At 40.9% G+C, this 109022-nt stretch overlaps 3 protein-coding genes across 9 annotated transcripts; all 3 read left to right on the top strand.

Annotated features, from left to right (window-relative positions):
* Positions 1 to 14583: 14583 nt before the first annotated feature.
* Positions 14584 to 51590, top strand: rcor3.L (REST corepressor 3 L homeolog). 6 transcript variants are annotated; one of them, XM_041562514.1, is made up of 13 exons: positions 14585 to 14881; positions 15144 to 15200; positions 22463 to 22540; positions 23764 to 23816; positions 26324 to 26485; positions 26604 to 26728; positions 28936 to 29014; positions 31387 to 31452; positions 34581 to 34799; positions 36863 to 36940; positions 37068 to 37125; positions 49665 to 49906; positions 50212 to 51590. In XM_041562514.1, the coding sequence occupies exons 1-13, from the start codon at positions 14761 to 14763 to the stop codon at positions 50551 to 50553; spliced, it is 1680 nt and encodes a 559-aa protein (XP_041418448.1). In that variant the 5' UTR covers positions 14585 to 14760; the 3' UTR covers positions 50554 to 51590. The 6 variants fall into 6 exon arrangements, with proteins under 6 accessions (XP_041418451.1, XP_041418448.1, XP_041418447.1 ...); XM_041562513.1 differs by having other exon boundaries at positions 14585 to 14884; XM_041562517.1 differs by lacking the exon at positions 49665 to 49906 and having other exon boundaries at positions 14584 to 14884.
* Positions 51591 to 65394: 13804 nt separating this feature from the next.
* On the top strand, positions 65395 to 102488 carry LOC121393074 (ATP-binding cassette sub-family B member 5-like). Of its 2 annotated transcripts, none has more exons than XM_041562511.1 (27): positions 65395 to 65530; positions 78573 to 78633; positions 79949 to 80099; positions 80959 to 81001; positions 82648 to 82839; positions 82927 to 83098; positions 83465 to 83589; positions 84391 to 84565; positions 84812 to 84925; positions 85274 to 85384; positions 85685 to 85810; positions 86422 to 86625; positions 87926 to 88096; positions 89182 to 89343; positions 89437 to 89586; positions 90132 to 90275; positions 91459 to 91563; positions 92749 to 92826; positions 92931 to 93014; positions 93579 to 93782; positions 95418 to 95518; positions 95800 to 95940; positions 97336 to 97492; positions 98765 to 98962; positions 99457 to 99663; positions 99778 to 99924; positions 101568 to 102488. In XM_041562511.1, the coding sequence occupies exons 3-27, from the start codon at positions 79982 to 79984 to the stop codon at positions 101763 to 101765; spliced, it is 3627 nt and encodes a 1208-aa protein (XP_041418445.1). In that variant the 5' UTR covers positions 65395 to 65530; positions 78573 to 78633; positions 79949 to 79981; the 3' UTR covers positions 101766 to 102488. The 2 variants fall into 2 exon arrangements, with proteins under 2 accessions (XP_041418445.1, XP_018118050.1); XM_018262561.2 differs by having other exon boundaries at positions 65395 to 65555.
* On the top strand, positions 73172 to 77247 carry LOC121393599. The gene is made up of 2 exons (XM_041562512.1): positions 73172 to 76032; positions 76848 to 77247. The coding sequence occupies exons 1-2, from the start codon at positions 73172 to 73174 to the stop codon at positions 77152 to 77154; spliced, it is 3168 nt and encodes a 1055-aa protein (XP_041418446.1). The 3' UTR covers positions 77155 to 77247.
* Positions 102489 to 109022: the final 6534 nt, after the last annotated feature.

Raw genomic sequence — 109022 nt, 5'->3', positions numbered from 1 at the left:
TGGAACTTGTGTATTATAATAAATAAAGTACTCCCAGTTGCAAAATATGAGGATATTATAAAAAACATATAAAAACACGGCCTCATGTTTTTATATGGTCATGAAACTCCTCGGTAACTTATAATATCCTTATATTTTACAAGAGAGGGTACTTTATTCACTATATATTGTACATTACAGTTCGAGACAAAATAGGTTAATAATAAACAGGTGTCTCCTTACAGAATAAACGCAGTAGCACGGTTAAAACTAGGGATGCACTAAATCCGCTATTTTGGATTCGGCCGAACCCCCGAATCCTTCGTGAAAGATTCGGCCGAATACCGAGCCGAATCCTAATTTACATATGCAAATTATGGGTGGTAAGGGGAAAACATTTTTTTGTTCCTTGTCTTGTGACAAAAAGTCACGTGATTTTCCTCCCAGTCCCTAATTTGCATATGCAAATTGTGGATTCGGGCCAAACCCGAATCCTGCTGAAAAAGGCCGAATCCTGGCTGAATCCCAAATCGAATCCTGGATTCATTGCATCCCTAGTTAAAACAAATATTTACTTGAATATCAAGTAGGTTCTGATTAGTGGCTTTTGGGAGAGAGAGTTGTTAGGGAGAGCGATGAGTTAATGATACTCAATGGCTGGTTTGTGGGGAGCAGCAGAGAATTAATGACAGTTAGTGGCTGCTGGTTAGTAGATTACAGAAGAGTTTAGGAGGTCCAAGATGGTAGAAGGTAGTGTTAGTAACAATATCAGTTTTTAGGTAACAGACAAGTGGTCTACAGATTGTAGAGCAGGGGTTGTTCACCTTTAATTGAACATTTAGTATGATGTAGAGAGAGATATCCTGGGACAATTTGCAATTGGTTTTCATCTTTTATTATTTGCGGTTTTTGAGTTATCATTTAGCCTTTTATTCAGCGGGTTCATATCTGACCCTGGGGCCTACAGTCCTGGGCTAAGGGAAATCAATGTGTAAGGTACTGGGAGATGCAGTAGGAGTTATATGACAGGAGTTATTTCAGAAGCTGGGACAGTGCAAGCATGCAGCCCACTTGCAACGAGCAGATTGGCCTTGATACAGGTATGGGATCCATTAAAAAACCCTTATCCAGAAAGCTCCAAATTAAAGAAAGGCTGTCTCCCATAGACTCCATTTTATCCAAATAATTTTAAATTCTTAAAATGATTTCCTTTTTCTGTGTAATAATAAAACAGCACCTTGTACTTGATCCCAACTAAGATATCATTAATATATATATATATATATATATATATATATATATATATATATATATATATATATATATATATAATTAATCCTAATTGGAGGCAAAACCAGCCTATTGGGTTTATTTAATGTTTACATGATTTTCTAGTAGACTTAAGGTATGAAGATCCAAATTAGAGAAAGATCTCTTATCTGGAAAACCCCAAGTTCCGAGTATTCTGGATAACAGATCACATACCTGTATATGATTTACGTCACCTTTGTCTGGGGCGTAACTAAAGGGCGTGGAAGGATCACCGGCACACAGGAGTTTAGTTCAGCAGGGCAAGCCCTTGCAATTTTATTAATGCAGTGCTTTAGTTTGTGAGGGGGCATACGACTGTACCCGGGACCTCAGGAGCCCATCCCCACAAATAAATATTTCCTTCCCCTTACAAGTGTAATAAAAATGTAATATAAGTGGCCAATCCATTATGACACATGGGGCAGATTTATCATAGGTCGAAGTAAAAAAAAATTAGAACTTCGAGCTAATTTTTGTGTACCTCGTCTAGGAAATAGTCCAAATTCTATTCTAATTTGAAAAAAATCCAAAAATTAGAATATCTAAATTTATCATGTACTGTCTCTTTAAAAATTCGACTTCGACCATTCGCCATCTAAAATCTGCCGAATTGCTGTTTTTGCCTATGGGGGACCTCTTAGAACCTATTTGGAGTCAATTGTTTTTTTTGGGGAAATTCGATTGAATGCGCTATTACTTAAATTCTTACGTTTCGAATTTGATTGAAATCTGAGCTATTCGATCAAAAACTGACCTATTTGGCCAAAAAAACATTGATTTGATTTCGGTTGGTCTTTTTGAATTCGAATTTCGAAATTTTTTCAAATTCGAAATTCGACCCTTAATTTTAAAAACTCCCATGAATTCAAAATTCGGCCAATCGAAATCTATCATTACAATCAAATTTTTAAAACTCGGATGAATTGAAACAACCTGAAAATTTTAACCTAATTTGAATCAAACTCGATTCAAGTTTTTTCTCAGAAAAAAACTCGAATGTCAGGAAGGCTGCAAACAGCTCCAAATTGATCCCTGGACGTCTCCCATTACTTAAACAGCAATTCGGCAGGTTTTAGGTGGCGAATAGTTGAATTTGAATTCTTAAAGGGCCAGAGTATGATAAATAAAAAACTTGAATCGAATATGAATAACTCCCTAATCAAATTTGACAGTTTTGACCATAAAAAAATTCTGAAATTCGAATTTTTTATGCAACCCTTACTAAATCTGCCCCATAATATAGGGCAAGACTGTTGCACCTACAGACCGCCAGTTATGTCACTGTTCTATGCAAAATCCACAAGATACATAAGCAGCAGTGTCTGTGATGCAGGTGCTGCAACTATAACCAACTTCAAAAATCATCCAAAACATTTGTGGACTCCAGTCAGTAGCTTGTGCCACAGCGGCATCTAGTGGTGGAAAATACAACAGCATCTCGGCAGAAAATCCCAAACTTACAATCAATCAGAGGCTCCTAGAGAAAACAAACAAGGTCCAGTGTATTAATAGAATTAAAGAAATATTCATGTGAACTATAACTGTGAACTGGCTACATCCATAGTCATAGTCATAGCAGGGGAACACTGGAGGAATTTTCACAAATATATAATATCTCTCAAACAAGTACAGCCATTGCCTCAAAGGACAAGTGAACTGCAGCTCTGCATGTCAGAGATCCTGGGAGTTGTAGTTCAGCAACAGCTGTTTGATCATAGGCTAGATAGAAACTCAATCTCTGATGCATAGATACAAACAATTAAATTATGAGCCATCAACAGCTTCAAGAAACAACTGGACAGCTGTATACTGACGACTTGAAGTAATGGAGACCTGAGTTAGATTCTGACCTGGGGATTATCTGCAAGGAGATTACACGTCTGCTAATGAAATGCGATGACCATGAGTGTAAGCTCCATGGGTGCAGGGACTGATGAATAATGAGTAGCTGTAGTGCTGTGTAATTGTGTCAGTGCTATATAATATGGTATTGTATGAGAGCACTATCTGCTGGTGGGAGATCATATTGCATCATTTCTGCTGTCATTATTTGGCAGCCACTTGATCAGTTCTATATGGAATTTTTTAAGGCTGACACCCTGTATTTGTAATATTTCTAACCGTTCAGCCTCTATTTCTAAAACTGGTAACTAGATAGGCTGTACAAAATAAAACATGTTTGTAGTTAGGCAAAAATGTAATGTATAAAGGCTGGAGTGATTGGATGTGTAACATAATAGCCAGAACACTACTTCCTGCTTTTCAGCTCTCTAACTCGGAGTTAGTCAGTGACTATAAGGGGGCCCACATAACTGTTAGGTGAGTTTGCAATTGATCCTCAGCATTCAGCTCAGATTCAAAAGGAACAGTTATGGCTCATGTGCCCTCCCCCCTCAAGTCACTCTGATTAGAAATATTTTTTATTTTGCACAGCCTATCCATTTACCCAGTTTGTATTATTATACTGAACAATTCCTTTACAATGGCTTTCCAGGGTATCTAGTAGAGTCAAAAAGCATTCTAATCCTTTCTAGCTCTAGTTTGCTTTCAGGCTGGGACCCCAACCACTGATTTGGGGTCAAAGACACATTTGGGGAATGTCTATACTAGGGAAATAGGTTGCACTCTGAACAAGAAATATACACACTGTAGTATTAGTTAAATAAATATATATATAGATACATGGATGTGCAAGTGTGTGAGATTACTGTTAGAAGACAGAGGATGATGGTGGAGCCCTGGAGAAGTGGCTGTTCAGGGATGAGGACAGAGTTATGGGTTGCAGGTCCATTAAATAAGTTGATACAAAAGACGGAGCACTGTGGAAGCCGATTTGAAAATGTAGTAAAATCACAATTTATTCAAAACATTAAAATCTTCAACATTACAGCAGCATAACTGAAAACTTGGCTGCCCGCTTGACGCGTTTCGTGGCACCCCACCACTTCATCAGGTGCCATGAAACCAGCCAAGTTTTCAGTTATGCTGCTGTAATGTTGAAGATTTTAATGTTTTGAATAAATTGTGATTTTCAAATCGGCTTCCACGGTGCTCCATCTTTTGTATCGACTTGAGATTTGAATTCACTGCATGGGATGACGTTGGACGTGCCGTACGCTCAGATTTATTTCAGCGTATAAATAATATGACTACGTATCGTTGGATAGGAAGCGCGTCAGGATCTTATGCTTTTAACTTACTGAAATAAAGTTGCATGGGATGGCGGTGGACGTGCAGCACGCAGAGATTTATTTCAGAGTATAAATAATATGACTACGTATGGTTGGATATGAAATGCGTCAGGATCTTATGCTGAAATAAATCTTCATGGGATGGCGGTGGACGTGCAGCACGCAGAGATTTATTTCAGAGTATAAATAGTATGATTACGTATTGTTGGATACGAAACGCGTCAGGATCTTATGCTGTTAACTTACTGAAATAAAGTTGCATGGGAAGGCGGTGGACGTGCAGCATGCAGAGATTTATTTCAGCATATAAATAATATGATTACGTATCGTTGGATACGAAACGCGTCAGGATCTTATGCTGAAATAAATCTTCATGGGATGGCGGTGGACGTGCAGCACGCAGAGATTTATTTCAGCATATAAATAATATGATTACGTATCGTTGAATACGAAACGCGTCAGGATCTTAAGCTTTTAACTTACTGAAATAAAGCTGCATGGGATGGCGGTGGACGTGCAGCACGCAGAGATTTATTTCAGCGTATAAATATGACTACGTATCGTTGGATACGAAACGCGTCAGGATCTTATGCTTTTAACTTACTGAAATAAATCTGGGTATCCCTGTGTCCCAGGGTCTGGTTATTTCAGACTGCTCAGATGAAAAGCTCTTCTCGCACTCCCTGGCCTTCGTGTTGATTGCCCGGTGCACGGTGACAAAGGGGTCGGCACCCTCCAACATCAAATGGGTAAGAAATCACTGGCACTCAAAGGGCAGGTGCAAGCAGGGACAATCCCTTGTGTTTATTAACAGAAAATGCAAGTTTCGACCCCGAAACGTTGCATTTTCTGTTAATAAACGCAAGGGATTGTCCCTGCTTGCACCTGCCCTTTGAGTACCAGTGATTTCTTACCTATTTCAGACTTGGCTGCCATAAAGAAATAGTGATATTGGCAATTATTTTGAATGGTGACCTGATATATGTTCTTAAAGGGGTGGTTCACCTTTAAGTTAAAGGTTGTAGTGTGTTATAGAATGGTAATTTTGAATATATCCTCCCACACTTTAATCTGTAACAGGGTTCATCTCAACAGTAATGGCACCGCCAGGACCATCCATCTTCCAGGATCAGCATAAATTTCACTCTGGAGAAGCACATCAAGTTCAGCGTTGTTTTATTTTTTCATGCACAACATGTTTTGGATCTACATATCCTTCCTCAGGTGTTTGTCTCAGTGTGAACTAACCCAAACTATTTATCAATCCATTTACACCAACAAGTGTGTCGGCTCCAACATGTGGCCAGACGTATTTCTCAGCAGAGTATTGCCATCTTGTGGCCTGCTCCGATAATGCACCATAAAATACAGAAACATAATATATAAGTCAGAGACAATGTTCTCATAAAAGATTACAATACATCAGGGGTCCCCAACCTTCATGAGCAACATTCAGATGTAAAAAGAGTTGGGGAGCAACACAAGCATGAAAAATGTTCCTGGGTGGTGCCAAATAAGGGCTGTGATTGGCTTTTGGTAGCCCCTATGAGGACTGGTAGCCTACAGGAGACTCTGTTTGGCAGTACATCTGGTTTTTATGCAACTAAAACTTGCCTCCAAGCCTGGAATTCAAAAATAAGCTCCTGCTTTAAGGCCAATAGGAGCAACATCCAAGGGGTTGGGGAGCAACATGTTACTCACGAACTACTGGTTGGGGATCACTGCAATACATAGGGGCACATTTACTAAGCTCGAGTGGATTCGAAGTAAAAAACCTTTGAATTTCGAAGTTTTTTTTGGGGTACTTCGACCATCGAATAGGCTACTTCGATCTTCGACTATTCGCTAGGTGAAGTACTGTCTCTTTAAAAAAAACTTTGACTACCTACTTTGCCACTTTAAACCTACCAAGCATCAAAGTTAGCCTATGGGGACCTTCCCCATAAGCTTTCAATGCTTTTTTTGATCCAAGGAAAATCCTTCGATCGATGGATTAAAATCCTTCGAATCATTCGATTTGAAGGATTTAATCGTTTGATCTAACGATTTTTCCTTCTATCAAAAAAAGCATAGAAAGCTTATGGGGAGGGTCCCCATTCGATCGAAGTATTGGCGGTAAATCCTTCGACGTCGATATTCGAAGTCGAAGTATTTTACTTTGATGGTCGAATATCGAGGGTTAATTAACCCTTGATATTCGACCCTTAGTAAATGTGCCCCATAGTATACAAACAGTGTATAACATTTCAAAGTAAGTACCTTTCTCCTACCCATTGTAAAGTTCAGTCCAGTTTCACGTATGTTAGCCATAAAAAGAATTCAATCAATTTTTTGGATTTTCCACCCAAAAACTCGGATTTTTTGGATTTTCCACCCAAAAAACGGATTTCTGTTTAAAAACCACAAAAACTTTGGCTTTTTGCATGAAACCCAGCGCAGATCTGGATATCTTTGGGACTTCTCTCAGGTCTGAGGTGACGGATTTTTGGATTCGACTTTTTCCATCCTCGGGTTATAATAAATTACGAATTTTTTTTTTTTTTTTTACTAAAAATTCTAATTTTATAGTAAAAATAAAAATTTGAATTTTTTTCGAGTTTTTGGCATTCGGATTTTAATAAATAACCTCCGAAATCAAATTAATTTTTAAACTTTTCTATTTTTTTTTTTTAGAGAACTTGAACATTAAGGGTCAGATTTATCAAAATGAGAGTTTAGATTTTAGTAAAACTCCAGAACCCACATTCCAGTCCAGGGGGAATTTTAGGAAGCGTATTAATCAAATGGTGAGTTCTAACTCTCACCCATTGATAAATATGTTTCTAAAATCCCATAGGAATGAATAGAACGTGGGCTAGTTTTTATTAAATCGAAATTCCCATTTTGATAAATCTGAGAAATCTTTGAATGGACCTTGCATGGGTTATTAATCCTATTACTTCAAAGGGTTGTATTATGTAATTAAAAGAAATACTGATAGGAACGTCTTAAAGGGGATGGTAACCCTCATGCAGTGTCAGACTGGGCTTCTAGCACCTTTAAACCATAGAACAATGGGATTCCTTTTTTTCATGAATTGTATTTTTTTCTCTATAAATATGTGGTTTATTTCTCTAAAACAATCAGGGTCACATTAATTAAGGGTCAAACAGTAAATTCGAATTTTCTAATAATTTTTGGTGTCAAAATTCACACATTCAAATTTTAATCCCCGAATTTGAATGTAAATTCCAATGTGAGATTTATCACACCTCAACCATGGAAACAATTTTAATTCAAATATTCACCAACTAAAACCTGCTGAGTTAATTTACAAGTCAATGGCAGAGGTCAGTTTAAGCCATTTGAAAATGTTAATTGCATTCCTGACATTCAAGTTTTTTCGGAGGAAAAACTCGATTCAAATTAGTTTCGAATTTTTGGGTCGGGAATATTCGATTATTAGACATTCAATTTTTTTCTTAAAAAACATCCCAATCAAATTGTGAGTATATTTGAATTTTTTAGAGTAAAAAAACACTTAACATAAATTTGAAATTTGATTTTTAAAAAAAATGCTCATTAGAGTTTTATAAAGTGTAAAAAGCTGTAAAAAGTCTGATACAAAACTGTGCAGAGTAAAAACAATCGAGGTTCCCATAGAAGTCATCTGGAGTTGTGTTGATCCTTTTGGACTTTTTTTGCCATTCAGACTTTTAGAGGTTTTCAGATTTTTTTTCACTAAAAGGGGGTCTAATGTTAGAGCTATGTGAGTTTTTTAGGCCTCAAATGAACTCAAATGGTTTGTAATTTTGGAAAAAACTTGAATCAACAAGTTCGGGGTTCGAGCTATTTCCAGGGTCGGGATATAATCAATTTAGAAAAAAAAATCGCATTTTTTTTAACCAAAAAAAATTAGATTCTTGACAAAAAAAATAACCTCAAAAATGCGATATGTTTGTGGAAAACACAACTCGGCCATTAATAAATCTGACCTTAAATTTGACATATTTTTAGCGCATCATTCTGTGGTTTTTTTTCCGCTCATACTTTTTTAATGACCAAATATAATCAGAATAACTTTCATGGTTTTAGAGAAATAGTTTTTAATTGTGGTTTCAAAAAGCTCTAATATGAGTAAAATTCAACCTTTTTTATAAATGGGCCTGGTAGATACAGACATGGCTAAATACAAGGTATCATAAGGACCTACAATGGAAATCGAAAAACCTGATGGAAATTGTTCTTGTCTGGGGCCCACTGGGAAACCCTTTAGGATGTGTTCAGTTTGACCCACATTTGGGCAGAGTTAACAGTTGCTGTGATCCAGTCCTGAGATTCCGGGAATTATTTTCCCGAGATTAGAATTTGCAGAAAAAAAGACTAGAGGGAGAAGCTGAATTTAGCTCATCAGATTTTTCATTGATCTGACAATGTCTGAATAGTCCCATCTCAGTCCTCAGGGAATCAGTTCAGTCTCGAGTCACATGTATAGGGCACCCACAGACATCTACTGAACACACAGGGTACAAATAAGCACTCACCCCAAATCTCCCCCTAACTGGCCTTCAGGCTGGACCCCCTTAGCTCATAACAAGGTTACAGATATATAGAAACATTGGGGTGTCACCCTGCTATAGTTCCAGGGGTACCCAGGGCACAAATAAGCACTCACCCCAAATCTCCTCCTAACTGACCTTCAGACTGGGCCCCCTTAGCTCATAACAAGGTTACAGATATATAGAAACATTGGGGTAACAGTCACCCTGCTATAGTTCCAGGGGTATCCAGGGTACAAATAAGCACTCACCCCAAATCCCCCCCTAACTGACCTTCAGACTGGGCCCCCTTAGCTCATAACAAGGTTACAGATATATAGAAACATTGGGGTAACAGTCACCCTGCTATAGTTCCAGGGGTATCCAGGGTACAAATAAGCACTCACCCCAAATCCCCCCCTAACTGAACTTCAGACTGGGCCCCCTTAGCTCATAACAAGGTTACAGATATATAGAAACATTGGGGTGTCACCCTGCTATAGTTCCAGGGGTACCCAGGGTACAAATAAACACTCACCCCAAATCTCCCCCTAACTGGCCTTCAGACTGGGCCCCCTTAGCTCATAACAAGGTTACAGATATATAGAAACATTGGGGTGTCACCCTGCTATAGTTCCAGGGGTACCCAGGTCACAAATAAGCACTCACCCCAAATCTCCCCCTAACTGACCTTCAGACTGGGCCCCCTTAGCTCATAACAAGGTTACAGATATATAGAAACATTGGGGTAACAGTCACCCTGCTATAGTTCCAGGGGTACCCAGGGTACAAATAAGCACTCACCCCAAATCTCCCCTAACTGACCGTCAGACTGGGCCCCCTTAGCTCATAACAAGGTTACAGATATATAGAAACATTGGGGTAACAGTCACCCTGCTATAGTTCCAGGGGTACCCAGGGCACAAATAAGCACTCACCCCAAATCTCCCCCTAACTGGCCTTCAGACTGGGCCCCCTTAGCTCATAACAAGGTTACAGATATATAGAAACATTGGGGTAACAGTCACCCTGCTATAGTTCCAGGGGTACCCAGGGCACAAATAAGCACTCACCCCAAATCTCCCCCTAACTGGCCTTCAGACTGGGCTCATAACAAGGTTACAGATATATAGAAACATTGGGGTAACAGCAACCCTGCTATAGTTCCAGGGGTACCCAGGGCACAAATAAGCACTCCCCCAAAATTCTAAGCTACTCTACCTCCTAGTATAGAGCGAGTAGTGCCGACCTTGCACCCCCATATGAGGGTGGCGGGCCTTACACTGCCGGCTTCCACTTTTATAGCCGCTCACCCCCCCCCCCCCTTTTGAGACATCATCGACGGGGCGGGTCGAGTCTATAAAAGGAACCCGGAAGTTGGACTCGGGTGGAGGGAGGACATGTTGGGGTCTTACCCGAGCCACACATCACTAATAGAGAGCAAATATGCATTCCCCAAATAACTCATCCCCACCCCCATCAATTCCACCACATACAGAAAACTAGCCCCCAGACCCAGTTGAAGTACAACTCCCAGCTTTGCACTGATTGCTTTACATATGTTGATCTGTAACCACCCAACCCCCACTGCTGGGCCTCCACATGTTGTTTAAAGGAACAGTAACAGAAAAATTGCAGTGTTTTAAAGGAATGACAATTTAATGTACTGCTGTGCTGCACTAGTAAAAACTATGTGTTTGCTTCAGAAAGACTACTATACTTTATATAAACAAGCTGCTCTGTAGCCATGGGGGCAGCCATTTAATCACAGGATACACAGTAGATAACAGATAAGTACTACTATAGTTTATATAAACAAGCTGCTGTGTAGCCATGAGGGCAGCCATTCAAGCACAGGATACACAGTAGATAACAGATAAGTACTACTATAGTTTATATAAACAAGCTGCTCTGTAGCCATGGGGGCAGCCATTTAATCACAGGATACACAGTAGATAACAGATAAGTACTACTATAGTTTATATAAACAAGCTGCTGTGTAGCCATGGGGGCAGCCATTCAAGCACAGGATACACAGTAGATAACAGATAAGTACTACTATAGTTTATATAAACAAGCTGCTGTGTAGCCATGAGGGCAGCCATTCAAGCACAGTATACACAGTAGATAACAGATAAGTACTACTATAATTTATATAAACAAGCTGCTGTGTAGCCATGGGGGCAGCCATTTAATCACAGGATACACAGTAGATAACAGATAAGTACTACTATAGTTTATATAAACAAGCTGCTGTGTAGCCATGGGGGCAGCCATTCAAGCACAGGATACACAGTAGATAACAGATAAGTACTACTATAGTTTATATAAACAAGCTGCTGTGTAGCCATGGGGGCAGCCATTCAAGCACAGGATACACAGTAGATAACAGATAAGTACTACTATAGTTTATATAAACAAGCTGCTGTGTAGCCATGAGGGCAGCCATTCAAGCACAGGATACACAGTAGATAACAGATAAGTACTACTATAATTTATATAAACAAGCTGCTGTGTAGCCATGGGGGCAGCCATTTAATCACAGGATACACAGTAGATAACAGATAAGTACTACTATAGTTTATATAAACAAGCTGCTTTGTAGCCATGGGGGCAGCCATTCAAGCACAGGATACACAGTAGATAACAGATAAGTACTACTATAGTTTATATAAACAAGCTGCTGTGTAGCCATGGGGGCAGCCATTCAAGCATAGGATACACAGTAGATAACAGATAAGTACTACTATAGTTTATATAAACAAGCTGCTGTGTAGCCATGGGGGCAGCCATTCAAGCACAGGATACACAGTAGATAACAGATAAGTACTACTATAGTTTATATAAACAAGCTGCTGTGTAGCCATGAGGGCAGCCATTCAAGCACAGGATACACAGTAGATAACAGATAAGTACTGCTATAGTTTATATAAACAAGCTGCTGTGTAGCCATGGGGGCAGCCATTTAATCACAGGATACACAGTAGATAACAGATAAGTACTACTATAGTTTATATAAACAAGCTGCTTTGTAGCCATGGGGGCAGCCATTCAAGCACAGGATACACAGTAGATAACAGATAAGTACTACTATAGTTTATATAAACAAGCTGCTGTGTAGCCATGGGGGCAGCCATTCAAGCATAGGATACACAGTAGATAACAGATAAGTACTACTATAGTTTATATAAACAAGCTGCTGTGTAGCCATGGGGGCAGCCATTCAAGCACAGGATACACAGTAGATAACAGATAAGTACTACTATAGTTTATATAAACAAGCTGCTGTGTAGCCATGAGGGCAGCCATTCAAGCACAGGATACACAGTAGATAACAGATAAGTACTGCTATAGTTTATATAAACAAGCTGCTGTGTAGCCATGGGGGCAGCCATTCAAGCACAGGATACACAGTAGATAACAGATAAGTACTACTATAGTTTATATAAACAAGCTGCTGTGTAGCCATGAGGGCAGCCATTCAAGCACAGGATACACAGTAGACAACAGATAAATTCTGTACAATCCCATTGTATACTACAGCGCTTGTCCATTGTTTACACAGCAGCTTGTTTATATAAACTATAATAGTCTTTCTAAAGCAAACACACCAGTTTTACCAGTGCAGGGCAACAGTACTTTATATTTTCATTAGTTTAAAACACTTTCATTTTTTGGCCCTGCTGGTCAGCCTTCTGTTTGCCGTTAGCCTACAATTCCCAGAATTCTACCAGCAACCCTACAGATGTGGCTGAAATGTCAGCATGTTAGTGTTGCTCTCCAGATGTTGGACTACACTTCCCAGCATCCCACTGTTTGGCCTACGACTACCAGCACCCGCATGTCTCCAACTTCCAGAAGGCAACTGGTGGCCCTTAGGGATGGGCGAATTTGACCCGTTTTGTTTTGCCAAAAATTTGCCAACATCTCACTGATCGCACCAAAGCTTTTAAACAAGGTGTCCAGACATTATTGGAAGCACAACTCCCAGTAACCCACTACTAATCCTCCAGATTGAACTACAAATCTCAGAAACCCACTGTGGGCCCTCCAGAGAATGGACTTTCACTCCCAGCATTCTAACGCCCACTTATCTGCACCTCCCAATATTTTGGAAATAAAAAGAGGGATGAAAAACTTGGCGTGCACAGCGCGGCAATTTTTGACCACGCCTATTTGTGTGGCCACACCCTCTAATTACCATGTCCAACATTTGGAAGGTTATGAAAGTTTGAACTTATTTCTGTGTTTTTTTTCAAGTTTTTCCAGTTTTGCTAATGAAGGTGAATTGCCCTTTAAGCTGTGAGTCTAACTTCTCCCAAGGGACCTCTTTATCTTATATTGTTACAATTACTTATTTGCTTATCTCAAAATTGTTACAAAAGTATCTTATCTGCAGCTGTGGCTGTTCTGGGCTCTCTGACAAAAGTCAATTAAGTTAGAAACTTTGTTTATTTTTCTGGCTGTTCAGTGCAGAGGAAATAGGGACTTTCCAGTACAAACGGGGGACTGTGGGTTGAGCTGTCAAAAAACGGGACAGTTGGGAGGTATACATATCCATGTTATTTTGGTACAACTCCAAGAATCCCACAAAAATCCTCTAAATCCTCAGCTCCAACTCCCAGAATTCCACTGCTGATACTTCACATACTATAACCCACATGTCTCCATGTTATTTTACTACAACTCCCAGTATCCTGCTACTAACCCTCTGGCTGATGTTGTACTGCAAACCCCCAGCAACTCACTTCTGCCCCTCCAGATAATTAATTAGAACTCCCAGAATCCCACTGCTCACTCCCCACATACAAAACTACAACACCCCACCCACCAACTCCTAGAGATTTTCTTTTACTACAACTCCCAGCACCCCACGACTAATCCTGATGCTACGGACCTACAAATAGAGAATTCCACTACAATCCCTCCAGCTGTATATTTTCTACAACTCCCGGGATCCCAGATGCAATTAAAGGAGCGGTTCCCCTTTAAATTAACTTTCAGTATGTCATAGAATGGCCAATTCGGGGCAACTTTTAAATTGGTCTTCATTATTTTATATTTTATAGTTTTTTAAATTATTTGCCTTCTTCTTTGACTCTTTACAGCTTTTAAATGGGGGTCACCGACCCCATTTAAGAAACAAATGTTTTCTTAGGCTACAACTTTATAGTCATTGCTACTTTTTATTACCTCGGGCCTCTCCTATTCATATTCCAGTCTCTTATTTAAATCGGTGCATGGTTGCTAGGGGAATTTGGCCCTTAGCAACCAGATGACTGAAATTGCAAACTGGAGAGCTGCTGAATAAAAAGCTAAATAAACTACAAATGATAAAAACCAACTGCAATTTGTCTCAGAATGTCACTGTCTATGATACTAATGAACAGCCAGTTAAAGTGCAGGCCCTCTAAATGACCAACTGCAAGTCTCAGGCACCTAATGGCCATTTTCCTGAGGTGACTCGCAGGAGGAGAACACTGGCTGATGGGATTTGTAGTCGCACAGAGGGAGGACAGCCGCCAGTAGCAGCAGCAGAGGGACAGTACGTGCTCACAGTTCCCTCTCCCAGCGGGGAAGGCGCATCACTACGAGCCGGGTCACGCTCCTCTCGCCTGTATCCCACGGCTGCGCACGGATCCCCCTCTGGCTGGAGGAGGTAGTGCGGTTGCGTGTCACTGCGCCGCTTCCATATTAAGTAGTTCCCCGCTCTCCCCTCAGCCGGGATCCGTGACACACGCACCGGGACCAGAGCCGACGCCATGCCTGGGATGATGGAAAAGAGCAGCGAGTTCCTGGGCAAGAACCGAGCCAAGAATCCGCCCAGCGTCTCCAATGGCCATTTCTCTGAGGAGAGCGGCGGCAGCGACGACGACGAGCACTGTGGTAGCCTCGAACTAGAGCGAATGAGTGAGAGACGCAGCGGCTCCGGGTCAGTGGTGGAGTTTGGTCCAGTCCGGGGTTTCCTGGGGCCGCGTTGTTCTTAGTGTGGGGAACAGAGAGGGGAAAGCGCAGGGAATGGGAAATCCTGGACTGGATCGGGCGCTCGCTGCTGCTGTCACGGAGCCGACTGAGGTCTGTGTGTGAGTGCGAGTGCCCATGGCAGCTCCGGCTATAGCCTGTCCTCTTTTTCTTCCCTGTGCAGATGTCGGCATGCGGGTGGGAGCGGATTTCCAGGCCCGGATCCCGGAGTTCGATCCCGGTGAGTATTTCCCCGTTCCCAGGCGTTGGCGGGTAGTAGCCTCGGTATCACTGAAACCCCCGGGGCGGCTCCGGCCGAGCTTCGTGTCTGTACAATAAATCCCCACACCGTGTAATGGTCACTGGCGGCCCTCCAGCTGCGCTGGGACTTGTAGTTCAGGGATATCACTGGCAATGGAGCAGCCGCGGGGGTGTGTCCGACCTGCTCTGGTTAGTCCGCTGCAATTCTGGGAGTTGTGGCAGCTGGAGGGCCCCGGGGAATCCCCAACATTCTGTGCGCGGGAGGCTGAAGTGACGGCTGCTGCTGCAGAACCTCTTGCCTTGAGCAGATCGAGGGGCAGACATTTCTATCCATCCTATTCAACTCCCTGCGACCCCACAGTCAAAGCTGTATGTTGCAGTTAAGTGGCAGCTGGAGGGCAGCCTAGATTTACATCTGCAGCTTCAGCGCACACGGCTTTTGGGGGATGCTGGGAGTTGTGTCTCTGTAGCACTGGTCATTGGTCACTTGCATTGGGCAGTTGCAGACAGGGGAGACTTATATCATCCTCAGACATGGCTGTTGACTTACCCTTGAATCTGGTGTGGGTATCTAGGGCCTAGAAGAAGAAGATGATGATTAATGTGTAGTGGGGGGCTGCTCCGTGTTGGGGGGCACGACTTGGTGGAGACGGAACTTGCCAAACAGAACCCATAGAATTCCATACGCCCGTGAAATAGGCATCAGAACTGTTACCATAGTAACGGGAGAGGAGTCCCTAGCAACACACCGTGCCATTCAGGTTGCTATGAGCTGTTGCACAAGAGGAGAGAGTGTGGCAGGAGGGCTGGAGGCAGATACTCAGTCACACTATGGCCGACGCTCTCACAGAATTGCCGCAAGGAAATAGAAGTATAAGGCTGTTCCTTCCTGATAGTCTCTCTCTGCACGGGGGGGGGTCACTCACAAAGGGGGAATACACCCCCATTCCCATAATGCTCCCTATAATATTACGACCAGTTATTTAATTTCGGAGGAGCCTTATTTATCCGCAGCTTTGCGTTTTACCCTGCTCATTGTGACATCAGCCAGTTAAATGGGAACTCTCACCACAACTCCAGTTTAAAGGGATCCTGTCATGGGAAAACATGTTTTTTTCAAAACACATCAGTTAATAGTGCTACTCCAGCAGAATCCTGCACTGAAATCCATTTCTCAAAAGAGCAAACAGATTTTTTTATATTCAATTTTGAAATCTGACATGGGGCTAGACATTTTGTCAATTTCCCAGCTGCCCCTGGTCATGTGACTTGTGCCTGCACTTTAGGAGAGAAATGCTTTCTGGCAGGCTGTTGTTTTCCTTCTCAATGTAACTGAATGTGTCCCAGTGGGACATGGGTTTTTACTATTGAGTGTTGTTCTTAGATCTACCAGGCAGCTGTTATCTTGTGTTAGGGAGCTGTTATCTGGTTATCTTCCCATTGTTCTGTTGTTAGGCTGCTGGGGGGAAAGGGAGGGGGTGATATCACTCTAACTTGCAGTACAGCAGTAAAGAGTGATTGAAGTTTATCAGAGTACAAGTCACATGACTTGGGGCAGCTGGGAAATTGACAATATGTCTAGCCCCATGTCAGATTTCAAAATTGAATATAAAAAAATCTGTTTGCTCTTTTGAGAAATGGATTTCAATGCAGAATTCTGCTGGAGCAGCACTATTAACTGATTCCTTTTGAAATTTTTTTTTTTCCCATGACAGTATCCCTTTAATGCATCCTTCATAAATAAGGGGGGGTAACTAAATTAAAATCCATTAATAACCCCCCCCCCCCGACAGTTTCACCATAATCAAGTAAACCCTTCACTTTATGCCTCCCGTTGCTCTGGCTCTCTACACCGTGACTTTTTTTTTTTATTTCTCCTTTAAAAACAGTACAGTATTTCTAATTGGCTAAATGAGAAACATGAGACTCTGCCCTCTGGTGGCAGGAAAGTAGAATGCTCGTCCAGTTAAATTGATCCTTTTTGAATACAGGCGTATTGAAGTAATATATTGAGTAATGTCATCCGTGCTGCTAATAGTAAATGCCTATAAGGCTCAATGCTTATATCAGTGTGTCTCTGTGATTCGATGCTTTTCATTGGAGGGCCGGGGAGAGCAGTCATGGCTGCTCCTATTGATATAATAATTCTACGCAGGAATGGAAGGCTCCCAATGCAGGATAATCTTACGCCTATATGCCTCCTTGAATGTTTGTAGGAAAATAGTGCATTTTAACCCAAATTCTAGAGAGGGTTTATTGTTCATTTCAGGGTTCCCCCTCTGCATTTGGAGAGGCAAGTTTCTCGTTTATCCGGGACGGTGCCCACACATGGATGAAACTTGACTTCCCAGTCTAAGCATAGAAAGACAATTAAGCAGCACTCCCCAAGTTGTTTAATCTTTTGTGAAATAATCAGGTGCAGGTCAATTGTTGTCCTCTCCAACCAACCTTAAATATGTAAGGAATGTAGCAGACGGCACCATCCACGGATACAATTAAAAAGTCTTTATTCGTTACTCTTTGGCTTCATAATCTTGGCAGATACAACGTTTCAAGCCAAACACTGGTCCTTTATCATTCCCAGTCTAAGCAGCGCATGTAGGGCCCCAGACCATAGTTCCAGAATCGGTTTGATCTCGTTATCTGCGGAAGTGATGACATAACTGAGTGCAGGACAGTCCAAGCGGATACTTGTGGGCTGTGTCTGACCTTCCAAGGATTATTTATGGCTGGATGCAAATGTGCGGAAGACTTACCCTCCCAGTAAGTCTATGAAATCCTTGGAGGATGGATGAATCAGTGCTGTATTCCCTTCCATCAACTACTCCAGTGTATTTATTAAGGCCCCCATACATGGGCCAATAAAAGCTGCCTACTGAGTCGGCAACTTATTGGCCCGTGTGCGGGGCAATTCGACCGGCGTCCCTGATTGATATGTGGCTGAAAGTCGGCCAGATGTCGATTGGGCAGGGTAAAAAATCCAGACTGATCGTGGCCACATCTTTTTATTGATGTGGTCCCGCAATCTGACCACCTGTTTGGCCTCCATTCTGATCTGATCGTTGTGCCCTAGGGCACACGATCAGATCAGCTCGATATCGCCCACTTCAAAACGGATTTCCCTGTGTATAGCCACCTTTAAGCTAGCCATACATATCGAGAGCCGCTCATTCGCCGACATCGCCAAACGAGCGGATTTCCCTGTGTATGGGCCACCTTTAAGCTAGCCAGACATAGCGAGAGCCGCTCATTTGGCGATGTCGCCAAACGAGCGGATCTCTCCCCGAAATGCCCACATTGAAGTGGGCGATATCGAGCTGATCCGATCGTGGGCCCTAGGGCACAACGAGAATATGGGTGGTCGGATCGAGGGCCACATCAATGAACCGTTGCAGTCCTTGATCAGACTGGATTTTTAAACATGCCCGATGGACTTCCCCGGTTGATATCTGGCTGAAAGTCATCCGGATGTCCATCGGGCAAGTTTAAAAATCCCGTCTGATCAAGGACCGCAACGGTTCGTTGATGTGGCCCTCGATCTGACCACCTGTTTGGCCTCTATTCTGATCCGATCGTTGTGCCCTAGGGCTCACGATAAGATCAGCTCGATATCGCCCACTTCAAAACGGATTTCCCTGTGTATAGCTTTAAGCTAGCCATACATAGCGAGAGCCGCTCATTTGGCGATGTCGCCAAACGAGCGGATCTCTCCCCCCGATATGCCCACATTGAAGTGGGCTATATCGAGCTGATCCGATCGTGGGCCCTGGGCACAACGAGAATATGGGCGGTTGGATCGAGGGCCACATCAACGAACCGTTGCGGTCCTTGATCAGACGGGATTTTTAAGGACATCTGGATGACTTTTAGCCAGATATCAACCGGGGAAGCCCATCGGAGGGCCCAACACACTGCCCAATAAACTGTCAACTTAATCTGTCAGCAATTTATATTGCCCTGTATGGGGCATTGTCTGGTTCTATGTATAAGAGCAATAATCCATGTTTCTCACCTTTCTTCTCTTCTTCCTAGATTATTATTAGATAAGGACTAAGTAAAGGGCGTCAAATAAGACTTCTAGGCAGATCTTGCGGGTCCTGCATCTCATTAATAGGGTGGTTCAAATTTAAAGGGGTTGTTCACCTTCCAACACTTTTTTCATTTCAGTTGGTTTTAGATAGTTCAGAAAAAAAGCCTTTTTCCAATTACTTTATATTTGTAACGGCTTTTCTAATAATGAAATGTAACGCTTAATTTTCACCAGCCTGGGGGGAGGGGTCGCCGACTCTGTAACTGTTCTAAATTGATACATTTAGTTGATGCATTTCTTCTATTTGTTCCTGCTGAGCAGAATCTCTGGGTTTCATTACAGGCAGCTGTTAGAATTGATACAATAGTTTCTAATAGTCCAGAAAAGCTGCTGAGAAATTTTTGGGAAAACTGTAAAAAAATAAATAAATGCAATTGATAAAAAGTCTTTATTTCTGATGAACTGAAAAAAAGTTTTGGAAGGCAAACAGCCCCTTTAAGGTAACTTGGTATGATATAGAATGGCAAATTCAAATTAATTGTAATTTTTATTTGTTATAGTTTTTTTTTTATAGTTATTTGCCTTCTTCAGACTCATTCCAGCTTTCAAATGGGGGGTCACTGACCCTTTCTAAAAATTAATTCTCTGTAAGGCTACAAAATTATTGTTTTTGATATTTATTACTCATCTTTCTATTCAGGCCTCTCCTATTCATATTCCAGTCTCTTGTTCAAATCAATGCATAGTTGCTAGGGTAATTTTGACTCAAGCAACCAGATTTCTGAGATTGCAAACTGGAGATTTGCTGAATAAAAAAAACTCAAAAACCACAAATAATAAAATTCATCTCAGAATATCACTCTCTACATCATCCTAAAAGTTAAAGGGGAACTCCGGCTTCCAAACCAAAATTTGATAAAAGGGCCCACATAACATAGAAACCCCCTAATGTACCCATTACAGTTACCTGTTTTTTTTTTAAAATTTTTTTTTTTTAAAAGTATGAATAAATGCTGGAATCCAGCTGTTTAATAGTTCTTCTCTTTCTGTATCATTTGAAAACCAACAAAACCCACAATGCATTGCACTGTGATGTTCCTTTCCTTATTGAAATCACGTGTGCAGGGAATTGTGGGGTTTGGAGGATGCAGGCTGAGGACTGATGGCTGTCGATACAAAGTAACAGTAGTCAGAAAGCTCAGCAAAGTAGTCAGACAGATCAGCAGGAGAACAGGGCGCTAGGCTTAGGGAACTGTTCCAAACCATTAAAAATCATAAAAAGTCTGCATATTTTTTAACTATCTCTCATTCATTATTTATTTCCAAGGAATGCAGCAGTGGAATAAAATCTTAAAGGATATGTCTCTGCCATCAGTGGGGAGCGAAGATTACCTGTAGCCTAGCACAAGGATAGGATACAGAGGAGCAGTGAATGCATGTCTAGATTGTAAGCTCTTGTGGGTAGAGATATGGGCATCAGTGTGTGCTGAATGTGTCTTGTATTTATCGTCTATTCTACAGCTCTATGGTAATGCTTGGGAAGTTATAAATAAAAAGTAATAACTTTCTAAAGGTTTCAGTGATGCGAGGGAGATAGTTGCTCTTCCATTATATTCTACGTTATGTGGTTTTCCTTAGACTATTAATGAGCAGTAAAGGCTGATGATAGACAAATTCATCATCCCCCCTGGCATCCTGGGCTAATGCCCCTAACTTTCTACTTACCCCTCCTTGCAGGTCCTGTCCAGCGGAGTTCTCAGCAGCCATCTGGTCTCCTTCGGTCTTCTTCCAGTAGTGATTGGCATTTTCGGGCTCATGCGCAATTGGAGGAATCTTTCGTTGCGGAGCTACTGCGCATGCGCCGAAAGTCGTGAAATTTGCAGGAAATATATCGGAAATTATGCACATGCACAGTAGCTACGCCTCGGAAGATTCCTCCAACTGCGCATGCGCCCGAAAATGCTGATCACTACTGGAAGAAGACCGAAGGAGACAAGATGGCTGCTGTGAACTCCGCTGGACAGGACCTGCAAGGAGGGGTAAGTAGAATGTTAGGGGCATTTGCCCAGAGTGCCAGGGGGAGGGGGGCCTATTTAGGGTAGGGGGGAAGGGGGATGCCAATTAGGGGGTTGAATTCTCCTTTAAGCTTGCCTTAGGGAGGAACTCCATGGGCGATTTCGGATGTGACGGAAATAAGGTAAGCAACAGGAACGTCAGATGTCGCAGCGTTCGTCCGACGTGACATGATTGTTGCGTTGGATAAACACTGCGACTTCATCTGACATTTCCATCTGTTACCTTATTTCCGTCACATCAAACTTGGCGCCCGCATTTTTGTGCATCCGATCGCGCTGAAATCGCCCATGGAGTTTCTCCCTTAGACGCAAAGATAAAGTCGCATGAAGTAAGTTTCATGTGATTTTTGGACCGTGTGTGGTTTGTCCCATCATTTTTTTCATACCATGGTGATCGGTTGTTCAGTCGATGGGACAGGATAGAAGATTACTGTCAGCTAACAATACTATCTCTGCATGTATCGAATATCTGGCGATATCAATGGGTCACTACTATTTGTCTGACATAAGTTCTGTATGATTGCTGTGATGTCCAGTCTCATTTGTTCTTTTTCTACTGTATTTAATCGGAATGGTTGGTTGCAGGTTGGAAGATCGTTTGTATTAAATGAGGCTACAATCTGCACTTCTATGGCCAGTTTAAGAGTCACCTGCTGGTCCGTTCCTTCTGACTGTATACTACGAGATTATAGGTTTATGTATCATTGAAGGCCACCAGGAGTAGGGACTTCCATTAAAAGTACTCTGGGCCTTCTAGTTAATGGACATCTAAACTCTCCTTAAATGTGATTACCTTCCTTTTGACATCCCAGTTCCCTTTGCTATGGCGGAAGTGCATGTGAAGCTATTGCCGTAAAAATCTTTAGTCTGCTGAGGGAGAGGAGGAAAAACGGTCCCTGAGCTAGGGTGGATACCCCAGTCTGGTTTGAAACGCTATAATAATAGAATTAAAGGAGAAGGAAAGGTAGATTTTCTCCAGTCCGGTGCTCCTTTTAGGAAACAGCACAAACACGTCACTCCTGTCATGGTCAGATCAGTAAATGGGGGGGGGGGGGTCACTGACATAGCCAGTTACTGGTCTCAAACGTTACTCTCTTCAATAAGAACAGTCTTTAATAATGTACGTCTGTATTTCAGGTGCAACCAAGTACACTGATAAAGACAGTGGAGAGATGTTGGTGTGGTCACCGCATCATAATATACCAGATCCTAAATGTAAGTTTTCCCAATCCATTCATTGATTCTACTTCTGTGATGAGCCAGAAATTTTTTTTTGTTTTAGGTTCTCGTCGTACATTTTCAGTTTTAAACACCCCCCCCCTGAAATTTCAACAAATCTTATATGAATTATCTGCTCTGATAGCCCTACTGTTTTTTGTTTGTGAGTGCCTCATGCCCAGGGCTCTGGTTTAAAGGGACCTTTATACTGCTGACAATTATCCATTAAGTTCTTGCCGACCCTCGTTCAATCACACCACAATGATCATGGATGAACCAGTAAGGAACACACTGGGTTTATCAGGAGACAAGTCTCTGGCCAGTCCAATCTCTGCTAGAAGTAATGTTCATCAAGAATATCTGGGACAGCAAATAAATAAACACCTGAAATTTCTCCCTAACTGACCTTGAAGCTGAGTTCTCATGTGTATCTAGGGAAGCAAATATGCATGATCAAATCTCACCTTAACTGGACTTTGGGCTGAGCCCACCCCAGCCGCCATAAGAAAAAAAAGTCCATTGACTAATGCATTTGGAGAAAAAAATCGCCATAAGAAAAATCGCCCATTGACTTTAATGCATTGTGACAAAAAAAGTCGCCATAAGAGAAAAAAGTCCATTGACTTTAATGCATTAGGACAAAAAAAGTTGCCATAAAAAACGCCCATTGACTTTAATGCATTCGGACAAAAAAAGTCGCCATAAGAAAAGACGCCCATTGACTTTAATGTATTTGGAGCGAGAAAAATTGCCACGTTTGTAGAAATTTGTTGCGTGTAAAAACGCCCTTTGACTTCAAAACTTTTTGCAAAATGTTGCTGTTTCGCAAATTATTTGCAGCTTCGCAAAATGTTTGGTGAAGTGAATGAGGACAGATTCTCTCCTCACTACTGACAATTATCCGTTAAGTTCTTGCCGACCCGCATTCATGCAATTTGCCCATTTTAACCTCTGCATCCCATTGACTTGAATGGTCACCAAACACAAGTAATTCCCTATAGAAGAGCAACTGTAGCAGATAGATCCATACTTCCAGCCTGCCATTACCTTTTTAATCTGGATTATACCACTGCTCTCATGGACAGGGCTTTCACAGAAGAGTAACATTTCCCCCTGAGCATAGAATCGCCACCCTTCTCTCTGTTCTACAAGTTATTGCTTAACTGGAACTTTCTGACCCAGTGTTTAAATGTATGTTACCTCCATTTCTTTTCTTGCAGTGGATGAATATATCGCTATAGCAAAGGAGAAACATGGCTACAACGTGGAACAGGTACTCTGTCATTCATGTATCAGGAACCCAAGTGTAAGTACAGGTATGGGACCTGTTATCCAGAATGCTCCGGATTTTCTGGATAACAGATCTTTCCATAATTTGGATCTTCATACCTTAAGTCTACTAGAAAATCATGTAAAACATGAAATAAACCCAATAGGCTAGTTTTGCTTCCAATAAGGATTAATTATATCTTAGTTGGGATCAAGTACAATGTACTGTTTTATTATTACTCAGAAAAAGGAAATCATTTTTAACAATTTGGATAAAATGGAGGCTATGCGAGATGGCCATTCTGTAATTTGCAGCTTTCTGGATAATGGGTTTCTGGATAACCGATCCCATACCTGGACTAGCATCTCCCAGGCTTCAGCCTCTCCAAATCCTGGCTCTTTTATACTGTTAGCATGGTATCATGGAACTAGGGATGCACCGCATCCACTATTTTGGATTCGGCCGAACCCCCAAATTCTTCACGAAAGATTTGGCCAAACCGAATCCTAATTTGCATATGCAAATTAGGGGTGGGGGGGGGAAATCATTTTATACTTCCTTGTTTTGTGACAAAAAGTCATGCGATTTCCCTCCCCATCCCTAATTTGCAAATGCAAATTAGGATTTGTTTTGACCTGGCAGAAGGATTCGGCCGAATCCTGCTGAAAAAGGCAGAATCCCAAACCGAATCCTGGATTCGGTGCATCCCTATGTGGAACTGAAGCAGCTTTGCAAGTATTTTTTGCCAGCTGGTGTCTAGGGTCAGTGACCTCGGCAACCACAAAGCCCATTGATAATATTTATTTTTTATTACCGTTGTTCTATTTCAATCTGACATCAAAACAAATATTATTCTTGCCGCTGATGCTAGCAACTGAACTCTAAAACGGTAGAGGAGCACAACAAAAATTCTTTTCATCACAAAAGAAGATTTTTTTTTCCACCTTTTCCTTTCCTGCCCCTAATTTGCACATGCAAATTCAGATTCGGTTATTCGGCCAAATCTTTCACCAGGGATTTCTGCCGAATACAAAATAGTGAATTCGGTGCATCCCTAGTAGCTTTACAGAGCATTCGGTGCATCCCTAGTAGCTTTACAGAGCATTTGTTTTTAGATGGGGTAAGTGACCCCCTTTTCAAAGCTAGAAAGAGTCAGGAGAAGAAGCCAAATAATAAAGACCAATTGAAAAGTTGCTTAGAACTGACCATTCTATAATATACTAAAAGTTAACCTGAAGGTGAACCACCCCTTTAAATAATATAGCTATAGGAAAACATTGGTATATTCACCTTTCAGCTGTAGTTCCAAGAATATCTACCTTCAAATCTTACAATAATTGGCCTTTAGACTGCCATAGGGATGAACCGATTCCACTTTTTGGGATTCGGCCGAATCCTTCGTGAAAGATTTGTATATGCAAAATTAGGGGAGGGAAAGGAAAAAGTGGGCAAAAAAGATTTGTTACTTTTTTTTGTGATGAAAAGTCAAGTGATTTCTCTTCCAACCTCTAATTTGCATATGCCAATTGGGACTGGATGAACTGAATCCAAATCCTAAATATTTGCCTGATTTCCAAACCTAATCCTGGATTTGGTGTATCCCTACTGCACCCCCAAAATTGCCCTGATCCCTCCTAGGCGGATGAGCTCCTATAGTTTGGGAACTACTGCTGTGGCATGTATAATGAGTGATCTGTGGTAATGGGCGAATTTATCCTGTTTCGCTGTAAAATTTGTGAATTTCCCGCGAAATTCAGAAAACGGCAAAAAATTCATGAAACGCAAATTTTGATGCCGTTGTGCGAATTAATTGCTGCTGGTGTAAGAATTTTGTTGCAGGTGTAAAAAAAAATGTTTATTCGCCGGAGGCAAAAAGCAGAATTTCGCCGCAGATTCTCTCCTGGCGAATAAAATCGCCCATCACTAGTGATCTGATGATGTTGACCACATTTCATAGGACAATTTTATTGGGCATCTTGGGAATTTCTACCCAGTGGTCATTATAGGGCTAATAGAAATCCTTGTGTTATCTGTATGGGCGAATACATTTGCCTGGCACTAATTCGAGGCGAATTTCCGCAAATCTCGGCAGTGAAAATTCGTCTGCGTCCATTTCTGATTTTCACAATTTTTTCATGAAAACATTGAACGATTTTTTGGTGAAAATGTTCGATGTGCTAGATGAAACCTTTTGAATTGCTTTATTTTTTTTTATATTAGTGAAACCTTTTGAATTGCTCGATTTTTTTAGTGAAAAGGTTCGATTTTCTTGAATTTTTAGTGAAAACGTTCGAATTGATCAATTTTTTTCATAAAAACTTTCGAATTTCATGCTCTTAAATGAACTTTCCGATTTCACAATTATCCGCGAATTTTTCACGGGAGAAATTCGCCCATCACTAGTTATCTGCTAATATACTGGTCACTACTGATCCCTAGATATGTTCATTCAGCAATGTTCTGACCTACAGACAGTACCCAGAAATGAAGCTTATTGTCTCCTTTTCAAGGCTTTGGGGATGCTGTTCTGGCACAAACACAACATCGAGAGGTCCTTGGCCGACTTACCCAACTTCACTCCGTTTCCTGATGAATGGACAGTTGAAGACAAAGTTCTCTTTGAACAAGCTTTTAGCTTTCATGGCAAGAGTTTTCATAGAATTCAACAAATGGTAAAGCCAAAATCGTTGTGTGTCCCTGCCGTTAAAACTGGCCGCAAGACGGAAACTGTAGCGAAATGGGATTCGCAAGCCGTAATGGAGCCAAACTCTCCTTTTTTTTTTTTTTTAGCTTCCAGATAAGTCGATTGCAAGCCTCGTGAAGTATTACTATTCCTGGAAGAAAACACGGTCGCGGACAAGTCTGATGGACAGGCAAGCGCGGAAGTTAGCCAGCAAATCCAATCCCAGAGAAAGGTGGGTAAAGTTGGTCTTCTGTAATTCTGAACCCTTAAAGGAGAACTAAAGCCTAACTAAAGAAGTAGCTAGAAATGTTGTACATGATGTTTTGTGCTTCTGTACCAGCCCAAGGCAACCCCAGCCGTTTAGCAGTAAAGATCTGTGTCTCCAAAGATGCCCCAGTAGCTCCCCATCTTCTGCTGATTCACTGCACATGCTCTGTGCTGCTGTCACTTACTGAGTTTAGGGACCTCACACTCACAATATACAGTACACATAGAATAGAAATGTCACAATATAAGGCTGATTAGTAATTAATACACATAATTACTACATGGCAGCACAGAAACCAGTGCAATTAGCATCAGAATTGAATAATCAGCAAACCGGTAGCATCAGCTTATATACCCACAATGCATCGATCCCCCGAGCATGCACCATGTATGGGATTCGCAATAGGCGCATGTGCAGAAAATCCCGTTTGGATCGCTTACATAAAATTAACCCTGCGGTTAACCCTACATCCCCAACTAATAGAAACCATTAAAATGAGTTGCTCTGGTGACGCGCACTTAAAGGAGAAATCAACCTGTGGGGAAAAAACCCTGTAACCCCCACCCCAGGTAGCCCTTCCTCCCTTCCCCCCTGTGGAAATGCCCCTCACTCCATACTTACCCCTCGGCGCAGATTCTTCCAGCGAAGTTCCACGCATCCATCTTCTGGCTCCTCGGTAAGCTGACTGAGAGATCGACAATTTTCGTGTAATTTTGCGCATGTGCAGTTGCCGCAAATCGGGAAACTGCTCCAACTGCGCATGCGCAGAAATACCGATCTCCCAGTCAGTTTACAGAGGAGCCGAAGATGGACGCATGGAATTTTGCTTGAACAATCTGCGCCGAGGGGTAAGTATGGAGTATGGGGCATCTCCCTGGGGGGGGGGTAGTTAGCCTGGGGGGAGGAAGGAGGGAGGGCTACCTGGGGTTGTGGGTAGGGTTTTTTTTCCTCACCGGTTGATTTCTCCTTTAATGCTAGAAAATAGACACAGATCTCCAAGTAGTATTCATTCATGTTCTGCTTGTTGTCTGTGCTCCATTCACTTTCCCTGTCTTGCCTCCAGCACAAGAGTATTAACTGTGCTCATGTCTAGGGGGAGTTAGAAACTTGGCTCATGCACCATTTTTATGACATATGCTTAAAGGGATCCTGTTATTGGAAAACATGTTTTTTTCCAAAACGCATCAGTTAATAGTGCTACTCCAGCAGAATTCTGCACTGAAATCCATTTCTCAAAAGAGCAAACAGATTTTTTTATATTCAATTTCGAAATCTGACATGGGGCTAGACATTTTGTCAATTTCCCAGCTGCCCCAAGTCATGTGACTTGTGCCTGCACTTTAGAAGAGAAATGCTTTCTGGCAGGCTGCTCTTTTTCCTTCTCAATGTAACTGAAGGTGTCTCAGTGAGACATGGGTTTTTACTATTGAGTGTTGTTCTTAGATCTACCAGGCAGCTGTTATCTTGTGTTAGGGAGCTGCTATCTGGTTACCTTCCCATTGTTCTGTTGTTTGGCTGCTGGGGGGGAAAAGGGAGGGGGTGATATCACTCCAACTTGCAGTACAGCAGTAAAGAGTGATTGAAGTTTATCAGAGCACAAGTCACATGACTTGGAGCAGCTGGGAAATTGACAGAACTCTAGCGAAACTTCAGCATTTCGCAACTTTGCATTTGGTGAATTAGCGTAGTGGTGAAGTGGCGCTAAGTGTGGTGCAGCCTTGGCTGGCTAATATTCACCCAGACAAGGGGAAACTATAATTTAATGTGGGATGGAGGTAAAGCCTTTCCTTGTCTTAGAGATTAGAAATGTGAAAACAGAAAAAACCCTGGAAAAGATGTGATGTAATTTGTCATTAGACGCAAGGAAACCCGTGTATTATAATAAATAAAGTACCCCCTGTTGCAAAATATGAGGATATTTGAATTCAACTCGTAGTTCCATGACCTCGTATAAAAACACGATCTCGTGCTTTTATAGAATTTATAATATCCTTTTATATTTTTGATTCATAAAAAAAAAAAATATATATATATATATATATATCTACTTGTGTATGCAGTGCTGTGCAGTGTAGGTCAGTGCAAATGTCACCGATTATAAACTCATCTGCCAAGTGACTCTCATTGAAGCACCAGCATTAAATTGAACATTCTATTGTGTTTATACCCAGTGACGAGGAGCTGGAAGAGCCAAATCCAAAGGACAGCAACGACAGTGATTATGACCCTAAAAAAGAAACAAAAAAGGAGGTAAAGATAACATTGTTCATTTTATTTCTTGAAATGATTATACGGGTGTATTTATTATGATATATATATATATATATATATTTTTCAGAGCTGGTGCACCAATCAACCAACAAAATGCCTGGGTGCTGGTTATAGATAGCATACGAAAGAAAAAAATGAAACCGCACTCCTAGGACTTTAGTGAAAAACACATGGTAGGTTTATTTCAACGTTTCGGCTACTGCACTCGAGCCGTCTTCCTGAAGACGGCTCGAGTGCAGTAGCCGAAACGTTGAAATAAACCTACCATGTGTTTTTATTTATTTATATTTATATATATATATATATATATATATATATATATATATATATATATATATATATTAAATATATATATATATATATATATATTAAATATATATATATATATATATATATTAAATATATATATATATATATATTAAATATATATATATATATATATATATATTAAATATATATATATATATATATATATATATATATATTAAATATATATATATATATATATATATATATTAAATATATATATATATATTAAATATATATATATATATATATATATATATATATATATATATAGTTAATACAGAATGCTCAGGTCCAGGGCCTTTCTGGATAAGGGGTCTTTCTGTATGCGTTAAATAACCCCAATAAGGATTAATTATATTTTCGTTTGGATCAAGTACAAGCTATTGTTTCATTATTACAAAAAAATTTTAATTATTTGATTAAAATGGAGTCTATGGGAGGTGGCCTAAATGTAAGTCGGAGCTATCTGGATAACTGATCCCATACCTGTACAAAAATCCTTGTTTAGGGATGCACCAAATCCGCTATTCTGGATTCGGCCAAACCCCAGAATCCTTTCGCAAAAGATTCCGTTGAATACCTAACCGAATCTGAATCAGTGGGAAGGGGAAAACAGTTTTTTACTTCCTTGTTTTGTGACAAAAAGTCACGTGATTTCCCTCCCTGCCCCTAATTTACATATGCAAATTCGGTTCAGACGGGCAGATGGATTCGGCCAAATCTTGCTGAAAAAGGCCGAATCCTGGCCAAATCCCGAACCGAATCCTGGATCCAATGCATTCCTACTCTTGTTATTATTTTGTATAATGTCATGTATTAAAATTTGGAACCTCCCACGCAATGCAGTGTTTTTTTTGTGGAAACTGCAGCAATTGACAATATCACCAGCCCAAATCCTTTGTGGGGAGAAGGAATTATTTCCCTTACAGCCTTGGAAAATAAATGGTTCAATGTCAATAAAGTTATCTCTTTGTAAAATTTACAAAGCAATAATAATTATTCAACCATTCAGTTTTCATTTGATGAAAGACCTACAGCTGGATTATTGATGAATTTGCCGATACATTCTTTTCTCTCTGAGCACTGCGTTGCCGTGTTGACTGGATTGTCCTTGGCTACGTGTCGTCATTCAAGGACAGAGCTACATATATGGATTGTTGGGGGCTAGATGTGGTCCTTCAAGGACAGAGCTACATATCTGGAATGTTGGGGGCTAGATGTGGTCCTTCAAGGACAAGGCTACATATCTGGAATGTTGGGGGCTAGATGTGGCCCTTCAAGGACAAGGCTACATATCTGGAATGTTGGGGGCTAGATGTGGCCCTTCAAGGACAAGGCTACATATCTGGAATGTTGGGGGCTAGATGTGGTCCTTCAAGGACAAGGCTACATATCTGGAATGTTGGGGGCTAGATGTGGTCCTTCAAGGACAAGGCTACATATCTGGAATGTTGGGGGCTAGATGTGGTCCTTCAAGGACAAGGTTACATATCTGGAATGTTGGGGGCTGGATGTGGTCCTTCAAGGACAAGGCTACATATCTGGAATGTTGGGGGCTGGATGTGGTCCTTCAAGGACAGAGCTATATATCTGGAATGTTGGGGGCTAGATGTGGTCATTCAAGGACAGGGCTACATATCTGGATTGTTGGGGGCTACATGTTGCCCTTCAATGACAGAGCTGACCACCTGGATCTGTTGATGCCTGTTCTCAAGAACAAGTATGCAGCATCAGGAGATCCTTCACGTCCTTTGTTTACATCTGCTTTTGTTGCCCCATTGGCCATCTGTATGGCTGGGCAAGTCGGACAATGTGCAGCTGTCGTTTGGCCACAGGCTGATTGGTCCAATGCTTCAAGGAACCGAAATCAAGTAACCAAAGATTGATGCTGACATAAGTGTTTTGTATCAGGGTTTATTTTTTATGTGGAGGAAATATTAGGCTTAGGGTCATGTCTGTATTATGTAGCGCTATTCCATCTGATTAAAATGATGTTTTGTTAAAAAGTTATTCCATTTCAAATATCAATGTCTTTTCTGTAGCACATGTCAGACTCTGGCCCTTTCCTTTGCAATCCTATGGAGAACAATGGCCGGTGCATTAAAGTGGTAAGAAGCGGTACTACACCTACAAATCTACAGCCCTGCTCTTCATTCACTTTATTAACTGCAATAACTTTTGAAAGAAGCATCCCCTAGACACAGCAGAACTTTTCTTTTAACCAACTGAAAGCTCTACAATGTATCTCTAAATCTGTATTTTATAATACACAAAAGCCATGAATATCTTGTAAATTATATCCTTATAAAACGGTGAGTTCTGATGTCACATGACTCACTGAAACTTGTGTATTACAATAAATAAAGTACCCCTGTTGCAAAATATGAGTATATTAGAAGTTACCTCGGAGTTCAGTCGCGTGTTTTTACCTTATATACTTGAGTATAAGCCGACCCGAGTATAAGCCGAGGTACCTAATTTTACCTACGAAAACTGGGAAAACTTATTGACTCGAGTATAAGCCTAGACACAACTACAGCCCTGTCTCCCAGCAGCGCACATTCCGCCAAAGCGACCCCCCCAGCGATCAACCAAACTTCTTTGCAAAGTTGATGGTGACAGAGAATTGCCAAACGGATTACTGTGTGCATTTGTCCCACTGTCCCACTACCATGTGCAGAGGGTGGTGTGTGATATTGCCATCACTGTTAATCCTTCATATAACCAACAGATGACGCTGTGTGATATTGCAGTCACTGTTATTCTTTCGTATAACCAACAGAGGGCGCTGTGTGATATTGCAGTCACTGTTATTCTTTCGTATAACCAACAGAGGGCGCTGTGTGATATTGCAATCACTGTTAATCCTTCATATAACCAACAGATGGCGCCGTGTGATATTGCAGTCACTGTTATTCTTTCGTATAACCAACAGAGGGCGCTGTGTGATATTGCAATCACTGTTAATCCTTCATATAACCAACAGATGGCACTGTGTGATATTGCAGTCACTGTTATTCTTTCGTATAACCAACAGAGGGCGCCGTGTGATATTGCAATCACTGTTAATCCTTCATATAACCAACAGATGGCACTGTGTGATATTGCAGTCACTGTTATTCTTTCATATAACCAACAGAGGGCGCACTGTTATTCTTTCATATAACCAACAGAGGGCGCACTGTTATTCTTTCATATAACCAACAGAGGGCGCACTGTTATTCTTTCATATAACCAACAGAGGGTCCTGTGTGATATTGCAGTCACTGTTAATCTTTCATATAACCAACAGAGGGCGCTGTGTGATATTGCAGTCACTGTTATTCTTTCGTATAACCAACAGAGGGCGCTGTGTGATATTGCATTCACTGTTATTCTTTCATATAACCAACAGAGGGTGCACTGTTATTCTTTCATATAACCAACAGATGGTGCTGTGTGATATTGCAGTCACTGTTATTCTTTCATATAACCAACAGAGGGCGCTGTGTGATATTGCAGTCTCTCCCCAAGTGAACTGTTGGTATAGGAATGATTAAAAGTGACTGCAATCTCAGCTACTGCACACTGACTCGAGTATAAGCCGAGGTAGACTTTTTCAGCACATTTTGGATGCTGAAAAACTCTGCTTGTACTCGAGTATATACGGTATATGGTCATGAAACTCCTTGGTAACTTATAATAACCTTATATTTTACAAGAGGGGGTACTTTATTCACTATATAAGATACAACACTACTTATTATAAGATCTATTTCTGCTGTTCTAATTGATGCCCATTGTGACATTGTCATGTCCTCTGTGCACACTTTACCCATTTGAATTGCCATAAAGCTTAATTCAACCTCTGCACGTTATTTTTATTCTCTAGACATTTAAAGGGAATGTAAACCTTTGAAACAAATTATTGTTGCTCACACTTTTTTTGTTTTTTTTTAAGATATTCTGTCATGATTTATTACTAAATTACACTGTTAACACTGCAAATAATTCACTCTACAATATAAAATTTCATTCCCGAACCAGCAAGTGAATTTTTTTAAATTTATAATATTGTTATGTAGGCAGCCATCTCAGATCATTTTGCCTGGTCATGTGCTTTCAGAAAGAGACAGCACTTTAGGATGGAACTGCTTTCTGGCAGGCTGCTGTTTCTCCTACTCAATGTAACTGAATGTGTCGCAGTGGGACCTGGATTTTACTATTGAGTGCTGTTCTTAGATCTACCAGGCAGCTCTTATCTTGTGTTAGGGAGCTGCTATCTGGTTACCTTCCCATTGTTCTGTTGTTTGGCTGCTGGGAGGGAGGGGGCAATATCACTCCAACTTGCAGTAAAGAGTGACTGAAGTTTATCAGAGCACAAGTCACATGACTGGGGCAGCTGGGAAACTGACAATATGTCTAACCCCATGTCAGATTTCAAAATTAAGTAAAAAATAATAATTTGCTCTTTTGAGAAACTGATTTCAGTGCAGAATTCTGCTTTAGCATCACTATTAACTGATTTTTTGAAAAAAATTGTTTTGGGGAAAGAAAACAAAACATTTTTTTTCCCATGACAGTATCCCTTTAAGCACTTTTGCAATGTACGTTTTGTTAAAGATTAAAGTCCGTTCTTGAACGGCTACTGTGAACTTGAAACGGCACCACCTGCTTTTTAGTTCAGCCCGCTGACTACAGTCTGCAGAAAATTAAGTTAGCCTTGTGATGTTGGTCTGCTTAGAACTGGCCAACCTCATTTTATAAACTAGAGTAACATCTCAAGACTTGTCTTATGCCGACTAAGTTAATTTTCTGCCTGATTGTACCCAGCTTAAAATCTCTGCAGGCGATGCGGTTTTAAAATCTGTCCTGTTAGTAGTGTAAAAACTGCTAGTATCTTGAGACCTAGAAAGAAATAATGAATGTAGCTTGTGAAAGTGCTCAGGAGAGAGCAGTTGTACAGTCATTTATTTTAAGGGTTTACATTCAGTTGACATCCGTTTAGATTAGTCTATGGACTGAGATTGGGTTTAAGTCCAGTTGTATAATTTTACGATAGCAACTGTCAGTTCACTATTGCACGCTTCTCTCTGTGCCCATTATACCCTTAGTACCTTTTTCCTTCACTTTCCTTCTTTTTTTTTTCCCACAAGCTGTCTGACTAGCTGTTCGTTTTAACGAAACTGGTCTGTGTTTGATTGAAAGTAAATCCTATTTTTTTTTTCCTCCCACACCTTTTTGTTTCTCATTTTAGTCAAGCTCAGAGACCTATATCCAGCCTGTCAAGGTGGCTCTCGGCAGAAGAGAATACCAGAGTTTACTGCACCGCCACCATTCTCAACGATCTAAGTTCCGCCCCCCGAAAGGCATGTACATATCCAAGGAAGATGTGGTAGCCGTGTCGTGTAGTCCCAACGCAGCAAATACCGTTCTCCGACAACTGGACATGGAGTTAATATCGTTAAAGCGGCAGGTAATAATGCTGTAATCCTTATGGACTTTCACCTGCCATACCGCTCCTTTAAGGGATGATGCCAAAGACCAGACAAAGTAGCAAGTGGAACTGCCTTGCACATAATCAATAGCAGCAATGATCCAGGACTTCAAACTTGTCACAGGGGGTCACCATCTTGGAAAGTGTCTGTGACACTCACATGCTCAGTGGGCTCTGATTGGCTGTTGAGAAGCTAAGCTTAGGGCTCGTCACTAATTATCCAGCAGAAAATGAGCTTCCCTGGCTGTAATATAAGATGATGCTACAGGTTTGCTGATTATTCAATTCTGATGCTAATTGCACTGGTTTCTGTGCTGCCATGTAGTAATTATGTGTATTAATTACTAATCAGCCTTATATTGTGACATTTCTATTCTATGTGTACTGTATATTGTGAGTGGCTCCCTAAGCTCAGTAAGTGACAGCAGCACAGAGCATGTGCAGTGAATCAGCAGAAAAGAAGATGGGGAGCTACTGGGGCATCTTTGGAGACACAGATCTTTACTGCTAAAGGACTGAGGTTGCCTTGGGCTGGTACAGAAGCACAAAACATCATGTACAACACTTCTACCTACTTCTTTAGTTCTCCTTTAAACAGTGATCCCCAACCAGTGACTCTGGAGTAACATGTTGCTCTCTGATCCCTTGAATGTTGATTCCAGTGGCCTCAAAGCAGGTGCTTATTGAATTCCAGGCTCGGAGGCAAGTTTTTGATGCACAAAAACCGCATAGGGGCTACCAAATAGCCAATCACAGCCCTCATTTGACATCCCCATGGACATTTTTCATGCTTATGTTGATCTCCAACTTTTTTACATTTGAATGTGGTGTACAGGGCAGATATACTTTTTTATGCTTCTTTCAGGCTACCGACCAATGAGCTTCTCTTTGCTATACATCACAATGAAGAAGAACTCACATTGATTATGGGGGAAAAAGGGTGAAACCAAAGTGGAAAATGTCTAGCTTTCTAGCCTAGAGTCCTGCAGCGGGTTGGCTACCTGCGGGTTATCCGCAAAAAAATCGGGCACCCTGCAGAATGAGGGGAGGATTTTCAGGTGCGAGTATACCTGTGGGTCGCAGGTTGGGTTGCGGGGCTCATTCAAATGTCTTATCTAATGTCAGGGCTGTCCAACTGGCGGCCCGCAACCCCTCCTTCTATGGCCCCCCACATGCTCTGTCTGTTTGAGGCATATGGATTTAAGGGGATGTTTTTAACATGACTTCAATTTTTCACATATGAGTGATGAGGGATTTCCCTGCAGTGAGCACCAACCATTTGGTATTTTGGTGTGCTAGCACCGTTAATGTGGATATGATCTTAAAAGTTCTTGTGGTTTACAGTGGGTGTGGTTTAAAAGGGGGAGTGGCCAACACTGACTTCCATTATCGGCCCTCCAGCACATAGGCCAGTAATTTTGGCCCTCGGTACCACAGAAGTTGGACATCACTGTATTATGTAATGTTGTCTATATTTTACTCCTTTTAAAGTTTTACTAAACTTTTTTCTGTCCCGCCCACTTTTGATGTCCCTTCCGGTCTGCAGCACCGTCACTTCCTGTTTGATGGTGGTCGGTGGGTTGCAGATAAGGCAGTTGCGGTTCGGGTAGCGGATCAAAGTGGTTAAATATGCGGGTTGTGGGTCAGGTCCGGGCCTTAGAAATTGGTTCCGCGCAGGACTCTATTCTAGCCATCTGCATTAGAAGAAGAAGCTGCTCATTTTACTTTAGCAACTTCTCAAATTGTTGAGTAAAAATAACCTGTTTAGAAGAATATTTTCCCCATTACAAAACCTCCCACCATGTACCACATTTCTAGCTACTTCTTTAGTTAGGCTTAAGGTCTCCTATAAACAGAGATCCAGTGATTGCTGCAACATTTTGCCTCAAGCTAATATTTAGGTTTGCTTACGTTCAGATCAAGACTCCACACTTCATTCCCACACTGTGTCCTTTTCCATTTGTATGATTTCTTTATTTAGAGTGTTGGCGCTAATATTACTTATACGTAAGTGATGCTTTTGTGTACGTTTTGTTTTTCAGGTTCAGAACGCTAAGCAAATAAACAGTGCCCTTAAACAGAAGCTGGAAGGCGGAATCGAAGAATTCAGACCACCTGAGGTAAATTTCCAGTGGGTCCACTGTTTGCCTCTGAGGAGCTTTATCAATACAAATTAGTTTAATCCATCTTTTTGTGTAAAAAAAAAAAAAAAAAAAAAAATCTTTTTTTCCCCACCCATCTCTCTAGTCGAATCAGAAAGTAAATGTGCGATGGACCACGGAAGAGCAGCTGCTTGCTGTACAAGGTACGTAAATAAAATAGCGGAGAGGCATTTATGCTCGCATGGTACTCAGAATCCCGTGGTGCTTTTATGCCAAGCTTAAAATAAGCTTTTCAGTTCTTCTTAAATCTTTTATTTGTTCTTCAAATGATACATAAACCTTCTGTAATGGTGTTGGTTCACCTTGATTTCTAGACTTAACTCACAGCATATGTTACATCAGGGGACCCCAAACTTTTGTTTTTTTTATTCCCGAGCCACATTCAAATGTAAAAAGAGTTGGGGAGCAACACAAGCATGAAACAAGCACCTGGGGATGCTGAATAAGGGCTGTGATTGGCTATTGGCTATTAGTAGTCTCTGTGGACTGGCAGTCTACAGGAGACCCTGTTTGGCAGTACAGCTGGTTTTTTATACAAACAAAACTTGTCTCCAAGCCTGGAATTAAAAAATAAGCTCCTGCTTTGAGGCCACTGGGAGCAACATCCAAGGGGTTGGAGAGTAACATGTTGCTAATGAGCCACTGGTTGGGGTTCACTGTGTAAAGAGAAGTAACCGGATCCGCACACACAAACAATTTGTAGCAGTCGGGGAATAACCCCTTTTATTGTGCCACCAACAAAATCAACATTTCCGGGGGGGTTAATCCGCCATTCATCAGGATAAAAATACATGTGCAGAGAACACCTTTATACCATTAGCCCCTCCATTTTACCCATGGTCCCACATTCCAGTGAAAAATTTACCATTTGAGTGTTGACCGAAACACAACACATACCACTTTTCAAGCATTTAGTCCAATTTTTGGTAATGTCCATTTTCTTAAACAGTTCGTGTGGGTCCAATTCTGGATTATAATCCCAAAAATTCTACTCTTCAAAAATCACTCAAATGACAGTAAATCTAAATGACTAGTTATGTAACTAGTCACAACCAGTGGGCTTTTATTTAGCCTTAATTCTCTACGCATTCCCCCTGGCAAGTCTTATCTATGGAAAAAAAGAAGGGATTAGATTTAAGGGAAACATGTGAAGCTAAAATGTTCATCAAGACCCTTCGGCCAGAGCGTTTTCAGTTTCTAGATCCAAAAAGCCTCACGTCTTAATAAAGACTTTTTATTATCTTTACCTGCCTCTTTATTTACCACCTCGAGAATCTGCCATCTTAGTTGAGAAATAATGGGGCTCATTTATCAACACTGGGCAAATTTGCCCTTGGGCAGTTACCTATAGCAACCAATCAGTGATTAGCTTTTAAAAGCCGCTGCAAGTAGGACAATGAATCCAGCAATTTGAGTGGTTGCCATGAGTTACTGCCCATGGGCAAATTTGCCCAGTGTTGATAAATGACCCCTATTGTGTTTTACTTCAAAAAGTGTTATAAGACATTTCAAACCAGAAGTAAAGGAGGAAGGTACTGAGTCTGGCCGAAAAAAAGAAAAACAGAGGTTCAAAAAAGAGACCTTATTGGCCAAACATTTTTTTGAAGTAAAACACAATACTTCTCAACTAAGATGGCAGATTCTCGAGGTGGTAAATAAAGAGGCAGGTAAAGATAATAAAAAGTCTTTATTAAGACCTGAGGCTTTTTGGATCTGGAAACTGAAAATGCTCTGGTCGAAGGGTCTTAATGAAAATTTTAGCTTCACGTTTCCTTAAATCTATATATGTATGTTGATCATCCCTTCTTTTTTCACAGATAAGACTTGCCAGGGGGAATGCGTAGAGAATTAAGGCTAAATAACAACACCACTGGCTGTGACTAGTTAATATTTTTCTGTAATAATAATTTTAGATTTACTGTAATTTAAGTGATTTTTGAAGAGTAGAATTTTTGGGATTATAATCCGGAATTGGAACCACACGAACTGTTTAAGAAAATGGACATTACCAAAAACTGGACTAAATGCTTGAAAAATGGTATGTGTTGTGTTTCGGTCAACACTCAAATGGTTCATTTTTCACTGGAATGTGGGACCATGGGTAAAAAAGGAGGGGCTAAGGGTATAAAGGTGTTCTCTGCACATGTATTGTTATCCTGATGAAGGGCGGGTTAACCCCCCCCCGAAATGTTGATCTTGTTGGTGGCACAATAAAAGGAGTTATTCCCCGAAAAATTGTGTGTGCGGATCCGGTTACTTCTTTTCACTGTTGCTAAGGGACCTTGCCCGGTCTACGGAAGTCCAGCACCACCATAAGCAGTGAGAGTGAATTACAGGTGTGCGGAGGTTACAATATATGAATCCATGGTTTTGGGGATCACTGTGTTACATTGTTAAGGTTATAGCATGCTTGGAGCTGTAGTTTAGCAACATATAGGCTACATTTTTAATAATCCGCAGCAGCCCTCTCCATGCCAAGTGTCACCCAGCTCACTGTCCTTTGTCCATGTGATTGTTAAAATATTTGCGTTACCACATTTCTGATCACTGATCTCCGAAAACAAGAAGCATGGTAAGGTACACTATATGGGTAAAAGTGTCTGGATATCCCGAATCTAATTTGTGCAATTGCGTAGAACCCCTGGTCTTGTAAAAGTAACGTTTGGGGAAAAAGCCCTTTCCTGTATCAGCAATATAATAACAAATATGGAACACAGTGAGTTCCATACAGAACTGGCTGCCATAGATGGGAATAAAGTCACAGAGCCGTGACTACAACCCATCATAACAAGTGTGATGAATTGGACTGCTGAGCGTGACAATAAAACAATAAAAAATTAGGAATAGTTAGTCCTTTAGAATAGCTTTCCCCTGCCGCTCCTTTTCAGTCTCTCAGCTGCATGTAAATGTCACATAAAACATATTGGATCTGAGCCTAAAGCAAACGGAGAAAGCAAAAAACAGAAACAAAAATATGTTGTAGTATTTTTAGTTCTTTCTGGAGCACCCTGTGCTGGAAATATAAAAGTCACTAGTGTGAGTTTAGAAGAGACTTTTCCTTTTTGTTCCAATTGTGTGTGTAGAGTTAAATCGTTTTTTTTTCAGAGGCCTTCATTAAGTTTGGCTAAAATGGCTACTTACAAGATTGTAGTAAGGTTAACACATGTAGTAGTGGTCACCAATATTCTCCCCGTCTCCCCGGGCCAAGCTCCAACATAAGGATACAGAAATCTCATAGTGTAATACGGTTTTATTTTTGAAAACATCTCACATTTATTTCCACGAGTCTTAGTCACATAAACATAAGTCCTTCCCAAAGGAGAAGAATTGCCCCGAAAGGTTTTGGTTTGATACAGTGTATGTTATGCCTATGACTACGTATCTTCTGTACGAAACGCGTCAGGATTGTAATGTTTTTAACCTACTAAAATAAACTTGAACAATTTTACTCTACGAGTGGACTACAGGGTGTTTGCCAAGTTTTTGGTTTTGAGTGCTCCAGAAAGAACTTAAAATACTACACCATATTTTTGTTTCTGTTTTTTTGCTTTCTCCGTTTGTTTTAGGCGCTGATCCAATGCGGAGTATGAGCCAGGCCTGATTGCCCATTATAAGTTCCCAGCCTCAATAATGTTCTTGTTGCTAAATCAAAGCAAATTCCATCAATAATGGTCCTACATCACATGGAAGGCTTTCCCAGCCTAGTAGAGACCTTAATGCAGCAACAGGAGGGCCAACTTTATATTAATACTCTTGGTTTTGGAATAAGATGTTGTCAGTTGATACTTTTGCCCATAAAGTTCAATAGCCAGATTAATTGGTGTAGAGTGGGCCCCTGGTCTAAGGTTTTTGGGTGGGCCCCTGGTGTTCCAGTCCGACACTGTCTGGATTTCAGACAATAAGGGGGTTATTTATCAAAGGTGGAATGTTGACTTTTTTTATACCTCAAATGAACTTATAACTTGAATACTTTCTTATTTAAGAAAAAACTATAATGGAAAAAAAAAAACGATTCTGCAAGTTTGAGTTGTTAAACCCAAAAACACGGAAAGAAACTCGGATCGCTTGAATTATTCAAGTTTTTGACCAAAACCCTCAAACTCCAGCATCATGGAGGCTATTAGCATCTTCAAATGGTCAAGGGACCTCTGCCATTGACTTTTGGATGGTGTACTTTTGGATGGTGTATTTTTAGATTCAACCTATTTAAAGCGTCGGGGTATAATGCATCTTGAAGAATTCGTTTTTTGTTTTTTAAATCTCGAAAAACGAACCGAAATCTCAAACTTTCATGGGAAAACACAACTCAAACCTTAATAAATAACCCCCTAATCATGGCAGTGACCATGGCTACTTTAGCTGCAAAGACAAACTGGGGGGGGGGGAAAGGTAAATTCAAAATCAAGATGGCCACCCTGGGTGACTATTGTACACTGTATTCACCCTAAACATCCAAGTACTATACATGAACAATTGGACTTTGATTGGTCAGTGTATTGCAATTTGGATGATCTGCAAGAGTATGTGGCCATCATATATCATCTATACACAGGATTTGACCCTTAAAACTGGCAGTTTTCAGCCGCTAGTGTGACACTTACACACGTGTGACCTATTTGTGTATGTATCTTCTTGTCCCGCTATTAGATTAAAAGACAGGGATAAACTGTTTAGCTGTAGCTTTGGGCTGTGTCATTGTGGATATTTATAGGGGTGAGTCTGATACCCTGTAATTGATTCAGATTCCCATTTGTTTATATTGAAACCTTAAACTATATGAGATTTTGGGGGATGAATGTTCCACCTTCTTCATTTCTTTATGATTGAAAGAAACCTGATCATATCATTGACCTGCACTGATGTATTTGTATAAATGTGTATTTCCTTAAGAAATGATAAACTTGCACCTATACATAGCCATAGTGTTTGTTTCCATAATGGGCCATCTTAACCTTGGATTTGCAGCAGAATTGTGCTTTCTATAGGGGAATTCCTGTGATGGTATCTCTCTGTAGAGACTATGAGAAAACCTAGGAGAGTGGTTTTGAGTTGAAGGCACTCCTACTGTTTATACAACATTTGGTCAGGGCCCCCACTATAACTAGGTTAGAGTTATATGAAAACATAGTTACATTGGGTTGAAAAAAGACAATGTCCATCAAGTACAACCCCTCCAAATGAAACCCAGGATCCATACATACACCCCTCCCTACTTTTACATAAATTATATGTATACCCATATCTATAGTAACTATAGAGTTTAGTATCACAATAGCCTTTGTTATTATGTCTGTCCATGAAATCATCCAAGTCCCTCTTATAGTCATTAACTGAATCAGCCATCACAACATCACCCGGCAGTGCATTCCACAACCTCACTGTCCTGACTGTGAAGAACCCCCTACGTTGCTTCAAATGAAAGTACTTTTCTTCTAGTCTAAAGGGGAGGCCTCTGGTACGGTGATCCACTTTATGGGTAAAAAGGTCCCCTGCTATTTGTCTATAATGTCCTCTAATGTACTTGTAAAGTGTAATCATGTCCCCTCGCAAGCGTTTTTTCTTTTCAGAGAAAACAACCTATATAAACTATAGTAGTACTTATCTGTTATCTACTGTGTATCCTGTCCTTGAATGGCTGCCCCCATGGCTACACAGTAGCTTGTTTATATAAACTATAGTAGTGTTTCTTAAGCAAACACAGCAGTTTTATCAGTGCAGGGCAACACTGCATTCTATTTTCATTACTTAAAAACACTTATTTTTTGACGTTACTGTTCCTTTAAGGACTGGAGTCCAAAACTGCACTGTAATCCAGCTATTATTCTAAAATATATCTAGTTAAGAAGATGCTGTAAGCCAGGGGGGCTCACTTTTTTATTAGTGAGCTACACTCAAATTTAAAAGAGGTTCGAGAAAAACATAATCATTGAAAAAGTTCCTGGAGGTACCAATAATGAGCTGTGATTGGCTGTTTGGTAGTCTGGCAACCTACAGGAGGTTTGGCAGTAAACCTGTTTTTTATACAATCAAAACTTGCCTCCAAGCCCAGAATTAAAAAATAAGCATCGGCTTTGAGGCCACTGAGAGCAACATCCAAGGGGCTGGTGAGCAATATGTTGCTCGTGAGCCACTGGTTGGTAAGTGCTTTATATAGGGGAATTCCTATGCTGGCAGCTCTCTGTAGAGGCAATGAGAAAACCTAGGACAGTGGTTTTGAGTTTAAGGCATTCCTACTGTCTATACAACATTTGGTCAGGGCCCCCCACTATAACAAGGCTAGAGGTATATGAAAACATGGTTGTAATCCTGCTATTATTGCAAATATATCTTACTTTTTTTACCCATGAGCCACATTCATATATAAACAGAGTTGGAGAGCAACACAAGTAAAACAATTCCTGGCCTGGTTAAAACTGAACTAAGCTCTTTCACTACCCAAGGGTGTATTCCATCTGGCCCTGGTACCTTGGCACATTAATCTGTGTCAACCACTGACTTGGTTCATCTGAGCCATATGGGCCTCAGTTGGGTGGTTCTGGTAATTCTGATGCCTCTATTGTATATGCTGACGAAAAGAATTAATGAAGCAGATTTGATAGTCTTAGCTTCTGCTGCAATCTGTTCCTCATCTTTCTATCTTTTCCTTCTGTTTCCTGCTTCACAACAATTATTATAGTGTTTATATTCATTATACAGAGCTTCTGCCCCCTCTGACTTGCACTTTTGAAATGCCTTCATTTTCTTTCCTATTAACTTCCTTAATTCTGAATTAAGCCAAATAAGGTGGTCTTTAACGCTCTTACATTTCTTAACGATTTTGTATTTTAAATGTCGGCCATTGTGTGTTTTTCATGGAAAACGATTCTCTGAAGTAATGAACGTAAGGAACTTAAATGTGCTTTTCTGAAATTGAAGAAGTCATTGTTGCCCCAGGGTAATTTTTTTTTTTTTTTTTTTGCAACAACCCATAAATGAGAACATTATGGTCACTATTACCAAGGATTTCAATAATTTGCACATTTGCTAATTGTTCTGGGTAGTAAGAGTCGAGATTGCTTCTCTCCATACAGAAATCTGCTAAGCGGTCAACATCAGGTGTCCCTGACTGTCATCATTTCTTCTGGAACACAAACAATAAAGCATGGCCATGGCTACTTCAGATGCAGAAGACTGAGCTTATAAGCTAAGCAGTCAACATCAGGTGTCCCTCAATATAATTATTTCTCCTGCAACACAAACAATAAAACAAAGCCATAGCTACTTCAGATGCAGAAGACTGAACTCATAAGCAAGGACTGGTATCAGTCATGCTGGCCACATGCTGGTGCGCGGAAAGGTCTTCACGCATGTCGTTGTGGTCATCGTACATCCTCTGTACATGGAGTTTGATTCATCAACCTAACTGGCAATTTTCAGCCAGTTAGCACACTTACATGTGTGGCCTATTTGTCCAGATAAAACCACTTATCTTGGATATAAGGAAGACATTTGATCATATCATTGCCCGAAGATGTCTATACTGTCCATAAATGTTAAATTGTGTGCCTTGTGATGCCATAAAAACCCCTCTATTCCAAATATGTCTAGGTTAGGAGATAAGCATCACCCCATATAGCAAACCAACTGGCCTTCAAGGTGGATCTTCTGGAATATCAAAAGACCAATTCCGAATTTACTTGATTGTCAAACTGGGTCAAGCTTATAGTTTGCGAGTTGCCCCTGCTATGGAAAGTAACATTTATATCCCCATTAGGCTGTCTAGGCTCCTCTTAAATCATGTGTCTTTTTAATAATGAGATTATAACACAGAAGGAGGCCTGAGGGAGGTGATAAGGAAACTGTCATTGGCAGCCTAGACAGGTTAGCATCTGAAGGAAATAAAACTGGGCCAGGCTGAAAGCTTAGGAATCTTCTTTATCGCTTGCTTGCTGTGGAAAGTACAGTTTATATCACTGTTGGTTTGGCTCGACTCCTAAACTTCTGAGTCATACTTTCTTCTAGTAATTCAATTATAGAAAAATAGGAGGACTGTGGAAGTTGATAAAGCTGGTGGCCAGTCCATCTGAGAGGCATCACATTTCTATTGTATATACCCTGGTTTATTTTATATTAAACTTTTGATTTCTAATGTTTAAAGGAAAAGGAAGTCGTATTGCACTTGGGGGTGCCAAATGTTAGACCCCTGCAGAGTGATCCACTTCCTGCTTCTTCTTTTCTTGAAATTTCCCGGGGAAGATGCATGCGCAGTAGAACGAAACATTTGGCACCCCCAAGTGCAAGAAGACTTTCCTTCTCCTTTAAAAATCAACGTTGCAGCATCCTAATCTTAATTTGCAAACATGTCCTATTTTATTATTAGATGACAACCGTAAATAAACATAAGAAAAACCAGAAACCCATAAAGACAACTTATAAAATTATTTCGATTTCTCAAATCCTTCCCTTAATTTGTACTTTATGAAATTCTGTGCAAACTAGAGTGTGTCCTGGCAACCTATCAGAATTCAAATCTCTGTATCTTGCTGTAACAGTTCTTTCCACATTTCCATGCATTGGAATGTAATCTGTGAACACATGAACTCGAAGCAATATAAATGCTGATATTTACACATTGTTATATATGTACGAAAGGGTAAACGTGGAATGTTGTTGTTCTTTTATTTATACAAACAAATGCATACAAATGTATGCAAATTTATCAGGCTGGAGAAAAAAAAATGTATTTTATATTGCCAGTGGAAAAAATTTTAATTGTCTGCAAATTTTGCCATAATTATTATGTCCTAGGGGCAAATTTACTTATGGTCGAATATCGAGGGTTAATTAACCCTCGATATTCGACTGCCGAATTGAAATCCTTCGAATATCGAAGTCGAAGGATTTAGCGCTATTCCTACGATCGAACGATCGGAGGATTATCCATCGATCAGAAAATTGTTAGGAAGCCTATGGGGACCTTCCCCATAGGCTAACATTGGCCTCAGTACGTTTTAGGTGGCAAACTAGGGGGTCGAAGTATTTTTTAAAGAGACAGTACTTCGACTATCAAATGGTCGAATAGTCAAACGATTTTTAGTTCGAATTGAAGGTCGAAGTAGCGCATTCGATGGTCGAAGTAGCCAAAAAAAAACCATTCAAAATTCGAAGTTTTTTTCCTCTATTCCTTCACTCGAGCTAATTAAATGGGCCCCCTAGTATATTTCCCTGTTTTAGCACAGAACTTCCCAGAAGGGCAAATTTATCAAAGGGCAAATTGTCTGTACATTTGAAATTATTATCCCAACGTTCTTAAAACGTTTCCAGCCACTCTCAAAGCTTTTAAAACATATCTTGTACAGAAAGCAGGTGGTGTCCATTGCCATTTTTTTTTTTTTATTTGACTAGATTAATGGTGAAAATATTTTTAGACACTCAAGCATAATAACAAGCATGCAAAAAAGCAATGAGACAAGCTAAAATAGAGAATGGTAAGTCCATTGCAGCGAATAGTAAAGTAAATTCATAATTATTTTTAAAATACGTAAACAGCAAAAAAAATCTAGAAAGGGAGGGACACTTAATATCAGAGGGAGGTAAATTGGTAGATGAGAAACAGGTGAAAAAGCAGAGCTTGGTGAATTGCTAGTATTGTGCCATTATTTAGAACAGGATCCCATTCTCAACCTGAAAACTTTAATCCTGTCAGTTTGACAGTTGATCAGTGGTAAAATAGCATTTGGACCGGTAATAAAGTGATAAGATACTTTAATACATTGTATATGATAATATTATAAGTCTGTGGTAGCATGGTATGTGTACTAGACATTGCCCAGATACATTTATTTGCCTTCTATGAGGAGGTGAACAAAATCCTTGACATTGGGATGGCAGTGGATGTGATTTACTTAGATTTTGCTAAAGCATTTCATATAGTACCGCACAGAAGGTTGCTGATTAAATTAAGGACAGTGGTTTGTAATAAAGTATTTGTAATCTATTCTTAAGCTATTTTTATATCCGTAAAGAAAGAGTAGTGGTAAATGAAACCATTTCTAATTTAAGTATTATTCATGGACTGTGAGGGGTTCTGATTGGTCCTTTGCTCATTAATTTGTTCTTTAATGCTTATGAGGTTCATTTGTGATACACGCAAGGTTGCACTTCGGTAAAAATATCATAAATGTGATTTATACACTTGGGGGCACATTTACTATTGGTCGAATATAGAAGTCGAAGGATTTACCGCAATTCGTTCGATCGAACGATTTTCCTTCGATCAGAAATTGCTAGGAAAGCCTATGGGGACCTTCCCCATAGGCTAACATTGGTGCTAGGTAGGTTTTAGGTGGCCGAAGTTTTTTTTTTTAAAGAGACAGTACTTTGACTATCGAATGGCCGAATAGTCAACGATTTTTAGTTCGAAACGTAGTCGATGGTCTAAGTAGCCAAAAAAAATACTTTGAAATCCAAAGTATTTTTCCTTCTAATCCTTCACTCGAGCTAAGTAAATGTGCCCAAAAATGGTACTGTGTTGGGGGTATCCCTTTATTGAGAAGGATTTTGGGTATTTTTGCGGATAACAAGCTGTATAACTTTAGGCAGAATCACTCAGTGGCTACTAATGAGGGATAAAAACATAAGGTTTAGAGAGACAAGGTGCAGCAGAATATATTGTAAATATCTCACCAAGTAGTAGATGTGGTCTGGGTGCACCAGCCCCAGGCCCCCAGGTTTAGGGAATGGCACGCCAGAAAAGTCGAAGAAAGATCAGGGCTGCCCGGCACTCAAAGGGATCCACAGGACCAGAAAAGTTTTAAGTTTAAAAATATATCTTTATTTTACAAAGTTAAAAATGTATACTTGCATTTCCATCCGCCCTACGCGTTTTGTACCCACCAGGGCACTTAATCATGGGCTATGGGTCTTAGTCTAAAAAATGGATATTGGAGGACATTATAAACAGATAGTGTGGGATCTCTTTTAATATTGAAGATCAAAGAACCAGAGGCTACCCCTTTAGACTTGAGAAACTGAACATTCATTTGAAGCAATGAAAATGGTTATTCACAGTGGAATGCCTTTTTGGATGATGTTGTCGTGGCACAGTCTGCATGCTTTCAAGAGTGGCTTGGATGATATCTTGAACAAGCATAATATCCAAGGCTATTGTGATTTATATATAGATTAGTATAGGTTTGGACTTGAAGGTTTGGCTTTTTTCAACCCAAGGTAACTGTTCAACTATGCTCTCTGGGAACATACAGTGGTCTACAGGTACCTAGGACTGTCTCAACCCTTATGGAGTGCTGTCTTTTGCCTTTTTAGTGGGGCTTTTTTTTTGGCTGTTACAACCAGTTGCCATTATAACATTTCCTTATTTTTAGTCATGTTCCCCAAGTTTATGGTACTGTAACCGTAACTGTAACAATTATCCAAAAACTCCTGCAATCCTTACCTTGGGTTTTTTATACATGAAGGGGCAAATAACCAATGAATTCGGATATTTTCGAATGAGAGTTCTCCAAACTCAAATTTTTAAGTTATATTAACCCAAAAGATTTCAAATTATAAAATTAGGAGCTAAAATTTGGAAAGCTTTTCTATAAGTTCATGGGAGGTGAATATTTAACACTGAAGCTACTTTATTTTTATAGCTTGAATGGAATAACATGATTTTCAAAAGAAATCCAGTTTTCCCAATCCATTTTCTTTGTAAATATGCTATTGGTTTGGAGAATAAAACAATACAATCATTGAAAAACTCATTCTATATTCTTTTGTGATCTGGTTTTGGGAAAAAATGAAATCCAAAACATATAAGATGAGGCAGTAAAGGTAGGCCTTTGGTAGGCTGCATGCAATTCATGTGTTTTCCAAAAACTTCAATACAAAATAAGAAAAGAAAAAAAGCTTAAGTCAAACTAATTTGATTAAAGATACTGACGCGTTCCTATAAAAATTATAGGAACATTTCAGTATCAAGCAGTTGCTGCACCCAGAATTTGAAAGCCCTCCTCAAAGCCGCCCCCAGCTCCACGAACCTTTGTGCAGCCGACCCGCTGACACCGCTAACTGATCTTCTGCCTTTCTTCCGTGACGCTGGGCTCGGGAGCAGAACGATCCTTCCATAGGCTGAAGTCTTCTTTTCATTCGTAACTAGCCTATGGGAAGGATTAGCGCCGCCCACAGCCCAGCTTCACTGAAACAGCACAGAAGATCTTTTAGCAGTGGTGGAGGGTCGGGTCAACGCAGGTTCACCGGGCTGAGGGCGGCTTTGAGGGGAACTATTCCGGGCGAAGCAACTACTTGATACTGACCCGTTCCTATGATTTTTATAGGAACGTGTTAGTATCGCTTTAAAGAAAAGGGCAGTATACACCTATGTTTTTAGCTATAATAGCCATTTAATTTTGGTTTCTGGAACCATTTGCCCATTTCCAGTGGGGGAAAAGTTACCACCCTTGTAGACATAGTGTGTCCATTTTTTAAATTTGCTAAACAAATAATATAAAATGGCACCATCCCTTCCTATAGCTACATTTTCATGCATACTACATTATAGTTTCTAAAGATGTTGTGGATCATTATTTTTTTTTGGGGGGGGAGGGGCTAGATGTGAACCTCAAGCAAAATTCTAAACATTTTCTAACATAAACACAAGACCTCATACCATTTTTGGTGAATATTGTACTTTGCCTTCCAGGTGTCCGCAAATATGGTAAAGAGTTTGAAGCTATTGCAGATGTAATTGGCAACAAGACTGTTGGTCAAGTGAAGAACTTCTTTGTAAACTACAGGCGTCGGTTTAACTTAGAGGAGGTATTGCAGGAGTGGGAAGCAGAACAAGGAACCCAGGCCTCTAATGGTGATGCTTCTGCTTTAGGGGATGACACAAAAAACACTTCTTATGTGCCATCAGGAAAAAGCACTGATGAAGAAGAGGAGGTGTGTTTGTGTATCCACAGCCTTGAGTTGAGAAGTTTTTCCGCTTGTTGATCTATGCTATGACTTATATTGTCGTAGTTAAACAGGTAGTATTGAGCAGTATAAACTGTTCGTGAAGTTAGCGTTAATCTTGCTGTTTGTTTGTTGTGCAAGAATATTTTCTAAGTATGACAACTTTGTGTACATTCATTACTTTCTATATATTGCTTAAAGTTCATTTAGTTTGTCATACAAAAAATCTGTTTGTATACAAGATGATTTATAAAATGTCTACATTTGTATCTTTTTACATCTTTTTCTTGTAGACGCCGGGCAACCAGACAGCACCACACACAGACCAATCGCCTCCAGCACAATCCTCTGTTCCAGCACAGGCAACTTCTATATCGACCGTAAATCAGCCTCCACCTCTCCTTCGCCCAACATTACCGGCTGCTCCAGCTCTCCACCGGCAACCACCACCACTTCAACAGCAGGCTCGATTTGTTCAGCCAAGGCCCACTCTTCACCAGCTGCCTCCCCCATTAATCCGCCCAGTTAACTCCATGCCTCCTCGTTTAAATCCAAGACCTCTAGTGACCACAAGCACTAGCCAGCAGCCGCCATCTTTAATTGGGATACAGACTGAACCACAACCCATGCACTAAATGTGAAGGGCAGAAATTGGTTCCCTCCATTGACAATAATGTAATTCTAAAGAAGAAACATCCCTAATTTCAAGACATTTACCATAAAGCTCCTTATGTCTAGACAGATTTAGGCAATTTTTTAGTACTTTTTTCTGTATTCTACATTTGCTAAAAATGTAAAATTATATACAGTCCACATATATAACTTGTAAACCAAAGTATTTTTGTTTATTCTCTTACGATATTCATTTTAGGGATGCACCGAATACACTATTTTGGATTCGGCTGAACCCCCGAATCCTTTGTGAAAGATTTGGCCGAAAACTGATATTAAAATATGAAAATTTGGTTTGACCGGGCAGAATCCGTATCCTGCTGAAAAAGGCCGACCGACTCCTGGATTCTGCGCATCCATAATCCATTTATTGTGTTTGTTAAAGGATTTCGTTATATTTGATAGCACTTAATACACTTACATCATTTATTCTTAATACATCCCAGGTGATTTCCAAATTTAATTTGTGGTAGATTTTTGTATATTGTTTTTATGCATTTTTATGAGTTAAAAGAGGAACTTTTTTTTAGCTTAACTAGTGTTAAAACTTTTTTTTTTTTTTTTTTAAACAGCCATCAGAAATACTTACAAAATTGCAAAAACGTTATTCTCTGTTTTATTTTTGTATGCCTGTACAAATATTGTATAATTGAAAGATTGTAATCTGTGTTGTGTTCATCTTTATGTATGTTTATGTACTTATCTATGATCAATGAGAGGTTTTCAAAGTAAATAATTTAGTATCCTTTTCAGTTTCTGTGGAAATATTATAGTTTTCTAGCACCCCCCCTTATTTCTGTAACCAAGGACTTGTGCTCACAAACTAAAATGGGGTGATTAGTAGATATTCAGTAAGTAAAGTCTGGTATTTATTTATTTTTTCAGTACTTGACTATATATAATGTTTGTATGTTTACAACCTCAGTATATATTTTAAATGTTTACTGTGCACTTAGAGGGTAATTTATCAAAAATAACTAAAATATTTTTCTCTTAAAAAAAACCCCCTAAAGTCTCAAATGTGTGCTTATTTATTGAAAAACTCAATTTCAAAAATGTGATCACTTAAAAACATGAAAAAAAAAACCCTCAACTAGTGAATATCACTTTCTACCCATCATTTTCAATAAGTCTGTCAAAGTTCAAATTGATCTAAAAAGGAGCGAAAAGGAGATTTTTTTTTTTGTGGTCAAAACTTTGACTTTCACAAAAGCAAACTCATTTAGATTTTTGCACAAAAGAACCTCGTATAGCGGCTAAATTTGTATGCTGATAAATTTGCTCCAAAAAGTATCAAAATCTGATTTTTCCCTTTCTATCAATTAATCTACTGTTAGAAAAACAAAATTTGGTACTTTACACCATCGGCTAATGCCGCTTTGGGTATGGTTCCCCTTGGTAGTTCAACTGATTTTAGAGGAGCATACGTCACTAGCATTTATCAGTCATAATATTAAGGGCACTTTCTCAGTAACTTTTTAATGTGGCCATAGACATAGAGATCTGCTCGTTTGGCGAAGTGTCGCCAAATGAGTGGATCTCTCCCCGATATGCCTACATTGAAGTGGGTGATATTGGGCTGATCCGATCCTGGGCTCTAGGACCCAACAATCGGATCATAATGCATCCGATACGGGTGGTCAGATCGCGGGACCACAAACGCACAGATACAGTCGCGATCTACTGCATTTTTTAACCTGCCTGATCGAGAGGATGACGGATGGCCCCACACACGGGCCAATAAGTTGCCGACTCGGTCTGTCGGGAGCTTTTATCGGCCCAAACCATTTTCTCACACCCAGAAGGAATCTGTTTAGATTTTACCTGTCTAGTACATTAGAAGTGACTTTCCATTTGTTGCCCACTGGTGAAATCAATTCAGGCTAAAGGTGCTTCCCAATTTGTTCTTTAGCTTTTTGGGTTGATCATTGAGTACTGATTAAGTGCACTTACTTTTATGCTAATTTAAAGTTTAGCCTTCCCTGTGCAACAAATGCATGCAGCTAAAGCCAACAGATATGAAGACTACATCGTTTTTGATTAGCCATTGTATTTTTCCCTTGGAAAATATACCACCATGTCTCCAGTAATATTCTTTTTAAAGATTTTTTAAAATGTTTTTATCTTTACTTAGGTTGTTTAACATCTGAATCCCAGCAAATCAAATATTCTGCATAATTAAGTCTAAAAGTTATATTCAGGGGCAGATCCGATTATCAAGGATTGACATTCAAATTCATGAACTCAAAATTCGACCAATCGAAATTTATAAAATTGAATTTTTAAAACTCGGGTGAAATGGACCGACCTGAAAACTAGAATCGAATTTGATTCAAGTTTGTCAGGAAGGCTACAAACATCATCAAATTGATCCTTGGACCTCTCCCATTCACTTATACAACAATTTGGCAGATTTTAGGTGGCGAATAGTCAAATTCGTGTTCTTAAAGGGCCAGAATATGATAAATCTCGAAATTCAAATTTTGAAAGAAAAAAAAAAGCTTGAATCAAATTTGGATAACTCTCTAGTCGAATTTGACAGTTTTGGCCATTAAGAAAAAACTTAATTTGAATTTTCAAATCGACTCTTGATACATTTGCCCCTCAGTCTACAAGTTATAAATGTTAATATATGTTGAGATTGTGATGGTTAAGTTTCTAGAAATTCTTCATTCTGTCATTCATTTGGCAATTTTAATGGAGATCTGAATAAGCCGAGTGATCCATACAAAGAAAAAAAAAATGTGTTTCCTTTAATTTTGGGATCTTATTCAGGAAAGTTCTTTTTTTAAAAAAAATTTAAATTTTTAATTTTAAATTCTATATTTTATTGCCAAAGTGCAAAGAAGTTCTGCACCTTGCGCGTTGATCTATGTTTCACTGGTTCTTTTGGCATGAGAGGATTTCTGACACGTTAGAAAATGTAAATATGAATTCTCTAAAACAAAATGCCTTATTAAGGATGTTCTTCAGCCTCCTCTGGATTAATGTAGATAACGTGAACAGTATTTATGTCCTTCATTATTTAAACCCAATTCTGTTTGTGTGTGTCATTTAACATTTTCCCTTAAAATCCTGAAATGGTGGCATAACAATGAGAAAACACTAAAATTATTTGTTGTGTTGAAGTGTATTTAACCTCGTCGTGTGTCCTGTGATTTGCAACGTTTGAGTAAGGGAATTCAAAGAAATATCTGAAGTTCCGTGATTTGACAGCAAGAGTAGAACTTCCCAGTAATGTATCATATTTCTGTACTTGCAAATTGTGTAAATACTGGTTGTACGTCTCTCGTGTTTTCCTTTTTATTATGGTGAAGTGCTCGGTGCTTTGATCGTAGGATTAAAGTTTGAAACAAGCTTGTTTGTTGTGGTCTTTTTCCAGTTCCTCGATAAATTCTAGAGCAATTTGACTTTATTCATGGTTCATGTAGTTAAAATCATTGTTTATTGGCTTAAATCTATGGCTTACTTTAGTAGACGGAAATGCTTACACTATTTTAAATATAAATTCTAAAGGCCGTTGGTAATATCCTCTGCTGTTCTAGAATGCTAATGTTCGAATCACATTAGAATCACCCAAAAACATTCCTGACTGAAATTAATACTTCTGATCAACTGAATGCTACCTTGGTCAATAGAAGTTGCAGAAAATACATGGACAATCTCGTAACATTCTTGTTACTGGCTGATTCGTCAAACTGTACCTTCTGAAATGATGAAATTTCCACCACCAATCAAGCACCAACCACAAGATGGCATGATATTGTAAAACAAGAGAAAAAAAAGACTACCAGTAAGAAAACACTTTTATTGGGATCACTGTGCAGCCTTCCGGCTTTCCTCAGTCTCTCTTGGTCACTCACTTTTGGTCACATGTTACCTCTGCTCCTAGCAGTGTCAGGCAGCACCCCAAGCCCCTCTGGGAGTTTCTTACAAAGACAGGTAGCCTGCCTGCTCTATGGCCTGCTCTGAGAGACCTTCCTGACTCATTTGAATTAAATACTGCGAGCTAGACTTATGGAATGGAGTATCTGGTCTGCTTGTTCCTTCCAGTATACTCCAGCTTCGAGGACCTGGCTACTAATGTTTTTAAACAGAGAAACTTACATCTCCTACTGTAGAGAAATTAAAGGCAAAACAAAGCTTTCTACACATCTCTTTGGTCACTCTACCACAATATATATGTACAGTGAACAACTTACTGGCTCAGCAGCTCAAGGTAAACAAAAGTCCAGGGACAGGCATACACTAGCCAAAAAAAGGGAAACCGGAACATGAACTGGGTAATACCAGCACGGGAGAGAGTCCAGAAACAGGATAAGACTGGAACTTAGAATCAGGAACGTAGACCCGTTGTCCAGCAGGTATGGAGACCAATGAACTGGCAAGTAGGGAAGCCAGTTCATGGTTGAAATAAGGGTCCTCTGCTGGGAGCTAATTAGGGAAAGGCTGCACCTGCCAGTAAATGCAGAGCAGCGGAGTATAATTAAAAAAGAAGGAAAGGCTAAAACTAAGTAAGCTTTATTAGAAAGGTCTTTATAAATACACCAGTAAACCCTCAAAGTAATGCTGCTCTGATTCCTCTGTCAAAAGAAACACAGCACATTTCTTTCCTTCTATTGTGTACTCATGGGCTTCTGTATCAGACTTCCTGTTTTCAGCTTAAACCTCCAGGGCTAGGGCTTGAGCATGCTCAGTTTGCTTCTCTCTCCCACTACCCCTCCCCTCCCTGCTGTAATCTGAGCCCAGAGCTATGAGTGAGCAGGGAGAGACTCAGGCAGGAAGTGATGTCACACCAAGCTAATATGGCAGCTGCTATCCTAAACAAACAGAGAGAGCTTCTAGAGCTGTTTACTCTGGTATGGTAAAGCATTCTGCAGAATAAATATAGTGTTATAGCTTGCACTATTGTGGCTAGTCTATTGGCAATAAAATGCTTTGGTAGCTTTCCTTCTAATTTAAAAGCACCAGGGCTAATCATATGATCTTTAGAACAGGGTATACTATATCTGCTGCAAGTGCAGAATAAAGGGTTCAGTGCTCATCCAACTTGAGTATCTCCTTCAGAGTATATGGTGCTAATCAAACCGACCATATGGGTTAATATCTAAAATATCCCTGTGATGAAGACTATGTGGGAGAAACATTAAGAACAGTAAAGAGTTTCAAAGAACATACAGTATATCTGCAATAAGAAACATTGATCAATCATTGATTGAGCTGAACAGGTCAGAGTGTTAGATACACATTAACCAAAGGTTCCAACAAACGGATGTTTCCTTTAATCATTTACAGAAAATTCTCCTGCTAGTCTCTGCACCAGTAATTCTAGGTGGTTTTGGGTAAGTTGTTTAAGGTTACAGAAGACTAGCGGGTAATAAAACAACTGTTAATACAGAAAGAAATGTGAATGTTTGGTGTTTCTTGTGTAACAGGTTTTTTTAGGTGATCCTTCTATGAACTTCTGGACACCTTACTTCACAATAGGATTGTTATGAACGTTGATGACTCCTGCTGTGGCGTATGGACTTTAATATTAACATTAAAATGGACTCTTCAGGACTGCATAGCGACAATTTGCACAGCGACTTTAATTGCACTCTTGATAAAGGCCATAAGTCCAAAAATGTCTTGCGTGTTTTACCTAAATAAAGAGTTGCAGGTCAACAGTACAGTTTTGGTTCTACTTTCAAACTTCTACTAGATACCTAGATTTCATAACATAGTGGCCTTAGAATAGACACTGTGCTTTTGATGGCACCCAGGATAGGAGGTCTTACGGCATATGAAATAGGATCAGAGAGGAGGTCGGAGAATGAATGAGGTATATCGTAGGGAGTAGGTGTGACAGTGTTGGGTTATGAAGGAGTCTGAGAGAAGATGGGAGATGGAAAAGGCAGGAGACCAACAATGGGACACTGACCACGGAGAATGTCTGGCAGTAGGGGCAATGCAGGTAGGATGTATGACAGCATATAGTTTGCATTCTTGACCATTCCATGCTTCCTTCTTTATGGTAACAGTTTGGAGAAGCCTCTTCTATTTTAGCACAATACCACAAAGCAAAGCCCCTACAGAATGGGTTTGCTGAGATGGGCCTGAAAGAACCTTACTTTCCTGAACAGAGCCCTGACCTCAATCCAACTGAACCCTATAGGATGAATTGGTAGGACAATCATCCAACCTCACTAATGCTCTTGTGACTAAGTGGAAGCAAATCTCAATGTCAATAAACCTATATCTAATGAAAAGCTTTCTTAAGCTGGCCATAGATGCAAAGATTTGATCGTACGAATCTCTGTTTCGTACGATTTTCGGGCCGTGTGTGGAGTGTCCCGACATTTTTCATGAGATGGCGATCGGTCGATTGGACAGGTTAGAAAATTTCTGTCGGCTACTGATATTATCTCTGCGTGTATTGCCGATCTGATGATATCAGTGGGAGACTGTCACCAGCTTTGTCGGACATAACTTTCCTACGATTGCTGTCGGGCAGAACATCGTCTGATCTGTTCTTTTACTACTTTATTTGATTGGTTCGTGGCAGGTCGGGAGATGGCACCGAACGCTCGTTCATCCTATATGAAGGTAAATCTTCACATCTATGGCCAGTTTTAGACGTATAGAGGCTGGTATGCTGCAAAAGGAGGACCAGCTTCATATCAATACCCTTGGCTTTGGAATGAGACATATATTTTAATAGAAAGTAAATGTTTAGCTATTATACTGCCACTTTAACTGACTACCTAAGGGCTCGGGGGGAAGAAGTGAGAGTTCTGGTGAAGGTTTATGGTCTCATCTAAGTTTGTTATCATTCCCTATTAACCTTCAAATAGAAGACAAACGTAATATTAATACCCTTGATTTTGGAATCAGATGTTGGAAAGGCAAACGTCTGAATATTTTGAACAGCCAGGCACAGTTTTAGTAGCAATGAATAATCAGAAATACAAGGTAGGGAATGTCTTATTTCTCAGGGCACATCTGCAAATCCTTTTTGGGCATTATTGACTTCTCCCCTACTTAACAATCAGGTTACTACACTGGTGTAAATCACTAGGGCACTGATCCCACTATCATAGCTTGGGATGGCTTTGGGCTTCCTGGTCTGCTAATTATTATCTGTGGATACTATAGTACCGTCTCATTTATGGGCCTCCATTGCCTACTACAACTGGATTGGTGCCTCCCAAGGAACAGTTCCTCCCTTTTTAATAATGAGGATTAGTAGAATACAGATATCTTCAATATTTATATAACTGAGGGAGTCACCTGATACTACCTGAACTAATGGTAACCACCCATCAAAAAACCCGACCTTCAAAACCAAAGCCATACATGTAGGTCCTTCTACTCAAGAAGCTTCACATTCTCATCAGGGATGGTCTTTTTACTATATTCTTACATCCTTAAAGCCACAGACAAACATTAAACTTTTTTCTCATCATCAGTCATTACATCATTCATCAACACTATTATCTGAGGCAGCATTAAGCATACACCACTGAAGTACGTCACTGTACTTGTATTATATAACTATGTCACAATAATGAGCCTATGACCTTTTCTATTTCCTATCAACTTGGCACAAGTTCATAAACCATGACTCAGAAAGTCTTTCCAAGGATCTTACTGTTTATAAAGCTTCATGTTTAAACCAGTGCCTGGTCCAAACATCACAGTCGGCCAGAAGTGACGTCACTATGGAGTCAGATTAACCAGTTCAGGGGGGAAATAACTTTTAACTCAGGGTGGTGGGGGGAATTCAAGCCTGAAATCGTATTGGGGAAGCAGGACTGCTCACATGGTCAGGGAATTGGGAACTTTCTGCCCAAAATCTGGCCAAGTTGCAGGCATTTCAAGGGTACCCAACCCAATGCAGGACTCTACCTGGAATTACTTCAAGCTTGAAGGCGCCAGTAACTGCAGGGTCCCACTATGTCAATAGGCCACTGGTGTGTGATTTAGAAGAGGAGGTGGGACTGTTACACCTAATAAAGAGCTCCTGCTTGAAACATGTTGTGTAATTAAAAGCACTACAACTTTTTGCAATTCTGCGTCTGACTGTTAGAGAATTCTGGAAAATGGTGGCCCACACCTTATCTGCCATTTTTAAACTTTCCATAGACCCCGACCCTTTATCATTCCTCTTGGGCCTACCTCTCACAGCACTGAAGACTTCAGATTCGAATAAACTAGCGACACATATACTCACGGCAGCGAAGACGCTAAGAGCCGCCAAGTGGAAGAGCACCTACGTACCAAATCAACAGGCCCTTATCACTAAAGTGAAATGGATAAGAAACATGGAAACCATTAGAGCGTATCTACAAGGTACAGGATACAAAACTGCACTGTTATGGCTCCCCTGGGCTGAATTCGAGACAGCCCAAACAGACTCAAACTAACTCAATGGTTTGGCTCCTCTGCTCTCACCCTCTGACCCCCCTTCCTCACTTTCTCTCCCCTCTTTCCCCTCACTATTACTTTTATTGTTTACTTTTTTCCTCCCCTCTTGGACCTATGCGAAGCATTGATAGTGGATTGGCCAATACTTACCCCATACTACAGGTTGAGCACATGACGACAGCACTAATAAAGACAATGATACACTTATATGCTCAATACAAAGGTTTATTGGTAACACAAAGATATGTCTATAGCAGTGCCTGCAAGTTTTGTTATACCAATCTAAGATAATGTAACTGAACTAATCGTACATGTGCTAATGTTATGCTTGTAAGAGTTTTTTCTTTTTTCTATGAAAATAAAATCTTCAAATACAAAAAAAAATTCTGCCTCTGACCTTTTTGTTACCACATTTTGATTTATTGGACTGTGGCACTGGTGGAAGCACAGCTAGAGGGGAATGCAAGACACGGAAGTACCTTTAATAAATGATGTCAATGCCTGCAAAACATTATGTCCAGTTCATATATATGAGCTAAAAGAGAAAATTTGCCGGCGCTCGGTTTGCCTTTAAAAATTTTTTACAAAAAATGAGGTGTTAGTACCACATTTTGGCCAAAATATGTAAGCTCATGTGCCACGTCAAGGCCCCTCATTGTACATGAGTTCTACACTATGTGAGCATTATAAGTTTGTAGTGCATTTAAAATCAAGTCCCCCCACAACCATTGTGACTAAATAGTAAGACCATTGTGCACTTACCCTTTGCTCAGGAGCTCTAGTGGGAAAGGAGGGAACTTTAAAGCCTACACTACCACCACACTATCTATTAGCATTTTAAAGGACCAGTGACATCATTTTTTTAAAAAAAAATTAGTTTGTATAGATCAAAAAAAAAAAACCACCAAAACAAATTAAACTTTAAAATCGAAAAATCTTTATTAAGAAATAAGTTACCGAAACTCCGCTTGCGCTCCTCTTCAGAAAAGGCGACGATCCATCTTGCGGCGCTCGATTTCTCCTCCCTGGCTATCTCCTATAAGGAAGGCAGGGAGGTCAAATCGAGTGCCGCACGATGGATCGCCCGATCGCTTTCTGAAGAGGAGCGCAAGCGGAGATTCGGTAAGTTATTTCTAAATCAAGACTTTGCGATTTTTAGTTTAATTTGTGTTGGTGTTTTTTTTTCCGATCTATACAAACGAAAGTAAAATAGCAAAGAGATTTTTAGCCCCAGCCAATTAACATACATCTATAAGTGATTCCCTGTTTTGAAGGCTTAATGGCAACCATAGGCAATATTTGGCTACAATTTGTACACGAAACACAGAAAGAAATCGTCAGCGATCAGTCTAACTCACGCTGTGGTGTTGACCAGCTGCCGTACACACCATTCTCTTTCTCTTTGTGTAAAAATATTGACTTTTTATTGTTTTCCGCAGCTAATCAACTCCAGAATGTGGGTTAGACTGAGCGATGGGACAGTGGTGTCTACGGCCGCTGCTCAAGGCCACAGTGTGAGTTAGACTGATCACTGTCTGTGTTTCATATATATGAGCCTATGTATGTTCTCCATGTGTGTTTCCTCCTACACTCCAAAAACATAGATTATTTGGCTCCTTATTAAACCGACCAATGGGAGTAAATAATACAGATTGTAAGCTCCAGTGGTGCGGGGTCATGCGAGTGATGGACACTGTAAAGCGCTGCTGAATATGTCGGCACTGTATGAATAAAAGGCAATAAGTAAATAACACGGCTGATCTTTGTAACCCAACAAATTCAAGAACTGGAAAGTGTACAATAAATTCAACAACTAGAAAGTGTCCAAAATCATGGGAGATAAGAACCAGTGAGATGAAAGAAGAAAACAAATTGCAGTAATAGGTGCCGTCTATTACTGCAATTTGAATTGATGAACGGATTGAGGCTGGAAACCGTTGGACGTGCATCATACTAAAGTTTTTTTGGAGGTGAGGGTGCTGACTGTGTAAATTGTGAAACTGAAAGAAGAAAACAGCCAAGTGTCACCCTACAGAGGGCATTTACCATAGTCAGATCTGAGCCGGTGGGACACCTGAAAAAAACCCCATGGGGTGGCCCAGACCTGCCCCCCTGCTGGCGGAGGGATCGGGGGATCAGCTGTTGCGCCCGGAGCTGTGTCTTTCACGCATGCGTGTGGTGGGAGTTCTCATGTTTGAAGCGGGCCCCTGGTGACTGTCAGGAGGGCCCATTGTTTTACAGTCCTGGTGAGCCCCCAATGCTCCAGTCTGACCCTGCACCACAGAATATGTTAGAAGGGGGCAGTGTGCAGAGCAGGTCACAAAGTCCTGGGGAGGAGGCTGGAAACAAGCCCAGAAGTCAAGTCTTCTGTTAATGAATAAACATAAAGTGCAATGATATTGGCAACACGTTGACCTTTACATGAAATCAAAGTCATATTCAATCCCTCCAGTTAATAAATATTGCTCAGAACTCTTCCGATCACTTTCACATGTTTTTTTGTATTTTTGACAATAGTAACAGTTTTTGCTGCAAATATAATGAATTTGAAACAACAACACCTTGTTTGCCCACTAATCACAGATTTCTCCCTGTCGGTGTCTCTCTGTACCCAACTACATCACGGGTAACACAACTGGGAGGTCACACGGCTGCCAGTCATATTTGTGGAAAAAGGAACCCGGGAAGTGACGTCAACATTAAAGGAAAACTATACCTCACAATAAATACTTAAGCACAGATAGTTTATATTGTATTGAGTGGCCAATGCAAGAATTCTACAGAACTGGAATATAAATATCAGTAAATATTGCCCTTTTACATCTCTTGCCTTGAACCACCATGTTGTGATGGTCTGTGTGCTGCCTCAGAGATCACCTGACCAGAAACACTGCAGCTCTAACTGTAACAGGAAGAGACCACCTGACCAGAAATACTGCAGCTCTAACTGTAACAGGAAGAGATCACCTGATCAGAAATACTACAACTCTAACTGTAACAGGAAGAGATCACCTGACCAGAAATACTGCAGCTCTAACTGTAACAGGAAGAAGTGTGGAAGCAAAAGACACAACTCTGTCTGTTTATTTAATCATGTGACCTAACATGTATGGTTTGTTTGTGTGCAATGTGAATCATACGATCTCAGGGGGGCGGCCCTTAGAACCTTTTATGCCATACATATTTATAGAGACTGACATTGTTCAGGAGTATAGTTTTCCTTTAAGTCTCTCGTTTGAGAGGCAGTGTCTCTGTTGGCTGAGGAGGAGAGGCACAGTCTCATAATGATAGATGGAGTCATTCTAAGCAGCTTTACATTATACACTCATTACTTATTTCATTTAGTTATTTGCAAATGTAATTGCCTATTGTCTATCTATTATTTCTCTCTCTCTCTCTCTCTCTCTCTCACACTCAATCTCTATCTATCTATCTATCTATCTATCTATCTATCTATCTATCTATCTATCTACAGATGAAGCCACTTGGATTTGTGAGATAAATGCGTCATGACTCATGGTTAATTGAAGAAACTGCGTTATCTAAAGTCATCTTAACTCATTTAATGCATTTAACCTTTCCATTAGCATACCAAAGCACCATTGTGAACAATGGTGAATGCTTTAATTAGATGGGATGTTGTGACGCAGTTTTCTGTGTTAAATGAGATAAATGGGATATCTGTGTTTAGTTATTCTGTGTCAAACAGACAAACCAAAGTGGCTGCATCTGTATATCTGTCCGTCTATCTATATTTATCTATCTATCTATCTGTCTGTCTATCTTGCTATATGTCTGTCTGTCTTTCTTTCTATCTATCTATATGTCTGTCTGTATCTATATGTCTATCTATCTATCTATCTATCTATCTATCTATCTATCTATCTATCTATCTATCTATCTATCTATCTATCTATCTATGTATCTATCAATCATCTACATATTCTCTCTCTCTCTATCTCTCTCTCTCTCTCTCTCTCTCTCTCTCTCTCTCTCTCTCTCTCTCTCTCTCTCTATCTATCTATCATCTATATAGCCTTTCTTATTATCTATCTATCCATCCATCCATCCATCCATCTATCTATCATCTATATATCTGTCTGTCTATCTATCTATCTATCTATCTATCTATCTATCTATCTATCTATCTATCTATCTGTCTTTTTATCTGTCTATTATCTTTATTTCTATTATCATTAGCATTATAGGCAGGTAGTGTGTAATAAGTAAAGTATAGAGAGCAGCAATGAGAAGATATAAAGGGAATATGGAGGAGGGTGGAGCCGAGAGTAAATGAGAGTTGAGATGATTTTGAGGAGGCGGATCAGAGGCAGTGGGGCTATTGCTCAATATTAATGAGGTTACACAGAGCTGACATCATGTCAATGACTTCCCAGTGAGTCACGTTGTCACTTCAGCTATAAAGTCTCCCGACTGACTAAGGTTTTTCTCAGACTCGCTCTCAGGATCAGGTCAGTAATTCTGCCGCCCCACACTGTACAGCACGTTAGATCTACTGAGCACAAGTGCCGTCTTGTGCAATAAATAGAAAACTTTATTAAACTGATACTGACACTAAAAATGTTCTTTTCAAAATCTTAATCTACATTAAAAGTTGCCTACAGGTCATGTTGATCGTTTTTTGCTGATAGTTCTGCTTTTGTAATTAATTGCCACTTGAAGTCCCTAAACCTGACTGTTTTGCCAACCTGACTGTCACTTCTTAATCTGTCAGTTAGAGTTTCTAATGCTAACGGACTCCTGCTAATGTTATGATAGATAATAAAATGGTTATTTTCTGATGTCAGTATCTCTTTAACCTTTATCATACATTTCATTGTATCCAGTAATTCTGCCTTGTTGGACCCCACAACTGTCAGAAGGTTACTGGCGATTGTACTTTAATGACAGAATGTGACGTGTGAATAGACATGAATGTTATTGTATGTTTTACATACAGTATATACCACCGACATATTCAGATTTTGGTAAAGTGGCTTCACCTGGGGTGTTCTGGGAGTTATTTTACATGAAATTACCACCACATTTATCCTGCCCTGTGTTCTGGAATATTATACACGAAAGTGGACTTTGGATTCTAAGAAGTTATCGAGTAAAAAATCTCTTTAAAGACGTAGTTCACCTTTATCTTAAGTTTTAATATGAGATAGACAGTGATATTCATAGACAATTTGCAATTGGTCTCCATTTGTTTTGGTGTTTTTGAACTATTCTCTCCATTTTGACATTTCAGCAGCTGTCTGGTTGCTAAGATCCAATTTAACCTAGCAACGAGGCAGTGGCTGGAATAAGAGACTGGAAGATGAATAAGAGAGAAGGTTTGAATAGAAAGATAAGTGATAAAAAGTAACAATAACATGGTTGGCAGATAGACATTTATTGTGACTGCTGGGGTCAGTGACCCCTCCTTTTGAAAGCTGGAAAGAGTCAGAAGTTAATATAAAAAATGAAGACCGTTTGAAAATCTGATAAGAACAGGCCATTCATAGTAAACTTAGTAAATAGTAAAAGTTAACTTTAATTAGCCTCCCCAAACACAAAAATCCCCCTCTGCCTATGAAGACAACTGGGCAGTGCCATTTTGCACCCCTGTGTAACCAATGTTGCTAAATTATTACTCTCCTTAAAAAACCCAACCTGGAGTGGGGTATTTAATTGCAGTGTCATATTTACTGTATTCCCAGGTGCCCCTAAGCTGGTACATGTGTATATAGAGAATATACCTAATACTCTCTCTGTGTGCCCAGCTCAGGGGTCGCCCGGGAGCACAGGAATGATGGCACCTCTGCATTGTAGAGTACCCTGGTCTGGTCTGTTTTTAAAGGGGAATGAAAATTGAATATGAGATTCGTCATACTGAAACTTTGAAACTAAGAAACTTTGTAAATACAATCAATTAAAAATTCTGCATCGTTTCTGAAATAATCAAATTTATCTTCACTATCTCTCTCAGCATCTGTTTCTCTTCATTCTGTCTTCATGCGGCAGTTGGGTGTCAGATATTCACTGACAGTTAGATCCAATATATCTTATAGGGGGGCTTCCTTTCCTAGCAGATGTATTAGAGCTCACTCAAATAACTGATTCTAGTACAAACAAAATCCAACAAAAGAACTGCCTTTTGCACAAATTCTGCATGTAGAGAGACATGATGTCTGGTGATTTTAATAGAGTGAGCTCTAATACATCTTCTAGGCAAAAGGAGCCCTCCTATAAGATATATTGGATCTAACTGTCAATGAATATCTGATACCCAACTGCTGCATGAAGACAGAATGAAGAGAAACAGATGCTGAGAGAGGAATAGCGACTCAATGCTGGACGTAGGATTGTGCATATGAGTTTTATGGCTCTTCTACTCATTAACTGATTCCTTTTCTCTCTAGTGAGTCCCATTGTGCCAACTGAGCTCTCTGCAGTTTGTGTGCGAGCGACGTTCCCATAAAACAGCAGTGGCCGCCATATCAGCAGAGGCTCCTATCAATATGGGGAATAATAATGCGGAAAAGTGTGAGGATATGGCGCAAGATGACCCGTATGTATCAGAAGATTGTATTCTGTGTGTATTGTGTTAGTTCAGCGCAGAGTGGGCACTTACCCTTATGTTATTTCCATTCTCCCAAGCCTTGGCCTATTACTGCACCCCAGGGGTCCCTTTATTCAGTGTGACAGCTGTGATTGGCCACCAGATGATATGACTAATTTATATTAGGTATAACTGAATTACTTATATGTACATATACTACTTGAGTAGATGTGTAATATCACTATGGTGCAAATTCACTAAAGGGCGAATTTTCGCCAGTCACCTCTTCGCCACACTCCGCTCCACTTCGCCAGGTGCAAATTCGTTACCACTCAGCTAATTCACTAAAATGCAAAGTTGCGTCCTGGGCGCCAAATGTTGGCGACTTTTCGCTAGCGAGCATTTCATAATGAAGATCCGCTAGAGTTCGTTTGTGCCAAGCAATAATTCACTAGTGATCTTACACTTAGGTTCATTTGAATAGGGGAGGCGCATAAAAGTCCTGTGGACGTCTTTTTTAGAGATGTTGATGCAAATGCTTGAAGTGACCACTTTTTATTACTAATAGGGATGCACCGAATCCACTATTTTGAATTTGGCCGAACCCCCGAATCCTTTGTGAAAGATTCGCCGAATACCAAACTGAATTCGAACCTTAATTTGCATATGCAACTTAGGGGTGGGAGGGGGAACATTTTTTTACTTCCTTGTTTTGTGACAAAAAGTCACGCGATTTCCCTCCCCACCCCTAATTTGCATATGTAAATTAGGATTCGGATTCGGTTCAGCCAGGCAGAAGGATTCGGCCGAATCCCGAACCGAATCCTGGATTCGGTGCATCCCTAATTACAAATGTCCAAGGAACCTTAATAAAGAAATAAAAGCTCCTCTAATGCCCTAGACATGAGCCCACCCTAAAATATATGTGGCATGCCCGTCAAATGTCTTTAAAAAAATGTTTAAATATCAGACAAAAATCTTTAAATATCAGAACTTTTGAAGGCAACCCCGCTTTTAAAAAAGAAAAGTCGCCAGCGTTTTTTTTACATTTTTTATGACTTTCCGGCGTACAGGATATGATGTCACTGACATAAGATTGAGGAAGATGTAGCTTTGTTTCAGCAGTTCACCTGGTCTGAGGTGGCGAAGGAAACTCTGGCGAAAGAAGTAACGTTCAATAAAACCTGCACTTTGGTGAATTTGTGAAGCGACGACCATTCGCCAGAGCAAAAAGTGTGAACGAACACTAGCGACGGCCTCTTTCGCTAGCGAATTGTGATTTGCGCCGGTTAGTGAATTGGTGATGCCTCGGCGGATGCGATTTCTGGCGACGGCCACTTCGCCCTTTAGTGAATCTGCCCCTATGTTTTCAAGAACAAAATACACAAGGAATGTGTAACGTATCAGAGGCTCTGAACTGACCTTGTACAGATAGTAACTTGTTTCTTTTTAACATTCAGTTGGCTTCTATCCTTGTATGTCTCCCTCCTACACATACACTGTCTCAGTTATAGATAAGTGATAAAAAGTAACAATAACAATAACATGGTTGGCGGATAGACATTTATTGTGGCTGCTGGGGTCAGTGACCCCTGCTTTTGAAAGCTGGAAAGAGTCAGAAGTTAATATAAAAAACGAAGACCAGCTGAAAATCTGATAAGAACAGGCCATTCATAGTAAACTTAGTAAATAGTAAAAGTTAACTAAACTACCATCCAATTAGCCTCCCCAAACACAAAAATCCCCCTCTGCCTATGAAGACAACTGGGCAGTGCCATTTTGCCAATGTTGCTAAATTATTACTCTCCTACCAATTGCAGTGCCATATTACTATTCCCAAGGTGGCCCTGAGTGGTACCATGTGTATAGATGAATTTATTACTATTAATTATCTCTTCCCTGTTGCCGAGGCCTTCAGAGGGTCAGAATTATGGCAGCTCATGCCATTTAGATACTGGGCTACTGTTTTTAACAAAGGAATGAAAAGGAAAATTGAATATGAGATTAATATATCGAAATCTTTAACACTAGAGGAAAACTTCGAAATACATTAAAAAATCGCATGGTTTGCTGAACATTAAATTAGAATTGTACATCCGTCCCATAACATATGTACACATCGAGAGGCGCAAAGTGAAACTTGCTTTGATTATCGTTTAATATCACGCTGCCCACCCAGACAAGCCTCTATGTCTCTAAGTCTTAGCAGACACCCCCCTCCAGAGTGTCAATCCTATGAAGCGAGTATCTACCAGAACATCTCTAAATTATGTCTAAATATAAAGCCCTATCACCGTTCTCCCATCGTGGGCCACGTAATGGCCACTATCGCGAACTAGCACAATTAAGGAACCCAAGTGGTGAGCCCAGATGCTTACCCAACCGACGCTCGATAAAATGTCCTACGTCCCTGCATCTCATGCTCAATCGGCCCGCGAGTATGTTGCAACAACGCAAAAGCACTTCCTAATGTCAAAAAACCACAAGAATTAGTATATTGAGGTGATGTGAACTGTCAACACCCGGTTGAGGTAGGATCGGGGCGTTTTTTCATATAACAAAAGATTTAGTACATTGAGTTTGGTAAGTAACGTCTAAATACACACCTAGAAACACAATAACAGCCAGCTGTGTGTTTTAACAAGAGTGTGCCACAGACATTTTCTCTGAGTGTGCCACCTACATTCAGATGAATACAATGGATATTATTTGAGCCACACCTTGTGTTGCTAACGTATGAGTATCCAATTCGAACGTAACTTGATAAAGATTCCCAGTTATCTGGATAACCATCTAGTTATTTTGCGCAGCCACAGCGAAGACTCCAAACTAATTCCCACAGGGTTCATTGCTGCTCATTTCCTCTGTGGGCGGCACAGTCCTCCATCCCGAGTTGTCATTATATACTGGTTATCATAAATCAGTTGAACATCATCAAGTGAAATAACTGTGTCATCCAGGCCACCTGGTCGACTAGGTCAATAAATTTAGTATTATCAGTTATCACTAACCAACTCATCAAATATAACTACAGTCTCAGGCTCACACCTAAGGAAGATCAGCTCCCTCCTATATCTTTTGGTTAATACTAGACATAATCTATCCGCAGGCGAAAGGTGCGGCGACTGGTTGGTAGAAGTACACCATGATTCGGTTCATCTGAAGACTGCGACAAATTACACAGCCCTATCATCCCTGCTATTTCCCGCTGCAGGTTCGCCTTTACTTCCAGGATCCCCATCTGCCTGATAGGGCGATTACTACATGTGTATGGCTAGGACGTGTCTTGCCAGGCTTTCTACATAAGAGGAAGAACCCATCACGCGAGTTCTTTGGTAACGTGAGCAGACCCTGACCATATGCCCTCTTTCCTGGGCCTTCGCAACATCTAGTAAAGGATCAGAACCGATTCCTCAGCATACCACAATGCATACAGAACCTCCCCTGCAATAATTGGCCGATACCATATAGATTTCCCATATCATCGTAGGTTAGGCCGTTCCAGAATGAGTGGTATGGGGCCTTCTGTAGCTTTTCTGGCCATATCCGCTTATAAAATCTGCATGCGATCATACCATTTTTCTGGTAGCCTGTGCCTGGGTTTTACGGCCAATTCCCGTCAATGCCTCCATCCGGAATGCTTATTGATATTCAACTACTGACACCTCAGGAGTATTAGCTTGCCTTCCCATGCCTCCCTTAGCCAGATCTAAGGGCCACGTACCTCCGGCCCATATAACAGTTCAAATGGAAGCATAGGATGCCTGGGGTATAGGCAGTGTGGAAGATACGCTCCCAGTCCTTCCCTTGGATTTCAAAGTTAAGCATATGCTGCCATTAAAAGAAGTCACACAGCCAGTCTCAATTAGTGGTTCGCCTGTATTTTCTACACAGCACGCATTCGGTTAGACATGAATTGAGCTGATCAGTGAGCATTCTTTGGAAACCGCCACGTCTTGAAAAATGCTTAAGAGGCATCAGCAACCTTGTCTGGCCCGATGGAGGTAGCTACTGCTGTCTGGGTACGGGTAAGCATGTCTACCACATGAGAATAAACCGTTGAAATGGTTAAGTAGGGCCCTATGAATCCACAGCTACCCCATTCAGATAATGTGAACTAAGTGGGACGTGACGTCGACATCAATGTCTGTGACCCTTTGCCAATAGAAAATGTGACTAAAGTACCCCTAAAGTGCCCACTAGGGGATTTCATGAGTCTTTAGAAGCTGGACCACTAGTTGCTGTCACTTACCATGTAGTTGTACATGAATGCAACTTTTGCAGTTTTACAGTCTCACAGGGTTGGGCTGAAGGTCGAGGCTGGCATCTTCAAAACCGCTTGCTCAGACTGGATGGTGTAGTTAGCTGAGACCCCTGCTCTCTGGGTGCTCTTCCTTCAGAGGCCCTCCTCCCACTCAGTCCTCCATGTACCCCCAGTCTGATGATGACTGCTGCCGGGTTACTGCTAGGTGGCACAGTGGAGCTGGGATTCCTCTCCCGCGAGATATGGAATACCACCCCCAATGCCAAATACAGAATTGGCAGCAACCACATCCTGGATTTCCGCTCCCAGCCCCATCACAAATCAACATCATTATCAGAAGCTATGGCAGGATTCACGTACAGAGGGTCCCCTGTGTTGCCCTCAGAGTAAAACAGAAGCAAAAGAACAACCTGAAGTCAGCCGTATGGTGCTCCGGGACAACTAGCTCTGGGCGCCACTAAAGTCACCTCTGCTCCTGGTCTCCGCCACAACCTTGTAACCGGCTGCAGATTGTCCTTGTGGCTCCCCTCTGTATGGGCCATCCAGTGGTGTAGTCAGGCAGACATGACGTAAACCTTATTACTTAAAAACAGCGGCGTGCATCCAGGCTTACCCCTGGGCTACTTGCAGAGCAGCTGCAATCCCCCCAGACACTTGGGAAATAGGCTTCCTGGCTGCACGTTCAGTATATGCATCTGCAAAGTCAGCAACGTCAAGGACAAACGCTGGAACGGCAGGAACTGTCCAGGGCTGTAAATGTTGAGACACTGCTGCACTGAAAGGGATTCTCGCCTCCCAACCACACAGTGTAGCTGTCGTGCGGCCCACGCTGTAGACCTCCTGAACCTCTGGGGTGATTAAAGTGGCCTAAATTAAAATTTCATCAAGTCCCCATCATAGTTCTCCGGAGCTTTCCCTTAAGCCCTGGGGTCAGGAAATGCCACATGCTCACGGCGTAAATGAAGATTGCCTGCAAGTTTTAACCCCTCAGAAAGTGTCCAGATTCTCCATCACGGGAAAATTCTCCAACGGTTTAGACACGAGTACTGCTGTGAGGGGGCAGTACCTTTTTGGACATCTGAAATGCCAGCTGAAGCTCAGCTGACGGCTGCTCAGCTGTTGCAATTTGTGAATGGCCCAGCTGCTGCGTTGCTGCTGCTGCCAACTCTCATCTAAGAGAACAGCCAAGCCATGCTAATCAGGTGAGAATCCGGAAAGCCTCCAGCAATTTGCGACTTAGCCAGGTAGTCCAGGCATTGAGCGGACTCATGCCAGGCAAAGATAATACGTAAGTTAGGACACGCATTTTGATATACGTTTTTCTTTCCACATTGGATCACGCCTGGCCCATGTTTTTTTATAGTATTGTACTGGCAATACCAATTTTTGGTTGGGGAATATGCCCTGGACAGCACCCCCCGGGTCGAAAGACATTTCCTGGCACTCTACCTCATGCATAGGTAATGAGGGGAGGTCCCAGCGGAAATAAAAAGTGACATTCCCAATATCACATTGTCACATACAAGGAGCTCCATTTTTTCAGTGGATTGTTATGTCCAGCTTCCAACTCGTGCCTCAGAGAATACACTGACAACTTCAAAACTTGGTAAAGAAGGTTTTCTTGTGTTTTACCCCTTTTATTTTATTTACTGTATTTGCAACTGTGTGTCATCTTTGTAATATCATTATTTATATATATACATATGCACTGTTTCTTTAAATATTAAATATCATTTAATACGTTAGTCCTTGTGCTCTAAACGAACTCATTGCCCATATGAATGCTTGTGCCTACGTGTATGAACTCTTCGTATGTGTGGAAAGGGAAAGTTGCCTATTTGTATGTTGAATAACTAGTACGGCTAGCAGGAAAGTGTGTTTGAATGTAGATTAACCCTTTGGCTGCTGGAGTGCTTGTTAGACTAGTAGGATCTTACCCTGAGTACCTACCATAGGAGAGAATGTTTGATGTATTGTGTAGTGTGAGTTATTACCTGTTATAGAGGGCAGGGGAATAGTCACATTAGGGTTCTATCGCCTGTTAATGATAGATGGTGGCAGCGAATGAACTTTGTGGGTGTTGGTGTGTTTTTGGGGTGTCTGATGTTAGTCTAACCTGTGTGTAAGGTGATTGAGAGACTGATTGTAACCCCTTGTAGCCAAACCCAAGAGTTAAGTGTGGTTGAGTGAGTCGCTTTTGTGACAATTGGTGGCAGCGGTGGGATAATTTAATTTTTTATTAGAGCATTAGTGCTTGGATTAAGTGTTTAACCCTTGCACTAAAGGACTGTACATCCTTGCGAGGAATATACAGTCTTCAAGGACAAACGCAGTGCATAGTCTAGAAAAGACATACTTGCAAACAGTAGTGCCCTTCCCTTCTTTTTTCTTTCCTATCTTTTATTTGGCAATTGTCCTCTGAGATGGCATCCTACAAGAGGCAGAGCAAGGAACAGCTGTCCAGACTCTGTGAGGAGAGAGGGATTGCAGTAGCAAATCAGACCAAGGAATGGCTTATTGCATCCCTGGTTGAAAGTGACCAAGAGTCCAGCACTGGGCAGGTGGGCCAAACCATGGACATTGCTATTGGCCAGTACCACTCTGATGAGAGTGGCAGCAACAGTTCGCAGAGTGGTACAGGATCTTCTCTGCAACTGGTTTTGCAGCAGCTGGGCTCATCGGACCCTAACTTACGGCTACAACTTATACTGCAATACCAGCAGGCCGAGGCTGCAGCAGCAGAACGCCAGGCCTCAGCAGAGAGGGAGGCAGCTGAGCGCCAAGCCGAGAGGGAAGCAGCAGCAGCAGCAGCAGCAGAGAGGGAGGCAGCTGAGCGCCAAGCCGAGAGGGAAGCAGCAGCAGCAGCAGCAGAGAGGGAGGCAGCTGAGCGCCAAGCAGAACGACAATTCCAGCTGGAGATGGCACGGCTCCAAAAAGGTACTGCCCCACCTCACAGCAGTGACTCCCGGGAGGCCAATGTCTTCAAACCCCGTCTGGAGAATTTTCCCGTGATGGAGAAGGATGGGGATCTGGACACTTTTCTGAGGGGTTTGAAAAAACCTGCAGGCAATTTCATTTACCCCGTGAGCAGTGGGCAAGTTTCCTGACCCCAGGGCTTAAGGGCAAAGCTCTGGAAGTTTTTGCGGACCTTCCACTAGAATATGATGGGGACTATGATGAAATAAAAAAAGCTTTAATTAGGCACTTTAACCTCACCCCAGAGGTACACCGCAAGAAATTCAGGAGTCTACAGCGTGGGGCGCACGACAGCTACACTGATGTGGTTGGGAGGCTGAGAATCACCTTCCATCAGTGGGTGCAGGGTCGCAGTGTCTCAACATTTACAGAATTGGAGGACCTGATGATACTGGACCAGTTCCTGTGTATCTGTCCAGTGGAAGTCCAGCAGTTTGTCCTTGACCGTGAGCCCAAAACTGCTGATCAGGCAGCACAAATTGCAGATGCATATACTGCAAACCGGATGCCAGTATCCAGGAAGCCTATTCCAAACCCAGGGTCCCATAGCTGGAAAGGAGGAAAGCCAGGAGGAAGCCCCTCCTTCCCTTCTTACAAACCGGGGGGATCTGCAGCTGCTCCTGCAAGTAGCCCAGGGGTAAGGCCGGGACAGGTGGATGCACGCCGCTGTTTTATATGTAATAAGGTGGGCCACCTTAGTCATGTCTGCCCTGACAAAAGGAAACCTACACCACCTGGAAAACCCCCTGGCCCATCTCCTTCTGTTTTGTTTGTTGCTGGGACAGAGGGGAGCCACAAGGACAATCTGCAGCCGGTTACCGTGGGCACTCAGGTAACTGTGGGACTCAGAGACACAGGAGCAGAGGTGACTTTAGTGCGCCCAGAGCTAGTAAACTGTGAGGATATTATTCCCGGGAAGACCATGGCTGTCACAGGATTTGGGGGAGTCCATCCTGCAGTGCCCATGGCACGGGTTTACCTGGATTGGGGAGCAGGGAGGGGGTTGCGGGAGGTAGGGGTGTCAGAAACCATCCCTACTAATGTGTTACTGGGTACTGACTTGGGCAGGTTGGTGTCACAGTATGTGCCCGCAGGGGACCCTCTGGAGCCAGCAGAGCCCTACGTGAATCCTGCTCATCTACAGGTATCTGATAATGATGTTGATTGTGATGGGGGCTGGGAGGGAAATCAGGATGTGTTTGCATGCAATTCTGTATTAGAGCCAGCTGAATCCCCATGCATAGACCTGGGGGGAGGGGAAGTGTATGTCCCATCTCTATCTCGGGGGGAGAACAATTTCACAGGGAGTGTAGGGGGATTCCCAGTAGCAAGCCACTGTGATGTGGGAGGGGGGAACCTCCCTTGTGTTGCAGCAGTAACCCGGCAGCAGTCTGTAAGGGCAAGCCAGTATCAGACTGGGGGTACAGGGCTGGAGGGTCTGTCACTGAGTGGGGAGGAGGGCCCCTCTGAAGGAAGTCCCCTGCCTGTAGCGTTGCTGTGTCCTGACCCAGAGGACAGGGGGGTTCCAGCTTCTGGGGCCCTGCTCACACTCACACCAGATCCCAGGTTTGAGGCAAGCGGTCGGGAATTTGAGGCAGCCCTCCTGACCGATGCCAGCCTCGAAAAGATGAGAGGCCTTGCAGCCCAACCCCCTGCTGAGACTGATAAAGAAAGAATATACTGGCATGAAAATAGGTTGTACAGGGAATCCATGCCTACAACTACACCAGAGAAGTGGGTAAGTGACAGGCAACTAGTGGTGCCTTTGCAATTTAGGGAACAGCTTCTAAGAATAGCTCATGAAATCCCCCTAGCTGGGCATTTAGGGGTACAGAAAACCAAGGCCCGTTTAGTACATAATTTCTATTGGCCTAACATGGGTACAGACATTGCCAATTACTGTCGTTCGTGCCACACTTGTCAGCGAGTGGGGAAAAATGGAGATATGGGAAGGGCCCCATTAGTTCCGTTACCAGTTATTGATGAACCCTTCCAAAGGGTAGCTGTGGATCTCATAGGGCCCTTAGCTATACCCAGCAGTTCAGGGAAACGGTTTATTCTCACTGTGGTAGACTATGCTACCCGGTACCCAGAAGCAGTAGCCCTATCCTCCATCCGGGCAGACAAGGTTGCTGATGCCCTCTTAAGCATATTTTCAAGAGTGGGGTTTCCCAAAGAAATGCTCACTGATCAGGGGACTCAATTCATGTCTAACCTGATGCAGTGCCTGTGTAAGAAAATACAGGTGAACCACCTAATTGCCAGCCCATACCACCCCCAGACTAACGGCCTGTGTGAACGTTTTAATGGCACCCTAAAGCATATGCTAAAGACCTTTGTAGAATCCCAAGGGAAGGACTGGGAGCGTTATCTCCCACACCTCCTATTTGCCTACAGAGAGGTACCACAGGCATCTACTGGCTTTTCCCCATTTGAACTGTTATATGGGCGGAGGGTACGTGGCCCCTTAGATCTGGTAAGGGAGGCATGGGAAGGCAAGCTAGATACTCCTGAGGTGTCAGTAGTTGAATATGTAATAAGATTCCGGGAAAAGATGGAGGCATTGACGGGATTGGCACATAACAATGTAACCCAGGCACAGGCCTACCAGAAACAATGGTATGATCGCCATGCCAGAGAAAGGGTTTATGAAGCAGGACAGAAGGTGTGGGTCCTGGTGCCAATGCGTCAGAATAAGCTACAGGCTGCCTGGGAAGGCCCATACACTATTCTGGAACGGGCTAATGATGTGAATTACGTAATTGCCCTAGATGAAGATGGGAAAAGAAAAAAGGTCTATCATGTAAACATGATCAAGGCCAATTATGAGCGGGAGGTCTCTGTAATGCCAGTTTGTGGTATGGCTGAGGAATCAGGTTCTGATCCTTTACTAGATTTAGTTGCGATGGCCCAGGGAACAGAGGGCATAGGAGGGTCACAGGTCAGCAGCATGCTCACCGTTAACCAAAGAACTCAGGTGATGGGGTTACTTAACTCTTATGTTAGTACGTTCTCCGGAAAGCCTGGCAGAACCTCACTAGCCATACACCATGTAGACACCGGGGATAATCGCCCTATCAGGCAGATGGCCTACCGGGTATCCCTGGAAGTAAAGGCGAACCTGCAGCGGGAAATAGAGGAGATGATAGGGCTTGGTGTAATTGTGCCATCCCACAGCCCATGGGCTTCCCCTGTAGTTCTAGTTCCAAAGAAGGATGGTACTACTAGGTTTTGTGTGGACTACAGGAAACTAAATTTAGTCACCACCTTTGACGCGTATCCTATGCCCAGGATAGATGAATTGTTGGATCAGTTGGCTGGCGCCCAGTACATTACAATAATGGACTTAAGTAGGGGATACTGGCAAATCCCAATGTCTCCAGAGGCACAGGAAAGGTCAGCATTTATAACACCTTTTGGGTTGTATGAGTTCCAAACAATGCCCTTTGGCATGAAAAACGCCCCCGCCACGTTTCAAAGATTGGTAAATCAACTACTGGGTGGACTAGAAGGCTTTGCGGTGGCATACCTAGATGATATCGCCATCTTTAGCAACTCTTGGGAGGAGCATCTGGCTCACCTGTCCCAAGTGCTAGACAGGATCCAGGGGGCAGGCTTAACTATTAAGCCTGAGAAATGCCAAATAGGGATGACTGAAGTGCAGTACTTGGGACACAGAGTGGGGAGCGGTACACTTCGTCCTGAGCCAGGGAAAGTAGAGGCAATTACAAATTGGCCCACCCCTAAGACAAAGAAGCAAGTAATGTCCTTTCTGGGCACTGCGGGGTACTATAGGAAATTTGTCCCAAATTACAGCGCCTTGGCCAAACCCCTAACAGACCTGACCAAAAAGAAGCTACCCCGTCTAGTGGAATGGACAGCCGATTGTGACCAGGCTTTTAAGACTCTAAAGACTAGCCTGGCCAGTGCCCCTGTTCTACAAGCTCCTGACTTTACCCGCAGATTTGTGGTACAGACTGATGCTTCTAACTATGGCCTGGAGCTGTCCTAAGCCAGGTTAACAGTAAAGGGGAAGAACATCCTGTTATATACCTGAGCAGGAAACTGTTACCCAGGGAAGTGGCCTATGCCACTGTAGAGAAGGAATGTTTAGCTGTAGTTTGGGCCTTGCAGAAATTACAACCCTATCTCTATGGGCGCAATTTCACGGTTATCACAGACCACAATCCACTAAGCTGGTTAAACAAAGTAGCTGGGGATAATGGGAAACTCCTCAGATGGAGTTTAATCCTTCAGCAATATGACTTCACTATACAGCACAAAAAGGGCAGTGAGCATGGGAATGCAGATGGTCTTTCCAGACAGGGAGACTGTGCTGAGCTAGTGGGCACAGGGGAAGGCCGATAGGCCATCCTCTGTACCCATTCCTGAGGGGGGAGGTGTCATGCCAGGGCCACCTTGCACTGGCATTTTAAAAGTTAATACTTTAATTACTCAGTCTCAGGCTCACACAGAGACCCTTAATTTTATATCTCACCAGGGGGCTGTGGAAAGGTGACATCCATATCTGTCATCTGAGACGGTCTGGAGCCACACCATTTGGGCAAGGAAGCTGGGCCAGTCTGTTCTTTGATCGGCTGATCAAAGAACAGAGCTGTGGACCTAGAGCAGCAGGGGGGGATAGCTAGTAGAAATTATGGATTATAGGAAAGTATCCATATCTCCTGTGTCATAGGATTCGCAACCTCATAACTTACATATTGGTTATGAGGAGGTCACATGCTTCCTAACAATACCAAACAGGGCTAGCCTATACCCACCTGTTAGGAGGGCTGGTTCCTGGGGTACTGGAAAGTGGGAACCTATTAGTGTTTGGTATTGTTCTTCTTGCCCACATATGGATCACAGCCTGCCCATGTTTTTATTATAGTATTGGGTACTGGCAAGTACCCATATTTTATTAAGGGATATTGGGGAATATTGCCTGAGAGTAGCAAACCCCCTGCAGGGGGTCGTAAATGACATGTTCCTGGGCACTCCTACCTCATGCATAAGGTAATGAGGGGAGTGTCCCAGCAGGAAATAAAAAGGTGACATTCCCAATATCACATTGTCATACAAGGAGGCTCCATTTTTTCAGTGGATTGTATGTCCAGCTTCCAACTCGTGCCTCAGAGGAAATACACTGACAACTTCAAAACTTGGTAAAGTAAGGGTTTTCTTTGTGTTTTTACTCCCTTTTATTTTATTTACTGTATTTGCAACTGTGTGTCATCTTTGTAATATCATTTTTATATATATACATATGCACTGTTTCTTTTAAATATTAAATATCATTTAATACGTTAGTCCTTGTGCTCTAAACGAACTCATTGCCCATATGAATGCTTGTGCCTACGTGTATGAACTCTTCGTATGTGTGGAAAGGGAAAGTTGCCTATTTGTATGTTGAATAACTAGTACGGCTAGCAGGAAAGTGTGTTTGAATGTAGATTAACCCTTTGGCTGCTGGAGTGCTTGTTAGACTAGTAGGATCTTACCCTGAGTACCTACCATAGGAGAGAATGTTTGATGTATTGTGTAGTGTGAGTTATTACCTGTTATAGAGGGCAGGGGAATAGTCACATTAGGGTTCTATCGCCTGTTAATGATAGATGGTGGCAGCGAATGAACTTTGTGGGTGTTGGTGTGTTTTTGGGGTGTCTGATGTTAGTCTAACCTGTGTGTAAGGTGATTGAGAGACTGATTGTAACCCCTTGTAGCCAAACCCAAGAGTTAAGTGTGGTTGAGTGAGTCGCTTTTGTGACAAACTGTTTTATTCCAAGGGTCGTCAATGAAAATAAGAAGAAACGAGAAAAGAAAAGAGCAGTTGGCATAATCCAAATTGTAAGTTGAATTCAGTTTTGCCTTTGTTATTTTCTGTATTACCAGCTTCTTCTATGCAGTTATTATTATCCTTTATGTACTAGAAGCCAAAATATTCATTCGTGTTTTATTATAATTCATTTACATTATTCCCTGCTCCAGTGGAGCTTACAATCTAAGGTCCTCATCACATTCCCATATAGGACAGTAGGGTCAGTGTTATGAGGAGTCAGGAGTGTTCCCCTGTATGTAGCACAATTTAGCAGGAATAACACCCAGAGTTTGCTTATAGCCAATATCAGTGTTTCCTGAACTGTGAGGTTGGCTTGGAACAGTGGCAAAGGAGATCAACGTTAACAGGGCTGGTCCTATCAAATGTGGGGCCCAATTGGGACCATGTTGGCGGGGCCCCTAGACAAAGTGTTGCTGGCTACTGACACACCAAGTATTTAGGAAAATAAGGGCATACAGGCACAAAATAGAAAGGAAAGGGGCAGACAAGGCAAGAGAGTGAGAGGGATGAAATAGGGGCACATAATAGGGGCACACAGGGTAAGAGAGAGAGGGAGGAAATAGGAGAGTGGACTGGGCCAATTAGTTTGGGGCAGGCTGGGCCGATTCAGCTTGGGAGCAGGCTTGGTTGGATTGGGGGCAGGCAGGGCCTATCAAGGTTGGAGGAAAGCTGGGCCTGTGAGAGTTGGGGGATAGGCTGGCTTATCAGAGTTGGGGGTGGGCTGGACCTAAGGATTTGGGGATGGGCTGGACTCTCAAAGTTGGGGGCAGGCCAGGCAGAATCATGTGCTGAGGGAAATATTATCTGTGCTGCCCTGTGGTGCGGGGCCCCCAGAGGTGCAGCCCTATTGGGCCCAATTGGTCCAATAGGCGTAAGGCCGGCCCTGAACGTGAAGGCCAGTTGTAGAAAGAATGGGGACAATGATCATTTTGTCTCCTAGATACACCTGAAAGCCCAGCTAGAAAGTCAATTAGGGCAAGATCTGGGGTGAATATGTATTTACTGTCCTAGATATTCTTTAAACTATGTCTGAATGACTGACACACCAATATTTGCCTAGATCTGTACTCACTTCATGAGCTCAGGAGGCCCCTGGCCAAAGGTTGGACCTTTAGACGGGTCTTGAGCTTCAAAAAGTTTGACAACCACTGACCTATAAAGATTATTATCATAAATCAGTATAAGAATTCTTCTGTACTAAGCACAATTTGTCAGGAAGACTATTGTGTTTTCTGGCAAAGCAGAAGAGTCCCCTTTAGCCATCTGATACGAAAATATCGGCTCTGTTGATGCTTCTATTTTGTTTTTGTTTCCCTTTGCTAGTTCCGTTTTGCAGACAGGCTGGATATTTTCTTAATGATCGTTGGTTTGATTGGAGCAGCAGGAAACGGCGTCTGCCTTCCCATGTTGGACTTGGTGTACGGACAAGTAACTGACAGCATTTTGTGCTTCAACTCATCACTACAAAACACAAGTAAGACTTCTCATCCAACCAGATACCATATCCTTATAGACACCAAAGAGATAGAACATTCTATTATATCAGCTAGGCAATAGGAACTACCCCATGGCCTATGGAAACCCATTTCTTCCCTGGGCAGAGGTACAGGTATAGGGATCTTTACAAATCTTTATATCTCCTACACAGGTTTAAATTGGGTTTGATAATAGTGATTTGAGGGACCCTGTGCACTAATCTAAAAGGAAACATTATTATGTAATCCAGTGCTGCACAATATATCAACTTCCAGCTTTTGTTGGACTACAGCTCCCAGCAGCCAGGCTTAGAGTTGCACTCATACCTGTAGCACAAACCAGTCCTTAGCTGCTGTTCGGTTTCAGGATCTGTATTGTATCTTAAAACCTAAAAGCTGCAGACAGGGGGTAAGAAGGGGGTTTGTTTATACAGAGAGCTTCTAAGAGGACTAGTGATTTGTTTTAACCAGCTTATGATAGCCAGGGAGTTAGAATGACTTACTTTCAGTCTGTGTCTTTATCTTCTAAGATATAACAAAAAACATACATATTTCTGAAAATTAAAATAATAGGCAAAAGCACAAGTCCTATTCACTGAAAAGGGGGGGGGGGAACTACTGGTCTGTTAATGTTCATAGTTTTTAGAGTTGTTTGTAAATTTAACTCAGTGTTTTGTCTGTTATGTACTGGTTCTCACTCATTGTAACAGAAGGAGTCTTAGTTAGAGCAGTGCAGAAAGCAACAAACATACACATCTTGCAAATGCAATTTTATTTACAAATAGCTCTAAAACCAAGCAAAAAACGATCATATTGTGACCTTTTCATTGTAATAAAATACTCGTTTTATATTTACAGCAGAATGTGACAAGTTCAAGCCCCTGGGAGAACAGATGGCAATGTAAGTCTGATTTACTGCAGTTGTACCGCCTTTATAGTCAAAACTTAGGAACCCCCAATGCAGGAAAGCTTTGGAGTTGCTGTTGAGTTGTTCCTCATGTATTAACACTTAGCACAGTGCAGTAACCACCACAGGTACAATTCTCAAAGCAAATATCTGAATGGATTCTGTCTACTGAAAACCTTTTGCCTACTACCAGTAAATGAGCCCCATTCATGTCTTTTATAGGTTCATCTACTTTCATCTATGTTTGTTCCCCAAAAATCTGCAAATGCCCTGCTCTAAAAATTGATCCTACAATCATCAACCAAAGTATTCTTGGGATGCCACTCAATATCTTTAGGGGGCCAATTCACCAAGCTCAAGTGAAGGATTCGAAGTAGAAAATCTTCGAAGTTTTTTTTGGGCTACTTCGACCATCGAATGGGCTACTTCGACCTTCGACTACGACTTCGAATCAAAGGATTCAAACTAAAAATCGTTCGACTATTCGACCATTCGATAGTCGAAGTACTGTCTCTTTAAGAAAAACCTTCGAACCCCTAGTTCGCCACCTAAAAGCTACCGAACCCAATGTTAGCCTATGAGGAAGGTCCCCATAGGCTTGGCTAAATTTTTTTGGTCGAAGGATAATCCTTCGATCGTTGGATTAAAATCCTTCGATTCGAAGGATTTAATCGTTGATCGATGGATTATTCCTTCGATCATTCGATCGAACTTTTTGCGCAAAATCCTTCGACTTCGATATTTGAAGTCGAAGGATTTTCATTCCCCAGGCGAATATCGAGGGTTAATTAACCCTCGATATTCGACCCTTGATGCATCGGCCCCCAAATGTCATGGATTAGGGTTCCTGCATCCTTTGAACTTGACCATCTTTGATCTCAGTAATTCATTAAATATTGAGGAACAAAAGAACATGGATCCTGCTGTTCACTCCGGGTCATAACAAAACTAAAAAAGATGTCAATTGCAATAGAGCAAAAATAAAACAATAATACAAAAGTAATTATTATGTTCTAGAAAGTTCACGTTATGGATCATGGAGACCCACCCTAAACAGCAAGAGGACCAAGTGTTGGGTCTCAACCCAGAAGCTCAGCATCACTACTATAATAACAATGGAAGCCTTTATTGCTATTTGAGAAAAGAACCCTTGCATTTTGGTTTCTTTAACTATCAGTTGTGGAAGCTAATATAATGTAGAGTGTCCTTCAATATGATGTGGGACCTATGTATGTTCCTCTAATGCAGGAACGGTTGGAATGAAGTATTTCTGAAAATCCAAAATGTGGGGAGACCCCTGTAGCTTGTATCAATTTACAAAAATATGAAAATATTAGACACTGATATAATTCTAAGAGTATCCAGAAAGACAGCACTCGCTCCATATTTCACTTCTCCTGGCCTTCATGCTGCTCCCTCATAATTGAAAACTTCCAACAAGTTCAATCTAAGATGGTTGGACTATTCAAACAAGAAGGAAGCCTTTTTCATATGAAAAATATGAATGTGCAGAAAGAAAATACAGAGCATACTCATCAAAATGTTGTAGGCTTCAGTTTCCTCTTCTAATTATTAAGACTTAATAAGGAAACAATGTATATATTTGCTGTCTCTAATATGGAATTTTCCTCTCTCCCCAGTTTTGCATTGTACTATGTAGCAATAGGAGCTGCCGTTATAGTTGCAGGCTACGCCCAAGTTTCCTTTTGGGTTTTAGCTGCTGCAAGACAGACTCGGAAAATGAGGCAAGCTTTCTTCCGTTCCATCTTGTCTCAAGAAATGAGTTGGTTCGACATCAATAAACCTGGAGAAATCAACACCCGGCTCAACGAGTAAGAGATTTACTTTTAAGGAGGTGCTACTACTCTACTACTCTATTGTATTTTTTTTATTTATATCTATATATATATCTTTCTCAGGGACATTACTAAAATCAATGATGGAATTGGAGACAAAATTGGTCATCTATTCCAAAACGTTTCAACGTTCATATCTGGAATAATTGTAGCCCTTGCCATAGGGTGGGAACTTGCACTTGTATATATAGCAACAAGTCCACTAATTGCACTGTCAGCTGCAGTGAGCTCTAAGGTAGGTGTAACCATCCTGTGCAGGTTCTTTCTGGCCTCACAGAGTATGAGAAGATCCCCTGGTTGACCCAACTCTAGTGGGCCCCAGCAAAACATTTACTATTATCTCTTTCTTAATTCCACCAGAAGTATATATGAAATAAATTACATTAATCACTGTCTACATGTAATTGTTGTGCAAGTATTCTCTCGTTGGTTCTAGGCAGCCAAGACTGGTTCTGGTCTTATGTGTAGAACAGAAGTAAGGCCAACTGTGGTATCTGTCATTTCAGTAATCTTTATTTGTACAATGATATAGCAGATAACTAGTTCTGTTATTAGTTGTTGCTAATACAAATTATTGACCTACATACACCTTTATACCTAGATGCTGGTATCTCTAACAAGTAAGGAGCTCTCGGCATATGCTGCAGCTGGAGCAGTAGCTGAAGAAGTCCTCTCCTCAATAAGGACCGTTGTGGCATTTGGAGGACAAGAAAAAGAAATTAAAAGGTTTTACATTTCTAGGTTTTTGTTCATCTTTTTTATTGGCTTTGCCCATGACACAGATTCGGTTTAATTTGGTCAACAATGTAAATGGGCCAGTTTTGCAGTTTATAGTCTTGAAATTGAACCCCTAAAATTGCGTGCAGCATAAATATTCTACTTACGTTGTGGTCCCTTTGCAATAGAATGGGTTTTTTGTTTATGCTTCCTATACTTCGTAAGCAAGCTCATATATTTAAATAGATGAGTACAATCTTATTAAATTTACCACCCAAAAATAGGATATAAAATCATAAAAAAAGTCAAAGGATAGCTGAATAAGGAACAAATGTGGCCCCAAAATAGCAGTTTGTCATGGATATATTAAAATATTACCACCCTTTACATTTTTTCCACCAATATTAAGGACATGGAATGTGTTCACACAAATCTGACCTTAATTTATCTTAATTCTTGACTACATGGGGTATTTAGAGTATTTAGAGCCAACAAATAAGCATTCCCAGACCTCATCCTAATTATCCTTCAAGTTGTATTCATTCTCTACTCCCAAGATGTAGTATCCCTACTTAAACTTAAGATTAGATTTGTAAATAGACCATGAACGGTCAGCCTGAAGCCATTCAGATGATGTTGGTCTCCAACATCCATCACTCTTTCCAAGACCAAAAGCGGACTATCTCTTTAACGGACCCTTAGGAATTATATAGCAATTATTTTTCTATATAAATCCTGTCTCAGATGAGTCTAAGGTGCACACCTTCAGTATAATGGAGATCTAACGTTGGCATTTTTTTTGTTTTTCAGATATACAAATAATTTGGAAGAGGCAAAAAAGATTGGTATCAAAAAAGCCATTGTTTCCCAGTTGGCACTTGGCCTTATGTTATTTATTATTTATTGTTCTTACGGGCTTGGATTTTGGTATGGCACGACTGTCATTCTTCAAAATAAAGGATACACCATTGGAGATGCCCTTGTGGTAGGCTGAATAGTACTTTTTTATCGATATCCAATAACGACATTTATGTTCTATGTCTTGTGCTTTCAAACTGGATGGCCTGGCCAACAACTTATTTCATCCAATCAGATGTTTATTTTCAAGCAGGCAATCAGTGAATGCCAAGTTCTGAGTGGTTGCTATGGGTCACTAAACCTGGTGCAAATTTTTCCGACTCAGTCTTGGAAATCCCATAAATGATTAACATTTTGATTCCTCTCTCAACAGATTTTCTTTTGTGTGATTAACAGCAGCTACTGCATTGGCCAGGCTTCTTCTCATCTCGAGGCATTTTCGATAGCACGAGGCGCCGCTTATAAAATCTTTAATGTCATGGATCAGGTAAGGCTTACACAAAGAGTGGAGCATTGATCTGCCTTTACTTGAAATAAACGAGATGTTTGTATTTTAATCAGTTTCCACGTAAGTGACCTAAATGAGATTTAGGAATAATAAATGAAGGAATAATGAAGATGTAGGAATAATGAAGACTCAGGGAGGCTTAGCCTCCCCAAAAAGAGATCATAAGATATTCAGTGGAGAGCCTTTTATTGATAATGAAGCTCCTGTGTAAGTTATTTACTAGTTTTATTACTAGTGTATTGCAATGGAAACCAGAACAGCCTTTCCTGTTAATTTAATAGATTACCAAAAAAATGGTTTTAATCAATTTTTCTTTTTTCGCGTTAGACTTCTACAATAGACAACTACATGACAGAAGGGTATCAACCGGAGAAAATTAAAGGAAACGTGGAATTTAAAAATGTTCATTTTTTTTATCCTTCAAGACCAAACGTCCAGGTGAGAAAGCAATACAATAATCTGAAATTGACTATTTATCGATATTTCACCAATGTCATTGTGGATTCAGTGCTGAAGCTCTAAATCCAAAAGCAGAACAAAGGACAAGAATTTCTGATTGCCCCTCCCCCTTCTCTCTACATAATAAAACCAATGCATTGTTATTTTAATAGGAACGTGAATTTTAGGTGCCATATATAGGTGCAAGTAATATATACATCAGCACGCTGCTAATGTAAGGAAGGGGAAGGGAATACTTTAATACTGTGTAATAAGATTGTTTTTTCTTTCTTTTTGTAGATCTTAAAAGGACTAAATTTAAAGATTAAATCCGGGCAAACGGTGGCCTTGGTTGGCCAAAGTGGCTGTGGCAAAAGTACAACGGTTCAGCTTCTCCAGAGACTCTATGACGCACAGGAGGGCACGGTAAATACGATTTATTTTCTCTAAAGATCTTGGGGGTCATTTTATATATGCAACTATAGAGACATGTAGTCACCCCACATGAAAACAATGCAGCAGTTTGCCAGTTTTTTATTCATGAGGGGCAAAAGGTATCTCCCCCTTCTGCCCTCAACCCAATTGCTTACTGACACGTTATTCTGACTGGCAAGTATCAGCAAAGGCCACAATGGGGCACTGTATTTACAACCTGCATTTTGGCAGTGAGAAAAGTGTTGACCTGTGCAGCTTGCAACTGTTTTATCCAGGTACAGCCAGAAGAAGAAATGTTTAACTTACCCTAATGGCTTTCAATCCTTCTTCTGATAAATGTTGCATAACTTCACCGACTGACGCTGGGAAACCCTAGAGCTACTGCCACCTTGGACCTAGCAGTGGCTTCAGGCTTCCCACAGCGGGTGAGATGCAGCAGACTTGTGGTTGGTAAACTGGATACAAATGCTCCTTTGAATGGGATGATTTGTGGCCCAAATTGCCTTTTGCACACCTGCATATGCGTTTGTAAATGACCCCTTTCCAATTATACACCATCCTTGTAAGTGGCAACTGGAGTTGATTCCAAACGTCTTTTGCAGGTCATAGTTGATGGCCACGATATCAGGTCGCTGAATGTGGGACATTACAGAGAACTCATAGGGGTGGTCAGCCAAGAGCCGGTGCTGTTTGGAACTACCATTAAAAACAACATCAAATATGGGAGAGAAAATGTGACTGATTTGGAGATTGAAAAGGCAGTGAAGGAAGCGAATGCCTATGATTTCATTATGGCGTTGCCAGATGTGAGTGTCTTAGATGCAAATGTTAAGGCTTAGACGCAAAGTGAAAATCTCATGTTGTAGGGTGTGAAATAAGCTGTTTTTATTTGCCGTTAAATTTTCCTTTAGATACTGCTCCCTTTCATTCCACTCCACAATCTTTACATTGTGTGAGACAAGTCTCCTTGAAATCTACCTCCTCTCATCCACTCCTACTTCCTCTGACTCTACCATCACTATATTCTCTCACTCTATCTCCTCCTCTTATCCCTCCCTATCTCCACTCACTCTACCTCCTCTCAGCTATCCCTACTTCCTCTCATCCAACCCTACCTCTACTTCCTCTACCTCCTCTCATCCACCCCTACTTCCTCTGACTCTACCATTACTATATTCTCTCACTCTATCTCCTTCTCTTATCCCTCCCTATCTCCACTCACTCTACCTTCTCTCATGCATCCCTACTTCCTCTCATCCAACCCTACCTCTACTTACTCTACCTCCTCTCAGCTATCCCTACTTCCTCTCATCCAACCCTACCTCTACTTACTCTACCTCCTCTCAGCTATCCCTACTTCCTCTCATCCAACCCTACCTCTACTTACTCTACCTCCTCTCATCCACCCCTACTTCCTCTGACTCTACCATTACTATATTCTCTCACTCTATCTCCTCCTCTTATCCCTCCCTATCTCCACTCACTCTACCTTCTCTCATGCATCCCTACTTCCTCTCATCCAACCCTACCTCTACTTACTCTACTTACTCTACCTCCTCTCAGCTATCCCTACTTCCTCTGATCTTCTTTCAGTTTACCTCCTCTGACTCTGCCACTCTCATCCATCCCTATCTCCCCTGACTCTACCTCCTTTAATTTATCTCCTCTCATCCCCCCTACCTGATCTCAATCTTCCTTCTCTCATCATGCTCACCTCCACTCACTTTCTGTACCTCCTTTTTCCCCAGTCTGCTGCTTTATGTACACTCTGCCTTCTCTCACCTTCTCCTTTCCCCTCACTCTACCTCGTCTATCTGTACTGATGTTCTCTGCAATCCAGACTAGATTACTGTAACCTTCTACTAACTGGCCTCCCTAACTCCCATCTCTCCCCCCTACTGCTGCCAGAATTATCCTCCACTCATCTCTCATTTTATATATATGTGAAGAGTATTTCTAATAATGCACTTATAGTTACTTTTTGTTTCAATGACCCCTTGTCTGTTACTACTCAAGGAGCGCTTTACAAATAAAAATATACATACATACATCCATTATAGCTGAAAATTCCCACTAACACTGCCTTTATTATGTATTGAATCACAGAAATATGACACTCTGGTTGGAGAAAGAGGTGCACAGCTGAGTGGAGGCCAGAAACAAAGGATAGCCATTGCTAGAGCCTTGGTGCGGAACCCTAAGATCCTTCTGCTGGATGAGGCTACGTCCGCTCTGGATACTGAAAGTGAATCTGTAGTGCAAGATGCCTTAGAGAAGGTAATGTTTATTTTCCTGTGCCATATTGTTACTTTATAGGAAAAGTAGGAGTAGAAGGGCAGGGTTATAGAGGATTTGCATCTCGCAATCCAATTGGTTAGTTTGATAATATTGATTTTTCATTTAGGAGCAGCAGTAAGGACAGAAAGAGACAGTTCCTTACATATACCTAATTGGGGACTCAATCAGCAACTGATCAGACTGGGCTGTTGACTGAGAACTGCATCAGATTCTTTATTAAGACTTCATTAAGTCCTATAACCTTTAGGTTGGCCCAATTAGGTCCATTTCATTTCATTTAACTCAGATAAAGATCTGGGCCTTACTGACTTGGCAAAACACTTGGATCTTGATCTGTATGGCCAGCTAAAGGAACATTAAAGCTCCCCATAGATGCGACGATTCTTCTTGCCGAACAACCGATTTTAGGGAAGTCCGACCAATCCTTCGAAATTATCGTGCGGTTAGTGGTATTCGAACAATCGTACATCTTACGATTTTTCAGCCGACATCTGTCAGGAAATTGATCTGCCAGGTCAAAAAATCTTTGTCAGTCCCAGTGTAATCTATCTATGTTTGCAGGGCCAAGCATGCAGCTCCCCTTTGTTTTCCTGGCAAATTGGTCTTTTTAGTTGATGGTAAATTCGTACGATCGTTCTGAGAAGATCGTGGTCTCACGATCAGGATCTGATCTTTTAAAAATCTCAACATCTATGGCCAGCTTTAGGGTTAGTTCACACAAGGAGATTCGGGTAGATTTTGTCGCCTGGCGACATGCGGCGCTGCGTTTTCAGAAGTCACCTGAAGTTGCCTCACGAGGAAACTTTGGAAAACGCTGCGCCGCATGTGCTTTAGCACAGGCGACTTTTCATTATAGCGGATGGGAAGACACGAGGAGGCAATTCGGGGAGATTGTCACCCAGAAGTCGAGGCGATTAGTCGCCAGGTGACAAAATCTCCCCGAATCTCCTTGAATCTCCTCATCTGAACTAACCCTTAACCTGTTTTAAGAGGTCCCCCCTTTAATTCAGCTATTGAAGTATACTGTATACTTTAGTAAAAGCCTTCACTTTCTCTTTTTACAGGCCAGTGCAGGTCGGACCACCATTGTCATAGCTCATCGTCTCAGTACAGTTTGGACAGCAGATGTTATAGTCGTGATAGAAAATGGGGCTGTGGCAGAACAAGGGACCCACATGGAATTAATGGAGAAGAAAGGCATTTACCATTCACTAGTTACAGCCCAGGTACGTCTGTCTGTTTATCTATCTGTCGGTCTATCTATAAAGTATAATAATAATAATAACATCCTATTTCTGAGTAATTTTCATATCTTTCAGTCCATTCAAGCAGCAGAAGCCAACGAGCAGACAGAGACAGCAGAGAAGGAGTTGAAAAGAAAGCCGTCACTTGTACAGCGCCTCAACTCCAAAATATCCACTCGATCTGAACACTTAGATGAACAAGAGGAAAAAGCGGACATGAAAGAGGTAATAACACACTTAGGGTAAATTTTTGGGTACTTCGACCATCGAATAGGCTAATACGACTTCGACTCAAAGTAAAATTTTACCGAATTTTACCGAAAACAGACAAAAAAATTCAAAAAGTAAAATTCGACTATCGAATTTGGCCTATTTGATGGTCGAATTTCAAAGTTTTTTCACTTCGAAATGCGACCCTTGATAAATCTGCCCCTTATAGTTCATTAATCTTTCACAGAAGAATAATAATAATTGTCTAAATTCTCTGCATTGGGAGAGGACCGACAAAACATAAACTGCCACATGCTGCCAAAGAAAGGATCACAGTCACCAGCTGGTAGTATTGGCAAATTTACTGACCAAACATAGTTTGGAATTTTTTGTCATGTTTTCTTTTCCCACAATGCAGTGTAGTTTACAATAAATAATTCATGAACTATTAAAATAATGACGTTGCCTTATGTAAAAAAAAAGCCAGAAATGTGAATATAACGAGTCCATAGCTGTATTTAACTCACCAAAAGTTGCTCATGATTGGATCTGTTTTCCAGGAACCTCTCCCTAAAGTTTCCTTTTTCAAGATTCTGAAACTAAACAAATCCGAGTGGCCTTATATACTTTTGGGGACTCTGGCGGCCACAATCAATGGAGGAGTGCATCCAGCCTTTTGTATCATTTTTGCCAAAGTTTCAGCTGTAAGTGTCACATAAGTTCTTACGTGATCGATGAAACATTAAAATATTAACATATTTGATTATTGTGATGGCAACTTGGTGTATTGCACTACAAACTACCTGTTCTGCCTGCAGGACTATTGAGTAGATCTTGGGAGCTTTGGGTAGAACGGTACAGCCATTCTTTGACCACAGATAGAACAAAGGTTCCTGCCCTGTGACTTTCAGGTCACCTGATGATCTCCCATGTGGTGGGATTTTCTGTTTAGATTGTTCAACTGTGATCCAAGGGAATGTCATTTGGATCAGATTATCCAACATTATCATTCTCTAGGGGACTCAAGATTTTAATTCCACTACTAATTCAGGAAGTCTTGGTTCTGTCTCCTCTGCCGGGTGTCTCCTAACTGGCCTAGGGTTCTTGTGACCAGTTCCTGTCCACACGTATATAATTGGAAGGAGCAAATGACTCTCTTTGTTTCCCTTGATGCCACTCTAGCTGGAGGTGGATCTGCCAGAGGGCTTGAGGTTGAGGTAGGCCTCAGTTCAGAGGTCCAAGACAAAGCCCTATGGTCAGAAGCCCGGAGTGAAATCAGGGTTACAGCCTAGCTCTTGTGATAGTATACACCAGGGGTGCACCTGTGCTCCACCAAGGAGAAGTAGTGCGGTTGGTATTTTCCCAAGGAAACACCCTCTAAGTGTAGCAACCACAGTCTGGAAAGGTACTCAAAAAAAATAATAAGGAAAGCACACTCTGTTAAATCAAACAAGGAAAAATTTATTGCATGCTAGTTACCCCACATGGCAACCACATGTCGCCCTACGCGTTTCGACCTACAAAGGTCTTCATCAGGGGCACAAAAAATCATAAAAAAAGGCCTGCTTTCCTTATTATTTTTTTAATCCTTTAGGATTAGCACCTCGCATATATTTGTTTTTTTTGTATTTTTTGATTTATAACTAGGGCGCCTTCTGCTTTTGATGTTTTGGAAAGGGACTCAGGCTATATGTTTCCCTGGGAGGTTACATCAACTTCCTATATATCCAATCATATGTTTTTTTAGTAACATTATATAAAGATACAATATACTGTTTATCTAAGCATTCCTCTCTAAATAACCCAATCCAGAACTATATATGCATTATAAAGTTAAAATATAATATATTCTCTAATATTTTGATTTTTTTTTTTTGCCCTGACCAGGTTTTTAGCACTAACGATCCCGAAAGAATTCAGAGCGAAGCTAATTTATACGCCATCATATTTGTAGTTATTGGAGTAACGTCTTTCCTGACGTATTTTCTCCAGGTAAAGTTAACTGTTTGTTATATAGTGATTTTACTTGATGATACAATGGCATGTTTAAAAACTTAAAAATATTTCCCCTGAGCCAGGTCAATGTCCTGGCTCATGTCATGTTAAAGAAATTTCATTTATGTAGGAAAATAATGATGACTTCTTCTTTCATTTTGCCCAAAAGAAAGGGCTGAACTGCCAATGCTATATCAGCCCTATTTTGGGGCAACATTATAAGGCAACATGAGAAAAAAGATCATATCAATTAGGGGCAGATTTACTAAGCTCGAGTGACGAATTTGAATGAAAAAAAATTTGAATTTCGAAGGTTTTTTTGGGTACGTCGACCATCGAATGGGTCAAATTCGATTCGAATGATTCAAAGTAAAAATCGTTCGACTATTCGACCATTCGATAATCAAAGTACTGCCTCTTTAAAAAATACTTCGACTTCATACTTCGCCACTTTAAACCTACCGAGCTGCAATGTTAGCCTATGGGGACCTTCCCCAGCACTTTTCTATGTTTTTTTTTTATCGAATAAAAATCCTTTGATCGATCGATTAAAATCGTTCGAATCGTTCGATTCGAACAATTTCATCATTTGAACAAACGATTTTTATTCGATCGAACGATCAAAGCTTTTGTGGTAAATCCTTCTAATTCGATATTCGAAGGATTTTTAGTTCAAGGGTCGAATTCGAGGGTTTTTTAACCCTCGAAATTCGACCCTTGATAAATCTGCCCCTTGGTGTAAAAGTGGAATTGGATTCAAAAAGTTTGTTGGAGAAAAAGTTTACTAAACTTTTGCAAAATTGGACCAATTTTACTACTTCAGTGCTTATAAGGGTTTCTTATGTTATCAAGTGAGAGCAAGATAGAAGGATATCCCCTTATTCACTGACTCTGATTAATGGAAAGGCTCCCATAGACTCCATTTTATCCAAATTATCCATGACTTTAGGTATGAATATCCAAAATATGTAAAGATTCATTATCTGGAAAGCCCCAGGTCCTGAGCATTCTGGATAACAGGTCACATACCTGTATATCTCATACAATTGCATATGCCATCATAAGCATTACTAAGCATAAACCTCCTTCAATAAACCAACACTTTCTCAACAGGATGACAAATCATGTTCATAAATATGTGTTATTTGTATTTCTATTGTAATTTTGCTGTGATTTTATTAGGGTTTTATGTTCGGAAGATCAGGGGAAGTTCTAACAATGAGAGTAAGACAGATGGCATTCAAAGCCATGCTGTGCCAGGTAAGCTTAACCCTTAATTCCCCATGTGACTGCTGATACGGCAGAAGCTACAAGTGCCCCTCTATGTATAATAATAATGATATTTGTCTTATATTATTCTATAGGAAATGTCATGGTTTGATGACAAGAAACATAACACGGGGGCTTTAACAACAAGACTCGCTACTGATGCTTCCCAAATTCAGATGGTATCTACATTTTTAATTCTTTCTTCATTTAACTTAGCATATCAAAGATTTGCTTTAGGTTGAGCTTTGATTAGTAGCAATACCTTATCAATACTGAATGAATCCACTGGAAAAAAAATATTGCCCTACAGTTTTTATGGGATTCAATACCTCCGAACAGTTGATGTTTTGGTCGGTCCTACAAAGCCTCAGACAATGTTGATTCGTTGGAATTGATACGGTTTATCCGTACTTTCAAAACTATCAGGATTCCCCATTCCCTCTTCCACTCCCTCAGAGAAATCTATCCCGAGGAGGGTGATTTACTGAATTTGAGTTTTTCTTAAAAAAAAACCCCACTCGCGTTGACTCGGATGGTTTTACAGTATATGCTGAATTTCTTCAACTGAGTTTTTTTTATCCATTAATTGATCGATTTGAAAATATTCATGGTCTTTTTTTTCTTGAATCGCAGATAAAATTTGATCCTCAATCTTTATAAATGAGCCTTGCACTTTTATCGTTGTCCTTTTTTTAAAAAAATATACTGTATATATATTTTTTATTTCCATTCAATTAATCCAGGCTACTGGTTCCAGACTCGGACTAATTGCCCAGAATGTGGCTTGTATGGGAGTGTCTGTCATAATTGCCTTTGTGTATGGCTGGGAACTGACCCTTCTGATTTTGGCAATGACTCCTTTCATTGGGGTAACTGGATTACTTGAGACCAGAGCTCTTACTGGCTTTGCTAATCGTGATAAGAAAGAGCTTCAGGCTGCTGGAAAGGTAAATGTCAATTCAATTCTAAGATGTTAAACAGTCACTGTTTTTTATCTTTGATTCCTGGGAGATTCCACAATAAAAATTAGACAGGTGAAAACAAGTGCTACCATTTCCTAGAACGTAGCTTTTCTGATTATCACTGTTCTAAGAAGGCATGTCAAGAAAGACCAGGAATTTAAAAACTAGCACATGATTTGAGGCAACTGGGAAAAACATCAATAGGGGGTGGGCAACATGTTGCTCATGAGTCTTTGGTAGGGAATCTCTGTCTAAAGCCCAAAAACCTAAGTGGGGGGTTGGATAGGTTGGAAAAAACAGGTCAAGGTCCAGGCTTTTCTGGGTTAGGGTAAGGCCACACTAGGCGATAGCGCCGCGATTTGACTCACGGCGACTTTTCGCCGCGACTTTTAAGCCGCAATCGCTGGGGAAACTTTTGCGCTGGCGTCTATGGGGAATCGCGAAAAATCGCCAGCGTAAAAACACACGCGGCGATCTTTTCTCTACTGTCGCTCGAAATTCGAGCGCTAAATCGCGGCGCTATCGCCTAGTGTGGCCTTAGCCTTAGAGTTACCTAGGGGTGGGTTTGTTCCTCTAATAGCTTGCCTTAGATGTGATAGGCAGATAGGTCAACTATTAAGGGCAGCTCAGGCACAGTGTGAGGTTAGTGGAGGAAGTTACCATGTTGTTAAGCCACAGTCAGGAATACAATATGTACTGTAGGACTGGGTACATGAGGTGATGCAGAAAAGGAATTATGGTTATTGTGCATTGTGGCAAACTCCCAAGACCTGGGAGTGTTGCCTGCTGGCACCTCACATAGCTCAGCTTTGGCTTGTAGCTCAACCACATAGTTGTAGTGAGTGAAAAAGATGCTGCAAAAGAGGCAGTGAACTATGAGTGCTTAGATACTGGTGTCACACAAACCAGGGTTTCCACTGTTTAGAAAAGGATATACTTTCTGTCCGCAAATCTGAAGAACCACCTCAACAATGTTTAGTCCACTTCAACAAGGGTCTATTCATAGTAAAGGGGAGCAGGAGTGTTTAGTTATGGCTGGTCCACTTATGTGTCCTGTGTGATGCAATCTCATTTTGCAGTGCAGTATTGATTATTAAAAAAAATAAATAATTGTGCTCTTTTTTAAAGACCTGTTTCAAGATGATGATTTGTTGCCTTAGGTCTCCATTATCAAAGGGACTTCCTTAGGGTCAAAAAGGTAGATACAAAACCAAAGGACAGTTTCTATTGCGGAACAGTTATTAAACCAATTCTTTATAGACATCATGAAGGATCAGTCATTGGCCCTCTAGCTAAGTTGTTAAGTAGCCTTTGCAAAAAAAGTGAGAAGCCTCCAGGTTGGACTTTTCTCCCCATTCCTTCAGATGGTGGCCCTGCCTATCTCCATTGTCAGGGAGTCACTGTTCTTTATCTATGGCTCTTGTTTCTCAAGAAATAGTTATGTGCTATGTCAGTAAGAGCATTTTTGTATGTTGTTTTTGGAGCAACTTGGTAAAGTAACCCTGGAAATACCTTCTACTACCTGCTAGTTGGTTACTATAGACTACAAGATTCTCTATAAATCTCTCCAAGAATATGTTGGTGCCAAATACATTTTCAATTTTGCTTTTAAAAACACAGATTGCAGCAGAAGCTGTGGATAATATTCAAACCGTCATATCACTGACTAGAGAAAGAACCTTTGAAGTAATGTACTCAGAGAGCCTCCAGAAACCATACAGGTCAGTCGCTCATCAGATATTCATTGTTTCCATGGTTAATGGCTTTGTTCTTGTGTTTTATGGGGACTCCTCCAAAAGTTAGAACAGGCAGCCAATAGATTGCACCACATTGAAAATGAAGGCAAAAAATGTTTACTCAAAGGAATAATATCTCACATAAAAGCTTCAAGGTAGTCCTACCTGTTGGGTTTTGCTCAATTGATGGTATTACATCTTAGAATTATAAATTGCTGGTTTCGTTTTCACCAGATGATATATATTTAATTTTCCATGTATTGCAGGAATTCCCAGAAGAGAGCTCGGGTATACGGCATTTGTTTTGCACTCAGCCAGTCATTTATATTTTTTTCCTATGCGGCAACCTTTCGATTTGGCGGTCTTATGTTGGAACTCGGACGAATGAATGCGGAGGAATTAATTCTGTAAGTTGTTCTTCTGTAACTGATCACTGTTTTCAAGTTTTTGACACCAATGTTAAATCAAGCCCCATGATAAGACTTGGTAACTGCTTTACCTTGCAGATCCCCTCTTTTGGAAATTGTTTCTGCATGGAGAAAGATATCCTACATGGTTATACTTCCCCTTTAAACTGAAGCTTTTAGCTGCTTCCGTACAGCTTGCCAAGCAGACTTGTTTTATTAAAGGGATACTGTCATGGAAAAATTTTTTTTTCAAAATGAATCAGTTAATAGTGCTGCTCCAGCAGACTTCTGTACTGAAATCCATTTCTCAAAAAAGCAAATAGTTCTTTTTATATTCAATTTTGAAATCTGACATGGGGAATCCATTTCTCAAAAAAGCAAATAGTTCTTTTTATATTCAATTTTGAAATCTGACATGGGGCTAGACATTTTGTCAATTTCCCAGCTGCCCCAGGTCATGTGACTTGTGCTCTGATACAGTTCAGTCACTCTTTACTGCTGTACTGCAAGTTGGAGTGATATCACCCCCTCCCTTTTTCCCCCCAGCAGCCAAACAAAAGAACAATGGGAAGGTAACCAGATAACAGCTCCCTAACACAAGATAACAGCTGCCTGGTAGATCTAAGAACAACACTCAATAGTAAAAACCCATGTTCCACTGAGACACATTCAGTTACATTGAGAAGGAAAAACAGCAGCCTGCCAGAAAGCATTTCTCTCCTAAAGTGCAGGCACAAGTCACATGACTGGAGGCAGCTGGGAAATTGACAATATGTCTAGCCCCATGTCAGATTTCAAAATTGAATATAAAAAAATCTGTTTGCTCTTTTGAGAAATGGATTTCAGTGCAGAATTTTGCAGGAGTAGCACTATTAACTGATGTGTTTTGAAAAAAACATGTTTTCCGATGACAGGAAGCAACCACTATCTCATTCCTATTTACTTTGTTGCTGTTTCACTTTATAGTAGCCTGTAAGGTCAATGGCTAAAGCTGCCGGGTACTGAAAGTAAAATTGGGAATGTATGATATACAACGCCTGTTTCATATCCAACTCTTACCTGTTATCTGCCTTGTAAACTGGCCCCTCAGATTTTTTCCCATGAGATAAGAATGCCACTGCCTGCAGGGATTTACATGCAAGTGTTGCAACTCCTTTTATGAGGCAGGTATAGTCTGACAGTCTGTCATGATTTTAACCAGCATAGGGATTGGTTGGTATGGCTGGTAAAGCAAGGTGCAAAGCAGTGATGGGTTAATTAAAACCAAACTGTAATATTTGTATGTTGGTGTTCTTAGCATTGGCCAATACATCTTGGATTATCATAAAGTGTTATCCTAAACTGATCTATTTTGCTTTTTTTTCAAACCTATATTCTTCTCCGTCTTTTTTTCAGTGTATTTGCCATTGTAACCTATGGAGCTATGTCGGTTGGGCAGAGCTTATCCTTCGCACCTGATTATTCGAAGGCCAAATCTGCTGCTTCTCATCTTTTTGCCTTGTTTAATCGAGGACCTGCTATTGACAGCTATAGTCACCAAGGGCAGACACCAGTAAGTCATTTGCCATCAAAGGGCTCAGTTATTAAAGAAGTGCAGCCTGGACAGTATAAAAAATGGATACTGTTTGCCCCTACCAAACTATGGACCAAATTGGGACAATCCAATCGCTCTTCCTCAGAGCCAAAGTTAAGGATCATAATAAGGGCCTACTGAGACCCATTTGGAGAGGACCATATTAAAACGGTCCTTTGATGGAAATCCAAACCTGCCTGATCAATATATGGTAGATTTTAGCTTACTTGGTCTGGAAGTGCCTAGTCTGTATCTTTTATTGCCCTGTATATGGCCAGATTTAGAGACTGAGACTATAACAAGAAAGTATCAGAACTGTAGAGACAGGGCTAAAGGGTCAAATGCACAACATAGGAGCAAATTTACTAAAGGGCGAAGTGACTAACGCTGGCGTCAATTCGTCATTTCGGTACTTCGCCGATTTACTAATGGGCGCAGACGTAACTTCGCTAGCGAAAGAGACTGACGATGGCGCTCTTTCACACTCAATCAGCAGGCGAAGTTGCGCTCTGGCGAAGGGACGTAACTGCCCAAATTCACTAAGATACGGATTTTACTGAACGTTACCTCTTGCCCCAGACTTGCCTTCGCCAGCTCAGACCAGACGAAGTGCAATAGAGTAGAAACAACTTCCTAAAAAGTTAGTTGAAAATTTAGTTGAGAAAGTCCCAAAAAACGCTGGCGTTTTTTCCTTTTTTCAGGGTGATAGGCTGTAAAAGAGCTTAACATTTTTTTGGGGTAACCGGCTTCCCCCCTACATTCCCAAACATATGGCACATAATCTATACACTGGGCTCATGTGTAGAGCATTATAACAACTCTATTTTCTTTTATTAAGCTTCCCTGGGCTTGTGTTATGTAATGTATTTGCTGCAACATATACGTTCATTCAACTTTAACTAGCTGCCGTATGTAAAATAGCCAACGCTAGCGCAACTTCGCCAGCGTTCGGCACCCTGGACGCAACTTCGCATGTTAGTGAATTAGCGGTGTCTGAGCGAACTTTCACCTGTTGAGCTGCCTGCGAATCCGTTGCTGGCGAATTTTCGCCGCTTAGTAAATTTGCCACATAGTTGGAAACTAAATATTTTTGGGACTCTAATGTTACTATAGGTTTACATCAATGTGTAAGGCAGATCATGTCATTAGCTTAGGCCTACATCATGCCAGATATACCAGAGCTGAAATTTAGCTTTTAACCTTCTCAGGGCTACATTATTAAGTGACTCAATCCGTATTTTTAAAAAATAGGAAACATTCCAAGGATCTGTAGAATTCCGCAAAGTTGCATTCAACTATCCGTCTCGGCCAGATGTCCCTGTACTCCAAGGATTGTCTGTTAAAATACAGAGCGGGCAAACGGTGGCATTTGTAGGTAGCAGTGGATGTGGGAAAAGTACCTCTATTCAGCTTCTTCAAAGATTCTATGATCCATACCAAGGAGATGTGGTAAGAAAACATGTCAAACTAAGGTCCATATTGCCATTTGTCATAGTAAATCAACCAGTATTGATATTAGATGGATAAAAGATGATGATGCTAGAGATGCTAGAGATGGATAGGAAGCCACCAAATATGAGGAGCTGATCTACAAGGGTGGTTGTTGGGGAGAGGTGGCAGCTGTTCGGGGACTTTAAAATTAGGGTGTAATGCTGTAAAGCACAATTTGGAACTTCTGAAGAATGGAGTACTTCAAGAGTACTGTATATATGTGAAGGGAAGAAGGACATTATAGAGAACAATTAAAAATATATTGTACTTTGTCATGCCTTTCATATTGCAATAAATGAAAGGGTGGTGATTCTAGCTACGAGCTTGAGGAGCAAAGCATTTTTAGTGGGACAGCAGAACATTGATTCTGATCAGGAACAGAGGTTACTGACACTAGAAAAAATTACAAATGTGCTTCTAATTTTTAATGACTCATCACTTTTAACTTGCAGTTGTTTGATGACTTGGATGCCAAATGTTTCAATATCCAGTGGCTCCGTTCACAAATTGCAATTGTGTCTCAAGAGCCTGTCCTGTTTGACTGCAGCATTGCTGAGAACATTGCTTATGGAGACAACTCCCACGTCGTGCCAATGGAGGAAATACAAAGTGCAGCCAAAGCTGCCAATATCCACTCTTTTATAGAAGGACTCCCTGAGGTGAGCAGGAATTCATATTTTTTGTATGACTGATATTTCAGCAGAAGGACAAAATTCTATTTAGCCTAGAGAGAGAAAGATAGCCTTTATATAAGGGTTTATTTTCATCACCAGAAATACAACACCAAGGTTGGAGGGAAAGGAACGCAGCTGTCTGGAGGACAGAAGCAAAGGATTGCCATTGCCAGAGCTCTTGTGCGGGATCCCAAACTTCTACTGCTGGATGAAGCCACTTCTGCTTTAGACAATGAAAGTGAGAAGGTGAGGAGTAAAATGCTCTAATGATAACGTATGCATTCCCCTGGAGAGGAGTTGTCTCACAGCTGGATTGTTATGCTAAAGTCTCCATCTCAGTCCCAGTGCCTCCTTCTTGGGCAAATCAAAGGGCTATTTAACAATGGCCAAACCCATAAATGGTTTGTAACCGTGTGGGTCAGTGTGAAAGGGACCTTAAACTTTTCTCCAATTGAGCAAGAAATCTGAATGATGAATAAACTCTGTAAAGCATTGTTTTATATGTTAGTGGCATGTAAACAAAGAATAATTAAAGGATAATAATTCAGTGAGAATATATTCATCATTGGAGAGTGGCCTAGAATACGAGCTTCCAGAGAAAAGTAGTCAGAGCATAAATAACTGTGCAAATTCTGTACTCCAGAGAAAAAAAAATACTGTACAGTCTTAGGGTAGATGTGTTTTCCATGAAAATGTGAGTTTTCGTGGTGATTTTTTGGACAAAATCTATGTTTCAGGTTCAAAAAAACAAAATATTTCGAGATTTTTTATACTCCGACCCTGGAAATAGCTTGAATCCGAAAATACACCATCTAAAACCTGTTGAGGTCATGTAGAAGTCAGTGGCAGAGGTCCCTTGAGCCATTTGAAGATGTGAATAGCCTTCATAATATTTTTTTTGAATTAGAATTTTCGCGTTGTTTACCCAAACCCGCTGAATTAAGTTTTTTTCCATTTGATTTTTTTATTAAAGGGATACTGTCATGGGAAAAAAATTTCTTTTCAAAATGAATCAGTTAATAGTGCTGCTCCAGCAGAATTCTGCACTGAAATCCATTTCTCAAAAGAGCAAACAGATTTTTTTATATTCAATTTTGAAATCTGACATGGGGCTAGACATTTTGTCAATTTCCCAGCTGCCCCTGGTCATGTGACTTGTGCCTGCACTTTAGGAGAGAAATGCTTTCTGGCAGGCTGCTGTTTTTCCTTCTCAATGTAACTGAATGTGTCTCAGTGGGACATGGGTTTTTACTATTGAGTGTTGTTCTTAGATCTACCAGGCAGCTGTTATCTTGTGTTAGGGAGCTGTTATCTGGTTACCTTCCCATTGTTCTTTTGTTTGGCTGCTGGGGGGGGGAAGGGAGGGGTGATATCACTCCAACTTGCAGTACAGCAGTAAAGAGTGATTGAAGTTTATCAGAGCACAAGTCACATGACTTGGGGCAGCTGGGAAATTGACAATATGTCTAGCCCCATGTCAGATTTCAAAATTGAATATAAAAAAATCTGTTTGCTCTTTTGAGAAATGGATTTCAGTGCAGAATTCTGCTGGAGCAGCACTATTAACTGATTCATTTTGAAAAATTTTTTTTCCCATGACAGTATCCCTTTAAATAGGAAACCAATCGAGTTGTGAGTTCATAATTCGACCTTTAAAATGTATTTGCAAGGGTGGTGAAAACATAAAATTTGGCGTAGAAAAATATTATATAAATTTATTTTAATATTATTCTTTTGTTCTAATGGAAAGTAAAAAGTCAATACCAGAAGAGATATCTCAAGAAGGAGGGGATATACATGGATATAGAGGGCATTCGACTTTGTTTTTTTTTTTACATGAAATTACCAAATACATGTCCCATTCCTAATCTGCCTTTTCTGTGATTTAGATTGTACAGCAAGCCCTGGACCAAGCAAGAAAAGGAAGAACTTGCATCTTAATAGCACACAGATTATCGACGGTGCAAAATGCAGATGTTATTGTTGTAATGAAGAATGGAAAACTCATAGAACTTGGGAACCACCAGCAGCTTCTGGCAAAACGAGGGACGTATTTTGATTTAGTAAATGCACAAACGATCACATAATGATAATATAGAGAAGTGATTAATTCATGATAAAAGCTTCATGTGATGATGCAGCCACCACGATGGAGACTGAAGACTGGAATGGCTGTAGCATGCACAGCGATGAATTGGGTTTAAAGATGGTTAGAAACTCAAATCTGAAGAAGGTTCTGATGTCACTAAGGTCTCCAGGAGGAGTGTCCCTATTAAGGGATAATGTTCTTCTTTTGAAGGGACGTCAGAGATAACAGAACGAAGAACGTTGTATCTGCCCTAGAGAATAACATTCTGTAACGTATGCAGAATACAGTTAAGAATCATAGCTATATTTAATGATTATTAACATTATCCATTGATAAACTCATGATATTTATTAGTTAATTCTATAGTTTTTCAGATTTTTCATGACTTTCTTCAATATGCATTCTCCGCTGAATCCAGTTTAATGCACCTGCGCTTTGCGTTCTTAAATGTTCTATATCTCTTGTTTTTTAGTTCACTGCCAAAGGTTGGTTTAACCTGATAGTTCTGTCTGTCTATCTGAATGGGAGATTTTCTCTAGACCATGCTGCTTAAAAGTCATATTTTTCCTTGCAACGCTATTTTTTCACCAGTTTGATTATATACTGCAGCCCTTTCCATTGTCTTTGTAATCCTCCATAGTCCCGGCCACTTAAAGGGATCCTGTCATCAGAAAACATGTTTTTTTCAAAATGCATCAGTTAATAGTGTTACACCAGCAGACTTCTGCACTGAAATCCATTTCTCAAAAGAGCAAACAGATTTTTTTATATTCAATTTTAAAATCTGACATGGGGCTAGACATTTTGTCAATTTCCCAGCTGCCCCTGGTCATGTGACTTGTGCCTGCACTTTAGGAGAGAAATGCTTTCTGGCAGGCTGCTGTTTTTCCTTCTCAATGTAACTGAATGTGTCTCAGTGGGACATGGGTTTTTACTATTGAGTGTTGTTCTTAGATCTACCAGGCAGCTGTTATCTTGTGTTAGGGAGCTGCTATCTGGTTACCTTCCCATTGTTCTTTTGTTTGGCTGCTGGGGGGAAAGGAAGGGGGGGGGGGGTGATATCACTCTAACTTGCAGTACAGCAGTAAAGAGTGATTGAAGTTTATCAGAGCACAAGTCACATGACTTGGGGCAGCTGGGAAACTGACAATATGTCTAGCCCCATGTCAGATTTCAAAATTGAATATAAAAAAATCTGTTTGCTCTTTTGAGAAATGAATTTCAGTGCAGAATTCTGCTGGAGCAGCACTATTAACTGATTCATTTCGAGAAATTTTTTTTTTCCCATGACAGTATCCCTTTAAACAAGGCAGTATTATATTGTGTGAATGTTGGAAAACATGAATAGAGCAGAGATGATCAAGGTCCTGTAGGCTCAGGGGAGTGTTCTCTGTGAAATTACAGTAACATCTACTAATCTGGCGCTTTTTAAACTTTTGCAAACTTTATTTATTGTCTTCAATAAAGATTTACCATGGCTTAAAAATATGTCAACAATTTCAGCGTTATTTCTCCAAGTCTCAATCTCTGTGGGTGGAATAAATGCAAACATAACAGCCTCACAATCACCGGCAGATAAAAAAAGATTATCTGTCTAGAAGACCACTCAATAAAAGGAAATGTCCGATATCAGAAATCTGGTAAACTAGGGAAAGACCAACCAAAGAAAGCCTAGGAAGCTGTGGAGAGATTCATCTACCTACCAGTTTTGTCTGGTTGCACCTCCAATGACATTGAATGAAACCCATGGACGGATAAGCTATGATCCCTACTGATTGATCAGGATATTATAAGATTATAACAGGGCAATGAGAGGGCATAAGGGAGATAAAGGTTTCCAACTCAGGACAAGCACCTGAGGAAGGGCCACTGGGCCCAAAACATGTTGTGCACTGGTTTTGAATAAATGAATCACTGAATCAGCAATTGGTTCTCCAGTGTCCTATCTATATATTCCAACTCAGGAACTTGTACTAGAAGGGGAAATACAAAGGAAAAATGATAATCAAGGTAAAACATGATTTTCTACTGTCAGATATGTTAATATGGCTTAAATCGGTTTGGTACATTGATCTTACTTTTCAGATTACTATTATTGAACTGTATTAAGGGGTAAATAAGGGCAGCAGTAGTCACTGCATGGAACAATATAACCACTACTAAACCTGATTATATGAAAATAGTGTGCACGTGCACCTATTGATCCAGATGAATCCTCTGAAGATTACTTAGTGAACTGTGCACTTAGTGTACTACAACACTTACAGAATCATTTACTACATGCAAACAGGGCAGTCCTCCATGTTTTTTGTTGCATATCTCTGCAGTGTTTGACTGGGTCAGTGGGACACCGGGGAAAAACCTGGTGGGCCTCGCCAGCCCAGACCCGCTCCCCCTGTCTCAATCAATAAGAGAAAAGCAGGTATGCAAGGGGGTCGTGGAAAGCATGTGTGGGTCCCTTATCCTAAACCCCACCAGTTTGAAACTGTATCCCTGTGTTACAAAACAGAGCACAGATATCTACGTTTGCCCTTGAGTACAGTACTTTTTGCTCTGTATTGATGAAGGCCAGGCATATGCTTACCCATCATTTAGACATGCAAGTTAAGGAGTTATGGAAGTCGCAGGCCGCGAAAGAGCCCTCTATATACAGCCTGCATTATTACTGCCTTGTGGCCAATGGTGCTGTGATTTGCAATTCGGAGAGTGGACCCAGGTGCTTTTAAATGAGTTTGGCGGACGCCATATAACACTCTTATTTAAATATTTAAGATGCCTTAGATAAGATGGGGCATTAAGGAACTTGAGTATCCTGTGAGTTACCCTTCTGTAATGCACAAAACAAAAACGGTGGTACCGTGTTAGCCAGTAGCAAAAATAACAAATAAAAAAAACGAATACAAAAAGTATTGTAGAAGTGATCCCTATATTGGCTAACAATAAAAATACATTGCAAACTTTCGGAGCACCAAGGCCCCTTCGTCGGGTAAAATACAAATGAAAGCTAGAAAGGCACAGCATATATACAGTACTGTTAGATCAGTGACAGGTATTCATGGGAAATAAATGAGAAAGTTACAGATAGATAGAGATCAAATGTAGAGATAAAACAATGAATTAGGAGGTTGTAAATAGTCCAGGAGTCTGGATTCAGTCAGGTCACATAAGGGGCAGATTTACTAAGGGTCGAATTTCGAAGTTAACAAAACTTCGAAATTCGACACTCGAATTGAAATCCCTCGACTTTGAATATCAAAGTTGAGGGATTTTTCCGTATTCAATCGATCGAATAGAAAGATTATAGAAGATTCGAATGATTTTTATCGATCGATCAAAGGATTTTTATTCGACCAATAAAACCTTAGAAAAGTGCTCTGGAAGATCCCCATAGAGAGACAGTACTTTGATTATCGAATGGTCGAATAGTCGAACAATTTTTACTTCGAATCGTTCGAATCGAAGTCGAATATAGCCTATTCGATGGTCAAAGTACCCAAAAATCTTCTTCGAAATTCGAACTTTTTGCAATTCGAACCATTCACTCGAGCTTAGTAAATCCATAGTGTGACATGAAACCTGACCCTAAATTAAGGCCCTGTCTTAATGTCTTAAATAACTCCATACATTTGAATTCATAAATCTTCCTTTCCCGTTCAGTTTTAAAGTTCCCTTTTAGAATTAAGACCTGTATGTCCTGAAGACTGGGATTTTGACTGCAGAAATGTTGCCCCACTGGTGTATCACATGATTTGCTGTTGATTTTATGTCTGTGATTGTTCATCAGATACACAAAAAGTCTACAACATTCTGGACTACTATTCGTGTGCTTCATCCAATGTGCTATACATGATGTACTCGGTGCTCTACAGGAGGCAGATACTTTGGTGAAACAGGACAAAAATTGCGCACAAGGATGAGAAAACGAGTATATGTGAAAATACACCTTTTTCAAATTTTTTGCTGTTACGCAATTTTTTTTTTTAGTAAAATGAGACAGATTCGTCCGTCACCAGGGGTATAAATACAGAGGGGGCCCAGGAGGTATAGGGGCCCAATAAGACCATAATTATAGGGTTTCAATACATATTAGTAAAAACACCTCCACCTCTTGACATTTTGGTCACCAGCAGCTTTTTGCCCCAAAATTGTCAGAAATTGAGGAAAGTCACTGGAAAATATGAGAATGCTTAAGAGAGACGGGAGACTGGGATACAGAGCCCAAAATCTGGCAACTCCCGACTTCTACACAAATCAGTCCCATTGCATGCTGGGTATTGTAGTCTTACGTTAACTTGGCGGTTGGCAAAGTGTTAAACGACATCTGTATTACCCAACATGCATTGGGAAACACAGGATTCTTATTCTCTACCTAGAGAGTTAATATAATGTACCTAAGGGGACCATATTTTCCAAAATTTAGGACTATTATTATGAAGTAGAAACGTTAATACTTCAAGACGTCTAATTTCTTGTACTTTCTTTAGTCATTCTACAAAGGTAGGAGCTATCGTGCATTTCCACTTCTTTGGAATTAAAAGTCGGGACATTTCGTAAGAAACCCTGGACTGTGGGCCGAGCTGCCAAAATCGGGTCCCGCAGAAAACGGGACAGTTGGGAGGTATGATGGGTTGTTTTCCTTTACTAGTGCCTAAAGGTGTCCATACACGTAGAGGTTTGGTGGGTGATATCAGGATGATCCGATTGTGGGCCCTAGGGCCCAACGTTCGGATCATAACGATGGTCGCATCAACAAACAGATGCGGCGTGATCCGACTTGCTTTTTAGCCCTGTCCGATCGACATCTGGATGACTTTCGGGCAGATATCGATGGGGACGCCCGTCGGAGGGCCCCATACACGGGCCACTAAGCTGCCGACTCAGTCTGTCTGCAGCTTTTGTTTTATCGGCCCATGTAAGGCCACTTTAAGTCCCAGGCTCTCCAGCAGACTTCCACCCTCCACAGCAGATGGAAACCAAAGGATAATACAATACAGATGGATACAAAAATAAGGAAATAATGACATTCTCCTGGTGTCTATTGACATATCACTAAACTATTATCTATCCTTATATCCCCTATGCTTCTCCTTTATCTTTCTCTTAGATTTCTATGTTTGTTTCTGCCATTTACATTTCTCTACATTGATGTCTGTACCGTATCTGTTCCCTGGGCTTATCCAGGCGTATTAGTATTATAGGCAACTACTGAGCAAAGTACAGAGAGCAGCAATGAAACGATATAAAGGGAATGTGTGGACCTGAGAGTTGAGATGATTTTGAGGAAGAGGCAGTGGGGCTATTGCTCAATATTAATGAGGTTACACAGAGCTGACATCATGTCAATGACTTCCCAGTGAGTCACGTTGTCACTTGGGCTATAAAGTCTCCCGACTGACTAAGGTTTTTCTCAGACTCGCTCTCAGGATCAGGTCAGTAATTCTGCTGCCCCGCACTGTACAGCAGGTTAGATCTACTGAGCACAAGTGCCGTCTTGTGCAATAAATAGAAAACTTTATTAACAATTTCATTACATAATTCAACTTTGTTGGACCCGTGGCCCTTCAGTTGTTGTCAGACTTCAACTCCCCGCATCCCACAACTCTCAGAGGGGCTCTGGTCATTGTAATTTAATGACAGAATGGGGTCCCAGCCTTTCAGCTGTGTTTTCATGTGTAAATAAACTTTTTATTATTATTATTATTATATATAAGGCACCAACATATTCTGCTTTCATATTTAGCAGTATTATAGCATCCGAGCTTTAAAGGGTGGCTAAGCCTTCTCAAACCAACACCACTATATTCCTACAGCTATAGATTATATATATATATATATATTTATATATATGGAATATTATACATTAAAATGGTCCTTGGATACTAGTGTAGCACACCCTTGAGTGTACTTTTGCTGTGTATTGAGGCTGTGTGTGACCAGGCTAACACTGCTATTAGTGTGCCCCAGACCCCCAGTGTACCCGTGCAACTCCCTGCAACTCCCGGTACCTGGTGTGGATAAATGCAGCAGTAGATTCAGCCAGACAAGTCCTTTGCAGTAAATTATAACTGGTTTATTAACAGAACACCGGCAAGATCATAGGTTACAGTACTTTGATGTTCACTGGCAGTTATAGAGTCGCCTCCAACAACAATATTCCCTCCGGGGGGGGGGTAGAAGATGCAACAGACGGAGTAGAAATCAATATAGATCAGTAACAATAGACTTGGGAAATAGTTACCACTCTCACTGGCACTATCCTTATGGTTGAGCACTAAGGCATGGGTTTCTCAGCATGGGGTCTTGTATCTTGGCACCGGACTTGATCCTCACCTCACCCACTGTATTCAGCCTGGGATCTTGGGTCTTGGTATCCTATCTGGTCCTCAACTCACCCACTGTAGTCCCTGCACTAGTGGTTCAAATACCACGGGGTCCTAACCCCACTATTTCTCCTCGTTGGAGCCACATCTGCTCTCTAGCTACCCTGGGCTAACTTTCACTCCTAGAGCGACTATTACTGTAGTACTATCCCTATTTCACGCTTAACTAACTTTTCCGGCAGATCTGGACCTGTAGTACCTCACACTGAGGCAAAGTCCCAGGACAGACCCAGACCTCATGGTGCTAAACCCTTTTATATTATCAAACAGTGCCATCTAGTGGACAATCCCCAGGTACTAGTGTGGACCCCACCAGGGACATAGCTGCCTAACTTAACTAAAGAACCCTTAGGTGTCCAAATACTAAAGAGGAATGCCTGAGATAAATACACCCAAATCTCAGGGTCTCTACATTCTCCCCCCACTTAGAAACGTCAACGTCCTCGTTGACAAACTAAACAGTTACTCTCAAGTGCACAATAAATCACATTGTAAATAACATTTACTATTTGTACATCACGCTTCAACAGCCTCTCCAGCCTCTCCAGAGGACTGCCCATGGTACAATGGATCCTGTAAACAAAAATATTGCAAACATGCATTTTTCCTGAGCACTGTATCAATACTTTAATGCAACCTCATACTGGGTCCACGGCCGTGGCCCTAAATCCTATTACCTCGGGATTAACCCTACTATTACCAACACTGTACTTAAATCAGGTATTCACATTTCTTTTATTTATGCACTTAGGAGGGAAAAAGGGAATTGGGATTTTAGGACAAGTGTCCCTTAACTATTTACAGTCTCTGGGTTGTTTGCCAAAGTCCTCCTTCCAGGTGGGTGCGATTCACCCCGAGAGTGGCTAAAATAAAGA

This window comes from Xenopus laevis, chromosome 5L (genome assembly GCF_017654675.1).
Source record: "Xenopus laevis strain J_2021 chromosome 5L, Xenopus_laevis_v10.1, whole genome shotgun sequence".
NCBI classification, from domain to species: domain Eukaryota; kingdom Metazoa; phylum Chordata; class Amphibia; order Anura; family Pipidae; genus Xenopus; species Xenopus laevis.
Note: the sequence above shows the minus strand (reverse complement) of the source record. Positions and strands in the feature narration are given on the sequence as shown.

Bases quoted from the DNA above. Each gene is read 5' to 3' on its own strand.
- rcor3.L (XM_041562513.1), top strand. From the start codon at position 14,761: ATGCCTGGGATGATGGAAAAGAGCAGCGAGTTCCTGGGCAAGAACCGA. The intron at 29,015-31,386 runs GTAAAGATAACA...TCTTTTCTGTAG, and splicing joins AAAAAGAAACAAAAAAGGAG to CACATGTCAGACTCTGGCCC. The intron at 49,907-50,211 runs GTGTGTTTGTGT...TTTTTCTTGTAG, and splicing joins GCACTGATGAAGAAGAGGAG to ACGCCGGGCAACCAGACAGC.
- LOC121393074 (XM_018262561.2), top strand. From the start codon at position 65,506: ATGGGGAATAATAATGCGGAAAAGTGTGAGGATATGGCGCAAGATGAC. The intron at 84,926-85,273 runs GTAAGGCTTACA...TTTTCGCGTTAG, and splicing joins TCTTTAATGTCATGGATCAG to ACTTCTACAATAGACAACTA. The intron at 90,276-91,458 runs GTAAGTGTCACA...TGCCCTGACCAG, and splicing joins TTTTTGCCAAAGTTTCAGCT to GTTTTTAGCACTAACGATCC.
- LOC121393599 (XM_041562512.1), top strand. From the start codon at position 73,172: ATGATACTGGACCAGTTCCTGTGTATCTGTCCAGTGGAAGTCCAGCAG. The intron at 76,033-76,847 runs GAAACTAAATTT...ATACCTGAGCAG, and splicing joins AGGTTTTGTGTGGACTACAG to GAAACTGTTACCCAGGGAAG.